The sequence below is a fragment of the Ahaetulla prasina genome, chromosome 6 (genome assembly GCF_028640845.1).
Source record: "Ahaetulla prasina isolate Xishuangbanna chromosome 6, ASM2864084v1, whole genome shotgun sequence".
Classification (NCBI taxonomy): Eukaryota; Metazoa; Chordata; class Lepidosauria; order Squamata; family Colubridae; genus Ahaetulla; species Ahaetulla prasina.
The window spans coordinates 31,749,256-31,872,182 of record NC_080544.1 but is presented as its reverse complement, the minus strand read 5'-3'; the positions used below and the strand labels follow the sequence as shown (position 1 = coordinate 31,872,182).

Genomic DNA, 122,927 nt, shown 5'->3' with positions numbered 1-122,927 from the left:
TATGCATTAAAAATGGAAAGCCTTTAAGTGTTAAACAAAACAGCTAAAACCATAGTAGTAATGACTACTTCAGCTTTAGCCACAACAATACACGAGCAAATAATAGATACAAACTCAAGGTAAACCACTCCAAACTTGATTACAGAAAATATGACTTCAGTAACAGAGTGGTCAATGCTTGGAATGCACTATCTGACTCTGTAATTTCTTCCCCAAACCCCCAAAACATTAAGCTTAAACTGTTTACTGTTGACCTCACCCCATTCCTAAGAGATCTGTAAGGGGCGTGCATAAGTGCACCCGCGTGTCTACCATCCTTGTCCTAATATTCAGGGGTGAAATGCTCCCAGTTCGGACAGGCTTGCGTGATCCGGTAGCGATGGCGGCTGCTGGTTCAGAGGACCGGTAGCAAAAATCCCTGGCCCCACCCCCTTGCCTCTGCTGAGCCGCACCATCTGCAGAGGTGTTTTTTTTTACTTTTAAAAGCCGGTTTTGCTTCAGCCGAAACATGCCTTTAAAAGTAAAAAAAAGCCTTTGAGGATCCCGCCCCTCAGCTGAGATCGGCAGACCTTTTAAACTTTTTTTTAAAAAAATAAAGTCTCCTCTGGCGATCTCACCTGAGTTCCTCATCAGCAAAACCTTACTTGTACACTTACTTGTAGAAAACATGTTTTCTACAAGTAAGAGTAGAGATTCTAAGGCACTTACCTGATTACTGATGAACGCATGGCTTTTTTCGCAGGCCGAAACCAGTTTCACTTTCAGCCCAGACAGAATCAATTGCTTAGTTAATCTATTTCCTCAGTGATCAACTAATGCTGGCTGGCTTTGCTGGCTGAGGAACTCTGGGAATTGAAGTCCACAATAAAATAAAAAAAAATAAAAAAAAATAAAATAAAAATATCTGTGCAGTTTTCTGAGATTTGGTGTGTTTCTGTAGTGTTTCACTCTAACTACACAAACACACAAAATCTCAGAAAGCTGTATGTGGCATTTTGTGTGTGTGTGTGTGTGAGTTGTGTTGTGTGTGTGTAAAGTGTGAAAGTTGGTTTTTGAGCTTTTTGTGGCTGTGTGAAGTGTGAAGTGCAGCTGCTTTTACATTGCGTGTGAGTCAGCTGTGTTGTGTTGTGTGTGTGTAAAGTGTGAAAGTTGGTTTTTGGTACCTCTTATTGTTTTTTATACTTTGTTTATTATTTTTATTATTTATTGTTATTGGCCACGCCCACCCAGTCATCTGACCACCAAGCCATGCCCACCAATTAAGCCACGCCCACAGAACCGGTAGGGAATTTTTTTTAGATTTCACCCCTGCTAATATTCCTTTTTACTTACTCTTTCATGCATCCAAATTATATTTATACTTTTACCTGTTATCTTATATATGACTGACAAAATAAATTAAACACAATGATTAAAAGCGAGACTAATAGGTGTGGCCCGTCGGCTGCCGGCCCCTCCATCAGCCGTATCAGAGGAGGAGGAGGCATTAGAGTCAGGATCAGCATCAAGACCACTTGAGAGCTCCAAGGGGAAAGAGGGAATGGAGCTGGCAGAGAGAGAGAGACAGAGGCAGAGCCTTGGCCATCTGTCAGCCCTCAGATGGAGAGGCAGCAGCCCACAGATCTGGAGGTAGCTGATGAGGAAGAGGAGGAACAGCTGGGTCCAGTGTCTGACATGCAGATGCGCAGAAGGCAGAGGAGAGGAGAACAGTGGAAATCCACGGGCCAATCCTTGGGAAGGAAGAGCCACCGCTGCTAGCGAAGCCCCACCATAGCTCTGGGGATAAAAGGCAGGGGGGCGGAGATGAATAGGTGTGGCAGACAACTATTCATCTTCTGGCTGGCCAGCCTTGTTAGTGTGCATTGAGAGAGAAACAAGGGGCTGCCGGCACTCCTAATTAAAGGAATCTTTGAGTTCACTCCAGAGGGTTTCTCATGTTTGGGGAGCTGAGTCAGAACACTAATATTATGAGCCTTTATAATTCTTTCAAAGACCTTTAAAGAAGCTAGACTTTGATTTTCTGTGATTTCTGTTTCTAATGTAGCTCACCCAGAGTAATTTTGGTATCAAGGTCTTCTAATTCTCATCAGTCGATCAATGAAAGCTACAAGCAAAACCTTCTTGAATTTAGGGCAACAAAATCAGAAGGCTTGTTCTCAAGTTGATGATCGATGTCTGGGAACTCTTCTGATTCTTTTAATGAACACAGGGTTAACACAAAGAAAAGAGTCACCTTGATATTTTATAATTCACCCAGAAGCATATCAGCCAACTGTGATAAGTTCTTAAGTATATCAGCTTAAGAACAAACATGTACAATGTGTGTACATTGACCAAGTGTGTATGTGTCCAGTCACACTTGGTCAATAAAGAATTCTACTTCTCCAGTATTTGAACTAAAATCTGGTAAGCTTTTGCTCCAAATGTGCAGTTTAATTTATTATTGCTACCCCATTTTGTTAGTGCTATAACTTAGAATTGCTGTCAATGTCCCAAGTAATATCCCCAAGGAAAGAAGACTCCGAGGCTTGAAGTTCCTCAAAGTTCCATTTTATTAGAGATGTCATATTGCCACAACTGGGAAAACCTGAATCTGAAAGCTTCCAGGTTTTCCCCACCCAAAAGAAAGTCCGAGTCCCTGCCCTAGTACCCACATGTTCATCACATGGTTCAATCAAGGCACCATCCAAATTCCAGGTGCAGGGCAGAATATCCTTGACTCTCAGAGAAAGTAATGTTATTATGACTATATATCTCTCTAGCACCAAACAATCCCCCGTCCCAGTTTCCCATAGCACTAAATGTGGCAGGCCTGAAGATCCAATGCCCGAAATGGCTTCTAGGCCTGACAATTACTACTATAAAGCAGGGGTCTCTAACCGTGGCAACTTTAAGACTTGTGGACTTCAACTCCCAGAATTCCACAGCCAGCAAAACTATAAAGGGCATCCAAATAAAAAAAGGAAATCTCTTAATTGTCTATGAGAATTTAATTTGTTAAAGAGAAATAAGGTAAAGAATGCAGAGGAAATGAGAACAGCTTGAAGAAATGATTGGTTAATGTAAATATTATTTGGACAAATAGTATGAAGTCAGATTGCAAACTTCAACTAATTCACCAACTTTGCTGCATTAAGACTTCAAAACAGGAGGAGCTGATGTCGTGACGAAACACTGTTTGAATCTGTAGCTCCGGATACAAAAGCGAAGTTTTCCTGACTGAGACGGTTCTTTTGGACCTCATTGTCCCGATTTGGACAATGATAGTGTAGGGCACTTCTTTGGATCTCAGGGACATCGCAAAATCCCTGATTGATCCAGGAGAAGCCCTTATTCCCGGCAGGAAATTACAGCTGTAATGGCTGACAAAGTTGGGGCAGCCCAAGGCAAGGATTGAGAAACTGTATCAGCGGAGGTGAGAGACCTGTTCCTGTTACTTAATTAACTTTATTTATTTTATTTAATTTAATCAAATTTTTATACCGCCCTTCTCCCGAAGGACTCAGGGCGGTTTACAGCCAAATAAAAACAGAACAAACATAATAAATACAGAATAAAATACTATTTAAAAAACTTACTCAATTTGGCCCAAGTTAAAATATCTTTAAAAGAATAAAACCCACTAAAATTAAAACCAGATAAAATCTAAAATCCTATGCCAGTCCTGCGCGGATGAATAAATATGTCTTCAGCTCGTGGCGAAAGGTTCGAAGGTCCGGAAGTTGACGAAGTCCTCGGGGAAGTTCATTCCAGAGGGTGGGAGCCCCCACAGAGAAGGCCCTATTCCTGGGGGGCGCCAGCCGACATTGTTTGGCGGACGGCACCCTGAGGAGTCCCTCTCTGTGAGAGCGCACGGGTCGGTGAGAGGCAATCGGTAGCAGTAGGCGGTCCCGTAAGTAACCCGGTCCTAAGCCATGGAGCGCTTTAAAAGTAGTAACCAGCACCTTGAAGTGCACCCAGAAGACCACAGGTAGCCAGTGCAGCCTGCGCAGGAGTGGTGTCACATGGGAGCCACGAGTGGCTCCCTCTATCACCCACGCAGCTGCATTCTGAACCAACTGGAGCCTCCAGGTGCTCTTCAAGGGGAGCCCCATGTAGAGAGCATTGCAGTAATCCAAGCGAGAGGTAACAAGAGCATGAGTGACCGTGCATAGGGCATCCCGGTCAATGAGATTATGTTATGAAGAGATTATGTTATGTCCTGCACCAGCAGTGGCGTCCCCTAGTGGGGGAGAGGTTTCTTTCTGTTCTGATTGGCTCCCGCTTTGACAGCCGAGTATAAAAGGGCTGTCAAAGTGGGCATGTTCGTTTTCTTGTTGTTGTTGCTGGTCTCTGTGAGTTAAAAATAAACGTTGTGTGTGAACATCTGTGGAGCCTCAATTATTACGGAACCCTCAGAATATAATACTGGCGACAAGGATGGGATTCAAACCCATGCGTGGAAAGCACAATGGATTAGCAATGGATTAACATCTGTGAAGCCTGAATTATTACGGAACCCTCAGAATATAATAGAATAACTTGGGAGAAAGACAACTGGAACGACGGATTTGTATTTTAAAGAAATTTTGTTCCTTTCAGTTTAACCTTTTTATTCAAAAGAGAAAGCCTCCTCTTTCCGTTTGGAAAGTCCTCTCATCGGACTGAATGAACGAAACTGTGTTAAATTACCTCTATTTTTGGATCCTTTTTCTTCTTTCTTTCTTTCTTTCTTTCTTTCTTTCTTTCTTTCTTTCTTTCTTTCTTTCTTTCTTTCTTTCTTTCCTTCTTTCTTTTTTTTAAAGAGGCTCTCTTTGGATCTCTTTTTCGACCCTTTGGCTATTTTTATATTTTTTTAATTTAATATTAATTAGTGTTATTCGGCAATTTTAAAACGTCTTGTTTAAACTGGGAAGCAAGGGAAGGCTGGATAAATACTGCCATCTAGTGGATCTTGACTGTCACTTTTTCTCCCTGTTTAACTGTGAAAGCCTGAGGCTCTATATTTACACATTGTTGTTTTGAGGTAGAGGGTTAGAGCTTCAAAGAGATTTTGTATCTTGTACTTTTGTTGATTCAGGTGCTCTAACGGAAACTATCAATTGAAAGAGCCTGGAAATAAAAGGGAGAATCTGTGATTTTGGAAAAAGAACAGTAAATAATTACTTCTAACTTTCCCCCCCCCCCATATATTAAGAAGAGAAAAAGGCATATTGTGCTTTTTGTTTCTTTTCTCTTTTTTGTGTGCCTCGCCTTACTTTTTTTTTTTATTTACATTTATATCCCGCCCTTCTCCGAAGACTCAGGGCGGCTTACAGAGTGTAAGGCAATAGTCTCATTCTATTTGTATATTTACAAAGTCAATTATTGCCCCCCCCCAACAATCTGGGTCCTCATTTTACCTACCTTATAAAGGATGGAAGGCTGAGTCAACCTTGGGCCGGGCTTGAACCTGCAGTAATTGCAGGCTGCTGTGTTCTAATAACAGGCTTCTTACCAGCCTGAGCTACCACTTCCCATTTGGGCATTAATAATCATATTTTTTTATATTATAAGCCATTTTTTTTCCTCTTATCTTCCTTCTTTATTTTTTGGTACCATTGCCTATTTTTGAACGTTTCTTCTTTTTTTAAATTTTTATACGTTGGATGTTATTTTATCATTATTAGTAACCACTTTTTTTTTATTCTTTATAATTTCCAGCCTTTTTTTTTCTTCCTGGAACAATTGGATTGAGACATACAAGAGTCTGAAGAAATTTTTTGTTTACTAATATTGAGTTCTATCATCCTCCTCTCCATATATCACAATGAGTAGAAAAGGAACACCACATGGATCGGCAACATCAGTGCCTCACCAGTAGGAACACAACGCACAATACCAACGGTTCTTCAACAAGAGAAAGAGAGAGAGAGAGAGAGAGAGAGAGAGACAGAGACAGAGATAAAAATCAACAGATTTCTCTACAGACCATTTGGGAGGGAATTCAGAAATTGCAGGAAGAAGCAGAGCAAAATAAGAAAAGAACAGAGAAAATGGATGAAAAAGTTGAAGATCTACAACAAATGATGAGAAAATATGAGGAGTGACTTCAAAAAGTTGAGGAAAGAGAAGAGCTAAGAGATAAAAAGGTTAGAAACATAGATAGTAGATTGGAGGAAGTTGAAAAAGATAAGAATGCATTAGTGGGATGGGAGATGGATAGAGCAGATTTTTTTCTCAGATTCCAGAATATCGAGGAAGAGAAGGGAGAAAACTTGGCAGACAAAATGGTGGCTATTTTGGCTGAGGCCCTAGAGATTACCAAAGAGAAGATGACTGATGATATTGATGAGAATTTTAGAGTCCACACAAGATATTCAACAAGAAACAATTTCCCAAGAGAGGTACATATAAGATTTACAAAAAAATCAATAAAAGCACAAATACTTCAAGTTGCGAGAGATAAAACACTGAAATTTAAAGATAAAGAAATTATAGTGTTGAAGCAAATTCCAAGAAGGGTGAGAGAGATAAGAAGAGAATATCATTTTTTGTCCAAGATTTTATTGCACAAAGATATTAATTAGAAATGGTTGATTCCAGAGGGCCTGTTCTTTACTTGGCAGCAGCAAAAGTTTAGAATAGATTCATTAGACAAAGCCAAAGAATTTTATGCTGAATACTTCAAAGAAAAAGATGTTGACACGAGTGGAGAAAATACTTTGGTTGAATTACAGGAGTCCGAGCTATTGGCAATGATTCGAAAAGAAGAAGAAGGAGCTATCGGGGGAGAGATAGAAGTTAAATCACAACGTGAACCAAGATCGACAAGAGCGAAAAATCCTAATTATAGAGTATGAGAATGGAAGAGAGAAAATGGATAACAATAAATATTAATGGACTTACTTTGGCTATTAAAAGAAGGAAAATATTTCACAAATTAGAGAAATTGAAATTGGATATAATTTGTTTGCAAGAAGTTCATATTAAAAAACAACATGAACAATTATTAATTAGACCAAAACTGGGGAAAGTATTTACCTCATTGCCACTATGTAAGAAAAGAGGTATTGCTTTGTACATTAGAGATACAGTTATAGCAAAGCAAATTTATTCGGATGAGAATGGTAGGATTTTGATGCTGGAAATAATGGAGAACAATATGAAAATACTTTTAGTAGCGTTATATGCCCCTAATAATAACCAAGAAGAATTTTATAGGAAATTACGCTTAAAAATAGCCGAATTGGAATATGAGAATATTTGTATACTGGGCGACTTTAACGGCGTAATTAACGCTAAATTGGATTACAAAATACAAAAAACAATCAAACAATGTAGAAAGACTTTACCAAAATCCTTTTTTAAAATGATAGAGGAAATGAATTTAAAAGACGCATGGAGAGAAAGAAATCAGGAAAATAGACAATATACCTTCTACTCAAATAGACATTCATCCTGGTCAAGGATAGATATGATATGGATAATGACGGAATTGATTTCCAATATAGAAAAGATTGATATAGAAGCCAATACTTGGGCTGACCATAACAAATGGTCCTATAACAAATGACATGGAAAGGACAAAAGAGAAGATTTAGATGGACTTTAAATACAACCATTTTAAAGGATAAGGAATTTGTCCAAAAACTGGAGAAAGAGCTTGCTTTTTTCTTTAAAGAAAATAAAAAAGAGGATACAACATTGCAAAATCGATGGGACACAATGAAAGCCTATGCAAGGGGCTGGATGATTGACTATACACGGAAAGGAAATTTTAAGAAAAGACAAGCCCTTAAAGCACTAGAAAATAACTATAAAAAATTAGAACAAGATCTACAGAAATATCCAGAGAAAAAAGATATTAAAATGGAATGTGAATTAATTAAAAACAAAATGGCATTGTTTGAAAAAGAAGAATTAGCACAAAAAATCAAGGGGTCGAAACAGAATTATTTTGAAAATGCTAATAAACCAGGTAGATGGTTAGCCTATAAACTGAAAAAAAGAGAAAGAATCTTGGAAAATAATAAAATTGGTGGACAATCACGACCAGATTAAATATGGGAATGAGGAAAAGAAAAAATTGTGCAAGATTTCTATAGAGATTTATATAAACAGGACAATATTCAAGACAGCAATATTAAACACTATTTACAGAAAGCTAATTTACCTCAGATTTCCAAAGACACTCATTCCATGTTGGACAGCAATATAACAATGATAGAACTAATATAAGCGCTTAAAAAACAAAAAAAAAACCGGAAAAGCACCAGGCTCAGACGGACTCCCAGTTGAATTTTATGTGACTTTTCAAGAACCAATGTGCCTTCCATTACTGGAGATTATGAATGAAGTGATGTTGAAAGGGAAAATACCAGAGACTTGGTCAGAGGCATATATTTCTCTTATTTATTTATTTATTTATTTATTTTGTCACAACATCATACAAAAAGATTATATAGTATATACACATATAAACATATATAGGAAGAAGAAAAGAAAAACAATAGGACAGGAACGGTAGGCACGTTTGTGCGCTTATGCACGCCCCTTATGGTCCTCTTAGGAATGGGGTGAGGTCAATAGTAGAAAGTTTTTGGTTAAAGCTGTTAGGATTATGGGAAGAGACCACAGAGTCAGGTAAAGTATTCCAAGCACTGATGATTCTGTTGCAGAAGTCGTATTTTCTGCAATCTAGATTAAAGCGGTTTACATTAAGTTTAAATCTATTGGTTGCCCTTGTATTATTGCAATTAAAGCTGAAGTAGTCTTTGACAGGAAGGACATTACAATAGATGATTCTGTGAGTTAAACTTAGGTCTTGTCAAGGCGACGGAGTTCCAAGTTTTCTAAGCCTAGGATTTCAAGTCTGGTGGGATAAGGTATTTTGTTGTTTTCAGAGGAATGGAGAACTCTTCTTGTAAAATATTTCTGGACACGCTCAATTGTATTGATGTCAGAGATGTGGTGAGGGTTCCAAACAGGTGAGCTGTATTCTAGAATTGGTCTAGCAAATGTTTTATATGCTCTGGTTAGTAGTGTGGTGTTTTGGAAAAGAAGCTACAAAATTAGGTTTACAACTCTTAGAGCTTTTTTGCTATGTAGTTGCAGTGGGCTTTGGCACTTAGATCATTTGACATGAAAACTCCAAGGTCTTTAACGGGATGGGGTCGTCTGTAAGGTAATGTCCATCTAGTATGTACTTAGTTTTAGAGTTCTTTTTCCTATATGTAAGACTGAGCATTTGCTGGTTGAAATTTGAGCTGCCAATTTTAGACCAAGCGGTTAGATGGTCAAGGTCGTTTTGAATGATAGAAGTGTTGTCTGTGGTGTTAAATAGTTTGACATCGTCGGCAAAGAGAACACAATTACTTGAGATATGGTCACAAAGATCATTAATGTATAGAATAAAGAGTGTTGGTCCAAGGACGCTGCCTTGAGGAACGCCACTCTTGACAGGAACAGGATTTGATAAAGCATTGCCAATTTTGACCACTTGTTGTCTGTTAGACAGAAAAGCAGATATCCATTTGTGGAGGGGTCCTGAGATGCCATAGGATGTTAGTTTAAGGAGAAGTTTATCGTGTACTACTGAGTCAAAAGCTTTGCAGAAGTCTATGTAGATTGCATCTATTGATTTGCCTTGATCTAGATTTGAAGTCCATATGTTTTTGCAGTGGAGAAGTTGTAAGTTACATGATAACTTTTTCCTGAAACCAAATTGTTTGTTGGAGAGTAGGTTGTTAGTTTCTAAGTGTGAGGTAATGGATTGATTGATGATAGTTTCCATGACTTTGCAGGTGACGCAGCAAAGGGAGATCGGTCTGTAGTTTTCGACTAAGCTGGGGTCTCCTTTTTTGAAGATGGGGATGACTGTGGCTAGTGACCAAAGTTTGGGAAGAGAACTGGTAGTGAAAGCTTTATCAAAGATAATACTTAGGGGTTCAGCTATATTAATGGAAAGTTTTTTTAAGAAATATGCACATAGACCGTCAGGTCCAATAGAAAGCGATGGTTTTAAGTTGTGAAGAGCTTTACCAACGTTGTCTTCTGTGAAATCTATATGAGTTAAATCATCATAGTCATTGCTGGTTCGTTTGTGGAATGTTGGATATGTGTTATCGGAGTTAACAAAAACTGAGCCAAAGAAAATGTTGAAGAGGTTTGCTTTGACTGTTTCGTCATTGCATTCTTTGTTGTTAGAATCTTTTAGTGGTGGGATGGATCTTGAATCTTTAAGTTTACTGTTGACAAAATTATAAAAGGCACGATTGGAATTTGTGCGTAGAAGGTTTTCTTCTTGCTTGGTGTGGTAATTTGTGCATTCAGTTTTAATTTGGTTGCATATGTTTCTGTAACGGTTTCTGAAGTTTGTAACATAGCCTTTTTTGTTTCTTTTCCAGAGGGATTTTTTTGATTGAAGCTTTTTATTGATATGGGTAGTTTGTTGTCTTGGACATGGTGGTCATTCGTGGTACATATAATTTAATGACTCTATTGATTTCAAGTAGGAAGATTCTATAGAGGTCATCAGCGGTTATGCAGGTTGCAAACAGATTTTGCCAGTTCAGAAGTGAAAGATCGTTGTTTATAAGGTCGTAATTGGCTTTCTTGAAGTTGTAGTTGGGAGTTCTGGTGTTATGGCGAATTAAGTATGGACGTATATTGAGACGAAAATCAATCATGCAGTGGTCACTGTTTGAAAAAGGTTCTTTAATTTGTATTCCGTAAATTGAGTTTGGATTGTTGCAGAAGATGAGGTCAAGGCAGTTGTTGAGTCTTGTATTGTTAGTTACAAGTTGTTCAAGACCTAGGTTTGTAACAGCGTTGTATAGTGTAGTATGGATTGGGTCAGTTGAACATTCATTGGTTGTCCAGTTAATGAGAGGTAGATTTAAGTCACCAAGGAAGATAAGAGGGTATGGGCAAGAGGTAGTCCATGTTAGCATTGAGGTTAGCATATTTGCGTGGGTAATGTCATAGTCGGGGGCTCTGTAGCATAGTAAGAATCGAAGAGTAGTGTCAAGGGATAGGTCGCATACTATTATCCCAAAAGAAGACATGGATTTGCAACAAGTTAAAAACTATAGGCCCATATCTTTGTTAAATTCAGACTATAAAATATTTGCTTTAATTTTGGCAAAAAGACTGAAAAGATACTTGAATGACTTTATACATTCTGATCAAAATGGCTTTCTGCCCAAGAGACACATTAAAAACAATATGAGAATTATACTGGACACTTTAGAATATTATGAGGCACATCTGGAGAAACAGATGGTGTTGATATTTCTTGATGCACAAAAAGCTTTCGATAATGTTAATTGGCATTTTATGTTTTTACAAATGGAACAGATGGGTTTTGGAGAAAAATTTATTAAGGCAATAGAAGCTATATATCAGAAACAATCTGCAAAAGTAATGATAAATGGTGAATTGACAGAATTGATTCAAATAGAAAAAGGAACAAGACAGGGTTGCCCACTCTCCCCTCTGCTGTCTGTCTTAACATTAGAAGTACTAAATAGAATTATTAGAGAGGAAAGAGAAATAAAAGGTATGAAAATACAAAAGGAAGAATACAAATTACAAGCATTTGCTGATGATCTGGTTTTTATCATTGGTTTTTATCATTTTATCATTGGAATCTATAAATATATTGATAGATAAAATAAAAGAATTTGGAGAAGTTGCAGGTTTGAAAATAAATAAAGATAAAACAAAAATCTTAACAAAAAATATGTTACAGAAACAAAAAACTGAACTAGTAGAAAGGTCAGGGATGCAGATTACGAATGAAGTTAAGAATTTGGGGATCTTCTTAACTGCAAGATGTAGTACATTGAAAGAGAATAACTATGATAAGCTCAAACAGCAGATTGGGTCAGACTTGGCAAAATGGGAGAATCTGCAGTAATCATTGATTGGACAAATTTCAACGATTAAAATGAATATACTGCCCAAAATATTATATCTGTTCCAGATAGTTCCAATTAAACTGGGGAATTTTTTTTTCATGAACTGAATAAAATGATATTGAGATATGTATGACAAGGGAAAAAAGCGAGGGTAAAATTAAAATTGTTGCAAGATGTGAGAACAAGAGAGGGATTTGGGTTACCCAATTGGGAATTATATTATCAAGCCGCAAACTTAATGTGGATCAAGGAATGGATAAATCTAAGGAACAATATTGACTCTGGAAGGCCATGATTTGTTAATGGGGTGGCACGCTTTTTTATGGTATGGACAGGCTAAAATGCAGGGATATTTTAGAAGACATTTTAAAAGAGAGGCTTTGTTATCAAACTGGGAGAGAATTAAGAAAAGCCATTTTTAAAAAATCCCAGTTTGGGTATCAACTATTGAGGCTTTTTCATATACAATCATGTTTAGAAAGGAACAAATTGTTAGATATAAAGAATTGTTAAATGAGAAAGGAGAACTTAAAACAATGCAGGAATTGGAAAGTGAAGATATAAAGATGAATTGGTTTTCTTACTTGCAAATACATTCTAGATATGAGAAAGATTCCAAGACAGAAGGTTTTTATAGCAACTTGACTAGCTTTGATAAAATTTTAACAGGAACTGATGACAAATTAATTACAAAGTTGCATGGATAACTTTTAGAGATTAAACTAGAAGAAGAACAAGTCAAGGAAACAATGATTGCTTGGGGGAAGAATTTTGGGCATGGGATTGATTTAGAGACATGGCAAAAATTATGGACATATAATTATAAGATGACAATGTCTACGACTTATAAAGAGAATTTGTATAAGATGTTTTATAGATGGCATTTACCCCCAACAAGAATTGCTAGAATGTTCAAGGACAAATCCGAAAAACATTGGAAATGTCATCAGTTACCTGGATCGTATTACCACATATGGTGGACATGTGTGAAAGCTAAAAGATATTGGACTAAAATACACACGTGGTTGGAAAAAATTATTAAAGAGCACATAGATTTTAAACCAGAAGTTTTTCTACTTGGGATCATACCAGAAATTTATAATAGAGAAGTGAAATATTTGATGGTAAATATTGTAACAGCAGCTAGAATAGTGTTTGCCAAAAATTGGAAAAGTGAGAAAATACCTTTGCAAAATGAAATAATTAGGAAAATAATGGAATGTGCTGAAATGAGTAAATTGACATTTGAAATAAGAGAACAGGAAGAAAAGCAATACTATAAGATATGGGATATATTTTATCAATGGCTAGAAGGGAAGATATGTTAACAAAGATTGGAGAAAAAATATTATTAATTGAAATATTAAAGGAATGGCGTAGAATGATAGAATTGATGATGTTACCAGATAAAATACTTATTAGAGGATATGCATATGGAATGAGAAAAATAAAGGTTATACCCATTGGTTAATTTAAGTTCTGGATACAAGTTGATGACGATATAAATTTAGTTAAATTAAGGATATTTGTAAATTATAAAGGCACAAGAGATTTGTAATCACCCTGCCGATGCACAATATTCGGATTGAAAATGTTTTTATGTTTGTTTTGTCTTAAAAGAAAATTTAAAAAAAATTTCAAAAAAGATTTCAAAACAGCCTAAAGGTGTGTTTTTAAATTGTCATCATACAATATGCTTTCTCTGTAAATCACTGCTGAGGAATCACTGATATCTTTTCATTATCTCAATGATACGCTTGTACATAACCTCAGGTGCATCAAGTCCCCAAATGTAATCTAGATGTTGCCATTCAGGAACATGCTGGTGATATATGACGTTACTAAGCCGTGCTAGTAATGCCTGGATATCTTTTATGTTCACAAATAAGTCGTTTCCACCAGACCAGAGCGCAACGGGTATTTTTATATCTTCTATCTTGTATACAGGAGGAGTCACCTGGGAAGAAAAGCAACAAATTTAAATAATTAGTCAAAAACTGCTCAGGAAGAGATGCAACGTATAAAACATTGCAAATTATCACTTTTAAAAAAGTTGGTGAGCAATGAAGTAATAGAATTCAGTGCAAACACTAAACCTGAGATGAAACTGAGGGTGGTAGATTAAATGTGGTTTTTTTTAAATTCTGTTTGCCTTCAATGAATAGCTGATCAGGTCAGAGCCTGTTATGGCCCAGTTGATCAAGACAAGGCAGACCTTTAGAAAGTCCTTTTTTTGCACTCAAGATGTGTTCGCAGACCTTTAGAAAGTCCTTTTTTTGCACTCAAGATGTGTTCGACAAATGGCCCTCCAATGGCCAGTAAGGCTCCACTCCACGCTACTCTGAAGGCAGCCACCACAGTCCTCCAAACAACAGACCAGAGGTGGGTTTCAACCGGTTCTGACCAGTTCTGGGAAACCGGTAGTGGAAATTTTGAGTAGTTCAGAGAACCGGTAGTAAAAATTCTGACTGGCCCCATCCCCATCCCTTCCCAAATCCCAGACTGGCCCCGCCCCATCTGCCTCCCAAATCCCAGCTGATGGGGAGGAAATGAGGATTTTGCAGTAACCTTCCCCTGGATTGGGGAGGTAATGGAGCTTTTACAGAATCCTTCCCCTGCCATGCCCACCAAGCCACGCCCACCAAGCCATGCCACGCCCACCATGCCACGCCCACCAAGCCATGCCATGCCTGCCATGCCACGCCCATCAAGCCATGCCACGCCCACCAAGCCACACTCACAGAACCGGTAGTTTAAATTTTTGAAACCCACCACTGCAACAGACCATATATTACCAGGAAAGTCCACAAGGCAAAATCCAGGCATTAGACCAATGGCAATCCTCAGGGCAAAGACAAGGTACAAGGCAAAGGCAGTTCTGAAGGTAAAGCAAAGCAAAGGACAAAGCAGTGCACAAGGCAAGGGTAAGACAAATGGCAAAAAGCCTCCTCGAAGCAAGGCAAAAAGGCCCGAATCAAAGCTTTGGGAGAGTATATACTCCCCCAAAGCTGGGGGAATATAATCTAAAACAAACAATTGTTTCCGCCAAATACTAACTCCCCACAGCTTCTCCTTAACTCATTCCACTCCAGGTGTTTTCCTTGTTAGGAGGGGTGGGGCAACCTCTTCCCGAGTAGCCTTGCAGCCTTTCTCTGAGCTTGCCTACTCTCCGCTCTCCATGCCCTTGGATGGAGTGGAGGAGGCAGCTGTTCCTCATCAGAGGAGATCTGCTACCTACCAGCATCACTGCCTTTCAGCAACCGATCCTCGCCTGTGTCTGTAAAGGCAAGCAGCTCTCCGTCTGGTCAGCCACCTCCCCCTATGCCTGAGGGGTCCTGGACAATATTGTCCTAAGCTGCTAGCCCGCTTCATATATGCCAAGGGAGATGCGCCATCCCTGTTAGATGGTCCCAGTTTCAACTCCTCCTCCGAACCAGGCTCCGATGGAGCCATGACAGAGCCTCAAAAAGGACAGGATATTCTACTATTGGTCCAAGAGAACCTATTGGCTTAAATTAATCATTTGATGCATTTGCTGATGTAAAGGAACCTTGGTGCAGGCAAACTCTGCCTGCAGCCTGAAGTTTGATCCTGATCGGGCCCAAGATTGACTCAGATTTCCATCCTTCTGAGGTTGGTAAAACAAAGACCCAGAATGTTGGGGGCAATGTGCAAATAACGCTTCCATATTTTAAACCACCCAGAGAGTCTGTAAAGCACTATAGGTTGGTATATAAGTCTAAATGCTATTGCTATTTCCATTGCTAAATGGCTTGGCTGGTCAGAAATGGTAGACAGTCTTAAATTTAGGTATTGACTGTCTTCAGATCAGAAAGGACAAGAAATATTTCTTCATATTTATAATCACGTCGATAACACTTTTCTTATTTTGCTCCACCTCAGCCTGCAAAATTTGAAACAAGGTACAAAATAAAATCCTATCCATCTACAACACATCAAGAGGGAAACCATTCTGAACTAAAATCTACAAATTTAATAGGAAAACTTTTCTTTTCATACCTGGTTATATTTCTCCATATTCTTTTCCTTAGTGCCATGGTCATATGCTTGAAACACCTTTTCATTATAGAGCTATAATGAATAGTATGGAATTACAGAACTGAATAAAAGTATTACCAGTCATTTTGATAACATACCACTGCTATATAAGCTACATTGTATAGCAGATACAACTCAAGGTGCTGGTGCAACTCAAGGTGCTGGTTGTCACATTTAAAAGTCTTCATGGCTTAGGATTCAGTTACTTATGGGACCGTCTCTCTCCAGGGGTCTCTATCTGTCCCATCCAGCAAGAGGGCCTGCTCTGGGTACCATCAGCTGTGGGCTGGTTTGGTCCCATCCATGCTGGTCTTCTGCAAAATCTTGAAAACTTGGTTTGCTGCTCAAGACTGTAGTGATGGGTGAGTGACATACTTCTGACTGTGTTGATAATTGTTTGAATAATTCTAATGTTATGTGTTATGTATAATGTATGTCATTAGTTCAAATTTGTACATAAGCCAGAACAGTTTTACTGCATAATATTGAATATTGTGTAATGAAATTGAACCACTGTAAGCAATCAATATAGCAAGCGCCGTTCTTAACTATGGTTCATCTTTAATCGAGGACAGTCTTAATCTGGAGATTTGCTATAGAAATAATAAAGACTGCAGCTTAAATAGAAAAGTTGTATGCTAACATCATATGTTGAATGAGCTCAGTGTAGTTCCAGATATTACAAGCTGCAGATTATTACCCCCCAAAAAGGCAGCTTTGGATAATGTCACAAACCTTACATTTCTAGGTTTCTTTCTCTGACCTAGCACTGTTCTTCTTAGCCAGATTTTTTTTACTTTAAATTAGTCAATGATGTTTTATCAATTTTTAATTTAAAAAAAGAAAACAACAACCTTAAACCTTAAATGCCTCTGTGGATTGCATAGTTTCAGATATTCTATTTGTTTTTTCCCTTTCTGTGAATGGTTCACCTTAGGTATAATTTTATTATAACAAGGGAATTTATAAATCATATACTTAAATATATTTGGTGGGTTTCTTTTACCTGACCTATCCTATCTTATCCTATCCTATCCTATCCTATCCTATCCTATCCTATCCTATCCTATCCTATCCTATCCTATCCTATCCTATCCTATCGCATCCCATCCCATCCCATCCCATCCCATCCCATCCCATCCCATCCCATCCCATCCCATCCCATACCATACCATACCATACCATACCATACCATACCATACCATACCATACCATTTCAACCCACTCCAACCCACTCCACTCCACTTGTTCTACTTTTGTCTCCTACTCCTAGTATAATGCGGTTTATGTGACTTATTATTTGCGATTGTCACTGGTGCTTGAAATGTTTAATAAATTCATCACTACTCCACTGCATCCAGAGTTAGTAAGAAGAAACCCATATATAGTACAATGATTAACAGATCTCTTCTATGTATGGTTAGAACTGGATTCAATCTATGGTACAAAAACCTACCTGTTTCCAGTGAAGAAGATTTTGTACAGATGTTCCAGCAGGAGAATGTGCCATATACACATCCATACGACTCTGAAATAAAACAATTGTTCATCTTAATTCTCTCATTAATTTCATCTGCTGTGTAGCAAAAATTTAATTAGAGCTTATTGTAAATTTGTGGGTCTATTTACATTCATGAATAGACCTAATACAATAGATGAACATCCCCAATCCAGCATACTCTCTAATAATGTGCAGTGTAATAGATTTAATTTTCATAATTCAGCCGGAGTTACACTATTCATTTGCTATATAGTTATGTTGTATTTTGAAGTTGAATTCACATACATCAATAGTTTTGGATGACTAGAGCCATTTGTTTTCCTGCAACTAGCCAGAAAGATCAAGGGGCAGCTCAGAATGCAGTCTATGTGCTTTGTATGTTTAGTTTTCAAACAATTCTCATTCCAGTTTGCCGATCCTTTATACAAGCCATTAATTTTTGGAACAATCATGGTGCTTGATTCTTCAGTTTTATTGGCATGACATTTGCTAAAAACAACTTGGAAAGTTCTCCGTTCCAATATAATGAACACAGTTACATCCCGTGTTCTATAACTTTTGCGCAAAGAAATCTTGAAATGCAAAGTTAATAGTAAAGCTCAGCTTTGTCTTACTTAAAATTTAAGGAAGGCTTTAATCTAAGGATTAGCAAACTTTTTCTGTAAATGGCCAGATTCTATCCCCCAATCCCCCATCTGAGCGGCTGGCAGGTCTGCAAGCTAAGGAGAGCATCAGGCATTGGGCAATGCTGGCCAGCAAGGGCTCAACTGATAGGCCACTGCTGCCCAAAATTTCCTACCCATATTTATTTTATTATTTATTTATTTATTTTATTATTCGAATTTATATACCGCCCTATCTCCCAAAGGACTCAGGGCGGTTCACAGGCATATAAAACATCAATATCAATATACAAATTAAAATAATCCTTAAAAAACTTATTCTAGCGCCCGAATTATTAAAAATAGAAATATAAATATAAACATAAATATTAAAATCAATTTAAATTTAAAACCCCTCTAAATTTAAAAATCTAAGCCAGTCCTGCACAGATGAATAAATGTGTCTTGAGCTCGCGACGGAAGGTTCGAAGGTCAGGAAGTTGACGGAGTCCTGGGGGGAGTTCGTTCCAGAGGGTGGGAGCCCCCACAGAGAAGGCCCTTCCCCTGGGCGTCGCCAAACGACACTGCCTAGCTGACGGCACCCTGAGGAGTCCCTCTTTGTGAGAGCGCACGGGTCGGTGAGAGGTATCTGGTCGCAGTAGGCGGTCCCGTAGATAACCCGGCCCTATGCCATGGAGCGCTTTAAAGGTGGTCACCAAAACCTTGAAGCGCACCCGGAAGGCCACAGGTAGCCAGTGCAGCCTGCGCAGGATGGGTGTTATGCGGGAGCCACGAGGGCTCCCTCTATCACCCGCGCAGCCGCATTCTGAACTAACTGCAGCCTCGGATGCCCTTCAAGGAAGCCCCATGTAGAGGCGTTGCAGTAATCCAGGCGAGACGTCACAAGGCGTGAGTGACCGTGCATAGGGCCTCCCGGTCCAGAAAGGGGCGCAACTGGCGCACCAGGCGAACCTGGTAGAACGCTCTCCTGGAGACGGCCGTCAAATGATCTTCTAGAGACAGCCGTTCATCCAGGAGGACGCCTAAGTTGCGCACCCTCTCCATCGGGGCCAATGACTCGCCACCGATGGTCAGCCGTGGATTTAGCTGACTGTACCGGGATGCCGGCATCCACAGCCACTCTGTCTTGGAGGGATTGAGCTTGAGCCTGTTTCTCCCCATCCAGACCCGTACGGCCTCCAGGCACCGGGACAGCACTTCGATAGCTTTGTTGGGGTGGTCCGGTGTGGAAAAGTACAGCTGGGTGTCATCCGCGTACAGCTGGTACCTCACACCGAACCCACTGATGATCTCACCCAGCGGCTTCATGTAGATGTTGAACAGAAGGGGCGAGAGGATCGATCCCTGCGGCACCCCACAAGTGAGGGGCCTCGGGGCCGACCTCTGCCCCCCTGTCAACACCGACTGCGACCGGTCGGAGAGATAGGAGGAGAACCACCGATAAACGGTGCCTCCCACTCCCAATCCCTCCAACCGGCGCAGCAGGATACCATGGTCGATGGTATCGAAAGCCGCTGAGAGGTCTAATAGGACCAGGGCAGAGGAACAACCCCTATCCCTGGCCCTCCAGAGATCATCCACCAACGCGACCAAAGCCGTCTCCGTGCTGTAACCGGGCCGGAAACCGGACTGGAACGGGTCTAGATAGACTAGATATCTCTTGTCTCTGCTCCAAATCCCAGAACCTCAGCTGAGTCTTGGGGTTCGTGATCTGCTGTCTACCCATCCATACTTCTTTAGCTTGGGAGCCGAATAAAAACAGGTGGTAGGTGAGATTTGCTAATGGCAGTGGTGGAATTCAAATTTTTTTACTACCGGTTCTTTGGGTGTGGCTTGGTGGGCGTGGGGTGGCTTGGGCGTGGCAGAGGAAGGATACTGCAAAATCTCCATTCCTTCCCCACTCCTGGTGAAAGGATACTGCAAAATCTCCATTCCCACCCCACTCTGGGGCCAGCCAGAGGTGGAATTTGCCGGTTCTTAGAACTACTCAAAGTTTCCACTACCGGTTGTCCAGAACCTGTCAGAATCTGCTGAAGTTCACCCCTGGCTTATGGGCCATACTTTGCCTTAATCTAAGAAAAAGTGTTATTTCGCAACACATTGCAAACATATTTCATAGAAACCAAGCCTTATTCAGTTCTCCTTTATACATACCATGTTGTAATTGGGAGTGTTAGCACCAGCTATAAAGGACAGTAAAAATCCACAGAGTTTAGGTTGAAAATTACAAACCGCAACCATAAGCTTTCTCATACTGCTGGGATATTGCCAACATCCTTTGTAGCCATACAGTGTCTGAAATATATTAATTCATTAATTAATTAGAACTGATGTAATTCAGCCGAATCAAATATCATCCCAACCCCTCATCTGCTGTAAACCCTGGGTGGTTTCTCTCCCACTATAAATTTAAGAAAAACTCCTTAGTTCAGGGATACACAAACTGGATCTTTGTATGGTTCGTGAGAGTTGAAATTCCAAAAGGTGGACAAAAAACAAAAACAAAAGGTGGTTTAATTTAGGCGATTGAAATTAGAACTATATTAATAAAATATAGGTAATATGATAATCTTCACATACCATATAATGATTTTAATTGTTTTTTTTCTTAAAAACAACCTGTAATCAGTTTTGAAGCTTTTATTTTATTTCAAACATTGATATAGCCACCATCTTTCAGCCAACTTTGGTGGCTCCCAGAGATTAAAAAACATAAAATCTTTTTTAAAAAGTTTTTGTTTATTAGTTTATAAGATAAAATACAAATATTAGGAAAATAAGGGAGAAAAGGAGAAGTGTGGGGCAAAGGAAAAAAGAAATAAAAGGCATTGACTTGCAATAGAATAAGATAATAGCATCAAACTTCAACTTTTTACTTTTACATAATAGCACTTAGCATCTAGACTAATATACCGCTTCACAGTGCTTTATAGCCCTCTCTAAGCGGTTTACAGAGTCAGCATATTGTCCCCAATAATCTGGGTCCTCATTTTACCGACTTTAGAAGCATGGAAGGCTGAGTCAACCTTGAGCCGGTGAGACTCAAACTCCTGGAGCGAGCAGTGAGTTATCCTGTAGTACTATGTTCTAACCACTGTATCACCACGTCTCTTACAATAGTATAAATTAGCCATTTCGATAACAACAAGCCTATTCATTGGTAAAACCCAAAATCAAAGTTTCATTTTTTTTCCACCTCAAGCACATAGTCCAGAAGCGGTTTCCAAGCAGAAACAAAAGTAACTGTATTTTTTTTTTAATTTTGATCAAAGCAGTCTATTTGTCCAAATTAAAAACATACAATCTTATTAAAAACTATAAAACACAACCAGTGAAAATATAAAAACCCGTGCAACCCAAGTTAATGAGCCATCATTTAATCTTTTATGATTTAGAATAGAATAGAATTTTTTTATTGGCCAAGTATGATTGGACGCACAAGGAATTTGTCTTGGTGCATATGCTCTCAATGTACATAAAAGAAAAGACATGTTCATCAATAATTCTAAGGTACAATACTTAATGATAGTCATTTAACCATTTAATTTAAGTCTGACTAGGTGGCTCAGTGGCTAAGACACTGAGCTTGTCAATCAGAAAGGTCAGCAGTTCGGCAGTTTGAATCCCTAGCATAGGTCTCCTGTGTGAGCAGGGGGTTGGACTAGATGACCTCCAAGGTCATTTCCATCTCTGTTACTGTTAATCTTCTCCCGATGCTTGGGGAGGGGGGAAAGGTAGGTCTTTATGGCCTTAATGAAGACTAAATCTCCCAGCGTCCGGTGCGTTCCCACAGAGAGGGACTCCTCAAGGTGCCGTCAGCCAAACAGTGTCGACTGGCGGCCCCCAGGGGGAGGGCCTTCTCTGTGGGGGCTCCGACCCTGTGGAATGAGCTTCCCCTCGGGCTTCGACAACTACCTGACCTTAGGACCTTTCGCCGCAAACTTAAAACCTATTTATTTCATATGGCTGGACTGGCCTGATTTTAAATTCTAAATTTTAAATTTTAATTGAATTTTGATGGGTTTTTAAATTTCTGTACTTTTATGGGGTGTAATGTTATTTTAAATTTTTTGGCAAATTTGAATCAGTCTTTTAAGGGTTGTTTTAATTATTGTGTATATTTCTGTTTGTATTTTATTTGCCTGTTCACTGCCCTGAGTCCTTCGGGAGAAGGGCGGTATACAAATTAAAACATTATTATTATTATTATTATTATTATTATTATTATTATTATTATTATTATTATTATTATTATTATTATTATTATTATTATTATTATTATTAAATGGGTGCAAAGTGTCCTAAATGGGTGCAAAGACTAAATGGGTGCAAAGACTAAATGAGTGAAAATGGGTGCAAAGACTAAATCGGGCAACAAAGCATTTCATAGGACAGGGGCTGCTGCCTAAAAGGCCCACTTCCCACCTCCCCTCTGATGGCAGTGTTGAAAGGAAAGGACTAGGGGACTCTAAGGACAGGGGTGAAATGCTCCTGGTTCTGACCAGATCCCCCGATCCTGTAGCAATGGCGGCAGGTGGTTCGGAGAACTGGTAGCAAAAATCCCTGCCGCCACCCCTGCCCCAGCTGAGCCGTGCAATTATCAGAGTTGTGTTTTGTTTGTTTTTTACTTTTAAAAGCATTTTTTCCTCGGCTGAAAAAATGCTTTTAAAAGTTAAAAAAAAAAAACCTCTGATGATCGCGCTGCTCAGCTGGGATTGTCAGAACCCTTTTAAAGCATTTTTTTTACAACCTCTTCGGTCGAAGAGGTTGTAAAAAAAAAGATTTTAAAAGGCTCCTCTGGCGATCCCAGCTGAGTTGCCTGATTGCCAGAACCTTTTAAAAGCATGTTTTCTACAAGTTCTTTGGCTGAAGAGGTTGTAGAAAAAATGTTTTTAAAAGGTTCTGGCGATCAGGCAACTCAACTGGGATCATCAGAACCCTTTGTAAGCTTTTTTTCCCTCTGGCAATCCCAGCTGAGTTGTCTGATCATCAGAGGCTTTTAAAAGCAGTTTTTTACAACCTCTTCGGCCGAAGAGGTTGTAGAAAAAAACGCTTTTAAAAGTAAAAAAAAAAAGTTGGCCACGCCCACCCAGTCACATTACCCCCCACTAAGCCATGCCCACAAAACCGGTAGTAACAAATTTTACATTTCACCCCTGCTAACAGACCTGGTTGAATGGGTAAATGTCCTTAGGGAAAGGTGGTCCTGTAGATAGCCTGGCCCTGGGCCATATAGGACTTTAAAGATGATGACCAGCACTTTGAATTGCACCCAAAATGAAGCTGGAAGCCAGGGCAGCTCTTACCACAGAGGTGTTACCTGGGGGAACCTCAGGGCTGCCATTACTTTGAGTGCTACCTCACTCTGGACCAATTGAAGTTCCTGGCTGGTCTTCAAGAGCAGCCCCATGTACATTGTGTTGCTGTAATCCAGACAGGAGGTGACCAGGCAAGAGTTAATTGATCTATTAATTAATCAGAATAGAACCGGAAGCTACCTTAGAGATCCTCTAGTCCAACCCGCTCCTCAAGCAGGAAACTCTATACCATTTTAGACAGGAAGCTGTCCAAAATGTCCAGGGATGAAGCTCCTACAGCTTTTGAATTGAATTGAATTGAATTTAATTTAATTTTTTTTTATTGGCCAAGTGTGATTGGACACACAAGGAATTTGTCTTGGTGCATATGCTCTCAGTGTACATAAAAGAAAAGATACGTTCATCAAGGTACAACATTTACAACACAATTGATGATCAATATAGCAATATAAATCATAAGGATTGCCAGCAACAAGTTATAGTCATACAGTCATAAGTGGAAAGAGATTGGTGATGGGAACTATGAGATGATTAATAGTAGTGCAGATTCAGTAAATAGTCTGACAGTGTTGAGGGAATTATTTGTTTAGCAGAGTGATGGCCTTCGGGAAAAAAACTGTTCTTGTGTCTAGTTGTTCTGGTGTGTCTAGTGTGTCTGGTGTGTCTGGTGTGTCTAGTTGTTCTGGTGTGCCGTGCTCTATAGTGTCGTTTTGAGGGTAGGAGTTGAAACAGTTTATGTCCAGGATGCGAGGGATCTGCAAAAATAAGAAGGCAAGCTGTTCCACTGATTAATTGTTCTCAACGTTAGGAAGTTTCTCCTAAATTCCCAAGTTGCTTCTCTCCTTGATTAGTTTCTAGTCATTGTTTCTTGTCTTGCCTTCTGGTGCTTTGGAAAATAAGTTGACCCCCCTTTTCTTTGTGGCAGTCTCTCAAATACTAGAATTACTACTGTCATGTCACCTCTAGCCCTTCTTTTCTCTGGACTGGCCATACCCAATTCCTGTAACGGTTCTTCATGTTTTTGTCTCCAGGGTGATCATGACGAAGGCCTCCTGATCCAGGAAAGGTTGCAGTTGGCACATTAGGGAAATCTGTTCAAACCCCCCCTCCCTTCCCCCAAAAGCCAAGTTTTGGCCAGGAGATAAATATTAGGAGGGGGTTGGATCGTTGCCCACTTGTTCAAGCTATGCTGTTTTCATTACTTTATTGCTACTTTCTTTGGAATAAGGCACTTGACTCGATTATGCATCTACAGAGCCCAAAAGCACTTACGTTTATTAGCAGAGGAGGGGCCCAGATTGTTACTAGAGGACTTGTAGCATATGTTAGTGTGGCTATAGGTCCCATTCCAAAAAAGACCTTAATTCTTTCAGCCAGTTCTGGCCAAGAAGAGAATGAGATGAAACCTGAAAAAACAAAACAAAATAAAAGCTTTTGCAAAGAAACTGGATCTCTTCAACTGTATAGGAGAGCAAAGTTTTACACTAAACAACTATTATTTTTCTTCTTGCTCTTGCATTTCTGCAGTGTATACAGTAATGGTTCATTATTGAACCATTACTCCATCCCACCACTAAAAGGATCTAACGGCAAAGAATATAATGATGAAACAGTTAAAGCAAACCTCTTTAACACATTCTTTGCCTCAGTATTTGTTAACAGTAATGGCTCACACCCATCATTCCCCAGTCGTACCAACAATGAGTACAATGACCTAACACAAATAAATTTCACAGAAGATAATGTCGAAAAGGCCCTTCACAAACTGAAACCATCTCTATCTATTGGACCTGATGGTCTATGTGCATACTTCTTAAAAAAGATTTCTACTAACTTAGCAGAACCCCTGAGCATAATCTTTGAAAAAGCTTTCACGACCAGCTCCCTTCCCAAACTTCGGTCACTAGCCACAGTCATCCCTGTCTTCAAAAAAGGAGACCCCAACCTAGTTGAAAATTACAGACCAATCTCTTTATGCTGCGTCACCTGCAAAGTAATGGAATCAATCATCAACCAATCCATTACCCTCCACCTAGAAACAAACAACCTACTCTCTAATAAACAATCTGGTTTCAGAAAAAATTCATCCTGTAATTTACAACTCCTACACTGCAAAAACATATGGATTACAAATCTTGATCAGGGCAAAGCAATAGATGCAATTTACATAGACTTCTGTAAAGCTTTTGACTCTGTGGTACATGACAAACTTCTAAAATTAAAATCCTATGGCATCTCCGGACCCCTCCACAATTGGATAACAGTATTCGTATAAAATAGACAACACGTGGTCAAAATAGGCAGTGCCCTATCAAATCCTGTTCCTGTCAATATTGGTGTTCCCCAAGGCAGCGTTCTTGGACCAACACTCTTCATATTATACATTAATGATCTCTGTGACCATATTATAAGCAATTGTGTTTTCTTCGCTGCCGATGTTAAAACTATTTAACACTACAAACAATACAGTTACCTGTTGGATTCGGGCAATGACGAGGCAGGAGACGATACAAGTGACAACAGCTCTATAGTTTATTGTGATCCCAGCAAAAACCAACAGACAAAAACCCCTCTTTAAATAGTATTTTGGCTCAGGCATCAGCCAATCAGCAACGTGCATTTTCCCGCCCAAATTTCCCTCCTAAAATTCAAATACATTACAGTTACCCTTCAAAAAGACCTTGACTTTGTATCAGAATGGTCAAAAAATTGGCAACTCCAAATCTCAATCAACAAATGCTCTGTCTTACACATTGGAAAAAAGAATCTGAATAATAAATACAAACTCGATGGACACTATCTTATAGATGACCCCCACCCCGTTAAAAACCTTGGAGTTTTCATATCAAATGATCTAAGTGTCAAAGCCCTCTGCAACTACATCGCAAAAAAGGCTTTAAGGGTTGTAAACTTAATCTTGTGTAGCCTTTTCTCCAGAAATACTATACTACTAACCAGAGCATAAAAAATATTTGCTAGACCAATTCTTGAATACAGCTCACCTGTCTGGAACCCATGCCTCATTTCAACATTAATCAATTGAGCATGTCCAGAAATATTTTACAAGAAGAGTTCTCCACTCCTCTAATTACAACAAAATACCTTATGCCACCAGATTTGAAATCCTGGGTTTAGAAAATTTTGAACTCCGCCGCCTTCGACAAGACCTGAGCTTAACTCATAGAATCATCTGTTACAACGTCCTTCCTGTTGAAGACTACTTCAGCTTCAATCACAACAATACATGAGCAAACAATAGATTTAAGCTTAATGTGAACCGCTCCAATCTTGACTGCAGAAAATATGACTTCAGAAACAGAATTGTTACTTTTATTTTAATTTTTATTTATTTGTCACAACATTATATACAAGCACATATAATGAAGGAAAACAATAGGACAGGAATGGTACGCACTTTTGTGCACTTATGCACGCCCCTTAAAGTCCTATTAGGAATGGAGTGAGGTCAATGGTAGACAGTTTTTGGTTAAAGCTTTTGGGAGTTTGAGAAGAGACCACAGAGTCAGGTAGTGTGTTGCAAGTGTTAACAACTCTGTTACAGAAGTCATATTTTCTGCAATCAAGATTGAAGCGGTTAACATTAAGTTCGAATCTATTGTTTGCTCCTGTATTATTGCGATTGAAGCTGAAGTAGTCTTTAACAGGAAGGACATTGCAATAGATGATTCTGTGTGTTAAACACAGGTCATGTCGGAGTCGGCGGAGTTCTAAGTTTTCTAATCCCAGGATTTCAAGTCTGGAGGTATAAGGTATTTTGTTGTTTACAGAGGAGCGGAGAACTCTTCTTGTAAAATATTTCTGGACTTGTTCAATTGTATTAATGTTAGAGATGTGGTATGGGTTCCAGACAGGTGAGCTGTATTCAAGAATGGGTCTTGCAAATGTTTTGTACGCTCTGGTTAGTAGTGTAGTGTTTTTGGAAAAGAAGCTACGCAAAATTAGGTTTACAACTCTTAGAGCCTTTTTTGTGATGTAGTTGCAATGAGCTTTGGCACTTAGATCATTTGATATGAAAACTCCAAGGTCTTTTAACAGGGTGGGTTAGGGTTATGGTTAGGAATGCACCCCCAGACTTTGTGGTCTCTTCCCAAAATCCCCAAAGCTTTAAGCAAAAACTATCTACTATTGACCTCACCCCATTCCTAAGAGGTCTGTAAGGGGCGTGCATAAGAGCACCAACGTGCCTACTGTTCCTGTCCAAATGTTCCCTTTGAAATGTTCCCTATCCAATTTCATATAGTTTTACATACTTATGATTATATATATGCTTATATATCGTATAGTTATTTCATGCTTATGCTTATATATAATGTTGTGACAAATAAATAAAAAAAATAAAACAATGCATGGAGGAGAATGCATCTTTGGTTTGCAATCAAAGAGCTGGACTGCATGATGAGTGTGGGATGCAGAGGAGGGAGAAATATCTGCTTCCTGTTCTCATATTCACAATGGGAAGATGCATTACATGATTCAGGTGCCTTCACTGATCAGCCAGAAGAAAATTGCTGAAACACAACACTATCATTTCATGCTAGAACAGATTGTTTACATGCAAAAGTCCTAGGCTTATCTTTGCATAGAGTGTGGAATGACTAATTGCAGAAAAGTCTTAGAGAGGAAGGGCTCGGTTATTTATTTATTTTATTTTTATTTATTTATTATAGATGAGCCAAGCATTTCAAGGTGGCTCATGATTAATAGGAATTTTAGAAGTTGATTTGTTCAATTCTTGCTGCCTTGGCCTCCTCCATAAACTATTTGCCTGGAGAGATGCATTCTTCACTGCAAGTTGCACAATTGCAATGCGTAGACTGTATTAGTTTTCCCCATTCATCTTTGCTCATAGATTTGCCCGTATAACTTACCAGCCGTTGTGCCTTCTGAATGGCCCACATAATAAAGCTGCTGCTGTTTGGTTTTGTTCAGGATAAAGTTTATGATGGCTGGAATGTCATGGTATCCCATCTCATGAAAACTAGGAAGGAAGAAAGGAAGCCCATTGCTTTATAAATGCCAGCCTAGGTCATTTTGCTCAGAAAGTAGATCAGCTGATCACATGGAAAGGATCACAGGGTAAAAAGCCATAAAGATGTTCGTGCAAGTGTAAGAAGGATTTTAGAAGCGGGAAATCAAGATCAGGTTGTTGGGAAATCTTAGGAGAAGATAATTGGATGCAAGGCTACAGAACTTGTTGAACTAGTACTTCCAGATTAATAACCTCTAAAATTCATGGCTGACCTTACAGACAGAGCAAGTTTAATAAGGAAATGTTTCAGGGTCCTTTTTAAAAGCAGGAAAAGCAAACAACAGAGAACTGTTCTTCCTGCCCAATTGAAAATAAATAGTATTTGAAAGTGACTTCCATCATTATATCTTTCCCAGATAATGTTAAATAGTAAAAAATTAAAACGATTAAAATATGCAAATTCATTTATAGGTCAATTGCATAACTTAGCAAATATACATTTACATTACTTATCACTAGATATTGCCGCATTAAAAGAACTTTCTCTTCGTGTTCTCTTCTGAACCTGGTCTTTGTGTTCTCTGGAAGCACATGGCCGGCAACACTGTTTGACTCTAAGAGAGTTTATATATTGTTTTGAGGAAAGAATGGAAATAAGCTTAGTAGAATGAAACCCCAGAGATTTCATCCCTAGTTCTATATTTTATTATTTTGCTTTATATTTTATTTTATTTTAATTTTATTTTATTAATTTTTTTTTGTCTCTTCAAGTCATTCTTAATTACAGGCAACTGCCATGATAAGTCCCTGAAGTTTACATGGCAAGATTTCAGAAGTGGTTTGCCATTGCCTGCACTGGGCCACAGGCATTCGTGCCTATGATAGAATTGGAACTCATAGTCTCCTAGTTTCTAGCCTGATGCCAGAAGTGGGTTTCAGCAGGTTCTGACCAGTTCTGGAGAACTGGTAGCGGAAATTTTGAGTAGTTCGTAGAACTGGTAAATATCACCTCTGACTGGCCCCACCTCCATCTATTCTCTGCCTCCCAAGTCCCAGCTGATTGGGAAGAAATAGGGATTTTGCAGTAACCTTCCCCTGGAGAGGGAATGGAGATTTTACAGTATCCTTCCCCTGCCATGCCCACCATGCCATGCCCACCAAGCCACACCCACAGAACTGGTAGTAAAAACATTTGAAGCCCACCACTGCCTGATTCTTTAACCACTGCAACAAACTGCCTCCTGCTTCTATCTTTTAAAGCTAATAATTATCCCTTTTAGATTTTCTTACCTAAAGCTCCAGAATTCCTTCTGCCATGGCTTCAGTGTCTTATGATTTGAAGACCAGGTGTTTCCTCTGCTATTTCCAAGCCAAACATCATAACCATTATCTGCTAATATGAAACCGAAACTGTTGTGGGGCTGGTTAGAAATCCAGTGGGAACCATCTCCAAGGATGCTATGTACGAAAAACACAACAGGTCGTGCAGCTGTAAAATGAGAAGAGATGCTTGTTTAATGAGCCAGTTCATTGAAGACTGCAAAACAATTGAAGTATTGGTTGCAAATAAAACTTGCAAAGAATCAACATTTCTGACACATTGTCACAATCTCTTATTAGAAATAGTATATGTTACCCCTGGCTGGAATGAAAGCGTGATCATTATGTGGTTAAATCTATAGAATTTAGGAACTGAGGTTTTATTGAGTCAATGGATCTACTCTAAGCATATCCAACTCCATTCCTTTGTCTCCAATATTATGATATATTCTCAACAGTATCATGGTATAATCTTCAAATCTAGACTCTTATATAGAAAGGTTGAAGAACTCTTCTTCTTTAAAAGAAATTTACTAGACTGTTTATCCTATTGGATTATCCGTTGTCTTATAAACAGTATCATGATGTACAATATACAGGATGCCTCAATATACCTTCAAATTAAGGATATATTTTTTCTTAATCTTTCAAGACTCAACCTATTTAAATTATGCATTGGACTACTAAGCAGGTTCCCAATGCTTCTTAAATTGGATTTACCTTTGAACGTTTTAAAAAAATTTGGTTCGTAATTGGGCAGTTTTGTTCTTGGTGGTTTCTTTCTTGCAACATGTGGTGCCATGATTTGTCAGTTGGCCTCTTAAGCTTATAGGTTCTTCAAGACATTTTGACTATCTCCTTTTCTAACCTATTGAAAGGAGAAGTTTAGAGTACAATTTCTTGTAACACCCAATACAAATGTTGGGGTTCATTCTGAAATTATCACATTTCATTTGGTACAGATAGATCATTCCACCTCAATCATTGAAAAGTATTCTCAGCCATGTTCTGTAAGAATCTTGCATGAGGTCATATGGATTCGTCAGGAGTAGAATGGTGCTGCACTTCAGATCTGAAGAGAAAAAGGGGCTTCCCAGGTGTGGAGCACAAAGGTAACCTATTTGCCATTTCATAAACCACACTGCTATTGGATGCCATTTGATTTTTATTTTATTTTTTTGCATTTATACCCCGCCCTTCTCCAAAGACTCAGAGTGGCTTACACTATGTTAAGCAATAGTCTTCATCCATTTTGTATATTATATACAAGGTCAACTTATTGCCCCCAACAATCTGGGTCCTCATTTTACCTACCTTATAAAGAATGTAAGGCTGAGTCAACCTTGGGCCTGGTGGGGACTTGAACCTGCAGTAATTGCAGGCAGCTGTGTTAATAACAGACTGCATTAGTCTGTTGAGCCCCCAGAGGCCCCCAGAGGATGGTCTTACCTTTATTTGCCCCATTGTACCTTCCGTGTGGTATTCTGTTAACGGTAAGTATATATCCATCTTCTGTTTCAACATGATATTCCTCACTTGGATAGTTATGAAAACTAATAATTTCACTCTGTAAATGGAAAAAAAGATAACAGAGCAAACGTGTCTGAACTTATATTTTCTGAACAAAAAAAGGGCAAACAAGATGACGAATATTGCAGAAAGCTCAGGAACGAAAAAGGAGATTGCCAAAAATATAAACCTTCAAAAGGTGAAGCATATCCAATTTATTTATTTGTTGAGGATCCACCCCCAAAGTCAATTGAATGAAAAGTTTTAAGAAGATTGATAAACTTTTGAAGTATTTTGAATGACATAGGCAAAAATAAAAGAAAGGGTGTTTTTTTTCCCCATTAGGAGAATTGAAAATCCCGAAAGCCTTCAATATGTGTTTCTTTTGACTTCTATGTAGAATGCACAGAACCCTGCAGTTAATTTTCAAGTTCTTCTTTCCATGCAGATTTGTGTAGATGGAATTGCTTAACATCTGCAAAGCTCTTACTCTACGCTTAGTTCAAGGCAGGGGTGAAATCTACTTACCTTCCTTACCGGCTTGGAAAGCCACGTGCAGTGCATGCAGACCTGCGCATATGCAAAACCTTCTGCGCATGCGCAGAAGATAAAAAACACATTACTTCCTGGTTAAAACCAGGAAGTGATGACACCCAAGTGGCGGGTGTCATTGGTGGTTCGGCGATCGTTACCAAATCGCCGAACCACCAGCCATGATCTCTACCAGATCGCGAGATCCGGTCAGAACCGGGAGCATTTCACCCCTGGTTCAAGGACTATCAGAACCAAGTCGGTAAAAATTTAAAATGTGAAATAGAAATTATATGGTTGTCTTGTGGTAAGACCGGGTAGCAATTTAATTTGTAAGGCTCCTCATTAGGAGTTTAGCACTTCAGATCTGGATTATGGTGGTGCTGGAATTGATATGGGTATTTTTCTTTCAGAAAAAAATTAAGTACATTTAGACATCCTCTCTAACTCCCAAAGATTTCTGTAAAAAATATTGTGTAGGCAAGCTTCCTGTGTCTATTATTACATATCTTGTTTGCTTATGCATATAAAATATTGCACTGTTGATATTTAAAGATCAGTATTTCTAATGCCAAGCCTATGCTAAACCCAGATTGCTTTTTTAATTAATTTTGGGGGGCATTGCAAAGGACTATTCTATACCCTCCATATTACCTAATGTTCAAATTTCACCTAACCCAGTGGTTCTCAACCTTTTCTTTCTCATGGACCTCCTTTAAACACCTTCTTTGGCCATGGACCAGGACCACGAACCCCCAAGACTTAACTCAATATTTAAGTCATAACATTTCTTAAGTCTTCTTTGACTCCCTGTGACGACATCACAACCCCCCAGGGGTCTGCAGACCACAGGCTGAGAATCACTGAACTTGTAGAAAGATTCCTCTCTTTCTCTATTGAAACATCTGGAATTGCTTCTCAGAATTCTTTTATGATAAAACCTTTCTTAAAACATTTTTCAAAGCTATTATTTCCATCAGGCTTTGGGATCCATTTTAGGCTCATTCTAAATGAGGAAAGCAAATTAAGTGGGGATGAAAAGAATCGATGTGGCTAATTTTCTTCTGTATTCTAAATTCATGTTTACAGAGTAAAAGACAGCCAGGTCCTCCCCACAGCAGATCCCGTTCTACCCAGCTCATTGCTGCAGCCTCTTTTGCAATTCTTCTTTATCATCTGATCATAAAGATCGAGGGATAAAGATTGTGCAAAGAATTTTAAATTACATATACTTGAGACATCAGCATATCAGGGTGACATCAATCTCAGTTACTCTCTCAGCCCAACTCATCTCAAAGAGTAGTTGTTATGGAGAAAATAAGAGGAAGAAGGAGTTATTTAGAAAAATACAGGTTGGATAGAAAAAACTAAATTAAATATTTAAAAATGTTCTTGAGTTTACTCTCATTATTTGGTGGTTTTTATATTGTATAAAATAGCATTTAGCATTAAACATTTCTACATCATACTGGAGTAAATATAATAAATAATCCTTCGAAGGCTATAGATTTGGCAATGATCCCTCTTTTGCATTTCCTTTATGTATCTGGCTTCACCTGTCAAAATAAAACAGTCAAAATGGATTTAACGTACAATATTCATAAAACACTCCGGGTCCACATTATAGTTAGTGTCAAGTCTTTCTGAAGTTTCCAGTTCTTCCAAGCTGAGCATTCCATGGCATAAATAAGCCATTATGATGAAACTCCTCATCTTCATCCTATAGGAAGAAATTCAGTCTTTGATTAACTTTTTACAAACATGATCTTCCTGAAAGTACAAAGCACCAGTTACCCTGAAATATCTTCTGCTATCTGTTGCCTTAACGAGAAACAGCCCATTGAGCAGAATTTTACTTCTAAAGAGAATGGGAGCAAGTCAACACCAATTAGAATATGGCTTCCATCTGAATGAGTGCTGTAAAGTAATTAAGCTCACTTCAGCAGTGGATTAAACAAGTAGGTAGCCAAGGATCTGTATCAAGATTAAGCAACAGAGAACCTACTGGTTAGGATTTTTATCTATCTTTTTCTCATGTTCCCACGTTGCCTGTTTCACCTATTGTACCTCCATTTTGAATTAAACAATATGAAAAAGGACCCTAGGATGAATTTTCCATCCAAACAAAAGTAGTTGAGGCCATCTGCTCAGCTCTCCTTCGGATTCTCAACTGTTGAATTTTAATAATGTAGATTTTGCCGAAGATAGTTGCGTTCCATAATCTTTCGTTGTTGTTCTTAACATTTTTTACTGAGTTATAAAGTATTGTAAAATACAAAAGTAAATAGAAAAGCAGTGGGGGGTGGGGAGAAGGGGGAAGAAAAGTGAGGGAAAGATGGGGGGGAAGAAGAAAAGTAAAAGAAGCATTGACTTCTGACTCTCTCTGTTACAGTAAAATAAGGCATTAACATCAATCAAATCACAACTTTTTGCTTTTCCATAATAGTACGAACAAGTCATTTCTATAAAGATCTATCAGTCTAATCTGTAAAACCCGAAGTCAGAGTTTTACTCTTTCCCACATCAAGCACAAAGTTCAGAAGCGGTCTCCATGTGGAAACAGAATACTTATGTTCTTTCCTTTAATCAAAGTGGTCAATTTTGCCATTTCAACCAACTCTATCAATTTCTGCAACCATTCATCCATGGTAGGAATCCAAGTGTCCTTTCATTATTGTGCATACAATAATCCTGCTGCTGTCAACATATATGGTAACTACCATATTTTTCAGACTATAAGATGCACCTAAATTTAGAAGAGGAAAACAACAAGAAGAGTTTTAGGCCTACCTTTTTTGTGGCCTTTTTCAGTCTTTTTTTGGCCTGTTTCCAGGGCCCATTTGGCCCATTATGAAGGCTTTTTTCCGCCTGTTTTCAAGGCTTTTTTCAACCCAATCTCAAGGCTTTTGTGGGCCATTTCGAGGCTTTTTTTTTTGGCTGTTTTGGAGTTTTTTTGGTCCCATTTTTGGGCCTTTTTTTGGCCCATTTTGAGGCTTTTGGGGGAACGTTTTTGAAGCTTTTTAAGAGCCATTTTTGAGGCTTTTTTGGCATATTTTCAAGGATTTTTTTGGCCCATTTTTGAGTTTTTTTCAGGCAATTTAAAAGCCTCAAAAATGGGCTAAAAAGCCCCAAATGGGCCAAAAAGCCTCAAAACAGGTCAAAAGCCCCAAATGGGCTGAAAAAGCCTCAAAACAGGCCCAAAAGCTTCAAAACAGACTGAGAAAAGCCTGAAAATGGGTCAAAAAAGCCCCCCAAATAGGCCAAAAAAGGCCTCAAAATAAGCCAGAAAAAAGCCTGAAAAAGGACAGGTGGAGACCAAAAAAAAAATGGCTGGCGGGTGGACGGGGCTTCGACAATATTCGGTCTATAAGACACACAGACATTTTTGCTCCCTTTTGGGAGACAAAAAAGTGCATCGTATAGTCCAAAAAATACGGTAAGTTCTAATTTTTTTTCTCTAGTTCTTTTTCCGTTAAACCCAAAAGGAAAAATTCTGGTTTCATTTTTATCTCCATTTTCAAAAAAAATTGTATTAAAATATGAATCATATAGCAATTTTTTTTTGCTTTCTTTTTTTTTTAATTTTTTTAAATTTTTTTTTTATTAACGTTACAAACAAACAAACAAAAAAAGAAAATACATTTTCCACCCTTGTGCTATACATAAAAAAAAAAAAAAGGAAGATTTGGGTCTTCGGATATATCCTCATGATTGCCAAAATCCACGTTCTCGAGGTACAGGTACCGAAGCGTCCAATGTTCCAAGCGCATAGTCCACAAATGGTTTCCAAGTCTTCCAGAAAATATCTTCTTTATACACACCACTTCTAATTTTAATATCACATGTCATTTTATCATTTAAAGCTAATTTCCACATTTCAGAATTCCACTCTTCTATTCTAAAAATCACATCTAGTTTCCAATATCTAGCTATTATAATTCTACCTATTATAATCATAATTCTAATCAATTCTTTTTCATATTTTGTTAATTCTATTTCCTTAATTACCAACAATAATATAGTTTCCACTCTCAATATTATTACTTTCCCCATCATTTCAAATATCATTTTCTCCAATTGTTGCCAAAACTTTTTAACCTTATCACATTTATACCACATATGTTCATAAGTCCCCAATTCCATCTCACATCTCCAACATTTTTACTAATTTTTATCCATTTGTGACAATCTTACTGGAGTCAAATACCATTTCAAACAACTTTATAATTATGCTCTTTAATCCTTATAGATAAAGTTCTCATAATTCTACTATTCCAATTCACATTCCAATCTGACTCTGGTATTTCAATATTAAGATCTTTTTCCCAATTTGTCCTCATCACTCTTTGTAATTTTTCATCAGAGTTTATAATCTTATAAACCCTACTAACGAGTCCCTTTAGCCCAATTTCATCTTTCATAATCCGAGATACTAAATATTCAAATTCAGTTTCACATCTATTTATCGAATAGTTTTCCCTTAATTTTTTTGTCCATTTTTCTATCTGTATTTTTTCAAACCAGCTTAACCCTAATTTTTCAATAATTTCTTTATTCCTCCTTTCATTTTCTAAAACTTTTAACCAATCTCTAATAGTTTCTATATTTTCATCTTTAATCACTTCATTACGTCTTATATTATTTTTAATCGGCCAATTTCCAATTGTCTTCCCCAAAAAGATTATATCCGGAATTAAAATTTTAACAAATTTATTCCACATTTTACTTAATCCCTTTAACCAATAACTTCTAATTACACATTTTAAGTTTGCTTTATCTAAAAACCACCTTAATCCAAATTTCTCTATATCCCTTAACTCTAAGTCTCTCCAATGATTATCTTCACCTTTAAATATTTTTACCACTATCCGGATACCATATGCACAGTAATAATTAAATAATTTGGGGATTCCTAATCCACCTTCCTTTTGATTTTGATACCACATTTTCTTCACTAATCTAGGTCTTTTCCCACCATTGCAAAATTTGTCCAATTTTTTCTGATATCCTTCAATATCTTTCTCTGTCAAATTTAACGGTAGCATCTCGAATAAAAAGTTAAACTTGGGCAGCAACATCATCTTACACATTGCAATTCTACCAAACCAAGACAACTTTAACATTTTATATTTATCTATCTTCTTCTCAATTTCATTCATCACCACATCATAATTAAGTTTTTTCAATTCTTTAACCTTGAGTGAAAGCACTATACCCAAATATTTCAATGTATTTTTAATCCTTATCCCAAATTGCTCTTGCATATTCTCGCGCTCATTACCATTACTATCCATCAATAATTCTGATTTTGACCAATTTACTTTCAGACCTGTCATTTCCTCAAATTCTTTCAAATGCTTATATATCTTTTTCAGGTCTTTCTCTATATTTTTCAAAATAATTAAAGTATCATCCGCATACAAATTTATCTTATACCCCTTATATCCTTCTAATTCTTCATCTTTTTCTATCATTTTGTCAATATTTCCATAGCCAATAAAAATAATGTTGGGGACAAGGGACATCCTTGTCTCGTACCTGCTTCTAATTTTATCTCTTCAGTTAATATTCCATTCACCTTCACTCTTGCACTGCTCTTTGATACAATTTTGAAATAACATGTATAAACTTATTACCAAAGCCTAAGGCCTCCACAATTACTTTAATAGTTTCCCATTGTACGGAATCAAAAGCTTTAAAAATGTCCAATGATACTATACCGATTTTATCACCATTATGTTCAGCTACATCTATAATATTTAATACTCTTCTAACAATATCACTCATGTATCTACCCTTCACAAAACCTACTTGGTTGTAACTTATATATCTATCTATAAATCTATTTAATCTATTACTTATAATAGCAGTAAATATCTTTGCATCCTGATTAATTAAAGAAATGGGCCGATAGGACTCAATCCTTTCTAAATCTTTATCTGGCTTAGGAATTAGGGATATCACCGTTCTATTCCATGACGAAGGTACTTCTCCACCATGTAATATTCCATTAAATAATTTTGCAATCTTGGTATTATTAATTCTTTAAATTCTTTATAAAACTCAGCAGGTAATCCATCCTCACCTGGAGCTTTCCCTAATTTTATTTTTTGTATAACTCCATTAATCTCATCTTGTGTTATATCTTCTTCCATCAATTCCTTATATGTTTGATCAATTTTCACCACATATTTTCTAAATAACTTTGCAATTTTCCCGATTAACTGGTTTCTTTGAATATAGATTCTGAAAAATTTCTAACCACTTCACATTTCTCTAATTTTATAACATCTTATACCTTTTCATCTATCAAAGCTCCAATTTCTCTCTTCTCTCTTTTATTTTTCGCCATCTTTGCCAATAACTTAGAGTTTCTATTACTAAATTCAAAAATTCCTATTTAAATATCTCAAATTTCTTTTACCAACTCTGTATCCTCTTCTATCATTTTATTTCTTAACATATTAAGCTCCTGAAGAATTTTTTTCTTTAGTAAGCAAAATTGATTTTCCAATTCTTTAATCTGATTTTTATCTCTTTCCATTTTAATTTTATAATTTTTATATTTCCTACTTGATAATTTAATACTCTCCTCTAAACACCGCTTTCATCGCATCCCAAACAATTTCAAATTTAACCTCCCATTATCATTTAGTCTCCAACTTTCCTCCAATTTTTTAAGTATCCATTTTTTATCCTTTTCATTTTTATACAGTTTGTCCTCATATCTCCAATAACTTCTTTTTTTCTCAAAATTAAAATCTAAATCCACCATAACTTCTGCATGATCTGAATCTTTAAAAATTCCCACATCTACCTTATCCACGTTATTCAACAAATCTTTAGAAAGAAAAATATAATCAATTCTAGAATATGTATTATATACCTTAGAAAAAAAAGTATATACTCTTTCCATTCCTTTGACCTCTCTCCACACATCCACTACGCTGTTTCGGAGCATCCACGTATTTAAAATCCCCATTTTATTTGCTCCTCCACAACAAGTGGGGTTAGTACTGTCTATTTTATCTCTGATTAAATTAAAATCCCCAGCCACAATTACTTTCCCTACACTTTCATTCTCCAAAATTTTTGTTATTTTTTCAAGAAATTCTCTTTGTTTCTCATTCAGTAAATATAAATTAACAAGTGTCACTTTTTCCTCATTAAGATTTCCCACAATTATTACATATCTTCCATCCTCATCCAAAATTACCTGATGTTTTTCAAAATACACCCTATCTGATATCAATGTTGCAACTCCTCTGGCTTTTGAAGTTCCAAATGCTTTTTCATATATTTGCATACCTTTTATATATATTCTATTTGAATCTTCAGATTTCTGATGGGTTTCTTGTAAAAATAAAATATCTGGTAAATCTCTTTTAATCTTAAATTCCAATCTTCTTCTTTTAATCTGATTCCCTGTACCCTTCACATTCCATGACATTATTTTTATGACTCCCATTTAAACTGTAAATTTTTCAATCCTATTGAAAAAGCTGAAGAAGTCTTCAATAGGAAGGACATTGCAATAGATGATTCTATGAGTTAAGCACAGATCCTGTCGAAGGCGGCGGAGTTCTAAGTTTTCTAAACCCAGAATTTCAAGTCTAGTGGTATAAGGTATTTTGTTGTATTCAGAGGAGTGGAGAATTCTTCTTGTAAAATATTTCTGGACATTTTCAATTGTATTGATGTCTGAGATGTAGTATGGGTTCCAGACAGATGAGCTGTATTCAAGAATTGGTCTAGCGAATGTTTTGTATGCTGTGGTTAGTAATGTAATATTTCTGGAGAAGAAGCTTCGCAAGATTAAGTTTACAACTCTTAAAGCCTTTTTTGCAATGTAGTTGCAGTGGGCTTTAGCATTTAAATCATTTGCTATGAAAATTCCAAGGTCTTTTAGGGGGTGAGGGTCATCTACAAGGTAATGATCATCAAGCTTGTATTTAATGTTTTGATTGTTTTTACCAATGTGTAAAACAGAGCATTTACTGGTTGAGATTTGAAGTTGCCAAATTTTTGACCATTCAGATACAAAGTCAAGGTCTTTTTGAAGGATAGCCGCATTGTTGGTAGTGTTAAATAGTTTAACATCATCAGCGAAGAGAACGCAGTTACTCATAATATGGTCACAGAGGTCATTAATGTATAATATGAAGATTGTTAGCCCTAGGACGCTTCCTTGGGGAACACTGCTATTGACGGGAGCAGGATTTGATAGGGCATTGTCAATTTTGACCATTTGTTGTTGATTTGATAGGAACGCTGTTATCCAATTATGGAGTGGTCCGGAGATGCCATAGGATTTTAATTTTAGGAGAAGTTTGTCATGTACCACTGCGTCAAAAGCTTTACAGAAGCTTTTGAGTCAAGTAATGGTGATGAGGAGCATGTGTGTTTTTATTAGCTGACTCTGTATTGTGGAAAAACATGTTATTGAAATTGAGGCTGTCCCATCACCCTTGCTGCAATTTAGATGGTGTTTAATTGGTGGAATATTATGTGAATATCTTTAACACAATTATTAATGGCATTGTGACAACTCTCATTAGTCTTAATTTAGATTGCTGATTATACTGGAAGGCTGATAATCTAAGGATAATCTAAGGAGGGATAGAAAGATTGTTGGTAATTGGGTACACATGTATATCTAAGTATATATGTAAATAAAATAATTAGAATAATATAATATATTATAGTGATATATATATGATATATTAGAAATATATGCATAAAAGATACATTAGGATAAGAGAGAGAAAATGTATAAGTATTGATCACCGATGCAAAACTGTAGAAAAGAAGAAAGTGTCAATATTTCTTTTTTGTTTTTGTCTTTTTTAAAAAATATTTTTAATAAAAAATATTTTTTTAAAAAAGAAAGATTGTTGGTAATATCGCTGAGAGGTAAGATACTTCATAGCTGGAGTATTCAAGTCAAGGGTGTAGCAACTGTATTATGAAAAATACCTTTCCTCCTTTTTAACCTCATGAAGAAAGAGCAATAGTAATAGCATTTAGGCTTATACACGGCCCATAGCACTTTACAGCACTTTCTGGATGGTTTATAATGTAGAAGCATTATTTGCATATTGCCCCAATAATCTGGGTCCCCGTTTTACCAACCTCAGAAGGATGGAAGGTTTGAGCCAACCTCAAGCCCTGTCAGGATCGAACAACAGGTTATGAGTAGAGGTTGCCTGCAATACTGCACTTTAACCACTGCACCATCAGGAGAGGGGAGTGAGTTACACAAAATCCAAAGTCTTTAAGCACCCTCCACCATCTAAACATAAAAGCAGACTGTAAATTATAGAAAAAAGAGGTTTCAGGAGAAACTGAAGCCTATGCAATATAATGGGAGGTGGTGGTGATGAGAGCAATATTTTCATCCAGCCTGGGTAGAAACTGAAAGAGTGTCCACCGAAAAATATAGGGCCTAAGAAGAACTATAAATTTGTAGAAGGGGTGGGAAAACCTAGGACAAAGACAGTTCATTGATGTAACTGGCCATCATTAGTTGAATTGCCAGATAACCAAAAATTTAATTATCAATTTTGTGTAGTGTATATGAGACCATCAACCCAGTCAAAAACAGCCACACAAAGCAGCAGCCAAGGTGTTCAAAGGAGAGGACATGCCATGTGATCAGAATTAGGGCTATTACTAGATCAGAAAGAAGGGCTTTAAAAAAGCACTGTTTTAAAGCAGAGCTAATACAGGGAGAGGTCGATTGCAATTTAAGTAGGCGAGTGACACTCACAGAGATCTGTTTTCATTCACTATTTTATTGAAAGAAGGCACCAATATTTTTGAATGGGAAAACAAATTCAGTGTGTAGATTCATTTAAATGAATTTAACTAGTAGGAGATTTATTAATTTTCTAGCCCTTCTATCATCTCTCTGGAACAGGGGTCTCCAACCTTGGCAACTTTAAGCCTGGAGGACTTCAACTCCCAGAATTCCCAAGCCAGCAAAGCTATGTTATATAAAATATAACATATTTGTTATATTTAGCAGGTTTATATGGTTCTAATAATAATACATATATTTATGTTGTTATAATTTTCCATTATTTAGTTATTCAATATTTCAATATGTTATTTTTATGCCAATCACCATATTATTCAAGCATGCTTAATAATACCATCGTTCAAGTTCTAATTTTCCCTCTTCTTACTACTTCATCTTGTTATATAAAATGTATATTCCATTAATCCCCCTCTCTCTAGTTTCCATCCCTACTCTAACTTTTAATTATGCCACTATTATATCTAAAAATATTCCCTTTCTATCCATCGTCTCTTGCCTGCTTTAAAGCTTTAATTGTTTGTTTCTTAGCTTGCCTCCCATATTCCTCTCTTGGATCTTTATCTCTATCTGCTTCCACATCTTGGCCAATCATTGTAAACATTTCTCCAGGGTGAAATGCTCCCGGTTCGGACCAGATTGCCCAATCTGGTAGCGATGGCGATGGGTGGTTCGGAGAACTGGTAGCAAAAATCCCTGCCCCCCACATGCCCAGCTGAGCCACGCGATCATCAGAGGTTTGGGTTTTTTTATGTTTAAAAGCATTTTTTCTTCAGCAGAAAAAATGCTTTTATAAGTAAAAAAAGAGCCTCTGATGATTGTGCAGCTCAGCTGGGATCATCAGAGCCCTTTAAAAGCATTTTTTCTACAACCTCTTCGGCCGAACCGATTGTAAAAAGATGCTTTTAAAAGGTTCTGGCGATCAGGCAACTCAGCTGGGACCATCAGGACCCTTTAAAAGCTTTAAAAGGCTCCTCTGGTGATCCCAGCTGAGTTGTCTGATCATCAGAGGCTTTTAAAAGCATTTTTTTAACAACCTCTTCAGCTGAAGAGGTTGTAGAAAACATGCTTTTAAAAGAAAAAAAATTGGCCACGCCCACCCAGTCACATTACCCCCCCCACCAAGCCATGCTCACAGAACCAGTAGTAACAAATTTTACATTTCATCCCTGCATTTCTCCCTTCTCTGCCCTTTTCCATTGTCTAATTTTCAAAATATCTACTCTTGCCCCTATCTGTTTTCCAAAAAAGTCTTCCTGCAACTCCTGTTCCTTTTTTAATTCCCTTAAAATACTCTCACCTTGCTTGTTTCATCAGTCATTATTATTTTTGTTGTTATCTCCTTCTTGTCATCTCATTTTATTTGTTGGTTTATCTGTTCTGTTTTTTCATCCATTCTTTTAATTGACTCCTCCTCTTCCTGGGCAACTTGGTCACTCCTTGTCCTTTGTATCATGTTTTCCAGCTCTCCATCTATGCTTTGCCTTTTATTCATAATCTTCTTGTAGCCTCTTGTCCAAGTACCCTTAATATTTTGAGTTATCGACGCCATTTCTTCCCAAATTCCGCTCATTTCTTGCTGATGGAGCATCTCATTTAGTTTTATTTTGTCTCTCTTTTGACCAATAATCAAAAAATTGTGCATATTCAAACCTAAAGGCACTTCTCAAAACATTCAATATTCATGAATCTTTATAGCCCAAAGCTAATCGATGAGTTCCTCTGGATAGTCCCAATTTTTTTTCCAGAACCTTCATAAGTCCATATATAAATGAACTCTTGTGTTGTAGCCCTTAGGGGTTACTTTAATAATAATGTCTTTCTTATTCTCACATTTAAATCTCCAATAGCCAAATATTTCCAGGATTTTGGGGATGTGTTATGCCTTCCTTTTGTCAGCAAGTGGCACTCTTAAGTCAAATTTCAATATCAACTAGTTTTATCCAATTTTAATCCTAACAATTCAAAATACAAAGATGATCTTAGTTTTTAAGTAAATAGTTCCAGCATTTGAAATGCCTATCCAAAACAGTGCCTGTCCAATTTAGACCTGGGTACTTACGGGACCGCCTGCTGTTACCACATGCCTCCCACCGACCCGTACGCTCCCATAGAGAGGGACTTCTCAGGGTGCCGTCCGCCAAACAATGTCGGCTGGCGGCCCCCAGGGGAAGGGCCTTCTCTGTGGGGGCTCCCACACTCTGGAACGAGCTTCCCCCAGGTCTACGTCAAATACCTGACCTTCGGACATTCCGTCGCGAACTAAAGACACATCTCTTTATTCGCGCGGGGCTGGCCTAAATTGGATTTTTAATGGGAAATTTTATTAATTTTTAAACGGGGTTTTTAGTTTATGGTAATTTAATTTCAGGCTAATTTTAAATAAGTTTTTTAAATGATATTGTAACTTGTATATTTGTATTGCTGGTTTTATCTTGCCTGTACACCGCCCTGAGTCCTTCGGGAGAAGGGCGGTATAAAAATCAAATAAAATAAATAAATAAAATAAAATAAATAAGAAATCCATTTTTCTGTATTTTTAAAGGTTTTTGCCTTTTCCCTTTGATTCTTTTTCCTTCAATTTGTTAAAATGTTAAATTGCTGCTTTAAAAATAGCAGTGAGTCTCTCTTTTCCTGGATATTCTTTTGGGGTTGAGTTTTAAATAAAACTGATTCTTTTTATATATATAAAGTTTTTTATTTTTTTAAACAAATATATCAATGCATGAACAGTGTGGCACATAGGTATCATACATTATAATACAAATAAAACTAATAGAATTAATCATAGTTATTACATTCAATCAACTTATATATTTCTAATAATGATCTACATTTATATTAAGCTGCAATCTGTCATTATTCAATTATTCCATGTTCTCTCTTGTTATTGCTTTTATTTTATTACACAAAGTGTATACACTAATATTCCCCCTTCTCTTATTTCTATCTCTTATTCTAACTTTTAATCATGTCACCCTTTATTAAAAGACATTTTCTTTCTATCCTACCTAACTTCTAATCATGTCACCTACCTAAAAAAAGAAAAGAAAGAGAGAGAAAAGGAAAAGCAAACTAGAACAAAAAAGAGAAATCATCTATCCATCATCTCTTGCACGCTTCAATACTTTAATTCCTATGCCTTTTTTTGTTTTGTTTTGTTTTGCTTGCCTCCCATATGCCTCTCTTGGATCTTTATCTCTGTCTGCATCTGTTTCTTGGCTGTTCAATCTAGGTATTTCTCCCACCTCTACCCTCTTCCGCTGCCTAGTTTCCAAAATTTCTGCCCAGGCCCCTATCTTCCTTTCAAAAGTATCTTCCAACTCTCTTAATATATTTTCCCCATGATTTAATTCATCAATCACTATTATTTTCATTGTTGTCTCTGCTTTGTCTTCTTCTTCCTCCATTTCTTCTCACGCAGCTCCAGACACTGTTCACTGACTCTGTTCCAGTTCTTAGGTGTTTCTTGGAGGTTCCAGCTTCGTGGCAGCCAACTTTAGGCTGCCTCTTCTCCTCGCCATAGCATAGAGGGGAAAAAGCCCATGGTTCAGCAGGAGAGTTGCAATCTCTCCCGCGCCTCTCAGGGCACCCTTCCTTAGCTTTGCCACCCCTAGAAGGTGGCTTTGGCTCCTCTTGAAGCCCACAGGGAGAACTCAGCACAGGGAACATGGACACCCGTTCTCTGTGATGTGATATTGCCACAATGTCAGCCGGACATCCTGAACAGCCGCTTCTCTGTCCATATACACCTGAATTGCCTGCGAGAATGTTCTCAGTGGGTGATCCTTTTGAACAACATCAACAAGGGAGGAATACCTAATGGAATTGTTGGTAAAACAGTGTTTCCCTTAAAATTAAATTCAGATAATGAGGGCTGATGGAAAGGAAGGCAAAATATAATTCCTTGTGAAGCTGCCAGAATGATCAGGGAAACTTGGATTGTATAGAGAAATGGATAAATGACTGTGGATTAATGAGTTCTGGGTATTAACTGGTCACATCAATTTATGGGAAGTTGGGAGTACCTGGAAAAAGAAGATTGGAAATTTGATTGACAAATCCATAGCACTCCAGTTATCAAACCATGGTATCACACATCCTCCTCACAGTGCTCACCAGAAGGAATACTGGTTTCAGTCACGTGAAATTCTAATTTGGCAATATCCCCAAGGTGCTTTTTTCAAAAGGCAATGGGACTTGGTTTTTCTTGAAAACTTTTTGTCAGACCTGCCCCAGTCAGATCCCTTAGGAAAGAGAGACCCTCGACTCCATTTAGGTGACATGATAGACTCTTTTACTAAAGGTTGCTGGTTGCAATAAAGTTATGTCAGAACGAAAGTTTCCTACACAAAAGGTTACAATTTTTTCCCTTTCTTCCCAGCCCTTCCCTCTTTGACCAGTTCATCTTCAGCCAATGGAAAATGGTCTATGTGTTTTGAAAATCGCTGAGATGTTTGGAGCAATCCACATTCCATTCTCAGTATGCATGGCCTTGAGTGCTGGCACAAACTGATTCTATGCTGCTCTGGTCTTTGTCAAGCTGTCATCCCCACTCCCTATTTCCTGTCACAACCCCCTACATGTTTATTGCCTATTTGTCCTGTCTTGCTCCCTTCACCTTAGCTCTTGATGTTAAATTACTGACAAGCTTATATTATAAACTTATATTACAAACTTATATTATAAGCAACTGCATCCTCTTTGAGGATGACAAAACTATTTAACACCATCAACAATACTGCTGCCCTTCAAAGCGACCTAGACTATGTGTCAGAATGGTTGAACAAATGGCAACTCCAAATCTCAATCAACAAATGCTCTGTTTTACACATTGGCAACAAAGATCAGAATACCAAATACAATCTGGGAGGATACAACCTCATAGACGACCCTCAATCTGTCAAGGACCTAGGGGTACTCATTTCAAAAGATCTAAGTCCTAGAGCTCACTGTAACAACATTGCCAAAAAGCATTAAGAGTTGTTAAACTGTTTTTGTGAAGCTTCTTCTCCGGTAACATTGTACTGCAAATCAGGGCATACAAAACCTTTGCCAGACCAATTCTCGAATACAGCTCATCTGGCTGGAATCCACACTGCATGACAGACATTAATACAATTGAATGAGTCCAGAGGTATTTCACGAGAAGAGTATTCCACTCTTTTTCTCACAATAGAATACCTTATGCCACCAGACTTGAAATTTTGGGCCTGGACAACTAGAACTACGCCACCTACAATCTGACCTAAGCTTAATACACAAACATACTTAATACTGCTACAACATCCTACCTGTCAATGACTATTTCAGCTTCAACCGCAATAATACACAGGCAAACAATAGATACAAACTCATAGTAAACCGCTCCAAACGAGATTGTAGAAAATACAACTTCAGCAACAGAGTGGTCAATGCTGGAATGCACTACCAGATTCTGTTACATTCTCAAACCCCCATAACTTTAACCTTAAACTGTCTACCGTGGACCTCACCCCATTCCTAAGAGGTCTGTAAGGGGGCATGCATAAGCACACCAGTGTGCCTACCGTCCCTGTCCTACTGTTCCTATTTATTCGTACTCATTTCTTATGTCTATACTTGTTTATACTTATATGTTTATATGTTATGTTTATACTTATCCTTATCCTCTCATACATGCTTGACAAAATAAATAACTAAATAAATAAATAAATAAATAAATAAATAAATAAATAAATAAATAAATAAATAAATAATAAAAAAAAACCAAGGTACTGGCAACCTTGCAACCCAACCAATTGTTGCCTGCATCCTGCCAACAAAATTCACATGCAGCATACTGACACATATCGAGCATATATTTTACTATGTGCCCAAACAAATGAATGGGAGCAGCATGTTGTATTTTTCCCCCACCCATATTGAGTGAAAAATTGGTTCTTCCAAACCAATTTTCTTTCCCTGGTTCTTCCAAACCTTGTGGTTAGCACATATCTATTTCTTCTCTCAGATCACATAGGGGAAAAAAGGACTATCTTAATATCTAAGTGTTCCACCTGTACTTTTCTGAATGGTGCTATACTAATTTGATGCTTACTTCTTTAACTGCATGCACAAAAACTATCATAATCCCTTGATGATCTTGTATTTAGCATTTTGTTAACCCAGTTTATGGCATGGTATATAATCATGAGTACCAGGATGTAGCCTACGGCTTTCTTGCCTTTTGGTAATTCTGTGGGATTGGGCACATTAATATCAGATGGAATTCCTTTATTAGATCTTAGGGATCTTTTAGATTTTAATTCTGATTCTTGTTCTTACTGTATGGCAGCAGCCCGCTCTGAATCATAGATTTGGCTGCTACTAGTAAACTTAGGCTGGTTTGAACCAGCATCTAAATCTAAATTTATGTTGGATTATCTTTTCAGAAATATTTCTTCATTAAAAAGAATAACACTCCCTGTGTTAACTTCTCCAGGATTTGAATGTAAAACCTGGTAAGTTTTTGCTCCAAATGTGGCATTTAATTTATTCTTCATTCTTTAGGGATATGCAACTAAATGCCTTTAATGGACTTGCTCCCTTCACCTTAGCTCTTGATGTTAAATTACTGACAAGCTTATATTATAAACTTATATTACAAACTTATATTATAAGCAACTGCATCCTCTTTGAGGATGACAAAACTATTTAACACCATCAACAATACTGCTGCCCTTCAAAGCGACCTAGACTATGTGTCAGAATGGTTGAACAAATGGCAACTCCAAATCTCAATCAACAAATGCTCTGTTTTACACATTGGCAACAAAGATCAGAATACCAAATACAATCTGGGAGGATACAACCTCATAGACGACCCTCAATCTGTCAAGGACCTAGGGGTACTCATTTCAAAAGATCTAAGTCCTAGAGCTCACTGTAACAACATTGCCAAAAAGCATTAAGAGTTGTTAAACTGTTTTTGTGAAGCTTCTTCTCCGGTAACATTGTACTGCAAATCAGGGCATACAAAACCTTTGCCAGACCAATTCTCGAATACAGCTCATCTGGCTGGAATCCACACTGCATGACAGACATTAATACAATTGAATGAGTCCAGAGGTATTTCACGAGAAGAGTATTCCACTCTTTTTCTCACAATAGAATACCTTATGCCACCAGACTTGAAATTTTGGGCCTGGACAACTAGAACTACGCCACCTACAATCTGACCTAAGCTTAATACACAAACATACTTAATACTGCTACAACATCCTACCTGTCAATGACTACTTCAACTTCAACCGCAATAATACACAGGCAAACAATAGATACAAACTCATATTAAACCGCTCCAAACTTGATTGCAGAAAATACGACTTCAGCAACAGAGTGGTCAATGCCTGGAATGCACTACTTGACTCTGTAGTTACATCCTCAAACCCCCATAACTTTAACCTAAAACTGTCTACCGTGGACCTCACCCCATCCCTAAGAGGGGGCGTGCAAGGGGCGTGCATAAATGCACCAGCATGCCTACCATCCCTGTCCTACTGTTTCCATTTATTCGTACTCATTTCTTATGTGTATACTTACATCTGTTTATACTTATATGTTTATATGTTATGTTTATACTTATACTTATTTTCTCATACCTGGTTGACAAATAAATAAATAAATAAATAAATAAATAAATAAATAAATAAATAAATAAATAAATAAATAAATAAATAAATAAATAATAAAAAAAAACCAAGGTACTGGCAACCTTGCAACCCAACCAATTGTTGCCTGCATCCTGCCAACAAAATTCACATGCAGCATACTGACACATATCGAGCATATATTTTACTATGTGCCCAAACAAATGAATGGGAGCAGCATGTTGTATTTTTCCCCCACCCATATTGAGTGAAAAATTGGTTCTTCCAAACCAATTTTCTTTCCCTGGTTCTTCCAAACCTTGTGGTTAGCACATATCTATTTCTTCTCTCAGATCACATAGGGGAAAAAAGGACTATCTTAATATCTAAGTGTTCCACCTGTACTTTTCTGAATGGTGCTATACTAATTTGATGCTTACTTCTTTAACTGCATGCACAAAAACTATCATAATCCCTTGATGATCTTGTATTTAGCATTTTGTTAACCCAGTTTATGGCATGGTATATAATCATGAGTACCAGGATGTAGCCTACGGCTTTCTTGCCTTTTGGTAATTCTGTGGGATTGGGCACATTAATATCAGATGGAATTCCTTTATTAGATCTTAGGGATCTTTTAGATTTTAATTCTGATTCTTGTTCTTACTGTATGGCAGCAGCCCGCTCTGAATCATAGATTTGGCTGCTACTAGTAAACTTAGGCTGGTTTGAACCAGCATCTAAATCTAAATTTATGTTGGATTATCTTTTCAGAAATATTTCTTCATTAAAAAGAATAACACTCCCTGTGTTAACTTCTCCAGGATTTGAATGTAAAACCTGGTAAGTTTTTGCTCCAAATGTGGCATTTAATTTATTCTTCATTCTTTAGGGATATGCAACTAAATGCCTTTAATGGACTTGCTCCCCTTCCATATATCGAGTTTTCCTGGCTTTGTGAAGTTCTTCTTCTCCATAGAATTTATCCAGCAAGTTTGCACCCAGCAGAAACCGTATTAACATGTTTAGCAAACTTTGATTCTTTTCTATTGCTACCCCATTTTGTTAGTACTATAACTTAGTATTGCTGCTTTGATAGGCAGCCAAATAAAAAAAAGGAAATCTCTTGATTGTCAATGAGAATTTAATTTGTTTCTCAATTGTAGTGGAATAAGACAGAGAATTCAGAGGAAATTTTACAAGAAATATCCTTCCTGTAAAAGACTACTTCAGCTTCAATCGCAGCAGTACAAGAGCAAACAATAGATTCAAACTTAATGTCAACCGCTTTCAGACTTGATTGCAGAAATTATGACTTTTGTAACAGAGTTGTTAATGCTTGGAACTCACTACCTGACTCTATAGTCTCTACTCAAAACCCCAAAATCTTCAACCAAAAACTGTCTACTGTTGACCTCACCCCATTCCTAAGAGGACTATAAGGGGCATGCATAAGAGCACAAAAGTGCCTACCGTTCCTTATTTATTTATTTATTTATTTATTTATTTATTTATTTATTTATTTATTTATTTATTTATTTATTTATTCGTACTTTTATACCGCCCTATCTCCCTAGGGACTCAGGGTGGTGTACAGCCATATAAAAACACATAAATATACAAAGTAAAACATTCATCTAAAAAACTTATTATATAGGCCAAAATTTAAAATAGACATATAAACAATAAAACCCAATTTAAAACCAAATCTAAAATTTAGACATTTAAAATTTAATTTTTTTAAAAAAATCTAGTCCAGTCCTGCGCAAATAAATAGATGTGTCTTGAGCTCGTGGAAGGTCCGAAGGTCAGGAAGTTGGCGAAGTCCTGGGGAAGCTCGTTCCAGAGGTGGGAGCCCCACAGAAAAGGCCCTTCCTGGGCGTGCCAGTCGGCACTGCCTGGCGGCACCTGAGAGTCCCTCCTGTGAGGCGCGGGCGGTGGGAGGCATTCGGTGGCAGTAGGCGGTCCCGTAAGTAACCCGGACCTATGCCATGGGCGCTTTGAAGATCATTACCAAAACCTTGAGCGCACCGAGAAAACCACAGGTAGCCAGTGCAGTCTGCGCAGGAGGGTGTTACATGGGAGCCACGAGGGGCTCCCTCTATCACCAGCCGCATTCTGAACTACCTGGAGTCTCCGGTGCTCCTCAAGGGAGCCCCATGTGAGCATTGCAGTAGTCCAGGCGAGATGTCACGAGGCATGGTGACCGTGCATAAGGCATCCCGGTCTAGAAAGGGCGCAACTGGCGGACCAGGCGAACCTGGTGAAAGGCTCTCCTGGAGCGGCCGTCAAATGGTCTTCAAAGACAGCCGTCCATCCAGGAGAACGCCCAAGTTGCGTACCCTCTCCATTGGGGCCAATGACTCGCCCCAACAGTCAGCCGAGGCTGCAGCTGACTATGCGGGATGCGGCATCCACAGCCACTCCGTCTTGGAGGGATTGAGCTTGAGCCTGTTTCTCCCCATCCAGACCCGTCGGCTTCCAGACACGGGACAACACCTCGATAGCTTCGTTGGGGTGGTCCGGTGTGGAAAAATACAGCTGAGTGTCGTCAGCGTACAGCTGGTACCTCACACGAAACCACTGATGATCTCACCCAGCGGCTTCATATAGATGTTGAACAAGAGGCGAGAGAATCGACCCTGAGGCACCCACAAGTGAGGCGTCTGGGGCCGACCTCTGCCCCCGTCAACACCGTCTGCGACCGATCGGAGAGATGGGAGGAGAACCACCGATAAGCGGTGCCTCCCTCCCAATCCTCAACGGTGCAGCAGGATACCATGGTCGATGGTATCAAAAGCGCTGAGAGGTCTAATAGGACCAAGGCAGAGGAATAACTATCCCTGGCCCTCCAGAGATCATCCACCTGTGACCAAAGCCGTCTCGGTGCTGTAACCGGGCCGGAAACCGGACTGGAAGGTCTAGATAGCGGTTTCCTCCAGGTACCGGGGAGCTGACATGCCACCACACTCTCTACAACCTTCGCCATAAGCGGGTTGGAGACAGACGATAATTACCTAACACAGCTGGGTCCAGGAAGGCTTCTTGAGGAGAGGCCTCACCACCGCCTCTTTCAAGGCGGAAAGACCCCTCCAACAAAGAAGCATTTGTAAGCCCTGGAGCCAGCCTCGTGTCACATCCTGTGCGGCCAGCACCAACCAGGAGGGACACGGGTCCAGTAAACATGTGGTGGCATTCAGCCTGACCCAGTAACCTGTCCATGTCCTCGGAGCCACAGGGTCAAACTCATCCCAAACAACCTCAACAAGACGGCTCTCAGACATCCCACCCGGATCTACCCAATTTTGGTCCAGACCGTCCCGAAGCTGAACGATTTTGTCGTATAGATAACCACTAAACTCCTCAGCATGTCCCTGCAACGGGTCATCCCGCTCTCCCTGTCCTATTGTTCCCTTCATTATAGTACTTTTACTTATACTTTTTCTCTCATGATGGGTTATTACTTATGTTGATGATTGTATATACTGTAGTGACAAAATAAAAGAAAAAAAAGAAAAAAAAGAAATGGGAACAGTTTGAAGAACTGTTAACTGATTTTTTTTTAATGTAAATACTAGTTGGAGAAATAGTGTGAAGTCAGACCGCAAATATTTATTCAACTAATTCATCAGTTCAGCTGCATTAAGACTTCAAGATGCTTTTTTAAATTATATCATAGAACATTCATTCTCTGTACATCGCTGCTGAGGAATCACTGATATCTTTTCATTATCTCAATGATACGTTTGTACATAACCTCAGGTGCATCAAGTCCCCAAATGAAATCTAGATGTTGCCATTCAGGAACATGTTGGTGATGTATGACGTTACTAAGCCGTGCTATTAATGCCTGAAGATCTTTTATGTTCACCAGTAAGTCATTGCCACCAGACCAGAGTGCAACAGGTATTTTTATATCTTCTATCTTGTATACAGGAGGAGTCATCTGGGAAGAAAAGCGACAAACCTGAATAATTAGTAAAAGAAAAAATGTGACAGGAAGAGATACAACATATTGCAAATTGCCACTTTAAGAAAAGTTGATGGGCAAGCAAACTAATAGGATTTCCTAGAATTCAGTGCAAATATTAAACCTGTGATGAAAGCGATGTGTGTGTGTGTGTGTGTGTGTGTGTGTATTACATGTGTTTTTTTAATTCTAATGTTTGTTTTCAATACATAGCTGATCAACTAAGACTTTCAGAAAGGCCAAGGCCCAGGTTGTTGGGGGCAATGTGCAAATAATGCTTCTACATTTTAAACTGCTCAGAGAGTCTGTCTGTAGGATGGTATATACCAGTAAGTCTAAATGCTATTGCTATTTCTATTGGTAAATGGCTTGGCTGGGCAGGAAAGGTAGACAGTTTTATATTTAGATGTTGACTGTCTTCAGATCAGGAAGGGCAAGAAATATTTCTCTACACTTATAATCACTTTGATAACACTTTTCTTAATTTTGCTCCATGTCTGCCTGCAAAATTTGAAACAAGTTACAAAATAAAACCCTACCCATTTATAACACATCTAAGAAGGAAACCATTCTGATCTAAGAGCTACAAATGAGGAACAACGTATTTCACAGGAAAACCGTTTTATTTTCATACCTGGTTATACTTTTGCATATTTTTTTCCTTAGTGCCATAGTCATATGCTTGAAACACCTTTTCATGATAGATCTATAATGAATAATATGGAATTACAGAACTGAATAAAAGAATTACCAGTCATTTTGATAATACGATACCACTGCTATACAAGCTACATTGGCTTCCAGATGCAACTCAAGGTGCTGGTTGCCACCTTTACAAGTCTTCATGGCTTGGGACTCAGTTACTTATGGGACCGTCTCTCCCCATGGGTCTGCTCTGGGTACCATCAGCAGTGGGCTGGTTTGGTCCCATTCAGGCTGGTCTTCTGCAAAACCTTGAAAACTTGGTTTGGTGCCAAAGACTGTAGTGATGGGTGAGTGACATACGTCTGACTGTATTGATAATTGTTTGGATAATGCTACTGTTGTGTGGTGACATATATATATGTTAGTGTTGTGACCCAGGTTCCTGGACCCGGACTCCTGGACTCGGATGATTCAGAAAGTGAGGGAGAAGACCTGGCCAGCCCTGCTTCTCTTGAGCCCTTTCCCTCCCTGGCACCCACTCAAAGGGAGGAGGAGGGGCCGGCAAAGCCTGATTCCCTGGAGCCTCCTTCTGATTTGGCAACGCCCCAAGAACAGTTTTGGAGTGATGCAAGATTACGCAGACGTGACCGGCGTGCGCAGCAGCAGAAGAGTTGGGACAAAGCCAAGTCATAATTGTCATGCAGTGACATCTACAGAGACTATAAATAGGAGGCAGGACTTCCTGGTTTTTTGTCTTGGACAAAGTAATGAATTTGCGCGGGCAATCTGTATCAACGGAGGGAAGAATATGTTCGTGAGTAATTCTGGCCTTATCTGTAATTTCCTTGTTATCTCCAGAAACTTGGCAGGCCCGTGGGTAGACGTAGCCAGGACATTTATATATATGTAAATAAATCAGAAAAGGAGGCCTCTGACTGACTCTTTGCTGGGAGTATTGGGGGAAGGGAAACAGAACAGTCAGTCATTAGCTCAAATTTGTACATAAGCCCGAACAGTTTAATTGCATAATACTGTATAAGTAATATTGTGTAATGAAATTGAACCATTGTAAGCAACCAATACAGTAAGCTCCGTGATGATCATGAATGCTTCACCTTAAGTATAATTTTATTAAAGTAAGGGAATGGATAAATCATATACTTAAAAATATTTGTTTGGTGGGCTTCTTTTACCTGAACTGTTCTGTTCCATTCCGTTCCGTTCTGCTCTGTTCCACTCCACTCTACTCTACTCTACTCCACTCCACTCCACTCATTAACTTGTTCTATTTGTGTCTAGTACTGCTAGTATAATGGGGTTTATGTTTTTGCATGTGATTTATTATTTGCGATTTTCACTGGTGCTTGAAATCTATATATGTAAAAAAGGATGTATGTATGTATGTATGTATGTATGTTCAAGCATAACTCTGGAACGCCTCAAGCAATTCCAACCAAACTTGGTACACAGATTACTTACCCTCTGGAGACAAACACTGTGGAAGTAAGACACCCCTAACACCTCTCAGTGTGTGTGTGTGTGTGTGTGTGTGTGTGCATATGTTCCAGCATAACTCTGGAACGCCTCGAGCAATTTCAAACAAACCTGGTACACAGACAATTTATTCTCTGGAAAAAAAATACTCCGGGGTAAAATACCCCTAACACCCCTTGGTGTGTGTGTGTGTGTGTGTGTGTGTGTCCTGGCACGCAGGTGACACACAGAGCCCAGCTGAGGTCCACCATGCGTGTGTGCCAACCTCCCACCAGACAGCTGATATTCGGGTCTCTGCTGTGCATGCATGGGGGTGGAGAGAGCACAGGGGGTGCAGCACACCACAAACCCCCCGCAGCCTGTTTTTGGTGCAGGGAGATGTACTAGGCCAAAAACAGTGCACAGAGAGGGGCCATTTTGGCTTACAGGAGGCTTCCGGGAGGCCAACTAGGCCCAAAATGGGCCCCGGGGAGGTCATGTACACATGAGTGGAGGCGGGCAGGGGATTAGGATGAAAAAATACCTGTAATGTATCTTTAAAAGTTTTGGCGGGAAAATAGCACGTTGCTGATTGGTTGAAGCCTCCGGCTAAACTGTATATAAAGAGAGGTTTTTCCCAGCACTGGCTGCTGGGTTCACCATATAGTAAAGAGCTGTTGTCACTATCCTGGTCTCCTGCCTCGTTATTGCCCAAATTTAACACTGGCGACGAAGGTGGGATCTCGAGGCTAAGAGCGCCAGGAAAAGAGCTGAACTCACCAGGAAGACGCGAACCCAGCAAACAAGGGGCGGAAAGCAGCGATGTCCAGCTACACACCGCCAGCGCCATTCGACCCAGCTAAGGAAAAATGGGGGTCATACATGGCTCGTTTCGAGTGTTTCCTCGAGGCGAACGAACTTCAAGGAGTTTCAGACAACAGGAAATGAGCGTATTTCCTGAGCCACTGCGGTCCAGAAGTTTTCGACACCGCAGAATCCCTGGCGGAGCCAACGCCGGTACAGTTGGTACCGTGGCAAACTCTGCAGACTTTATTGAAAGCCCATTATGCACCAACGCCGTCCAAGTATGTGCAACAGTTCGAATTCGGGAGCGAGACAGCAAGAGGCGAGTCCATCAGCGCATACATGGCCGCCCTGAGGAAAGCCTCAAAACATTAAAATACCGAGACTTGATGAGGCATTGCTGGAGCAACTCATCCGCGGGGTCAGGGACATCCGTTTGCGGAGGCGGCTGCTGTCTAAAAGCAACCTAACGCTGGCAAACGCCTTGGATGAAGCCAGGGCTCACGAGATGTCTACCCAAGCGGCGGAAACCCTACAAAAGCAGGTCGCACCCACGGCTGGTGCGAAATCAACCCCGTCCACAATGAAGAGGTCCAGGCCGAATCGGACGGTGAGGAGGAGGAAGGAGTCTTCCACACCGGGAGGCCGGAGAAAGACGACCGGGGAGACTGCGCGAGTTGCGGAGGGCAACACCAACGACAACAATGCAGATTTAAGGATGCAACTTGTCGGCGATGCGAAGGAAGGGCACCTAGCACAGGTCTGTCGAGCTCCCCAACCTTCCCGCCAAAAATTCAAACCGCCAATCAGAGCGTGGAACGCGGCGGCCCGCGAGTGGTCAGTTTAAAAAGGCGCGGTTGAATCAGACTGTCGTGAGAGTGGGTCACGCATCAACACGCCTAGAAAAAAAATCTTTACAAAGGCAAAGATTGAGGGGTGCCGTGCCGATTGGAGGTGGACACGGCTCATCGATCACGATCATGTCCTGGGACACTCGTGAGAGCCTTACCCGCCATCGCAAAGCGCAAGCTGCAACCACAGAAATTAAAGGTACAAGACTACCAAGGGAATCGCATCCCTGTTCGAGGGGTAACGTCCGTCCACGCCGAGTATGGACAATACAAGAAAACTCTGCCCATCACCATCGTCGATGGGACCCTGCCAAGCTTGTTGGGACTGGACTGGTTCCGAGCATTGGGCATGGGAGTGACTGGAATCTTCAGAAACGAAGTCGACCTCAAAGACGCACTCGTGAAAGAATTTGGGGACGTTTTCAGAGACTGCCTGGGCAAGTACACGGGACCCCTATCTCGCTTAACCTAGACCCCAAGTTGCCCCTATCCGCCTAAAGGCTAGGAGGGTCCCGTCACCCTAAAGCCCAGGATTGACCGAACTGGACAAGCTAGTAAACCAGGGAATTCTAGTGCCAGTTGACCATGCTAAGTGGGAGACCCTATAGTCACCCCAGTCAAACCGGACGGGTCGGTCCGGATTTGCGCTGACTACAAGGCAACGCTTAACAAAGCGTTGCAAAGAGTGCTTACCCTGCCCGTGGTACAGCACTTACTGCACTCAATGGGGCAAGGGCAAGTTTTTGCCAAGCTAGACTTGGCCCAAGCCTATCAACAGCTGCCCGTAGATAGCAGCACAGCCAAAGCGCAAACAATTGTGACTCACAGAGGGGCTTTTAAGTGTACCCGGTTACAGTTTGGGGTTAGTGTGGCTCCAGGGGTATTTCAGAACCTAATGGAGGGGCTATTGCAGGGCTACCAGGGTGGTACCATACTTTGACGATGTACTGGTATCCGCTGAGAATCTAGAGAATTAGGGTAAGGCTGCGAAAAGTTTTGGGCATTTTCCGGTCTGCGGTCTCACAGTTAAACTGAACAAATGCCAGATCGGGGTTGAGTCTGTGGAATTCCTGGGCTACCGGATAGACAGGGAAGGGATTCACCCCACTGAGAGCAAGGTACGGGCCATCAGGAAGGCCCCGGTTCCAAAGAACAAAACTGAGTTACAGGCATTCTTAGGTCTGGTCAACTTCTACGCAGTATTCTTAAGAATAAGGCAACAGTAGCCGAGCCGCTGCATAAATTACTAGCAAAGACGGCTGCATGGTCTTGGGGAAAGGCGGAAGCTAGGGCATTCAAGGGTAAAGAATCTCCAATCGAGTGATAGCCTCCTTATCCAATACAATGGCACGCTGCCATTAGTGTTAAGCTGCGATGCATCTCCCTATGGGGTGGGGCTGTGCTCAGCCACAGGTTACCAAATGGCACAGAAGCCCCTATTGCATACTACTCCCGAACCATGTCATCAACTGAAAGGAATTATAGCCAGCTTGATAAGGAAGCCTTGGCTATAGTCTCCGGAGTAAAGAAATTCCATGAATATGTATTTGGTCGTGATTTTGAAATCATCACGGACCATAGACCTTGCTAGGTCTGCTGGCAGGCGACCGCCCAACGCCCGTGGCACTTTCGCCAAGACTGACCCGATGGACTATCTTCCTGGCAGCGATTCTTACAAATTACTACACCGGCCAGGAAAGGAATTAGGCATGCAGACGCCTGAGCAGATGCCCGCTACCAGAGACTATCAAGACCCCACTCCGGGATACCAGTTCTGCTAATTGACTCTTTGGACTCTGGCCCAGTCACATCCAAAGAGGTGGCTCGGCTCGACAAGGACATTACAATTAGAACTGTAATTGGTTGAGTACAAAGAGGTTGGCTGCCCGGCGAGCGCTTTAAAGAGTTTGTAAAAACGTGGGAACTCTCGGCTCAAGGGGGGTGCCTGCTATGGGGGGATCGAGTGGTGATCCCGGAGAAATTGAGAAAAAAGGTATTGGATCTCCTTCACGAAGGTCACCCAGGGATCGTGAGAATGAAGGGTCTAGCGAGAAGCTATGTGTGGTGGCCCCTAATGGACTCGGAAATTGCTGAAAGGGTAGGGAAATGCCAGGCCTGCCAGGAGTCCAGACCGCTACCCCAAACGGCCCCGATTCGAATGGGAGAGACCCCAGGGCCCCTGGTCTAGGATCCATATCGATTTTGCCGGCCCCTTCCACGGCCAAACCTTTCTGGTAGTAGTCGATGCCTACTCCAAATGGCTGGAAATCATTCTCATGAGATCCATGACAGCCGATGCCGTGATTTCAGTCCTACGGCACCTATTTGTAACCCACGGGTTGCCCGACACTTTAGTCTCCGATAACGGCCCGCAATTCACGGCAACCCAGTTTGAGGGGTACTTGGCAGAGGAGGGCATCCGACATGTCCTCTCGGCGCCTTTCCACCCTGCGAATTTAACGGCCTTGCAGAACGCTTCGCTCGAGCGCAAAGGAAGCATTGTCCAGAATCAGGCCAGGCGATTGGCAAACAAAAATCGATACATTCCTAGCAGTCCAACACAGAACCCCCTGTGTAACAACTGGCCGCAGCCCGGCAGAGCTATTAATGGGTCGGAAGCTGAGGTGCCCACTAGACCGTTTAAACCCAAACTACACACCAGACGGTTACAAAGGGGCACACGGTAAAACAAGAGAGATGGCAGTAGGCGACCTAGTGTGGGCACACAACTACAGCGAGGGCCCGACCTGGTTAGCAGGAAAAATCCTAGAAATAACAGGACCAAAATCATATCTAGTAGAGATAGAGGATGGCCGGGTATGGAAACGCCACATAGATCAAATAAGGAAACGCATAACCGGTAAAGCAGAATCAGACGAAACAGACCCTGACTATTCAATGCATAAATCCACAGCTGACTCAAACCCGGGGCAAACGCAGGACTTATCTGAGTTCCAGGAGATCCAGCGACGCCAACCGGTTCCTCCTGAAAACAGCAAGGACGACTCTGCAAATAATCCAGGGCCGGATGGCCTAGAGGAGGAGCTGAGAGGAACAAACAGTCCCTCCGGTCAGCTCGACTCACTCCCAGAAAATGCATTGCGCAGGTCTGAAAGAGTCAGGAGACGCCCAGTCTACTTGCGTGATTACGTTGACAAATAAGATGTTAATTTCATGTAAATATTGGTAAAGTGTTTTCTGGGAGGGAAGGAGTGTAATGTATCTTTAAAAGTTTTGGCGGGAAAATAGCACGTTGCTGATTGGTTGAAGCCTCCGGCTAAACTGTATATAAAGAGAGGTTTTTCCCAGCACTGGCTGCTGGGTTCACCATATAGTAAAGAGCTGTTGTCACTATCCTGGTCTCCTGCCTCGTTATTGCCCGAATTTAACAATACCTGGGCAGTGCAGGTCATCAGCTAGTGTTTAATAAATTCACACATCACTCCACTGCATCCAGAGTTAGTTAGAAGAAACCCATAAGTATAATTTTATCATAACAAGGGAATTTATAAATTATACACTTAAATGTATTTGTTTGATGGGTTGTCTTTAATTTACGATTGTCACTGGTGTTTGAAACATTTAATAAATTCACACATAGCTCCACTGCATCCAGGTTTAATAAGAAGAAACCCATAAATAGCACAATGATTAACATATCTCTTCTATGTATAGTTAGAATTGGATTCAATCTATGGTACAAAAACCTACCTGTCTCCAGTGAAGAAAATTTTGTATAGATGTTCCAGCAGGAGAATGTGCTACATACATGTCCATACGACTCTGAAATAAAACAATTCTTTATCTTAATTGCCTAATTAATTTCATTTGCTGTGTAGCAAAAATTAAATTAGAGCTTATTGTAAATTTGTGGGTCTATTTACATTCACAAATAGACCTAATGCAATAGGTGAACATCCCAAATTCAGCATACTCTCTAGTAATGTGCAGTGTAGTAGATTTAATTTTCATAATTTAGCTGGAGTTACCCTATTCATTTGTTATATAGTTATGTTGTATTTTGAAGTTGAATGCACAAACATCAATAGTTTTGGATGACTGGAGCCATTTGTTATCCTGCAAATAGCCAGAAAGATAAAGGGGCAGCCTCGAATGCAGTCCATGTGCTTTATATTTTTCGTTTTCAAACAATTCTCATTCCAGTTTGCTGATTCTTTATTATAAGCCATTAATTTTTGGAACAATCATGATGCTTGATTCTTCAGTTTTATTGGCATGACATTTGCTAAAAACAACTTGGAAAGTTCCCAGTTCCAATATAATGAACAAAATTACATCTCCTATTCTGAACCTTTTGTGCAGTTAATTCTTTCTTCCTGGAAATCTTGAAAGGCAAAGGTTGATAGGAAAACTCAACCTTGTCTTATTTAAAATTTAAGAAAGGCTTTAATCTAAGGGTTGGCAAACTTTTTCTGTAAATGACTACATTCTATCCCCTCCCCCCATGTGAATGGCTGGCAGGTCTGCAGGCTAAGGAGAGCATCAGGCATTGGAGAATGTTGGCCTACCAAGGGCTCAACTGATAGGCCATTGCTGCCAAAATTTCCTACCCTTGTCTCTTGGCTCTGCTCCAAATCCCAGAACCTCAGCTGAGTCTTGGGCTTTGTGATCTGCTGCCCAACCATCCATACATCCTTAGCTTGGGGACCATATAAAAACAGGTGGCAGGTGAGATTTGTCTTGTGGACCATACTTTGCCTTAATCTAAGAAAAAGTGTTATTTTGCAACTGACATTGCAAACGTATTTTATAGAAATCAAGCCTTACTCAGTTTTCCTTTATACATACCATGTTGTAATTGGGAGTGTTAGCACCAACTATAAAAGACATAAAAAATTCACAGAATTTTGGTTGAAAATTACAAACTGCAACTTTTAGCTTTCTCAGAGTACTAGGATACTGCAAAATTCCTTTGTAGCCAAACAGTGTCTGAAATATATTAATTGATTAATTAATTAGAATTGATGTAATTCAGCCAAATCAAAAATCATTCCAACCCCATCTCTGCTGTAAACCCTGAGTGGTTTCTTTCCCACTATAAATTTAAGAAAAACTCCTTAGTTCAGGGATACACAAACTGGATCTTTGTATGGTTCGTGAGAGTTGAAATTCCAAAAGGTGGACAAAAACCAAAAACAAAAGGTGGTTTAATTTAGGCGATTGAAATTAGAACTATATTAATAAAATATAGGTAATATGATAATCTTCACATACCATATAATGATTTTAATTGTTTTTTTCTTAAAAACAACCTGTAGTCAGTTTTGAAGTTTTTATCTTATTTTATTTTATTTTAAACATTTATATAGCTACCATCTTTCAGCCAACTTTGGTGGCTCCCAGAGATTAAAAAACATAAGATCTTTTATTAAAGTTTTTGTTTATAAGTTTATAAGATAAAATACAAATAATAGTAAAATAAGGGAGGAAAAGGGGAAGAGAAAAGTGCGGGGCAAAGGGAAAAAAGAAATAAAAGGCACTGAATTCCAATAGAATAAGATAATAACCCAAAAACCTCAACTTTTTACTCTGATATAATAGTATAAACTAGCCATTTCTATAATGACAAACCTATTAATTGGTAAAACCCAAAATCAAATGTTCATTTTTTCCACCTCAAGTCAAGAAGCGGTTTTCAAGTAGAAACAAAAGTAATTGCATTTTTTTTATTTTGATCAAACTAGTCAATTTGTCCACATTAAAAACATAAAATCTTGTTAAAAACTATAAAACACAGCAAGTGAAAACAAAGAAACTGGCACAGCCCATATTAAGGAGCCATCATCTAATCTTGTCTCAAAGCTTGGGGGGGAAAAGGCAGGTCTTTATGGCCTTAATGAAGGGTAAATGGGTGCCCCTTGAACTTCAGACAGCAAAGCACTTCCTAGCCCCCATCTCTGATGGCAGGGTTGAAAGAAAGGGACTAAGGGACTCTAAGTGACCTTGCAGAATGGGTAGATGTCCTTAGGGAAAAGTGATCCTGTAGATCAGGGGTCTCCAACCTTGGTCCCTTTAAGACTTGTGGACTTCAACTCCCAGAGTTCCTCAGCTAGCTTTGCTGGCTGAGGGACTCTGGGAATTGAAATCCACAAGTCTTAAAGGGACCAAGATTGGAGACCCCTGCTGTAGATAACCTAGCCCTGGGCCAAATAGGACTTTAAAAATGATGACCAGCACTCGAGACTGGAAACCAGTGCAGCTCTTACAACAGAGGTGCTACATGAATGAACCTCAAGGCTCCGATTACTTTGAGTGGACCAACTGAAGTTTTTGGGTGGTCTTCCAGGGCAGACCCATGTATATCATGTTTCCATAATCCAGGCAGGAGGTGACCAGGCATGGGTTAATCTTTTAATTAATCAATCAATCAAAATAGAGCTGGAAGCAACCTTAGAGGACTTCTACTCCATCTACCTGCTCAACCAGAGTCTTTGGAATAAGGCATTTGACTGGATTATGCATCAACAGAGCCCAAAAGCACTTACCTGTATTAGCAGAGGATTGAGCAAGATTTTTATTAGAGGACATGTAGCATATGTTAGTGTGGCTATAGGTCCCATTCCAAAAAAGACTTTAATTCTTTCAGCCAGTTCTGGCCAAGAAGAGAATGAGATGAAACCTGAAAATAAAATAAAAGCTTTTGCAAAGAAACTGGATCTCTTCAACTGTATAGGAGAGAAAAGTTTTACACTAAACAACTATTATTTTTCTTTCTGCTCCTTCATTTCTGCAGGGTATACAGTAATTGCTCAACTCCACAATGCATGGAGGAGAATGCATCTTTGGTTTGCAATCAAAGAGCTGGACTGCATGATGAGTGTGGGATGCAGGAGGGAGAAATATCTGTTTCCTGTTCTCATGTTCACAATGGGAAGATGCATTACATGATTCAGGTGCCTTCACTGATCAGCTAGAAGAAAATTGCTGAAACACAAGACTATCACTTCATGCTAGAACACGTTGTTTACATGCAAAAGTCCTAGGCTTATTTTTGTGTAGAATGTGGAATGGCTAATTGCAGAAAATTCTTAGAAAGGAAGTGCTGGGTTAGATGAGCCAAGCATTTCAAAGTGCCTCATGATTAATAGGAATTCAGAAGTCGATTTGTTCAATTCTTCCTGCCTTGGCCTCCTCCATAAACTATTTGACAGAAGACATGCATTCTCAAATTATGTAGACTGTACTAATTTTCCCCATTCATCCCTGCGCATAGATTTTCCTGAATAACTTACCAGCCGTTGTACCTTCTGAATGGCCCACATAATAAAGCTGCTGCTGTTTGGTTTTGTTCAGGATAAAGTTTATGACGGCTGGAATGTCATAGTATCCCATCTCATGAAAACTAGGAATAAAGAAAGGAAGCCTTGCTTTATAAATGCCAGCCTAGGTCATCTTGCTCAGAAAGTAGATCAGCTGATCACATGGAAAGGATCACAGGGTAAAAAGCCATAAAAATGTCCGTGCAAATGTAAGAAGGATTTTAGAAGAGGGAAATCAAGATCAGGTTGTTTGCGAAATCTTAGGAGAAAATAATAGGATGCAAGGCTACAGACCTTGTTGAACTAGTATTACCAGATTAATACCCTCAGCCCAGAAAAGAGTCCTTTTTAAAGGCAGGAAAAGCAAACAACAGACAACTGTTCTTCCTGCCCAATGGAAAATAAATAGCATTTGAAAGTGACTTCCATCATTATATTTTTCCCAGATAATGCTAAAAATTAAAAAAATTAAAATGATTAAAATATGCAAATTCATGTATAGGTCAATTGCATAACTTAGCAAATATACATTTACATTACTTATCACTAGATATTGCCGCATTAAAACGAACTTTCTCCTCAGGTTCTCTTCTGAACCTGGTCTTTGTGTTCTCTGGAAGCCCATGGCCGCAACACTGTTTGACTCTAAGAGAGTTTATACAGTATATTGTTTTGAGGAAAGAATGGAAATAAGTTTAGTAGAATGAAACCCCAGAGATCAGCTTTCAACCCTAGTTCTATATTTTATTATTTTGCTTTATATTTTATTTTATTTTAATTATATTTTGTTAAAAAATTTTTTGTCTCTTCAAGTCATTTTTGATTCCAAGCAACTGCCTCAACAAGTTCCTGAAGCGGTTTGCCATTGCCTTTATAAGAGAAACTGACTGGCCCACGGGCACCCAGCTGGGTTCCTATCTAAGACTGAATTAGAAGTCATACACTCCTTTTCAATAAAAAAAAAAGAAGAAGTCATACACTCCTGGTTTCTAGCCTGGTGCCTTAACCACTACAACAAACTGCCTTCTTTTAAAGCTAATAATTATCCCTTTTAGATTTTCTTACCTAAAGCTCCAGAATTCCTTCTGCCACAGCTTCAGTGTCTTGTGATTTGAAGACCAGATATTTCCTCTGCTATTTCCAAGCCAAACATCATAACCATTATCTGCTAATATGAAACCAAAACTGTTGTGGGGCTGGTTAGAAATCCAGTGGGAACCATCTCCAAGGATGCTATGTATGAAGAATACAACAGGTCGTGCAGCTGTAAAATTAGAAGAGATGCTTTTTTAATGAGCCAGATCATTGAAGACTGCAAAACAATTGAAGTATTGGTTGCAAATAAAATTTGCAAAGAATCAACATTTGTGATACGTTGTCACAATCTCTTATTAAAAATAGTATACGTTACCCTGGCTGGAATGAAAGTATGATCATTATGTGGTTAAATCTACAGAATTTAGGAACTGAGGTTTTATTGAGTCAATGGATCTATTCTAAGCATATCCAACTCCATTCCTTTCTCTCCAACACTATGATATATTCTCAACAGTATCATGATATAATTTCCATATATAGATTCTTATATTCAAAGGTTGTAGAACTCTTCTTCTTTAAAAGAAATTGCCTAGATTGTTTATCTTATTGGATTATTAATTGTCTTAGAAACAGTATCATGACATACAATACCTCAGGATTCCTCAGTATACCTTCAAATTGAGAATATATTTTTCTTAATCTTTCAAGACTCAATCTACTTAAATTATGTATTGGACTACTAAGCAGGTTTAATAGCTAAAACATTTCCCAACGCTTTTTAAATGGGATTCACCTTTGAACATTAAAAAAAAATTAGTTTGTAGTTAGGCAGTTTTATTATTGGTGGTTTCTTTTTTGTAACATCTGGTGCCATGATTTGTCAGTCAGTCTCTTAAACTTATAGGTCCTTCAAGACATTTTGACTATCTCCTTTTGGAAGATATTGAAAGGAGAAGGTTACAGTACAATTTCTTGTAACACCCAATAGAAATGTCGGGGTTCATTCTGAAATTATCACATTTCATTTGGGAGAGATCGATCATTCCACTTCAATCATTGAAAAGTATTCTCAGCCATGTTCTGTAAGAATCTTGCATGAGGTCATATGGATTCGTCGGGAGTAGAATGGTGCCGCACTTCAGATTTGAAGAGAAAAAGGGGCTTCCCAAGTGTGGAGCACAAAGGTAACCTATTTGCCATTTCATAAACCACACTGCTAATGGATGCCATTTGATTTGTCCATGGTCTTACCATTATTTGCACCATTGTACCTTCCATGTGGTATTCTGTTAACGGTAAGTATATATCCATCTTCTGTTTCAACATGATATTCCTCACTTGGATAGTTATGAAAACTGATAATTTCACTCTGAAAATGGAAAAAAAGATAACAGAGCAAACTTGTCTGAAGTTATATTTTCTGAACACAAATGGGCAAACAAAATGATGAATAATGCAGAAAGCTCAGGAACAACTAGGAGGTTGCCAAAAATATAAACCTTCAAAAGGTGGAGCATAAGCAAGATCAGATTTATTTGTCGAGGATCCATCCCCAAAGTCAGTTGAATGAAAAACTGGTGTTTTAAGAACATAGATAAACTTTTGAAGTACTTTGAATGAAACAGACAAAAATAAACACTAGGATTTTTTTCTTCATTATGAGAATGGAGAATCTTAAATGCCTTTAATATGTGTGTCTTTTGACTTCTTTGTAGAGTACAGTCTTGCATTGATCCTGTAGATAATTGTCAAGTTTTCCTTTCAGTGTAGATGAATTGTTTAACACGTGCAAAGCTTTTACTCTAAGCTTAGTGCAAGGGCTATCAGGAACAACTCTTTAAAAATTTAAAATATGAAATAGAAATTACATAGTTGGCCTGTGATAAGACTGGCAAACAATTTAATTTGTAGGGCTCCTCACTAGCGGTCTAGAATTTAAGATCTGGATTAGGGTGGTGCTGGAATTGATTATTGACTTTAGAGGATAATTAGAACTGCAGAAAAAACAATTGCTACCAACCTGCCTTCCATTGAGGACCTTATACTACATGAGTCAAAAAGAGGGCTGTGAAAATATTTACAGACCCCTCACATCCTGGATGTAAACTGTTTCAACTCCTACCCTCAAAACAACACTACAGTGAACAACTAGAACAACTAGACACAAGAACAGTTTCTTCCCGAATGCCATCACTCTGCTAAACAAATAATTCCCTCAACACTGTCAAACTATTTACTAAGTGTTAAGTCTGGGCAATAATGAGGCAGGAGACCACGTGAATGACAACAGCTCTTAGGTTTATTGTGAGAATCCAGCAAAGACACTAGGCAAACCTCTCTCTTTATATAGTATTTTGGCTGAGGCACCAGCCAATCAGAAACGTGTATTTTCCCGCCCAAATTTCCCTCCAAATATTCAAATACGTTACACTCCTCTCCTCCCAGAAAACACTTAGCCCCTTTTTACATAATATTTGCATGTTATTTGCACACGTAGTCACGCAGGTAGACAGGGCATCTCCTAACTCTTTCTGACCTGCGCAATTCATTCCCTGGAGGGGAGTCGAGCTGGTCAGAGGGACTCTCTGTTTCTCCCAGCTCCTCCCTTTGGCCCTCCGGCCCTAGATTATTGGCAGAGTCGCCCCTGCTGTCTTCTGGAGGACTCGTGTGGTGTCGCTGGACTTCTTCATTCACAGATAAGTCCTCCGATCGCCTCAGGTCTGAGCTAGCTGTTGGTTCAAATGTTTGGTAGTCAGGGTCTGGTTGTTTGGTTTCTAGATTTGTTTGCATTCTTTTTTGTAATTGATCTATATGGCGTTTTCAAACTCTGCCATCCCCCATGTCCACTAAATATGATTTGGGGCCTGTCATCCCTACAATCTTCCCCCCTAACCATGATGGACCCTCGCTGTAGTTGTGTGCCCACACAAGGTTGCCTGAGACCATTTGTCTGGTTTTGTCCCTTGTGGCTTGGTACCCATCAGGGGAGTATGTCGGATTAAGTCTGTCTAAGGGGCACCGGAGCCTCCTACCCATTAATAGCTCCGCTGGGGTGCGGCCGGTGGCTACACAAGGTGTCCCATGTTGTGCTGCCAGGAAGGTGTCAATTTTGGTTTGCCAATCCCCTGGGCTAATTCTTGATAGTGCTTCCTTGGCACTGCGTACAAAATGCTCTGCAAGGCCATTCGTAGCCGGGTGGAAAGACGCCGAGAGGGCATGGCGGATGCCCACTTCGGCCAAGTACCCCTCGAATTGAGTTGCCGTGAATTGCGGCCCATTATCTGACACTAGGGTGTCTGGCAACCCGTGTGTCACAAAGAGTCGCCATAATACTCTAATTACAGCTTCTGCTATCGTGGTTTTAATTAAAATTATCTCCAACCTCTTCGAGTAGGCATCTACAACAATCAAGAATGTTTGTCCGTGAAAGGGTCCTGCAAAATCTATGTGGATTCTCGACCAAGGTCCCTGGGGCTTTTCCCACTCCCTTACTGGGGCTATAGGGGGTAACGGTCTCGATTCCTGGAAGGCTTGGCATTTCCCTACCTGATCGCTAATGTCTTTGTCCATCTGTGGCCACCAGACATAGCTCCTTGCTAGACTTTTCATTCTGACAATTCTGGGATGTCCCACATGTAACAATTCTAAAACGTGCCCGCGTAACTGCAACGAAATAACCACTCTATCCCCCCATAACAAACAACCCCCTTGTACAGACAGTCCCAAACGCTTTTTTGTGAACTCTTTAAACTTTTCTCCCGGTGAAATGGGCCATCCCCTCTGCACCCAGCCAATTACTGTACGGACAATAATATCTCTATAGCCACTTCGGCAGAAGTGACAGGGCCAGAGTCCAGAGAGTCAATTAATAAAATCGGTATTCCCGGGGTTGGGTCTTCAATTGTATCTGGCAAAGGACGTCTACTTAAAGCGTCTGCATGTCCCAAGTCTTTGCCCGGTCGGTGAGACAGCTGGTACGAGTATGCTGCCAGGAAGATAGTCCAACGGGTCAGTCTGGGAGACAATGCAACTGGTGTTGGCCGGTCCCCCGCCAAGAGTCCCAACAGTGGTCTATGGTCTGTGATGATTTCAAACTGCCTCCCAAACAAATATTTGTGAAATTTTTTCTCACCTGAGACTATGGCTAATGCTTCCCTATACAATTGACTATAATTTCTTACTGTTGTTGATAACGTGCGGGAAAAATAAGCAATTGGGGCTTTGGTTCCGTTCGGTAACTTGTGGCTGAGGACTGCCCCTACTCCATAGGGTGACGCGTCGCATACCAATACTAGGGGCAAGGTTCCATTATACTGAATTAGAATGCTGTCACTAGACAATAGCTTCTTAACCGCTTCAAACGCTTTTGCCTCATTCCTGCCCCAAGTCCACACAGAGTTTTTTGCTAGTAGCTTGTGAAGTGGTTCAGCCATAGTTGCCTTATTTTTTTAAAAAACCGCATAGAAGTTTAACAGTCCCAAAAATGCTTGTAACTCTGCTTTGTTTTTTGGGGGTGGAGCCTTCCTTATTGCTCGCACCTTGCTTTCGGTAGGATGGATGCCTTCCTTATCTATTCGATATCCCAAAAATTCTACAGATTCTACTCCAATTTGGCATTTGTTAAGTTTGACCTTAAGTCCCGCAGTTTTAAAAATTTCCAGAACCCTTCGCAATTTGTCTCTTAGTTCCCCTAAGTCTTTGGCTGATACCAATACATCGTCAAAATAGGGGACTACTCCAGGTGGACCTTGCAAGACCTTCCATTAGATTTTGAAATAAGCCAGGCGCTACACTAACTCTGAATTGTAGTCAGGTACATTTAAAAGCGCCCCTATGTGTGACAATTGTTTGTGCTTTGGCTGTTTTGCTGTCAACAGGTAGCTGTTGATAAGCCTGTGCTAAATCAAGTTTGGCAAAAACTCGTCCCGGTCCTAGCGAGTGCAGCAGATGTTGCACGATGGGGACTGGGTAAGCACTCTTTTGCAGTGCTTTGTTAAGTGTAGCCTTATAATCAGCACAGATACGGACAGATCCGTCTGGCTTGACTGGGGTCACTATTGGTGTTTCCCACTTTGCGTGGTCAACGGGAACCAATATGCCCTGGTTTACTAGCTTGTCTAGTTCTTTATCAATTTTGGGCTTTAGGGCAAATGGGACCCTCCTCGCCTTCAGTCTAATCGGGGCTACCTGGGGGTCTAAATTAAACGAGATGGGAGTCCCCACATACTTGCCCAGGCTGTCCTGGAAAACGTCCTCAAACTCTTGCAGCAGCTCCTCCTTTAGGTCGCTGCCGACGCCGTGAACTCCGGTGATGCCCATTCCCAGGGCCCGGAACCAATCGAGACCCAGTAAACTGGGCAGGTTTCCATCGACTATGGTGATCGGTAGGGATTTGTTGAACCGTCCATATCTCACTCGAACCGTTGTGGTGCCTCGAACAGGGATCCGGTTTCCCTGGTAGTCTTGTACTCTCAGCTTCTGTGGCTGCAGTTGGCGCTTTGCGACTTTTGGTAGGTTTTTGGTAATCATGTCCCAGGACATGATCGTAATTGACGATCCGGTGTCCACCTCCATTTTACACGATACTCCTTCTATGTAGGTCCTGGTGAATATCTTCTTCTCTAGTCGTGTTGATGTGTGGCCCACTCATACAGTCGTGTGGTTTGACTTCGCGCCTTTTTTGAATTGCCCAATCGCTGGCTGTCTCGCGGAACTGGAGCTTTGCTGATTGGCTGGTTTGAATTCAGTTCTGAATTTTTGGTGGCATGGTTGGGTGGCTCGGCAAACTTGAGCTAACTAGGTCCTTTCTTTTCACACCTTCGGCAAACGGCATCTTTAAAACGGCAGTTCTGTCGTTGGTGTTGGCCCCCGCAACTCACACATTCGTCACGGTCGCTTCTCTCCGGTCTCCCGGTTTGGAATACTTCTTCCTCATCTTCACCTTCCCATTCTGCCTGGATCTCCTCGCTGTGGACTGGTGTCACTTTCGCTGCGGAGTTCGGCATGTTCGGCTTTTGCAAAGTCTCCGCTGCTTTGGTGGACATCTCATGTGCCCTGGCCTCATCGAGGGCTATCATGAGGGTCAGGTTGCTCTTTGAGAGTAGCCGCCTCTGCAGTCATATGTCCCTAACCCCACAAATGAGTTGTTCGAGTAGGGTGTCCTCCAAATCCCTGTACTCACAATGGGTCGCCACTTTCCTTAAGGCGGCCATATACACGCTGATTGATTCGCCCTCGCGTTGAACTCTTTGCCTCAGTTCAAACCTTTACACGAACTTCGATGGCACCGGAGTGTAGTGCACTCGTAGCGTTGTCTGGAGCACGGGCCATGGTACCGACTGGACCGGTGTTGGTTCCGACAGCGATTCAGCAGTATCGAAGACTTCTGGTCCACAGTGGCTCAGGAAGTATGCACACTTACGATTATCTGACACTCCTTGCAGTTCGTTGGCCTCGAGGAAACATTCAAAGCGAGCCATGTATGACCCCCATTTCTCTTTGGCTGGGTCGAATGGCGCTGGCAGGGTATAGCTAGACATCGCTACGCGGCCGCCCTCAACAACTGGCTGGGTTTGAAACCTAGTTTTGTTCCTTCAGCTCTTTCCGGGTCTCACTGTCCTCAATATCCCACCTTCGTCGCCAATGTTAAGTCTGGGCAATGATGAGGCAGAAGACCACATGAATGACAACAGCTCTTAGGTTTATTGTGAGAACCCAACAAAGACACTAGGCAAACCTCTCTCTTTATATAGTATTTTGGCTGAGGCACCAGCCAATCAGAAACGTGTATTTTCCCGCCCAAATTTCCCTCCAAATATTCAAATACATTACACTAAGTCTGCACTACTATTCATTCCCATCACCCATCTCCTTCCACTTATTACTATAACTTTGTTGCTTGTACCCTTATGATTTATACTGATATTGTTTCCTGACTGCTTATTTGTACCCTATGACTATCATTAAGTGTCGTAAGTGTTGTACCTTGATGAAGGTATCTTTTCTTTTATGTACACTGAGAGCATATGCACCAAGACAAATTCCTTGTCACACTTGGCCAATAAAAAATTCTATTCTATTCTTTTTTCTCAGAAAAAATAAAGTACATTTAAACATCATCTCTAAACCCAAAGATTTCTGTAAAAAAATATTGTATAGTGAAGTTTCCTGTAAAAACAGTGTCTATTATTACATGCCTTGCTTGGTTATATATAAAATATTGCACTGTTAGTATTTAAAGATCAGTATTTCTGATGCCAAGCCTATGCTAAACCCAGATTGCATTTTTAATTAGATTTTGGGGCATTGCAAAGGATCATTTTATACCATATATATTGTCTACTGTTCAAATTTCTCCTAACCCCTTTCTTTATTATGGAACCCCTTTAAATACCTTTTGTGGCCAGGGACCAGGGCCACGGACTCCCAAGACTTAACTCAAGATTTAAATTATAACATTCCTTCAAGTCTTCATGGACGCCCTGTGATCACATCATGCCCTTCCTCCCAAGGTCCACAGACCATAGGCTGAGAACCACTGAACCTGTAGAAAGAGTCCTCTCTTTCTCTATTGAAACATCTGGAATTGCTTCTCAGAATTCTTTTATGATAAAACCTTTCTTAAAACATTTTTCAAAGCTATTATTTCCATCAGGCTTTGGGATCCATTTCAGGCTCATTCTAAATGAGGAAAGTAAACTAAGTGGGGATGAAAAGAATCGATGTGGCTAATTTTCTTCTGTATCCTAAATTCATGTTTACAGAGTAAAAGACAGCCAGGTCCTCCCCCCAGCAGGTCCCATTCTATCCAGCTCATTGCTGCAGCCACTTTTGCAATTCTTCTCTATCATCTGATCATAACGATGGAGGGATAAAGATTGTGCAAAGAATTTTAAATTACATATACTTGAGACATCAGCATATCAGGGTGACATCAATCTCAGTTACTCTCTCAGCCCAACTCATCTCAAAGAGTAGTTGTTATGGGGGAAATAGGAGGAAGAAGGAGTTATTTAGAAAAATACAGGTTGGATAGAAAAAACTAAATCAAATATTTAAAAATGTTCTTGAGGTTACTCTCATTATTTGGTGGTTTTTATATTGTATAAAATAGCATTTAGCATTAAACATTTCTACATCATACTGGAGTAAATATAATAAATAATCCTTCGAAGGCTATAGATTTGGCAATGATCCCTCTTTTGCATTTCCTTTATGTATCTGGCTTCACCTGTCAAAATAAAACAGTCAAAATGGATTTAACGTACAATATTCATAAAACACTCCGGGTCCATGTTATAGTTAGTGTCAAGTCTTTCTGAAATTTCCAGTTCTTCCAAGCTGAGCATTCCATGGCATAAATAAGCCATTATGATGAAACTCCTCATCTTCATTCTATAGGAAGAAATTCAATCTTTGATTAACTTTTTACAGACATGATCTTCCTGAAGATACAAAGCACCAGTTACCCTGAAATATCTTTTGCTATCTGTTGCAGTAACCAGAAACAGCCCATTGAGCAGAATTTTACTTCTAAAGAGGATGGGAGCAAGTCAAAAACACCAATTAGAAAATGGCTTCAATCTGAATGAGTGCTGAAAAATAATTAAGGTCACTTCAGCAGTGGATTAAACAAGTAGGTAGCCAAGGATCTGTATCAAGGTTAAGCAACCGAGAACCTACTGGTTAGGATTTTTATCTATCTTTTTCTCATGTTCCCACATTGCCTGTTTCACCTATTGTACCTCCATTTTGAATTAAACAATATGAAACTCTAGGATGAATTTTCCATCCAAACAAAAGTAGTTGAGGCCATCTGCTCAGCTCTCCTTTGGATTCCCAACTGTTGAATTTTAATAATGTAGATTTTGCCAAAGATAGTTGCATTCCATAATCTTTTGTTGTTGTTGTTAATATTTTTATTGAGTTATAAAGTATTGTAAAATATAAAAGTAAATAGAAGAGCAGTGAGGGGGGAGGGGAAAGGAAAAGTGAAGTGAGGAAAGATAGGGAAAGAAAAAGAAGCATTGACTTCAGACTCTCTCTGTTACAGTAAAATAAGGCATTAACATCAAATCACAACTTTTTGTTTTTCCACAATTGTACGAACAAGTCATTTCTATAAAGATCTATTAGTCTAATCTGTAACACCCAAGTCAGAGTTTTACTCTTTCCCACATCAAGCACAAAGTTCAGAAGCGGTCTCCATGTGGAAACAGAATACTTATGTTCTTTCCTTTAATCAAAGTGGTCAATTTTGCCATTTCAACTAACTCCATCAATTTCTGCAACCATTCATCCATGGTAGGAATCCAAGTGTCCTTTCATTATTGTGCATACAATAGTCCTGCTGCTGTCAACATATATGGTAACTACCATATTTTTCAGACTATAAGACGCACCTAAATTTAGAAGAGGAAAACAACAAGAAGAGTTTTAGGCCTATCTTTTTTTGGGCCTTTTCCAGTCTTTTTTTGGCCTGTTTCCAGGGCCCATTTGGCCCATTATGAAGGCTTTTTTCAGCCTGTTTTCAATGCTTTTTTTCAACCCAATCTCAAGGCTTTTGTGGGCCATTTCGAGGCTTTTTTTTTTTTTTTTTGGCTGTTTTGGAGGGTTTTTTGTCCCATTTTTGGGACTTTTTTTGGCCCATTTTGAGGCTTTTGGGGGGCCGTTTTTGAGGCTTTTTGAGAGCCATTTTTGAGGCTTTTTTGGCCCATTTTCAAGGATTTTTTTGGCCCATTTTTGAGTTTTTTTCAGGCAATTTAAAAGCCCCAAAATGGGCCAAAAAGCCCCAAAATGGGCCAAAAAAAGCCTCAAAAACAGGTCAAAAAAGCCCCCAAAATGGGCTGAAAAAAGCCTCCAAAACAGGCCCAAAAAGCTTCAAAAACAGACTGAGAAAAGCCCTGAAAATGGGTCAAAAAAGCCCCCCAAATAGGCCAAAAAAGGCCTCAAAATAAGCCAGAAAAAAGCCTGAAAAAGGACAGGTGGAGACCAAAAAAAAAATGGCTGGCGGGTGGACGGGGCTTCGACAATATTCGGTCTATAAGACACACAGACATTTTTGCTCCCTTTTGGGAGACAAAAAAGTGCATCGTATAGTCCCCAAAATACGGTAAGTTCTAATTTTTTTTCTCTAGTTCTTTTACCGATAAACCCAAAAGGAAAAATTCTGGTTTCATTTTTATCTCCATTTTCAAAAAAAGTTTGTATTAAAATATGAATCATATAGCAATTTTTTTTGCTTTCTCACATGTCCACCATAGATGATAAAATGTCCCCTCTACTTTTACCCTTCCAGCATTCATTTAACATACCTTTGTACATCTTAGATAACTTATCTTGTGTTACATACCAATGATACATTAACTTATAAAAGATTTATTTTAGATTATAATTTAATGTGAATTTTAAACCCTTCATCCACATATTTTCCCATTGTTCAAACATCACATTATATCCAAAGTTCCTTGTCCACTGAATCATAGAGTGTTTTACATGTTCATTTTCTAAATTCAATTTCAATAACATTTTATAAATTTTAGCAATATGATCATCATTGCCATGATGAAATTTCCAATTCATTTTTAACAAAGTCAAATCCATAACTTTTTAAAATCCAGTTTAAACCTTTCTTTCAATTGTTGATAGGCAAACCAGTGGCATATGTAACCTTCTGATTCAAGTTCTTCCCTCAGTTTTATTGTTATAGTTGCAGTCCATAAACTTAACTATAGGATATGCCGAACGGTGCTAAAGGTTTTGTACAGAGGTGCTTTGGCACGCATTGTTAATTGGTTCCAGGAAGCATGATGAGTGCCAAAAACAATGAGTACCAAACAAAATTTTCCCATAAGGAATAATGTAGTGAGTCACAAGGTAGCCGACATTGAGAAGGTCTAAGATTACCAAATAACTGATGAGTATCGGGTCAAATTTTTTATGTCAAAATGCATTGAGTACCAAATTCAGTGGGTTTCAGAGAAGTGGGGACCAGATGCCACTGCATTTGTAGGACACTAGACCATTACATTTTAGTTAAACTTTTCTTAGCCAGGCTATTAGCATATACTATTTGTCTTGTTTCAGGTTCTAATCACACACACACACACACACTGGAATTTAATACTTCACTTACAAGGACAAGGACAAGGGCCATATAAGGCACAAGATGGCACCGACGAAGGCTGCCTTGGTGAAATGCTCTCTAATGGTTTCTTTATTTCTAATTGTTCTCTGCGACTCACTACGGATTTCCTACTCACGAGACCATCTGCTAAAAATTAAGCAACATTTCTTTAAGGAGCAGCTTTCTTTGATCTCACCCCCGCCGGTCTTTACAAACACGGAGGAGATTCTAACACAGGAGGAGGCAATTCCCACATAGCCATGGACTACCAAAAAAACCAGACGGAAGCAAAGGAAGAGAGGTAAATGAGCTGGGATCTTAAACAGATTAAGAAATTGCATTAAAACTCCTCTGCCTTCAATTTTCGTAAGAAATGTACGTTCACTTGCAAATAAGATGGATGAAATTCTCCTCTTAAACAAATACTATTCTGATTTTCGCAATTCAGCAGTCCTATGCTTCTCTGAAACCTGGTTAAATGAATCAATTGAAGATAGCAGCCTGAACATTCCAGGGTTTCAGATTGAACGATCAGACAGAATTACAAAAATATCTGGTAAAAAGAAAGGAGGAGGCTTATATATTAACAACTGGTGTCGAGATTTAAAAATAATCTACAAATTCTGTGACAACAATTTAGAGACTTTAATTATCAACTGCAAACCATACTATTCACCTTATGAATTTTCCTCATTTCTTCTAAGTGCTGTTTATGTCCCACCACAAGCCTGTGTAAACAAGGCATTACGAACTCTAGCTGACCAAATCATGGAGGCTGAAGCCAAACACCGTGATTCATTGGCCATTATTTTGGGAGATCTAAACAAGGCAAACTTAAGGAAAGAGCTACCAAAATACTTTCAGCATGTCAATTGTCCCACCAGAGGCAAGAATACTCTAGACCATTGCTACACAACACTAAAAGATGCTTATCGGTCTTTACTACGTGCAGCTGTAGGACACTCTGATCATTGCATGATTCACCTTGTACCTGCTTACAGGCAAAGACTTAAAACCACAAAACCAACAATTAAATCAGTGAAGATCTGGATGGAGGAGGCAAAATTAAAGCTATAGGCATGCTTTGATTGCACTGATTGGAATATTTTTGAAGATACCTCTGCAGACCTAGATGAACTCACAGATACTGTAACATCATATGTCAGCTTCTGTGAAGACCTATGTGTATCTACAAGGAACTTGCGAATATACAGTAACAACGAACCTTGGTTCACACCTAAACTTAAGCAGCTATGCCATTCCAAAGAGGAAGCCTACAGAAAAGGTGATAAAATGCTGTACAATCAGGCCAGAAATGCACTAACAAGGGAGATCAGAGCAGCAAAAAGAAGCTACTCTGAAAAGCTAAAGAATCAGTTTTCACCAAATGAACCAGCAAACATATGGAAAACTCTTAAAAATATCACCGGCTATGGCAAACCTCCTTCCCAGGCTGAAGGTAATCAACAACTGGCAGATGACCTGAATGAGTTTTACTGCAGGTTTGAAAGGAAACTACAGTCACCTATCTCCACAACCCCCATCTCAGACACACCAACAGCAGCCATGCCTGCTACAACTGACCCCATCCCATTGGGTTCACAACCCCTAGTGATCACAGAAAAGGAAGTGCAGGACCTATTTCACAGACAAAAGCTAGGAAAAGCTCCAGGCCCAGACAAGATAACTCCTTCTTGCTTAAAAGTCTGTGCTGACCAATTGGCCCCCATTTTCACCCATATTTTCCATAAATCACTAGAGATGTGCTATGTTCCTTCTTGCTTCAAATGCTCTACTATCATCCCAGTGCCGAAGAAGCTCATCATCAAGGAACTGAATGACTATAGACCAGTTGCTTTAACATCGGTAGTCATGAAAACCTTTGAAAGGCTAGTGCTTTCCTACTTGAAAACCATTACGGATCCGCTGTTAGACCCCTTGCAATTTGCATACCAAGCAAATAAATCAACAGATGATGCTGTTAATATGGCTCTGCACGACATCCTACAACATCTTGAGTCTCCAAAGACCTATGCAAGGGTCCTCTTTGTAGACTTTAGTTTAGCATTCAATACCATCATTCCAGACACTCTTCTAACTAAGCTAAACCAGCTACAGGTACCGGAACAGACTTGTAAGTAGATCACAAGCTTCCTAACAAACAGAAAGCAGCAGGTGAAGCTAAGCAAGATCACATCAAATACCTGTACAATTAGCAAAGGCCCCCTCCCCAGGCTGTGTGCTCTCCCCACTTCTCTTCTCTCTGTATACCAATGACTGCATCTCCAACGATCCATCTGTTAAGCTACTGAAGTTCGCAGATGATACAACAGTGATTGGTCTCATTCGAGACAATGACGAATCCGCATATAGACGAGAGGTCGACTGAAAAAATCTGGAACTGAACACACTCAAAACCGTAGAAATGGTGGTAGACTTTAAGGGAAAACCCTTCCATACTTCCATCTCTCACAATACTAGACAACACAGTATCAACAGTAGAAATCTTTAAATTTCTAGGTTCTATCATATCGCAAGATCTAAAATGGACAGCTAACATCAAAAACATCATCAAAAAAGGACAACAAAGAATGTTCTTTCTGCACCAACTCAGTAAGCTCAAACTGCCCATGGAGCTGCTGATTCAGTTCTACAGAGGAATTATTGAGTCTGTCATTTGCACCTCTATAACTGTCTGGTTCGGTTCTGCAACCCAACAAGAAAGACACAGACTTCAGAGGATAATTAGAACTGCAGAAAAAATAATTGCTACCAACCTGCCTTCCATTGAAGACCTGTATACTGCACAAATCAAGAAAAGAGCCGTGAAAATATTTACAGATCCCTCACATCCAGGACATAAACTGTTTCAACTCCTACCCTCAAAATGACGCTCTAGAGCACTGCACACCAGAACAACTAGACACAAGAACAGTTTTTTCCCGAAGGCCATCACTCTGCTAAACAAATAATTCCATCAACACTGTCAAACTATTTACTAAATCTGCACTACTATTAATCTTCTCATCGTTCCCATCACCAATCTCTTTCCACTTATGATTGTATGACTGTAACTTTGTTGCTGATAATCCTTATGATTTATATTGATATATTGACCATCATTTGTTTTGTAAATGTTGTACCTTGATGAAGGTATCTTTTCTTTTATGTACACTGAGAGCATATGCACCAAGACAAATTCCTTGTGTGTCCAATCATACTTGGCCAATAAAAAATTCTATTCTATTAAGACTTGAGAGATAAACAGTGAACAAAGAATGTAAACAAAACAGGAGCTTGCCTGAAAAAGCTTGTTTTTAATAGAAGCAGGCAGAAGATGCGTCTAAATCCAATCCAGGGTCCAAGAATCAAGTCAGGGTTGTCGTCCAGTCGAAAGATCAGAGATCCATGGTCTCTTACACAGACAGAAGCCACACACAAGTATCATATCAGAGCTAGAAATCAGTCATTGTTTCCCAGACCCAGGAAAAGCAGCATGCATCAGAACTGCTTCTTAAATAAGGATACGGTCAGCTATCCCTAACCAAGGGATTTATTCCCTTGTTTGGCAATAAGTTTAATAGAATGTTGCTGCTTTGATCTCTTCTCTCCTCATTGAGCCTGAGCATGGCAGGCCTTATGGGAGGATGGATGGGAGGTACTTATTCAGCTTAACACAAATAGCAAAAGAAATTGTCATATGTATTAGATCGGTTTCTATTAGATCAGTTTCAATTGGAGGAAACTTTTGTAGATCAGTTTCAATTGGAGGAAACTTTTGTAAAACCCAAGTGTGTTGCAAGAAAATAATTTAAATAATTTATAGCGCCACCTGATTAATTACAGATTTAATTAACTCTTGGAAAATCAAGTGGCCAGGAGCCAAAGAAACACATAGGCATTACGTCCTATAACTAGCTATGTTCAGCAGTACATCTAGCAGGAACCAGATCGGTAAAACCTGATAAAAGCTTTATGATATTTGTTTCTTAAATAGCTTCCATGCCCTATTTCCATTTGCAGATTCCTCCCGTTAGAGATATCCCATTTTTAGAAAGAATTGCCTTCCCCTTACATATCAGAACCATAGCCTGGCAATTGCATTCATGCTTGATAGCCCTATTACAGTGGTAATAGTGATGAGGAACGTGTGTGCTTTTATTAGCTGACTCTGTATTGTGGAAAAGCATGTTATTGAAATTGAGGCTGTCCCATCACCCTTGCTGCAATTTAGATGGTGTTTAATTGGTGGAATATTATGTGAATATCTTTAACACAATTATTAATGGCATTGCGACAACTCTCGTTAGTCTTAATTTAGATTGCTGATTATACTGGAAGGCTGATAATCTAAGGAGGGATAGAAAGATTGTGGGTAATTGGGTACACATGTATATCTAAGTATATACGTAAATAAAATAATTAGAATAATATAATATATTATAGTGATATATATATGATATATTAGAAATATATGCAAAAAAGATACATTAGGATAAGAGAGAGAAAATATATAAGTATTGATCACCGACGCAAAACTGTTGGAAAGAAGAAAGTGTCAATATTTCTTTTTTGTTTTTGTCTTTTTTAAAAACTATTTGTAATAAAAATTATTTTTTTAAAAAAGAAAGGTTGTTGGTAATATCGCTGAGAGGTAAGATATTTCTTCATAGCTGGAATATTCAAGTCAAGGGTGTAGCAACTGTATTATGAAAAATACCTTTCCTCCTTTTTAACCTCATGAAGAAAGAGCAATAGTAATAGCATTTGTTTTTATTTATTTTGTCACAACAGTATATGCAAGCATTGTCATAAAAACAATAACACATCATATAAACATATATATATAGGCTAAAATATGTATAAAATATAAAATATAGGCTAAAATATGTATATATATAAGCAAAAGTATTAATTTGATATAATGAAAGGGAACAATAGGACAGGAACGGTAGGCACTTTGGTCCTCTTTTGCATGCCCCTTATAGTCCTCTTAGGTCAATAGTAGACAGTTTTTGGTTGAAGATTTTGGGATTTTGAGAAGAGACCACAGAGTCAGGTAGTGAGTTCCAAGCGTTAACAACTCTGTTACAGAAGTCATATTTTCTGCAATCAAGATTGAAGCGGTTAACATTAAGTTTGAATCTATTGTTTGCTCTTGTATTATTACGATTGAAGCTGAAGTAGTCTTTTACAGGAAGGACATTGCAATAGATGATTTTGTGCGTTAAACACAGGTCTTGTCGGAGTCGGCGGAGTTCTAAATTTTCTAATCCCAGGATTTCGAGTCTGGTGGTATAAGGTATTTTGTTGTTTTCAGAGGAGCGGAGAACTCTTCTTGTAAAATATTTCTGGACTTGTTCAATTGTATTAATGTCTGAGATGTGGTATGGGTTCCAGACAGGTGAGCTGTATTCAAGAATAGGTCTAGCAAATGTTTTATAAGCTCTGGTTAGAAGTGTAGAGTTTTTGGAAAAGAAGCTGCGTAAAATTAGGTTTACAACTCTTAGAGCTTTTTTCATCATGTAGTTGCAGTGGGCTTTGGCACTTAGGTCATTTGATATGAAAACTCCAAGGTCTTTAACAGGGTGGGGGTCATCTGTAAAGTAATCTCCATCAAGTTTGTACTTAGTGTTAGGGTTCTTTTTCCTAATATGTAAGACTGAGCATTTGCTGGTGGAGATTTGGAGTTGCCAAGTTTTAGACCAATCGGATACAAAGTCAAGGTCTTTTTGAAGGGTAGAAATATTGTTGGTGGTGTTAAATAGTTTGACATCGTCAGCAAAGAGAACACAATATCTTGAGATAAGGTCACAGAGATCATTTATGAATAGTATGAAGAGAGTTGGTCCAAGAATGCTGCCTTGGGAAACGTTACTTTTGACAGGAACAGGATTTGATAGAGCGTTTCCAATTTTGACCACTTGTTGTCTGTTTGACAGGAAGGCATTTATCCAGTCGTGAAGAGGTCCTGAAATACTGTAGGATTTTAGTTTTAGGAGAAGTTTATCATGTACTACTGAGTCAAAAGCTTTGCAGAAGTCTATGTAGATTGCATCTATTGCTTTGCCTTGATCAAGGTTTGTAGTCCATATGTTTTTGCAGTGGAGAAGTTGTAAATTACATGATAATTTTTTTCTGAAACAAAAGTGTTTATTAGAGAGTAGGTTGTTTGTTTCTAGGTGGAGGGTAATGGATTGGTTTATGATATATCCTATTACTGTGCAAGTGATGCAACATAGAGAGATTGGTCTGTAATTTTCAGCTAGGCTGGGGTCTCCTTTTTTGAAAATAGGGACGACTGTGGCTAGTGACCAAAGTTTGGGAAGGGAACTAGTTGTGAAAGCTTTATCAAAGATTATGCTTAGGGGTTCTTTTATATTTATTGAAAGTTTTTTTTTAAGAAGTATGCACATAGACCATCAGGCCCAATAGATAAAGATGGTTTCAGGTTGCGAAGAGCTTTTTCAACATTATCCTCTGTGAAGTCTATATGTGTTAAGTCATTGTACTCATTGTTAGTATGATTTGGGAAAGTTGGATATGAGCCATCACTTTAACAAAGACTGAGCCAAAGAATGTGTTAAAGAGGTTTGTTTTAACTGTTTCATCAGTACATTCTTTGCCATTAGATTCTTTTAGTGGTGGGATGGATCTTGTTTCTTTAAGTTTATTGTTCACAAAATTATAAAAAGCACGATTTGAATTTGTATGTAGAAGGTCTACTTTTTGCTTGGTGTGGTAAATGATGCATTCAGTTTTTATTTGGTTGCAAATATTTCTGTATCAGTTTTTGAAATTAGCTACATAGCCCTTTTTGTTTCTTCTCCAGAGGGATTTTTTTTTGGATTGAAGCTTTTTTATTGATATGGGTAATTTGTTTTTTTGTTTGTTTGTTTGTTTTTTGGTGGTGATTTGTGGTACATATAGTTTGATGATTCTATTGATTTCAAGTAGGAATACTTTATAGTGGTCTTCGGCAGTGATGCAAGTTGAGAATAGATTTAGCCAGTCAAGAAATGAGAGAACGTTGTTTATAAGGTCATAGTTGGCTTTTTTAAAATTGTAGTTAGGAGTACTATTATTATGACGATTTATGTGAGGGTGTATATTGAGACAAAAGTCTATCATGCAGTGGTCACTGTTGGAGAAGGGTTCTTTTATTAGTATTCCATAAATTGAGTTCAGGTTGCTGCAAAAGATGAGGTCGAGGCAGTTGTTGAGTCTTGTATTGTTAGTTACTAGTTGTTCAAGACCTAGGTTTGTAACGGTGTTGTATAGTGTAGTATGGATTGGTTTAGTTGTACATTCGTTATCCAGTTTATAGAAGGTAGATTTAGGTCACCCAGGAAGATGAGAGGATATGGACAAGAGGTAGCCCATGTTAGCAGTGAGGTTAACATATCTGCATGATCGATGTCATAGTCAGGGGCTCTGTAGCGTAGTAAGAATCTAAGTGTGGTGTTAATGAATAGGTGTTTTTTTTTTTTGCATTTATATCCCGCCCTTCTCCGAAGACTCAGGGCGGCTTACACTATGTCAAGCAATAGTCTTCATCCATTTGTATACTATATACAAAGTCAACTTATTGCCCCCCAACAATCTGGGTCCTCATTTTACCTACCTTATAAAGGATGGAAGGCTGAGTCAACCTTGGGCCTGGTGGGACTTGAACCTGCAATATTGCAAGCAGTTGCTGTTAATAATAGGCTGCATTAGCCTGTTGCGCCACCAGAGGCCCATAGGTCACATATAATAGTTTCAGGAAGAGAAAGTTTATGAGCAACTTGAATATTTTTTAAGTTCAATGATTTTTTGTAAAAGATAGCAACTCCACCACCTCTGCGGTGTTCACGATCTGATCGAAAAACCTGATTCTCTTTGTTTGAAATAACGGAGTCAGGGAGGGATGAGTTCAGCCATGTTTCACAAACAAATATAATATCAAATGTACCATTGTTTAATAAGAGGACAAATTCGGGTAATTTGTTTACAATATTTCTTGCATTTATTAATTTACATTTGAGACCTGTAGTATTTGGTGTAGGAGAGGTAAGGGGTGTGCATACCTAATTTTGATTTGTAGTTGATTGAGGGTTATGTACAACAGGAGGTTGAAGGAAGGTTGGTTGAGCAATGAGTGGTTGGACATTTGATGGATGGAGGTTTTGTGGAGGTGGTTGGAGGCTAGTAGGTTAGCAAAGCTGGTTGGGGGATTCTGGGAGTTGAAGTCCTCCAGGCTTAAAGTTGCCAAGGTTGGAGACCCCTGCTCTAGAAGACTCAGTCAACTTCAGTGTGAAAGAATTTTTCAAAAATGCTGGACATGTGGAAGGAGTCAACATTGCTCTGATGACATCACCCTCTCTGAATATCCAGGAATTTGGTGTTTATTTCTGCAGTGGGGAAACTTTGCTCATGAGGTTTTCCTTACAGCCACTTTTACAGCCACTTGCCCCCGCAAGTTTTCAATGTGTGAACAGTATGGCACCTGAGTGTCTTACATTTTAGTACAAATGAAATAATATTCATCATATTGACTATGTTTGACACGTTTGCATAATTCTGGTAATAGTGCACATATTTTTGTTGAGTTATAATCTTTCATTATTTAGTTATTCAATATTTCAATAATATTGAAACCTTCATAAGTTCATATATAAATGAACTCGTGTGTTGTAGCCTTGAGGGGTTACTTTAATAATAATGTCTTTCTTATTCTCACATTTAAATCTCCAATAGCCAAGTATTTCCAGCATTTTGGGGATGTGTTATGCCTTCCTTTTGTCATGTCACCCTTTATTAAAAGATATTTTCTTTCTATCCTACCTAACTTCTAATCATGTCACCTACCTAAAAAAAAAAAAGAAAGAAAGAGAGAGAGAGAAAAGGAAAAGCAAACTAGAACAATAAAAAAGAGAAATCATCTATCCATCATCTCTTGCACGCTTCAATACTTTAATTACTATGCTTTTTTTTTTTTTTGCTTGCCTCCCATATTCCTCTCTTGGATCTTTATCTCTGTCTGCATCTGCTTCTTGGCTGTTCAATCTAGGTATTTCTCCCACCTCTACCCTCTTCCACTGCCTAGTTTCCAAAATTTCTGCCCAGGCCCCTATCTCCCTTTCAAAAGTATCTTCCAACTCTCTTAATATATTTCCCCCATGATTTAATTCATCAATTACTATTATTTTCATTGTTGTCTCCGCTTCTTCTTCCTCCATTTCTTCTCACACAGCTCCAGACACTGTTCACTGACTCTGTTCCAGTTCTTAGGTGTTTCTTGGTGGTTCCAGCTTCATGGCAGCCATCTTTAGGTTGCCTCTTCTCCTCACCATAGCACAGAGGGAAAAAAGCCCATGGTTCAGCAGGAGAGTTGCAATCTCTCCCGCGCCTCTCAGGGCACCCTTCCTTAGCTTTGCCACCCCTAGAAGGTGGCTTTGGCTCCTCTCGAAGCCCACAAACAGGGACATCTCAGCACAGGGAACAAGGACACCTGTTCTCTGTGATGTGATATTGCCACGACGTCAGCCAGACATCCCAAACAGCCGCTTCTCTATCCAGATACCTCTGAATTGCCTGCGAGAATGTTCTCAGTGCGTAATCACTTTGAACAACATCAAGGGAGGAATACCTAATGGAATTGTTGGTGAAACAGTGCCTCCCTTAAAATTAAATTCAGATAATGAGGGCTTATAGAAAAGAAGCCAAAATACAGTTCCTTGTGAAGCTGCCAGAATGATCAGAGAAACTTGGATTTTACAGAGAAATGGATAAATGAGAATTGACTGTGGATTAATAAGCGCTGGGTATTAACTGGTCACATCAATTTATGGGAAGTTGGGAGTAGCTGGAAAAAGAAGATTGGAAATTTGATTGACATATCTGTAGCACTCCAATTATTAAACCATGGTATCACACAGTGGTGGGATTCAAAATATTTTACTACAGGTTCTGTGGGCATGGCTTGCTTGGTGGGCATGGTTTGGTGGTCATGTGACTGGGTGGGCATAGTTACTCTTTGTTAGCCTGACTATGTAGCTCAATGACTAAGACACTGAGCTTGTCGATCAGAAAGGTTGGCAGTTCAGTGGTTCAAATCCCTAGTACAGGTCTTCTGCGTGAGCAGGGAGTTGGACTAGATGACCTCCAAGGCCCATTCCAACTTTGTTACTGTTACCAATCAATGGAAAGTCATCTAGGTGTTTTGAGAATCACTGCGATGAATTAATTCTGATTCTTGTTCTTACTGTATGGCAGCAGCCCCCTCTGAACCATAGATCTGGCTGCTACTAGTAAACTTTGGCTGGTTTGGACCATCAGCTAAATCCTGCAACTTATTTGGGGTTATATTTTCAGAAGTATTTCTTCATTAAAAGGAATAACACTCCCTTTGTTTACTTCTCCAGGATTTGAATATAAAGCCTGGTAAGCTTTTTTTTGCTCCAAATGTGCCATTTAATTTATTCTTTTTTCTTTAGGGATATGCGACCAAATGCCTTTAGTGAACTTGCTCTCCTTCCATATATTGAGTTTTCCTGGCTTTCTGAGATGCTTCTTCTTCTCCGTAGAATTGATCCAGCAAGGTTGCACCCAGTAGAAGGCATATGAACATGTTTAACAAACTTTGTTTCTTTACTATTGCTACCCCATTTTGTTAGTACTATAACTTAGTGTTGCTGTTTTGCTAGGCAGCCAAATTTTTTAAAAAAGAAATCTCTTGATTATCTATGAGAATTTAATTTGTTTATCAATTGTAGAAGAATAAGGCAAAGAATTCAGAGGAAGTGGGAACAGTTTGAAGAAGTGATTTGTTAATGTAAATACTAGTTGGAGAAATAGTGTAAAGTCAGATTGCAAATGTATCTTCAACAAAATCATCGGTTCAGCTGCATTAAGATTTCAAGGTCTGTTTTTAAATTATCATCACAACCTTAAGGTGTTTCTTAAAACTGTCATCATACAACATGTGTTCTCTGTACATCGCTGCTGAGGAATCACTGATATCTTTTCATTATCTCAATGATACGTTTGTACATAACCTCAGGTGCATCAAGTCCCCAAATGTAATCTAGATGTTGCCATTCAGGAACATGTTGGTGATATATGACGTTACTAAGCCGTGCTAGTAATGCCTGGATATCTTCTATGTTCACAAATAAGTCGTTTCCACCAGACCAGAGTGCAACAGGTATTTTTATATCTTCTATCTTGTATACAGGAGGAGTTGCCTAGGAAGAAAAGCAACAAATCTGAATAATCAGTCAAAAAGTGACAGGAAGAGATAAAACATGTAAAACATTGCAAATTATCACTTTAAGAAAAGCCGGTGAGTAAGCAAAGTAATAGAACTTTCTAGAATTCAGTGCAAACACTAAACCTGTGATGTAAGTGATGTGTGTGTGTGTGTGTGTGTGTGTGTGTGTGTGTGTGTGTGTGTGTATATTACATGTGTTGTTTTTTTTAACTCTGACATTTGCCTTCAATACATAGCTGATTAGATCAGAGCCCCAGATAGGACAGGATGTTCTGCCATTGATCCGAAAGAGAACATGCTAGCTTAAATTAGTCTTTTGATGCAATTGCTGATGTAAAGGAGCTCTGGTAGTATGGTGGTTAAAGTGCAATATTGCAGGCAAACTTTGCCCGCAGCCTGGAGTTTGATCCTGATGGGGCTCAAGGTTGTCTCAGGCTTCCATTCTTCTGAAGTTGGTAAAACAAAGACCCAGAATGTTGGGACCAATGAGCAAATAATGCTTCTATATTTGAAACCGCCCAGAGAGTCTGTAAAACACTAAGGGGTGGTATACAAGTCTAAATGCTATTGCTATTTCCATTGCTAAATGGTTTGGCTAGGCAGGAAAAGTAGATAGTCTTAAATTTAGGTATTGATTGTGTTCAGATCAGGAAGGACAATAAATATTTCTCTACATTTACTATGACTTTAATGACACTTTTCTTACTTTGCTCCACCTCAGCCTGCAAAATTTGAAACAAGGTACAAAAAAGAATCCTACCCATCTACAACAAATCCAAGAGGGAAACCATTCTGGTCTAAAAGCTACAAATGAGGAACAGCGTATTTCACAGGAAAACTTTTATTTTCATACCTGGTTATACTTCTCCATATTCTTTTCCTTGGTGCCATAGTCATATGCTTGAAACACCTTTTCATGATAGATCTGTAATGAATAGTATGGAATTACAGAACTGAATAAAAGAATTACCAGTTGTTTTGATAATACGATACCACTACTATACATTGGCTTCCAGATGCAATGCAAGGTGCTGGTGTCACCTTTACAAGTCTTCATGGCTTGGGTCTCAGTTACTTATGGGACCGTCTCTACTCAGTGGTCTCTATCTGTCCCATCCAGCAGGAGGGCCTGCTGTGGGTACCATCAGCTGTGGGCTGGTTTGGGCCCATCCATGTTGGTCTTCTGCAAGACCACTCACATTGTAATCACGAAATCTCCAGAACCGTAAAACCTACAAACTTGAAATTTGCTACCTATGTTCCTTTTGGCTTCTAAGTGCTCACTAAGAAAGGATTTTTTGAAATGACCATCAGAGCATTAGTATTTCCTATATTATTAACACACTCTGATGCTAAGGAGTCTACTCCCCCTCCCCGCCTGAAAAGATGTTCCAAATGCAAAACACAAGCAGAGGAGTTCTACTTTCACAGCAGGAAGCAGCTTTACTACAGAACACCTGCCACAGCTAAACCACAGGCAGGCTCTTTCCTGTCTTCTTCTTGCTCACACAGCAAATACTGTTTCACTTTCCAAACAACCCTTTGTTGCTAAGGAGTTCTATTCCCCCACACCACCTGAAAAGAAATCTGTTCCATGCTCTGATGCTAAGGAGTTCTTCTCTTCCTCCCAGCCTCAAAAGAAATCTGTTCCAAATACAAAACACAAGCAGAGGAGAGGAGTTTCACTTTCAGTTTTACTTTCCCAGCAGCAAGCAGCTTTACTAAAGAACAGGTGAGCAAAGCTACACCCAGCCTCCTTCCTGTCTCCTTCTTGGTCACACAGCAGATACTGTTTGAGTTTCATTCACACACACACACACACACACACACACACACATATATATCTGTGTGTGTCATTAGCTCAAATTTGTACATAAGCCAAAACAGTTTTATTGCATAATACTGTATAAGTAACATTGTGTAATGAAATTGAATCATTGTAAGCAACCAATACAGCAAGTACCATTCTTAACTACGGTTCATCTTTAATCGAGGACATTCTTTGGGTAATGTCACAATCTTACAATTCTAGGTTGCCTTCTCTGATCTAGTACTCTTCTTCTTAGACAGATTTTTTTTACTTTAAATTAGTCAATGATGTTTTATCAATTTTTAATTTAAAAAAAGAAAACAACAACCTTAAACCTTAAATGCCTCTGTGGATTGCATAGTTTCAGATATTCAATTTGTTTTCTCCCTTTCTGTCACTAGATGATCATGAATGGTTCACCTTAGGTATAATTTTATTATAACAAGGGAATTTATAAATCATATGTCAACCTTAAAGCTTACTTCTTACACTGAGGAAACTTCAGGCCTCAGAGTTTTGATTGTGCTGGGTCTGTTACTTGGAACCCTGACAACATATACTTAAATATATTTGATTGGTGGGTTTCTTTTACCTGACCTATCCTATCCTATCCTATCCTATCCTATCTAGTGGTGGGTTTCAAAATTTTTTACTACCGGTTCTGTGGGTGTGGCTTGGTGGGCATGGCATGGCTTAGTGGGCGTGGCAGGGGAAGAATAATGTAAAATCTCCATTCCCTCCCCACTCCAGGGTAAGGTTACTGCAAAATCCCCATTTCCTCCCAATCAGCTGGGACTTGGGGGACAGAGAAAAGATGTGGGGGCAGTCAGAGGTGATATTTACCGGTTCTCCGAATTATTCAAAATTTCCGCTACTGGTTCTCCAGAACTGGTCTGAACCTGCTGAAGCAGGTGGTGGCTCAGGCTGTAAGATAGCCTGTTATTAAAACACAGCTGCTTGCAATTACTGCAGGTTCGAGTCCCACCAGACCCAAGGTTGACTCAGCCTTCTATCCTTTATAAGGTAGGTAAAATGAGGACTCAGATTGTTGGGGGCAATAAGTTGACGTTATATATAATATACAAATGAATGACGACTATTGCTAACTTAGTGTAAGCTGCCCTGAGTCTTCGGAGAAGGGTGGGGTATAAATGCAAATAAAAATAAAAAAAGCCCACCTCTGATCCTATCCTATCCCATCCCATCCCATCCCATCCCATCCCATCCCATCCCATCCCATCCCAAACCACTCCACCCCACTCCATTCATTAGCTTGTTCTATTTGTGTCTAGTACTCTTAGTATAATGGGGTTTATGTATATGCATGTGATTTATTATTTGCGATTGTCACTGGTTCTTGTTTAATAAATTCACATATCACTCCACTGCATCCAGAGTTAGTCAGAAGAAACCCATATATAGTACAATGATTAACAGATCTCTTCTATGTATGGTTAGAACTGGATTCAATCTATAGTACAAAAACCTACCTGTTTCCAGTGAAGAAGATTTTGCATAGATGTTCCAGCAGGAGAATGTGCTACATACACGTCTATACGACTCTGAAATAAAACATTTATTCATCAGAACTCCCTAATTAATTTCATCTGCCATGTAAAAAAAATCAATTAGAGCTTATTGTGAATTTGTGGGTCTATTTACATTCTATTTACATTCATGAATAGATCTAATACAATAGATGAACATCCCCAATCCAGTATACTCTCTAGTTATGTGCAGTGTAATAGATTTAATTTTTATAATTCAGCTGGAGTTACCCTATTCATTTGCTATATAATTACATTGTATTTTGAAGTTGAGTGTACATACATCAATAGTTTTGGATGACTGGAGCCATTTGCTATCCTGCAACTAGCCAGAAAGATAAAGGGGCAGCTCAGAATGCAGTCTATGTGCTTTGTATTTTAAGTTTTCAAACAATTCTCATTCCAGTTTGCTGACTCTTTATACAAGCCATTAGTTTTTGGAACAATCATGGTGCTTGATTTTCAGTTTTATTGGCTTAACATTTGCTAAAAACAACTTGGAAAGTTCTCAGTTCCAATATAATGAACACAGTTACACCATGTGTTCTATAACTTTTGCACAAAGTTAGTTCTTTCTTCCACGAAACCTTGAAATGCAAAGTTAATAGTAAAGCTCAGCTTTGTCTTACTTAAAATTTAGGAAAGGCTTTAATCTAACGGTTGGCAAACTTTTTCTGTAAAGTTTGTTCTGCCAGATTCTACCCCCTTCCCCTTTCCTCCATGTGAGTTGTAATGTATCTTTAAATATTTTGGCGGGAAACAAGCACGTTGCTGATTGGTTGAAGCCGCCGGTTAAACAGTATATAAGGAGAGGTTTTTCCCCAGCCTGGTTGCTGGGTTCACCATATAGTAAAGAGCTGTTGTCACTACCCTGGTCTCCTGCCTCGTTATTGCCCGAATCTAACACTGGCGACGAAGATGGGATCTCGAGGTTAAGAGCACCAGGAACGAGCTGAACACACGAAAGAACCGAACCCAGCAAAGCTCAGGGCAGAATCGCAGCGATGGCCAGCTACACTCCGCCCGCGCCGTTTGACCCATCCAGGGAGAAATGGGGAACGTACATGACCCGTTTCGAGAGCTTCCTGGAGGCAAATGAGTTGCAAGGAGTTCCAGACAACCGCAAAAGGGCATATTTCCTGAGCCACTGCGGTCCCGAGGTCATCGACATCGCGGAAGCCCTGGCAGAGCCAACGCCGGTACAATCGGTATCGTGGCAAACTCTGCAAAATCTTCTAAAGAACCATTTCGCGCCAACACCGTCCAAATCGTCTGGCGTTTTGAATTTGGAGGCGCAGACAGCAAGAGGCGAATCCATCAGCGATACATGGCCGCCCTGAGAAAAGCCTCCAAAGACTGTGGGTATCGAGATTTGGACGAGGAGCTACTAGAGCAACTCATCCGTGGGGTCAGAGACATGCGTTTGCGGAGGCGGCTGCTATCAAAAAGCAATCTAACGCTGGCAACGCTCTGGACAAAGCCAGAGCTCATGAGATGTCCACCCAAGCGGCGGAAACCCTACAAAAGCCACTCACGCCAACGGCGAAGGCAAAAGAAACCCCGGTGCACAACGAAGAAATCCAGACCGAATCAGACGGCGAGGATGAGGAGGGAGTTTGCCCCACCGAAAGAAGGGGCAAAGAAGACCGGGATGAATGCGGAAGTTGCGGAGGCAACACCAGCGTCAACGATGCAAGTTCAAGGACGCTACATGTCGGCGGTGCGAGAAGAAGGGGCACCTGGCTCAAGTCTGTCGAGCACCCCAACCTTCCCGCCGAAAATTCAAATCGACCAATCAGAGCGCAGGATCGGCAAGGCGACCCGCGATTGGTCAAAACAAAAAGGGCGCGAATTCAAATCGAACGACCGTTGTAATAGGCCGTGCAGCAACCCGCGTCGAGAAGAAAATCTTCACCAGACCGAAGATAGAAGGAGTGCCGTGCCGACTAGAAGTGGACACAGGGTCAGCGATCACAATCATGTCCTGGGACACTTTTGCAAAAGCTTTGCCGAAAACCGCCAAACGCAAACTGCAAACACAACGGCTACGAGTGCACGACTACCAAGGGAATCGCATCCCTGTTCGAGGGACCACCTCCGTCCGCGTCGAGTACGGACCACACAAGAAGACCCTGCCCATCACGATAGTCGAAGGGACCCTGCCAAGTCTGTTGGGACTAGACTGGTTCCGTGCATTGGGCATGGGAGTGACTGGCATCTACAGAAGTGACTGTAACCTAAAAGACACACTCATGAACGAGTTCGAAGATGTCTTCAAGGACTGCCTGGGCAAGTACAAGGGGACCCCTATTTCCTTCAACTTAGACCCCCAGGTAGCCCCCATTAGGTTAAAGGCAAGGAGAGTCCCTTTTGCCCTTAAACCTAAGATTGACAAGGAGATAGATAAGCTCATAAATCAGGGGATTCTGGTGCCAGTCGATCACGCAAAGTGGGAGACGCCAATCGTCACCCCAGTAAAACCAGATGGGTCAGTTAGAATCTGCGCTGACTACAAGGCGACGTTAAACAAAGCCTTACAGAAAAGCGCCTACCCGGTTCCCGTGGTGCAACACTTGCTGCACTCGTTGGGGCAAGGGCAAGTCTTTGCAAAGTTAGACTTGGCTCAAGCCTATCAACAACTGCCCGTGAGCGCCAACACAGCCGAAGCCCAAACGATTGTAACTCACAGAGGTGCTTTCAAGTGTACCCGATTACAATTTGGGGTGAGTGTGGCACCGGGGCTATTCCAAAATTTAATGGAACGACTTCTGCAAGGGCTCCCAGGGGTAGTCCCCTACTTCGATGATGTATTGATATCAGCCGAAAATTTAGAGGAATTGGGGGAGCGCTTGAGAAAAGTTCTGGGCATTTTCCGGTCAGCCGGTCTAAAGGTTAAAGTGAACAAATGCCAGATAGGGGTAGAATCCGTAGAGTTCTTGGGCTACAGAATAGACAAGAAGGGAATTCACCCCACTGAAAGCAAGGTCAAGGCAATAAGAAAGGCTCCAGCGCCCAAAAACAAAACAGAGCTACAGGCATTCCTGGGGCTAGTGAATTTTTACGCGGTCTTTTTAAAAAACAAGGCAACCGTTGCTGAGCCGCTGCATAAGCTTCTGGGAAAGAATACTGTTTGGTCTTGGGGAAAGTCGGAAGCTAGGGCTTTCGAAGCAGTAAAAAACCTACTCTCGAGCGATAGTTTACTGATCCAGTATCATAGCTCATTGCCATTATTATTGGTTTGCGATGCCTCCCCTTACGGGGTGGGGGCTGTGCTCAGCCACAGACTTCCAAACGGCACAGAAGCCCCAATAGCCTTCTACTCCAGAACGATGTCCTCGACAGAGAGGAACTATAGCCAGTTGGATAAGGAAGCGCTAGCCATTGTGTCAGGGGTAAAAAAGTTTCACGAATACGTTTTCGGGAGAGACTTTGAAATTGTTACAGACCATAGACCTCTGTTAGGGATACTGGCTGGCGACCGCCCAACGCCTGTGGCACTTTCGCCACGATTGACCCGATGGACCATCTTCTTAGCCGCTTATTCCTACAAGCTGCAGCATCGACCCGGAAAAGAGTTGGGGCATGCGGACGCCTTAAGCAGATGCCCACTACCAGGGGCGATCGAAGACCCCACTCCGGGGACACCCATCCTGCTAATTGACTCTCTGGACTCTGGCCCAGTCACGTCTAAGGAGGTGGCTCGGGCATCATACCGGTACATTATTTTGAGGACTGTACTCGGTTGGGTACAAAGAGGGTGGCCCGCTGCACCGGGCGAGCGTTTTAAAGAATTTGTAAAAAAACGTGGGGAACTTTCGGCTCAAGGGGGGTGCCTGCTATGGGGGGATAGAGTGGTGATCCCAGAGAAATTAAGAAAGAGGGTGTTGGATCTCCTGCACGAGGGTCACCCAGGGATCGTTAGGATGAAGGGTCTAGCGAGAAGCTATGTGTGGCCCTTAATGGACTCGAAATTGCTGAAAGGGTAGGGAAATGCCAGGCCTGCCAGGAGTCAGACCTCTACCCCAACGGCCCCGGTTCGGGAATGGGAAAGACCCCAAGGGCCCTGGTCAAGAATCCACATTGATTTTGCTGGCCCCTTCCACGGCCAAACCTTCCTGGTAGTAGTTGATGCCTACTCCAAATGGCTGGAAATCATTCTCATGAGATCCATGACAGCCGGCCGTGATCTCAGTCCTACGGCACCTATTTGCAACACACGGGTTGCCTGACACATTGGTTTCCGATAACGGCCCGCAATTCACGGCAACACAGTTTGAGGAATACTTGGCAGAAGAGGGCATCCGCCATGCCCTCTCGGCGCCTTTCCACCCTGCGACGAATGGCCTTGCAGGCGTTTCGTCCGAGCGAAGAGGCATTATCAGACTCAAGCCAGGCGACTGGCAATCAAAATAGATATTTTCCTAGCCGTCCAACACCGAACCCCTGTGCCACCACGGCAGAAGCCCTGCCGAATTACTAATGGGCGAAAACTCAGGTGCCCACTAGACCGCTTAAATCCCAACTATACACCGGAGGATACAAGGGGACTCGAAAAGACAAGAGGAATGGATATAGGCGACTGGTATGGGCACACAACTATGGTGAGGCCCGACCTGGGTAACAGGAAAATTCTAAACATAACAGGCCCCAAATCATACTTGGTAGAGTTGACGGATGGCCGAGTATGGAGGCGACATATAGATCAATTGAGGAAACGGTTTTTCCCCAGCTGGTTGCTGGGTTCACCATATAGTAAAGAGCTGTTGTCACTACCCTGGTCTCCTGCCTCGTTATTGCCCGAATCTAACATGAGTGATTGGCAGATCTGCAGGGTTAAGATTAGGGTTGGAATTACAAACATATTTAATAGAAATCAAGCCTGACCCAGTTTTCATTTATACATACCAGGTTGAAATTGGGAGCGTTAGATCCAGCTATAAAAGAAATAACAAGTTCGCAGAATTTAGGTTGAAAATTACAAAACGCAGCCTTTAGTTTTCTGATAAAAGTAGGATAGTTGAAAATTCCTCTGCAGCAATACAGTGTCTGAAATATATTAAATTATTCATTATTTTTTTTTATTTTATTTTTTTATTTTTTTTTTATTACTTTTTTTGCAACAAACAAACAAAAAGAAAATACATTATTACACCCTTGTGCTATACATAAAAGGAAGATTTGGGTCTTCGGATATATCCTCATGATTGCCAAAATCCACGTTCTCGAGGTACAGGTACTGAAGCGTCCAATGTTCCAAGCGCAAAGTCCACAAATGGTTTCCAAGTCTTCCAAAAAATATCTTCTTTATACACACCACTTCTAATTTTAATATCACATGTCATTTTATCATTTAAAGCTAATTTCCACATTTCAGAATTCCACTCTTCTATTCTAAAAATCACATCTAGTTTCCAATATCTAGCTATTATAATTCTACCTATTATAATCATAATTCTAATCAATTCTTTTTCATATTTTGTTAATTCTATTTCCTTAATTACCAACAATAATATAGTTTCCACTCTCAATGTTATTACTTTCCCCATCATTTCAAATATCATTTTCTCCAATTGTTGCCAAAACTTTTTAACCTTATCACAATTATACCACATATGTTCATAAGTCCCCAATTCCATCTCACATCTCCAACATTTTTTACTGATTTTTTTATCCATTTGTGACAATCTTACTGGAGTCAAATACCATTTCCAAACAACTTTATAATTGTGCTCTTTAATCCTTGTAGATAAAGTTCTCATAATTCTACTCTTCCAATTCACATTCCAATCTGACTCTGATATTTCAATATTAAGATCTTTTTCCCAATTTATCCTCATCACTCTTTGTAATTTTTCATCAGAATTTATAATCTTATAAACCCTACTAACGAGTCCCTTTAGCCCAATTTCATCTTTCATAATCCGAGATACTAAATATTCAAATTCGGTTTCACATCTATTTATCGAATAATTTTCCCTTAGTTTTTTTGTCCATTTTTCTATCTGTATTTTTTCAAACCAACTTAACCCTAATTTTTCAATAATTTCTTTATTCCTCCTTTCATTTTCCATAACTTTTATCCAATCTCTAATAATTTCTATATTTTCCTCTTTAATCACTTCATTGCGTATTATATTATTTTTAATTGGCCAAATTCCAATTGGAGACAATAAATTATTCATTAATTAATTGGAACTGATATAATTAAGCCAAATCAAATATCATCCTAACCCTACCTCCGCTGTAAACCCTAGCCTTCTCTCCTACCATAAATTTAAGAAGAAACGCCTTAGTTCAGGAATAAACAAACTGGTTTTTTGCATGGTAAATGAGAATTGAAATTCCAAAAGGTGGACAAGAGAAAGGCTATTGTGCTTAAAACTATATTAATGAAATATAACTAATTTGATAATGTCACATACCGTATAATAATTTTAATGATTTTTTTTCCTAAAAACAAAGTTATGACATTTTTATTGCTTTACTTTACTATTTTATTTTATTATTTTATTATTTATTTTATTATTTTATTTTATTATTTTATTTAATTATTTTTATTTTATTTTATTTTTATAACCACCAACTTTCAGCCAACTCTGGTGGCTCCCAGCAGTCAAAAAAACCCATAAAATCTAATTAAAGACTATAAAACACAACCAGTGAAAATATAAAAACTGGTGCAACTCAGGTTAATGTCTCATCATCTAATCTTCTCCCGATGCTTGGGGGGGGGGAAGGTAGGTCTTTATGGCCTTAATGAAGACTAAATGGGTGCCCCTTAAACTTCAGGCAACAAAGCATTTCATAGGACAGGGGCTGCCGCCTAAAAGGCCCACTTCCTAGCTACCCTCTGATGGCAGTGTTGAAAGGAAGGGACTAGGGGACTCTAAGGGACCTGGTAGAAAGGGTAGATGTCCTTAGGGAAAGGTGGTCCTACAGAAAGCCTGGCCCTGGGCCATATATGACTTTAAAGATGATGACCAGCACTTTGAATTGCACCCAAAATCAAACTGGAAGCCAGGGCAGTTCTTACAACAGAGATGTTACATGCACGAACCAGGGGTGGGTTCTAATTTTTTTTACTACGGTTCTGTGGGCGTGGCTTATTTTATGGGTGTGGCTTGATGGTCATGTGACAGTGGGTGTGGCTTGATGGCCATGTGACTGGGTAGGCGTGGCCAACTCAATGTCTCTCATGTCAAGGCGTACCTTGCCTGGCCCCTCCCCTCCCAGCCATTCCTTGTCACATCCAGCCTCAACGTATCTATAGTTCTGCAAAAATGTTGTTCACCTTTTTTCAACTTTATTATACTATAGTATACTATAGTATAGTATAGACCCCTGATCTATACTATAGATCAGGGGTCTCCAAACTTGGCCACTTTAAGACTTATGGACTTCATCTCCCAGAATTCCTCAGCCAGCTTTGCTGTCTTAAAGTCTTAAAGTGGCCAAGGTTAGAGACCTCTGCTATAGATGCACTTTCATGGACCACTGAAAGGAGGAAATGACTCACATGCTTTGCCCAAGAGTGTGATAGGCAACAGTCTTTTAAGGGGCTGCTAGAAAGAAGGGGAGGGGGGAAGTATTTTCCAAAGCACCAGAAGGCAAAACAAGAAGCAATGGATGAAAACTCAACAAAGGGAGAAGCAACCTAAAACTAAGGACAAATTTCCTTACAGTGTGAACCTATATAGGTTTCAGTCATAATTTCACATATAAAATAGCCATTCATGTAATACAACCTGCATATTGTTCAAAACAATCATTAGTATTATGGCTGATGTTTGACAACAAGCCTAAAATCCTCATTCCCTCCCCACTCAGGGGGAAGGTTACTTCAAAATCCCCATTTTCTCCCCACCCCACTAATCTGTTCTAGGAAGGAATCAAACTCTCCCCCTTCATTTCCCAAATAAAATATCCCAGATAATTAAAGAATGATCAAGCTGCTAGCAAGGAACCTGCCTGGAATTCCACATTCCTGCCAGCTGCATAAAGAAAACTTTGTAAGCAGAAAACAGCTACCGGTGCTTACAGATAATATAAAGTGGAAGCCGGAAGTTCGGCTCCATTTACAAGCAGGCAGAAAACTCATTCAAGGCAGGATACTTCACGATGGAAATCGCACAAACCTTTTTAGAAACACAAAGCCCATGTTGCACAAACCCCAAAACTTCAAAAACATCGAACCATATAAGAATTCCTCCTCTTATCCAATTTGTTGTTCAACTGACTCAGAAAGGAGTGTCTAGCCGCTCTGTCAATTTAAAATGACAGCATTTCCCCCACCCTCTTCTTCTTTGCTAAGTGCTCTCCTGGCTGAGAAGCGAGCCGATCAGTTGGGAGGCTTCTTGGCTTCTCAATTTAAAGGGACAGTGTCTTGTTTCTTTTTTTCTCTTCTTCGACAAGTGAGTCTTGATTTTTTCCTTCTAGCCAATCAGCTGGGAGTCAAGAGGCAGCAATAGATTGGGGGCGGGGCCAGGCAGAATTTTAACTACCGGTTCTCCAAACTACTCAAAATGTTTACTATCGGTTCTTTGAACTGGGGAGAACCGGTAGCAACCCACTACTGGTGCAAACCTCGGGGCTCCCATTTCTTTGCATGCTGCTGCTCTCTAGACCAATTGAAGTTTCTAGCTGAATGTCTATGGAGATTCTCAATCATCTAGGTCATGGTTTCTTTCAAAAGGCAACTAGACTTTCTGGTTTTCCTTTGATGATGTTTCGCTTCTCATCCAAGAAGCTTCTTCAGCTTTTTTTTTTTTGTGAAAAGTTTTTTTTTTTTAGAACAAACCACATACAACGTATTTTTGAACAAGATATCAGTCAGGTACATAGTCAAACCCAATTCAAATTTCCACCAGTCTCATTGTATAGTTAATCAAATCTATTTCCCTTCCCCCCTTTAAATTTCATTGTTTGCGTATCTCTAACATAAAATTCATTCTAACCCTCTGTCCTGAATTTAAATCTTTAAACGAGTCTAGGCCGCCACTTTTGCCCCCCTCCTTATCCCTCCTATCTAAATTCAAACCCTGTGTTCCCAATTACATTTTTTCAATATAAAAATCACTATTGTTATTTTTATCAAAAAAGAAAAAAACAGTAGTAGAAAATAAAAAAATAAAGTAGGACCAATTAACAATCCTTATTTCAAAGAATCACTTGTACATAATTCTCAAAAACAAAAAAAGACTTATAGCTTAAAATCTCATTCCGATCTTACTCTGTATTAATCACTTCTTATTTTATTTAAAATCTCTTACGTCAAATGTTGCAATAAAATCTTCTCATTTCTCTAATTTCACTAACAACCATTTCTTTAACAGTATAATGAAAAAGTCAAAGTAAAAAGGAGCAAACATTTCTCTTATTTCAAAAAGTTTCATGCTTATATTTATATATTCTCATCTTTTAGAAGTTTTAATCTTAATCTATTTCAATTCAATTATCATTCGCTTAAAATTCAATATCTTCTTAGCTTATCTTATATTTCAGTTAGTTCTCCCTTTTCCTTCCTTCCCTCTTCTTTACATCTCTCTAGTAACCTTTATATGATTCCTTAGATATTTTAATGTCATAAATTCTTTATTCACAATCACTGCTAAAAGCAGCTCTTTCCTTTTTTCAAATCATTATTCTCCCTCCAGTTTTATAGTTATTTCTTGCAATATTGCTTGAAAGTCATCTGTGTGATTTTCTTGGTTTCTTTTGTTCTCTGCTTCGCTTTGAAGTTATGGTTTTTATTCTTATGAAGGTCAGTCAGCTTGATAGTAGGAGCCTCCCTTAAAGTTCTCACCATTTCTTGTCACTGTCATAGGAGCTGTTAGACAATGACTGTGTGCTTATAGCTTCTCTTTTGCCTTTAGATGTCGCTCGGTGGTTCACTATTTCAATCCACAATTAGAAGGTATCCATTTTGTTTCTTTTGTTAGAGCTGTACTTTGTTTTGTTTCAACTCATTTCCCCTTTTACAGATTTGTCCCGTTTAAAATATATAATCCTTTAATACTTTGCTTAGTCCAAATCCATAGAGTATAAAGGAAATAGGAGAAATTTCATTAAAGTCCAATTTTAACTCCACAATTATTTCCTTCTTACCCTATTTTTAATCTTTAGTCCATTGTTAAAAACTTCCAGATTATCCCATTTCCAGCTTTGATCAATGTCCCTATTTTTCCCCTTTTTAGTTTAAGGCTCTAGACTTCCATTTTCAAAAACCAAATTCTTGTCAGGTCTTTAGGTACTGTTTCCATTTCTTATTCCAATTACATTAAAAAAATTTCAATTTAGCTGCTGTTTCAGGTTTTTTTAAGGTTTGTTGCAAAAATCTATTTTAAGATCTCGGTTCGTAAGTTGATGGTCACTCACCCAGCTTCAATACTTTGTTCCATTCATCACTTCAACCCAATCTTCTGCCCAATCTTTGTGGCCATCTTGACTTGGCAGCTGGTGATGGCTGCAGTCCTTTTCGCTGGGTTGAAGGAAAAAAGCCAGAGCTGCAGGGAATTTGAAACTTCCCTGTTCGCTCCAGCAGCTCCTTCATTCTTCGCTGCCTCTTAAGGCAGCTATGGTCCGTTCCAGACCCCCATAGTGAGGGGATTTTCGGCACTCACTCTGAAGCTCTAGGGGTTTGCGTCCGTCTCGTTGCGACGCTGGTTACGCCTCTCCAAGCGTAACCTCTGACTGGATGGCAGGAAATGGAAGGATTTATATTCCTTGCAGACAGCTGGTCATCTGAATTCTTTTAGTGGGTTGTTAAGGTCACTTGGAGATTTATCTGTGTCATCCAGATCACCTGAGTGGTGCAAATGGTTGTGGAGCCTTCTTGGAACTGTTGAAAGGGCTGTGTTGTAGACTAGAAATAGATGATGTTGTATCCCTCTGCCTCTGTTGAAAGAGGGTTATTCAATTTTGACATAGATAGCCTCTTTACCCCTCTTTCAAATCAATTTTACATTTATATCCCGCCCTTCTCCGAAGACTCAGGGCGGTTTACATTGTGTAAGGCAATCAATGATCCCCTCTGTCCAAAATATGGACTTTGTTGTCTTCCAAAGACTGGCCTGTGCCTTTTAAATGCAGATGGACTGCTGAACCTAGTTCTGATGTCTTTGTTCTCCTATGTTGTGCCATGCATTTATGAACTTCAACCACAAAAATGCATGAGCACACACTAGATTAAAACTTAAAGTGAACCGCTCCAAACTCGATTGCAGAAAATATGACTTCAGTAGCAGAGTTGTTAATGCCTGGAATGCACTACCAGACTCTGTGGTCTCATCCCCAAATCCCCAAATCTTGAACCTAAGACTGTCTACTGTTGACCTCACCCCATTCCTAAGAGGTCTTTAAGGGGCTTTTATAAGAGCACCAGCGTGCCTAATGTTTGTTTGTTTATTTATTTATTTAATTTTGTCATAACAATATACACAAGCATCACACAAAAAGATTATATAATATATAAACATATATATGGGGAGAAACAAGGAAGTATATGTATATATTCTGAGGTTTTCGCGGGTGTTTGTATGTAGGCCTTTGGTTATTCGGGTTTTCTCCCGTGTAAAATTGGAAATGTCTTAGCGACGTTTCGACGAAGTCTCATTTGTCATCTTCAGCCACCCAAACAGGACACACCCCCAGCCAATCAGAGCACAAAGAAACCCCATCCAATCAGAGCACAGCCAAGCTCCCACCCAATCAGTTCAAACCCCCACTAGCAGTTAAAAAGGAAGAAACAGCTGCAATCACACATTGCTCCCAGAAATACGAAGCTGAAGCCTATATATATATATATATTTGTTTTCTGAGGTTTTCACGGGTGTTTGTATATAGGTCTTTGGTTGTTTGGGTTTTCTCCCGTGTAAAATTGGAAGTGTCTTGGCGACGTTTCGACGAAGTCTCATTCGTCATCTTCAGGCTTCAGCTTCGTGCTTCTGGGAGCAATGTGTGATCGCAGCTGTTTCTTCCTTTTAACTGCTAGTGGGGTTTGAACTGATTGGGTGGGGGCTTGGCTGTGCTCTGATTGGATGGGGGTTGTGCTCTGATTGGCTGGGGGTGTATCCCGTGTTGGTGGGGGCTTGGTTGTGCTCAGTTTAGTCTGTGTTGCAGGGGGATTTGAGCTGGTGAGCTGCATAGCTGTTGTTTGGCTTTGTGGTCGTGCTACATCTTCATAGTGGGTGTCAGTCTGCTGCATGTATGGATTGGAGGGGTTTGAAATGGCTAATGTTGCAGCTGCGGTCTGGCTTCTGGTCCTTGGTCGTGCTTCATGATCAGTGTGGGTTTGGGTCTGCTTTCTGGGTGGATGTGCGGTGGTGACATCCTGTGTGGACCTCGTGAGTGTGGGTCTGGTGTCATTCCTCGTGTTAGGGACTCGTTTGTCAATAAGGGCGGGTTTCCAAATGGCTGGTAGGCGGGACGTGTCAAATCCCCCTGCAACACAGACTAAACTGAGCACAAACAAGCCCCCACCAACACAGGACACACTCCCAGCCAATCAGAGCACAACCCCCCCCATCCAATCAGAGCACAGCCAAGCTCCCACCCAATCAGTTCAAACTCCCACTAGCAGTTAAAAGGAAGAAACAGCTGCGATCACACATTGCTCCCAGAAGCACGAAGCTGAAGCCTGAAGATGACGAATGAGACTTCGTCGAAACGTCGCCAAGACACTTCCAATTTTACACGGGAGAAAACCCGAACAACCATATATATATATATGAAAAGAACAATAGGACAGGAACGGTAGGCATGTTTGTGCTCTTACACACGCCCCTTAAAGTCCTCTTAGGAATGGGGTGAGGTCAACAGTGGATAGATTTTGGTTAAAGCTTTTGGGGTTATGAGAAGAGACCACAGAGTTGGGTAATGCATTCCAAGCACAGATAATTCTGTTACAGAAGTCATATTTTCGGCAATCCAAATTGGAGCGGTTGACATTAAGTTTAAATCTATTGGTAGCTCTTGTATTATTGCAGTTGAAACTGAAGTAGTCTTTAACAGGAAGGACATTACAATAGATGATTCTATGAGCTAAACCCAGGTCCTGTCAGAAGCGACAGAGTTCCAAGTTTTCTAAACCCAGGATTTCAAGTCTGGTGGGATAAGGTATTTTGTTGGTTACGGAGGAGTGGAGAACTCTTCGCGTAAAATACCTCTGGACACGCTCAACTGTATTGATGTTCCCTTTAATTGTATTCATTTTATGTATTCAATTCATGCTTATACTTATATATATATATTACTTAATATGTACTCGACAAAATAAATAAATAAATAAATAAATAAATAAATAAATAAATAAATAAATAAATAAATAAATAAATAAATAAATAAATGGAATGAAACTTTCTTTTCTTGCCTTTGGGTGCTTTGGAAAATATGTTGATCCCTTCTTCTTTGTAGCAGCTCTTCAAATACTGGAATACTGCTATCATGTCCTTCTTTTTTCTAGACTGGCCATACCCAATTCCTGCAACCATTCCTCATATGCCTTAAATTCTAGGGTGAGTATGTGCAAGACCTCTTGCTCCAGGAAAGGACGGAATTGGTACATCAGACAAATGTGTGGAAATCCCTCCCAGCCAGGTTTTGGGAGGGCGGTACTATTTGTGCCTCCCTGTCCTAGAGTTCAATATCAGAAGAGGGTAGGATAACTGCCCTCCATTTCAAGCTACACCTACCAGTAGCTTGCATTACTTTAGTGTAACTTTACCCGAAGCACTTACCCGAAACAATGGAGGATACAGCCAGATCTTTAATATCGGACTTGTAGCATATATTAGTGTGGCTATAGGTCCCATTCCAAAAAAGACCTTAATTCTTTCAGCCAGTTCTGGCCAAGAAGAGAATGAGATGAAACCTGAAGAAAATAAAATTTTACTCTAAACAGCCATTGTATTATTTTTCTTTCTGCTCCTGCATTTCTGCAGAGTATACAGTAATTGCGCATTCCGTACGCAATGCATGGAGAAGAATGCATCTTTGGTTTGCAATCAAAGAGCTGGACTGCACAATGAGTGTGGGATGCAGAGGTGGGAGAAATATCAGTTTCCTGTCCTCCTGTTCACAATGGCAAGATGCATTACATGATTCAGGTGCCTTCACTGATCGGCCAGAAGAAAATTGCTGAAACACAAGACTATCACTTCATGCTAGAACAGATTGTTTACACTCAAAAGTCCTCAAAACTCTTTGTGTAGAATATGGAATGGCTAATTGCAGAAAAGTCTTAGAAAGGAAGGGCTGGGTTAGATGAGCCAAGCATTTCAAAGTGACTCATGATTAATAGGAATCCAAAAGTTGATTTGTTCAATTCTTCCTGCCTTGGCCTCCTCCATAAACTATTTGCCTGGAGAGATGCATTCTCATATTCTTCACTGCAAGTTGCACAATTGCAATATGCCGACTGTATTAGTTTTCCCCATTCATCCCTGCGCATAGATTTGCCTGAATAACTTACCAGCCGTTGTGCCTTCTGAATGGCCCACATAATAAAGCTGCTGCTGTTTGGTTTTGTTCAGGATAAAGTTTATGACGGCTGGAATGTCATAGTATCCCATCTCATGAAAACTAGGAAGAAAGAAAGGAAGCCCATTGCTTTATAATGCCAGCCTAGGTCATTTTGCTCAGAAAGTAGATCAGCTGATCACATGGAAAGGATCACAGGGTAAAAAGCCATAAAGATGTCCGTGCAAGTGTAAGAAGGATTTTAGAAGAGGGAAATCGAGATCAGGTTGTTGGGAAATCTTAGGAGAAAATAATTGGATGCAAGGCTACAGAACTTGTTGAACTAGTACTTCCAGATTAATAACCTCTAAAATTCATGGCTGACCTTACAGACAGAGCAAGTTTAATAAGGAAATGTTTCAGGGTCCTTTTTAAAAGCAGGAAAAGCAAACAACAGAGAACTGTTCTTCCTGCCCAATGGAAAATAAATAGCATTTGAAAGTGACTTTCATCATTATATCTTTATTTTATTTATTTTATTTATTTGTCACAACAATATATGTAGGTATCATACAAAAGATTATATAGTATATAAACACATATATGAGTAAATATAAGGAGGTATAAGCATATATATAGGAAGAAGAAAAGAAAAAAACAATAGGACAGGAACGGTAGGCACGTTTGTGCGCTTATGCACGCCCCTTATGGTCCTTATGGGGTGAGGTCAATAGTAGAAAGTTTTTGGATAAAACTTTTAGGATTATGGCAAGAGACCACAGAGTCAGATAAAGTATTCCAAGCACTGATGATTCTGTTATAGAAGTCATATTTTCTGCAATCTAGATTAAAGCGGTTGACATTAAGTTTAAATCTATTAGTTGCTCTAGTATTATTGCAATTAAAGCTGAAGTAGTCTTTAACAGGAAGGACATTACAATAGGTGATTCTGTGAGTTAAGCTTAGGTCTTGTCGAAGGCGACAGAGTTCCAAGTTTTCTAAGCCTAGGATTTCAAGTCTGGTGGGATAGGGTATTTTATTGTTTTCAGAGGAATGGAGAACTCTTCTTGTAAAATATTTCTGGACACGTTCAATTGTATTGATGTCAGAGATGTGGTGAGGGTTCCAAACAGGCGAGCTGTATTCTAGAATTGGTCTAGCAAATGTTTTATATGCTCTGGTTAGTAGTGTAGTGTTTTTGGAAAATGTTAAATAGTAAAAAAATTAAAATGATTAAAATATGCAAATTCATGCATAGGTCAATTGCATAATTTAGCAAATATATTTACATTACTTATCACTAGATATTGCTGCAATTAAAATGAACTTTCTCTTCAGGTTCTCTTCTGAACCTGGTTTTTGTGTTCTCTGGAAGCCCATGGCCAGCAACCGCTGTTTGACTTTAAGAGAGTTTACATATTGTTTTGAGGAAAGAATGGAAATAAGCTTAGTAGAATAAAACCGTTTAATTTTAATTTTAATCTTGTTATTTTATTTTTTGGCCCCTTCAAGTCATTCTTGATTCCAAGAAACTGCCTGGACAAGTCCTGAAGTTTATTTGGCAAGATTTCAGAAGTGGTTTGCCATTGCCTATACTCTAGCACTAAGCGAGACGGACTGGCTCAAGGCTTTAGGTTGGGTTTGTGCCAAAGATTGAATTAGAAGTCGTACACTCTTTAAAATTTAAAAAGTGACTGGAAGAAATAACTAATCAACATATAGACTGGAAACCAGAGACCTTCCTGCTGGGAATACTCAATACGAAATACAGTAAAGAAATAGGATATCTAATTCTACATATAATAACAGCTGCCAGAATAGCATACGCACAGAAATGGAAAAACGAGAATATACCAACGGAGGATGAAGTGATAAAGAAAATCTTGGACTGTGCTGAGATGGATAATCTAACGATGGAGTTAAAAGAAAAAGAAGAGTCGGAATATTATATAGTATGGAACAAATTGTATAATTGGCTAGAGACTAGAAATACTAAATGATGAAAAAGGTGAAAAGCTTACATATACATGTATATAAAATGGCAATGTAGGAAAGAAAATGAATAGTTAGAAGGATAGATAGGATAGAAGATATATAGAAACAAGGGAGAACGGGACAAAAAAGAAATGTATAATTAAATGAAACGAGAGGGGGGATAAGGATGTAAATATGAGAAGAATAAGGAAACGAAGCTGGTGTAAAGAAGGAATATATGTTTTATGTCAATGTATGTTATATATTATTGTTGTTTTTTGTTTGTTCTTTTTTGTTAAAAAATAAATATATATTTACATAAAAAATTAGAAGTCATACACTCCTGGTTTCTAGCCTGATGCCTTAACCACTACAACAAACTGCCTCCTGATTCTATCTTTTTAAGCAAATAATTCATTATAATCTGCTGTCCCTTTTAGATTTTCTTACCTAAAGCTCCAGAATTCCTTCTGCCACAGCTTCAGTGTCTTATGATTTGAAGACCAGATGTTTCCTCTGCTATTTCCAAGCCAAACATCATAACCATTATCTGCTAATATGAAACCAAAACTGTTGTGAGGCTGGTTAGAAATCCAGTGAGAACCATCTCCAAGGACACAATGCAGCAAAAACACAACAGGTCGTGCAGCTGTAAAATTAGAAGAGATGCTTTAAAGGATGTAGAACTTTTCTTTTGTAAAAGAAATTGCCTGAACTGTTTATCTTATTGGATTATCAATCGTTTGAGAAACAGTATCATGATGTACAATATCTCAGGATGCCTCAGTATACCTTCAAATTGAGGATATATTTTTTTTCTTAATCTTTCAGGACACAACCTATTTAAATTATGCATTGGACTACTAAGCCGGTTTAATAGCTAAAACTTTTTCCCAATGCTTCTTAAATGGGATTCACCTTTGAACTTTTTTGTTTTTTAAATTAGATTGTAATTGGGTGGTTTTGTTCTTGGTGGTTCCTTTCTTGCAACATCTGGTACCATGATTTGTCACAATAGTGTGTTATTTTATTATACCATTCCTGTTTTAAAAACTTTTTCATTAAAAAGAAGAGTGTAAGATTCTGAAAATCTCAATTAATCTGTCAGTTGGTCTCTAAACTTACAGGTCCTTCAAGATGTTTTGACTATCACATTTTCTAAAATATTGAAAGAAGACGTTTACAGTACAATTTCTTGTAACACTCAATACAAATGCCAGTGTTCATTCTCTAACCCAGTTGCCATTTCTTAAACCATACTGCCATTGGATGCCATTTCATTTGTCCATGGTCTTACCTTTATTTGCACCATTATACCTTCCATATGGTATTCTGTTAATGGTAAGTATATATCCATCTTCTGTTTCAACACGATATTCCTCACTTGGATAGTTATGAAAACTGATAATTTCGCTCTGTTAAGTAGAAAAAACAGATAACAGAGCAAACTTGTCTGAAATTATATTTTCTGAACATAAATGGGCAAACAAGATGTTGAATGCTGCAGAAAGCTCAGGAACAAGCTGGTGGAGCATAAGCAAGATCAGATTTATTTCTTTATCCATCTCCAAGATCAGTTGAATGAAAAACTGGTGTTTTAAGAACATTGAAAATCTTCTGAAGTACTTTGAATGGCAGAGACAAAAATAAACACTAGGATTTTTTTTTCTTCATTAGGAGAATGGAGAATCTCAAATGCTTTTAATCTGTGTGTCTTTTGACTTCTTTTTTTTTAATAAATAATTTTTATTTCCATTTTCCAACATCATATTTATGTACAAACTATTATCCATCATTAATCATTAATTTTTATTTATTACTGATTCAGGCCTGCCCGATTGCCACTTCCTTTCTTCACAACCTCCCTCTCTACCCTCTACTACTTTCACATCCTTCATCTCCTTCGCTTTACTACTTCCTCTCCTCCTTCTCCACTCCTCCCTTCTTACCCTATCTAACCTTCTTATTCCCCTCCTCCTTCTCTACTCTTTCCTACCTACTTTCTTCCCTCCTTCTACTTCTCTCTCCTTTTCTTTCTGAAATGGCAGTCGAGCATCCCCAATATCATTTAAAAAAATTTAATTTCATATCTTTTGACTTCTTTGTAAAACACAGAGTCTTGCACTGACCCTGTAGATCAGAGGTCACCAACCTTTCAGACCTCAGGGCAGGAGTAAAATCTAAAAATTTTCCCTACCGGTTTCTGTGGACGTGGCTTAATTGGTGGGCATGGCTTGGTGGTCAGGTGACTGGGTGGGCGTGGCCAATAACAATAAATAATAAAAAGTACACAAAACAATAAGAGGTACCAAAACCCAACTTTCACACTTTACACACACACACAACACAACTGACTCACACACAGTGTAAAGGCAGCTGCACTTCACCCAAAATGGCCCCTGCAACAAGCAGGAACCTCACAAAGCCACAAAAAGCTCAAAATCCTCCAATCCAATTAACCTCATCCAAAGCTTAATTGGATTGGAAGGGAAAATGACGAGGCAATGTCGTCTGGCGGCGCCCAGGGGAAGGGCCTTCTCTGTGGGGGCTCCCACCCTCTGGAACGAACTACCCCCAGGACTTCGTCAGCTTCCGGACCTTCGGACCTTCCGCATGAACTTAAAACATACTTATTTAATTGCGCAGGACTGAGCTAGATTTTAATTTACGGGTTTTAAATTGGGTTTTATTTTCATATTTTTAATTTAGGCTTTTAGAATAAGTTTTTTAATTGTTTTTAGACTGTATTTATCTATTTTTAAATGCCTGTAAACCGCCCTGAGTCCTTCGGGAGATAGGGCGGTATATAAATTTAAATAATAAATAAAAATAATAAATAAAAAATTTTTTTTATTCTGTTTGGTTTATATATACCTTGATTGACCCGGAAGCAAAGGAGGGGAAGGGGTTTTCTGGGAGGGGGAAAGGGGAAATGTTTGTTTTTAAAACTTTTTCAATAAAAAAAAAAAAGAGAATCGGCAACCGAGCAGAGAAGATTGATGTCTCTGCCTTCAGTTTTGCAACTTCTTTCATCTTGTTCCATCCAGCTGCTCTCCACACAGATTCAGCAGATTTACTGACAATTACGATGATTCAATTAGTGACCGGTCAAAGTTAGAGAAGCACTGAAAAAAGTGACGACAGATTTTGGTTGACAAAATCAGAAGTGAGGAGCTGATAAACCAGCTGGGAAAGCCAAGGGAAATCATCAAAATCATTAAAAAGTGAAAGTCAGACTATTAGGGACATGTGATGTGATACCCAGAAAAATATGCCATCCTTCATTTAATCCTCCAAAGAAAGATTGAAGGCAAAGGAGGTCCAAGCAGAAGAAGAATATCATGGCTTCAAAATCTAAGGGACTGATAAAAAAAGAAAAGGAAAAAGGAAAAAAAGTTCAAAATCCAATTTTCACACTTTACACACAACAGGACACAACACAATACAACTGACTCACACACACACACAAAATGCCACATACAGCTTTGTGAGATTTTATGTGTTTGTGTAGTTAGAGTGAAACACTACAGAAACATACCAAATCTCAGAAAGCTGCACAAATATTTTATTTTATTTTATTTTATTTTATTTATATTTTTAGATAAAAGCAGCTAAATTTAAAACTTCCTTAACTTTAAATTGCTAACTCTAAATTTAAAAAAATCCTTAAAAAACCCCCAATTAACTATTTTTTAAAACTCCCCCCCCCAAAAAACCCCCAGTTACTTACCCAATTGAAGGGACAAGGCAGGCGGATTGAGTTGCTCAACATGAGATGGATTGAAGGCAGGCGGATTGAGTTGCTAGCTGATGCAATTGATTGCATCAACAAGGCGAGCCCAAAAGAAGCAGCAAGCTGGCAAGTAGGCAAGTGGGGACCAGGTGATTGGGTGGGCATGGGCGGAGGAGGAGCAGGGATTTTTGCTACCAGTTCTCCAAACTACCCGCCCCCATCGCTACCAGATCGCCTGATCAGTCCGAACCGGGACATTTCGTCCCTGCCTCAAGGACCACTAAATTCATAATTTTAAATCCTGCTAATATGATCTGCCTAATGACTGGCTGGGTGGGCATGGCTAGGTGGTCATGTGACTGGGTGGGTGTGGCCAACTCGATGTCACTCATGTCGAGGGGCACCTTGCCAGCCTCTACTCACTACTCCTTGCCTGCCCCCCACAGGCTCCTTAGGGCCCCAACAGGAAGCAGTTGCTGAAGCTAAGCAGCCACCACAAGAAAGAGTTGGCAAAGCAGTTGGCGCATTTCAAATTGCATCTGACCAAGAAGGAGGCTCAGCAGAAGTACCTCACTGAGAACTAGGAGCATAGGCTTTCCAAGCAGAGGAAAGACCTGCAGGAGTGCAAGGCCAGGTACTGGCACCTGGAGGCTCAGCGGGCTGAGATGGTCAGCCAGTTCCAGGCCATGATGCAGTCCCACTGGAACAAGGTGCTCCGGCTCTTCGCCACCAGCGGCACTTCCCTCCAGCCTTCGCCCAAAGCCCCAGCATCAGGAAGCTGAAGCAGACCCCAAGTTAGAATTTCTGCACCCCTCTGACCTGCACAAAAACATTTAGAATGGGGAGACTCTCTGCAGCAACACAAACATTCATTGCACATATCCAGCTCAGGGGCCATTGTCTGAGGACCCCTGATTTAGTGCAATATAAAAACTACAAATAATTTTTCTGCGGACCACCAAAATTTTCTTGCGGACCACCAGTGGTCCACAGATCACCAGTTGGTAACCGCTGCTATAGATAATTGTCAAGTTTTCCTTTCAGTATAGATGGAATTGTTTAACACGTGCAAAGCTCTTACTCTATCCTTAGTGCAAGGGCTATCAGGAACAACTCTTTAAAAATTTAAAATATGAAATAGAAATTACATAATTGGCCTGTGATAAGACTGGCAAGCAATTTAATTTGTAGGGCTCCTCATTAGGGGTCTAGAAGATCTAGATTAGGCTGGTGCTGGAATTGATTATTTTTTTCTTAGGAAAAAATAAGGTACATTTAGACCCCACCTCTAGGGTCTGAATTATCTGAACCCTGTAGATAATTTTCAAGTTTTTATTTCCATACAGTGATGCCTCTTTTGCATTTCCTTTATGTATCTGGCTTCACCTATCAAAATAAAAGAGTCAAAATGGATATAACGTACGATATTCATAAAACACTCAGGGTCCACGTTATAGTTAGTGTCAAGTCTTTCTGCAGTTTCCAGCTCTTCCAAGCTGAGCATTCCATGGCATAAACAAGCCATTATGATGAAACTCCTCATCTTCATCCTATAGGAAGCAATTCTGTCTTTGATTAACTTTTTACAGATATGATCTTCATGAAGATACACAGCAGCAGTTGCCCTGAAACATCTTCTGCTATATGTTGCCTTAACCAGAAACAGCCCATTGAGCAGAATTTTACTTCTAAAGAGAATGGGGATAAGTCAACACCAATTAGAAAATAGGTTCGACCTGAATGAGAGCTAAAAAATAATTAAACTCACTTCAGCAGTGGATTAAACAGTGGAGCCGCAGTGGCACAGTGATTAGAGTGCAGTACTGCAGGCTATGTGTTTATTTATTTATTTGTCACTACAGTATATATAAGCATAAGCATGAAATAACTATATGATATATAAGCACATATATAAGCATAAGTATGTAATAACTATAAGAAATTGGATACAATCAAAGGGAACATTAGGACAGGAACGATAGGCACGTTGGTGCTCTTATGCACACCCCTTACAGATTTCTTAGATATGGAGTGAGGTCAATAGTAGATAGTTTTTGGTTAAAGCTTTGGGGATTTTGGGAATCGACCTGTGCGCTCTCACAGGGAGGGCCTCCTTAGGGTGCCGTCGGCCAAACAATGTCGGCTGGCGGCCCCCAGGGGAAGAGCGTTCTCTGTGGGGGCTCCTGCCCTGTGGAATGAACTACCAGTGGGGCTACGCTTACTCCCTGATCTCCGGACCTTTAAGCGCGAGCTTAGGACTTTTTTCTTTCATCAAGCAGGGCTGGCCTAATGATAAATTTTAATTGAGGGTCTTTTAGCGGGGTTTTAGAGGGGCTATTTTATTTTATAATTTTATCTACTTATTTTAAATATTCAGCTCATGGAATTAGATTTTTAAATATATATTGTATTTTAATTCTTTTGTACATTTGTTTTATCTATGCTGTACACCGCCTTGAGACTTCGGAGAAGGGCGGTATAAAAATTTGAACAATAAATAAATAAATAAATAAATAAGAGACCACAGAGTCAGGTAGTACATTCCAGGCATTAACAACTCTGTTACTGAAGTCATATTTTCTGCAATCAAGATTGGATGATGATGATGATGATGATGATGATGATGATGATGATGATTTAATTTCTATATCGCCCTTCTCCCAAAGGACTCAGGGCAGTTTACAGCCAGATAAAACCAACAATAAATAAATACAATACAATTAAAACCCAATATTAAAAAACCTATTAAATTTGGCCCACAATTAAAATACATTAACCATAAAACCCCATTAAAAATAATAATAATAATAATTCTATGCCAGTCCTGCGTGGAAGAATAAATACGTCTTCAGCTCGCGGCGGAAGGTCCGGAGGTCAGGAAGTTGTCGAAGTCCTGGAGCGGTTCATATTAAGCTTAAATCTATTGTGTGCTCGTGTATTGTTGTGATTGAAGCTGAAGTAGTCTTCAACAGGAAGGACATTGTAACAGATGATTCTATGAGTTAAACTCAGGTCATGTCGTACTTCTGCTGATCACTGGCTGCCAGCAGTTTGGCAGATCGAATCTCGCCAGGCTCAAGGTTGACTCAGCCTTCCAAGGTTGGTAAAATGAGGACCCAGATTGTTGGAGGGCAATTTGCTCACCCTGTAAAACCGCCTAGAGAGGGCTGTAAAGCACTATGAAGTGGTATATAAGTCTAGGTGCTGCCAAGGATCAGGCAGCCAAGGATCAGCATCAAGGTTAAGCAACAGAAAAACCTACTGGTTAGGATGTATACATATATTTCTCTCATGTTTCCATGTTTCACCTATTGTACCTCCAATTTGAATTAAATGATATGAAAAGGGACTCTAGGATGAACTTTTCAACCAATCAAAAATAGTGGAAGCCATCTGCTCAGTGTTTGCTAAAGATAGTTGCATTCTATAACATTTTTCCACTCTCATTGCATCAGCAGATAACCGCCCAGCCGCCCTGTTTAGAGTGACCCACTCACTCCTTCAACAGGGAGCGGTGGATGATCCCTTACAGGGTCGAGCTGAAGAGTTTGGACAGTATCTGTTTGATAAAATTGCTCAGATTCAGGAAGGGTTGGACACTGATTGGGTAGATCCAGGCGGGGTGGGAGAGGCAGGTCTTGGGGTTACTATCTGGGATGAGTTTGATTCTGTGGCTCCTGAGGATGTGGACAGGATACTGGGGGGACTGAATGCGACCACATGTTTACTGGACCCGTGTCCCTCCTGGCTGGTACTGGCCACCCGGGAGGTGACACGAGGCTGGCTCCAGGGAATTGTGAACGCTTCTTTGATGGAAGGTGTTTTCCCTACTGCCTTGAAAGAGGCAGTGGTGCGGCCCCTCCTCAAGAAGCCCTCCCTGGATCCAGCTATTTTAGGAAATTACCGTCCTATCTCCAACCTTCGTTTTGTGGCGAAGGTTGTTGAGAGTGTGGTTGCACGTCAGTTGCCCCAGTACCTGGATGAAACCGTCTATCTAGATCCGTTCCAGTCCAGTTTCCGGCCTGGTTACAGCAAGGAAACAGCCTTGGTCGCATTGGTTGATGATCTCTGGAGGGCTCGGGACAGAGGTTGTTCCTCTGTCCTGGTCCTACTAGATCTCTCAGCGGCTTTTGATACCATCGACCATGGTATCCTGCTGCGCCGGCTCGGGGGACTTGGAGTAGGAGGCACCATTCATTGGTGGTTCTCCTCCTACCTCTCCGACCGGTCGCAGATGGTGTTGACAGGAGGGCAGAGATCGGCCCCGAGGCGCCTCTTATGTAGGGTGCCACAAGGGTCGGTTCTCTTGCCTCTTCTGTTCAACATCTATATGAAGCCGCTGGGTGAGATCATCCGTGGTTTTGGGGTGAGTTGTCACCTATACGCTGATGATACTCAGCTGTATATTTCCACCCCTAACCACCCCAACGAGGCTGTTGAAGTGATGTCCCAGTGCCTGGAGGCCGTACGGATCTGGATGGGGAGAAACAGACTCAGACTCAGTCCCACCAAGACCGAGTGGCTGTGGATGCCGGCGGCCCGGTACAGTCAGCTAGTTCCATCGCTGACCGTTGGGGGCGAGTCATTGGCTCCCACGGAAAGGGCTCGCAATCTGGGTGTCCTCCTGGATGCACGGCTGTCTTTAGAAGAACATATGACGGCCATCGCCAGGGGGGCTTTTTATCAGGTTCGCCTGATACGCCAGTTGCACCCCTTTCTGGATCGGGCTTCCTTATGCACAGTCACCCATGCCCTTGTTACACCCCGCCTGGACTACTGCAACGCTCTCTACATGGGGCTCCCCTTGAAGGGGACCCGGAGGCTTCAACTGGTCCAGAATGCGGCTGCGCAGGTGATAGAGGGAGCACCTCGTGGCTCCCATGTGACACCTCTCCTGTGCAGCCTGCACTGGCTCCCAGTGATCTTCCGGGTCCAATTCAAGGTGCTTGTTATCATCTTCAAAGCACTCCATGGCTTAGGACCGGGGTATCTACTGGACCGCCTACTGCCACCAGTAGCCTCACACCGACCAGTGCGCTCTCACAGAGAGGGCCTCCTCCAGATACCGTCAGCCAAAGAATGTCGGCTGACAACCTCCAGGGGGAGGGCCTTCTCTGTGGGGGCTCCCGCCCTCTGGAATGAGCTGCCTCCGGGGCTTCGTCAACTCCCCGACCTCCGGACTTTCCGCCGCGAGCTGAAGACGCTGTTGTTTCGACGTGCAGGTTGAACATAGTTTTAATTTTAGGGTTTTAATTAGGGTTTTAAACGGGGTTTTAAATTGTATTTAAATTTTTAGGCCGTTATTGAATCAGTTTTTTATATAGTTTTTTAAATTTGTATTGTATGTACTTTTTACCGGCTGTGAACTGCCCTGAGTCCTTTGGGAGAAGGGCGGTATACAAATATAATTAATAATAATAATAATAATAATAATAATAATAATAATAATAATAATAATAATAATAATAATAATAATAATAATAATTAACCATAGGCTACGCTGAATGGTGCTACAGGTTTTTTATAGTGGTGCCTGGGTACTCATTGTTAATTGGTTCCAGGAGACACAATGAATACCAAACAAATTTTCCCCATAAGAAATAATATAGTGAGTCACAAGGCAGCCAACATTGACAAATTCTAGGTTGTAGATTGAGTACGAAATAAACAGTAATTACCAGGTCAAAATTTTTATGTCAAAATGCATTGCGTACTAAATTCAATGGAATTCAATGCAGTTGGTTACCTGGTACCACTGTGTTTCAAAACATTTGTAGGATACTAGACCATTATGTTTTAGTTAAAGTTTTCTTAGCCAGGCTGCTAGCATATATACTATTTGTCCTGTTTCAGGTTCTAATCACACACAAACACAGTTGCAATGGAATTTAACACCTCACTAAGACATGAGAGAGAAACAGTGAACAAAGTATGTAAACAAAACAGAAGCTTGCCTGTAAACCTTGTTTTTAACAGGAACATGCAGAAGATGAATCTAAATCCAATCCGATTCCAAGAGCCAAATCAGGGTTGTCATCCAGTCGAAAGATCAGAGATCCAAGGTCTCTTACACTGTAGTATCCTACAGACAGAAGCCACACACAACTATAGAAAAAGAGCTAGAAATCAGTCATTGTTTCCCAGACCCAGGAAAGGCAGCATGCATCAGAACTGCTTCTTAAATAAGGATACGGTCAGCTATCCCTAACCAAGGGATTTACTCCTTTGTTTGGCAGTAAGCCTAATAGAATGTTGCTGCTTTGATCTCTTCTCTACTCATTGAGCCTGAATTGAGGCTGTCCCATCACCCTTGCTGCAATTTAGATGGTGTTTAATTGGTGGAATATTATGTGAATATCTTTAACACAATTATTAATGGCATTGTGACAACTTTTGTTAGTCTTAATTTAGCTTGCTGTTTTATTTGTTTTGCTGATTACACTTGAAGGCTGGTAATCTAAGCAGGGATAGAAAGATTGTCGGTAATATCGCTGAGAAGTAAGATGTGTCTTCATAGCTGGAATATTCAAGTCAAGGATGTAGCAACTATATTATGAAAAATACCTTTCCTCCTTTTTAACCTCATGAAGGAAGAGCAATAGTAATAGCATTTAGGCTTATACACGGCCCATAGCACTTTACAGCACTTTCTGGATGGCTTATAATATGGAAGCATTGTTTGCATATTGCCCCAATAATCTGGGTCCCCATTTTACCAACCTCAGAAGAATGGAAGGATTGAGCCAACCTCAAGCCCTGGCAGGATCGAACCACAGACTATGGGCAGAGGTTGCCTACAATACTGCACTTTAAACACTGCACTATCAGGGCTCAGAAAGAGGGAGTGAAATATGCAAAATCCAAAGTCTTTAAGCACCCTCCACCATCTAAACATAAAAGCAGACTTTAGAATTATAGATTATAGAAAATTGTATTGAATTGTAGATTATAGAAAAAAGAGGTTTCAGGAGAAACTGAAGCCTATGCAGTTCCCTGGGAGGTGGTGAGGAGAGCAATATTTTCACCCAGCCTGGGTAGAAACTGAAAGAGTACCCACCAGAAAATGTAGGGCCTAAGAAGAACTATACATTTGTAGAAGGACAAAGACAAAGACAGTTCATTGAAATAACTGGCCATCATTAGATGAATTGCCAGATACTAATCAGATATTTAATTACCAATCTTGTGGAGAGAGTATGAGCCCATCAGCCCAGTCAAAAACAGCTGCACAAAGCAGCAACCAGGTGTTGGAAGGAGAGGACACGCCATGTGACAGTCAATCAGAATTAGAGTTGGGTTCTTCTGGAACGCTGACAGCTATCACTAGATAGGAAAGAAGGGCTTTAAAAAAACACTGTTATAAAGCAGAGCTAATACAGGGAGAGGTAGATAGCAATTTAAGTAGGTGAGTGACACTCACAGAGATCTGTTTTCATTCCTAACAAACAGGAAGCAGCAGGTGAAGCTAAGCAAGATCACATCAAATACCTGTACAATTAGCACAGGGGCCCCCCAAGGCTGTGTGCTCTCCCCACTTCTCTTCTCTCTGTATACCAATGACTGCATCTCCAATGATCCATTTGTTAAGCTACTGAAGTTCGCAGATGACACAACAGTGATTGGTCTCATTCGAGACAATGACGAATCCGCATATAGGCGAGGAGGTGGTGCAACCAAAACAATCTGGAACTGAACACACTCAAAACCGTAGAAATGGTGGTAGACTTTAGGAAAAACCCTTCCATACTTCCACCTCTCACAATACTTGACAACACAGTATCAACAGTAGAAACCTTCAAATTTCTGGGTTCTATCATATCGCAAGATCCCAAATGGACAGCTAACATCAAAAACATCATTAAAAAAGGACAACAAAGAATGTTCTTTCTGCGCCAACTCAGTAAGCTCAAACTGCCCAAGGAGCTGCTGATCCAATTCTACAGAGGAATTATTGAGTCTGTCATTTGCACCTCTATAACTGTCTGGTTCGGTTCTGCAACCCAACAAGAAAAACACAGACTTCAGAGGATAATTAGAACTGCAGAAATAATAATTGCTACCAACTTGCCTTCCATTGAGGACCTGTATACTGCACGAATCAAGAAGAGGGCCGTGAAAATATTTGCAGATCCCTCGCATCCTGGACATAAACTGTTTCAACTCCTACCCTCAAAACGACGCTATAGAGCACTGCACACCAGAACAACTAGACACAAGAACAGTTTTTTCCCGAAGGCCATCACTCTGCTAAACAAATAATTCCCTCAACACTGTCAGACTATTTACTGAATCTGCACTACTATTAATCGTTTCATAGTTCCCATCACCAATCTCTTTCCACTTATGACTGTATGACTATAACTTGTTGCTGGCAATCCTTATGATTTATATTGCTATATTGATCATCAATTGTGTTGTAAATGTTGTACCTTGATGAACGTATCTTTTCTTTTATGTACACTGAGAGCATATGCACCAAGACAAATTCCTTGTGTGTCCAATCACACTTGGCCAATAAAAATTCTATTCTATTCTATTCTATTCACTATTTTATTGAAAGAAGGCACTAGTATTTTTTGAATGGGAAAACAAATACAGTGTGCAGATTCATACAAATGAATTTAACTAGCAGAGGATTAATTAATTTTCTAGCCCAAAGTTTTCCAGTCTATTCAACTATCCTTCTCCTACCCCACGTTTGGCATTATGTAGTAATATATTCTAGAAGCAAACTGGAATAAACATGGGGTGTGAGACTAAAAAAAATATTTTTATTGATTTTGTACTCACTGATCCTAAATATATCCTTTCAGTCACTGATCCAGTCGTTTCTCTTAATTCTTCCTTCTATCTTCTCTCTAGAAGACTCAATTAACTTTCAAGGTGAAAGAATTTCTTTAAAATACTGAACATGTGGAAGGAGTCAACATAGCTCTGATGACATCACCCTTTCTGAATAGCCATGAATTTGGTGTTTAAATTTGCAGGGGGAAAATTTTGGTCATGAGGTTTTCCTTACAGCCACTTTTCTGTCCATAGACATCTGAATTGCCTGTGAGAATGTTCTCAGCGGGTGATCTTTTTGAACAACATCAATAAGGAAGGAATACTGAATGGAATTGCTTGTACAACAGTGCTTCCCTTAAAATTAAATTCAGATAACGAGGGCTGATAGAAAGGAAGCCAAAATACAGTTCTTTGTGAAGCTGTCAGAATTATCAGGAAAAACTTGGATTTTATAGATAAATGGATAAATGAGAATTGACTGTGGTTTAATGAGCGCTGGGTATAAATTGGTCACATTAATTTATGAGAAGTTGGGAGTAGCTGGAAAAAGAAGATTGGAAATTTGAGTGACAAATCTGTACCATTCCAGTTATTAAACATGGTATCACACATCTTCCTCACAGCTCTCAACAACAGGAATATTGGTTTCAGTCATGTGAAATTCTAATTTGGCAATATCCCCAAGGCACTTTTTTCAAAAGGCAACTGGACTTGATTTTCCTTGAAGACTTTTTGTCAGATCTGTCCCAATCAGATCCCTTAGGAAAGAGAGACCCTCGACTCCATTTAGGTGAAGTAATAGGCTCTTTTACTAAAAGTTGCTGGTTGCAGTAAAGTCAGGCCAGCACTGAAGTTTCCTACACAAAAGATTACAATTTTTTCTCCTTGTCCTAGCCCTTCCCACTTTGACCAGTTCATCTTCAGCCAATGGAAAGTGGTCTACGTGTTTTGAAAATCACTGAGATGTTTGGAGCAATCCACACTCCATTCTCATTTGGCCTGATGTGGTTGGTTCTGTGCTGCCCTGGTCTTTGTCAAGCTGTCATTCTGTCCTCCCTATTTCCCATCTCATCCCCCTACATGTTTATTGCCCATTTCTCCCCTTGTCCCTTCCCCCCAGCTCTTGATGTCAGGATACTGAGAAGGCACCAAGCCAAAGATGGCAGGATTGACATTCTACCCCCCTTGTCAGAGATGTTAATCCTGTAGAGGAAACAAAAGAGGAGGGGAAGAGACAGATGCAAATGCATAATTAATGTGACAGTCATTGAGGTTTATCTGGGTATTATTCTTGGAACTTCTTAAGTAGTTTGGACGCTTTAATATGTTTGGAATCCACCCACTCAGTTTCAGAGGGAGGGATATACTGAGTTTTGCCTCAATGCATGTGACATCCTTGAGCTCAAAATATTGCTCTCCTTTGATCATGATGGGATTAGGAGGAAATTATGTTTCTAGGTGTAGGAATGAAGTGATTTCTGGTTTTAGGAGGCTACAGTGGAATACTGGTTGGACCCACCTAAGTGTTTTGGGTAATTCAAGTTCAACAGTCACCAGAATAATAACCCTTTTTATGGAGAAAGGGCCAATGTACTTTGGGCCCAGTTTTTTTGGGACGGTTGTCTAGACTGCAGGTATTTGGTGGACAGAAAGATTTTGTCCCCAACTTTAAAGTCTTATACTGGCCAAGTGTATTACAATTGTAAAATCCATTCTTTTAAGGTGGCAGTTGGTGGGGTAGCCTGGGGCAGTTAGGGGGTAGATACAAAGTCCTGCCCCTTGGTTACCCTAAAATGAGTGAATCCAATTCTACTGTGCACTGAGTTATTGTAAGCAACCTCAGCGAAAGGAAGGAGGTCCACCCAGTTCTCCTGTTGATAGTTAATGTAACACCAGAAGTATTATTCCAAGACCTCATTCGAGCGTTCACAGGCCCCATTCATTGCTGGATGATGTGAGGAGCTAAGACCCTGGGTGGTCCCCAAATGTTTTAAGAATTTTTGCAAAGGCATGAAAATTCAAAAGGAAGAATATAAATTGCAAGCATTTGCAGATGACCTGGTTTTTATTCTGGAAGATCCAGAATAGTTATAGAATCAATAACTAAACTGATAGACAAGATAGGAGAATATGAAAAAGTTGCAGGATTGAAAATAAATGAAGATAAAATGAAGATTTTGACAAAAAACATGTTAATAAAACAAAAAGAAGAACTGGCGGAACGATCAAAAATGCAGGTCACAAATAAGGTGAAATATTTGGGAATATATTTGACAGCAAGATGTTGTACACTTAAAGAGAATAACTATAGTAAACTTAAACAACAGCTAGTGACAGATTTGGCAAAGTGGGAGAATTTACAACTATCGTTGATAGGGAGAATATCAACAATTAAGATGAATATATTGCCTAGAATTCTATACTTGTTCCAGACAATCCCAGTTAGGTTAGGGAAAGGATATTTTGAAAAATTGAATAAAATAGTGTTGAAATATATTTGGCAGGGCAAAAAAGCAAGGATAAAACTAAAACTGTTACAAGATGCCAGAATACGAGGAGGCTTTGGATTGCCTAATTGGGAATTATACTACCAAGCATCAAAACAAATTTGATGTGGATCAAGGAATGGATAATGCTAAGAAATACTAGAATATTGACTTTAGAAGGACATGACTTCTTGTTGGGATGGCATGACTTCTTATGGTACAAGGAAACAAAAACACGGGGGTATTTCAGAAGACATTTTATACAAGAGGCCTTGTTATTAAATTGGGAGAAGATTAAGAGATTATATTATTTAAAAATTCCACTCTGGTTATCAACTATTAAAGCATTCTCATATTCAATAACATTTAGAAAGGAACAAATTGTTAGATATAGTGAATTATTGAATGAAAAGGATGAACTTAAATCTATGCAAGAATTAGAAATGCAGGGTATAAAGATGAATTGGTTTTCTTACTTGCAAATACATTCTAGATACAATAAAGATTTTAAGACAGAAGGTTTTTATACTACTTTG

The 122,927-nt window shown here is 39.6% G+C and overlaps 2 protein-coding genes across 5 annotated transcripts; both read right to left on the bottom strand.

Moving 5' to 3' along the window:
- Positions 1-10,422: 10,422 nt before the first annotated feature.
- LOC131200921 (lysosomal acid lipase/cholesteryl ester hydrolase-like) lies at positions 10,423-79,966 on the bottom strand. 4 transcript variants are annotated; one of them, XM_058188330.1, is made up of 10 exons: positions 79,648-79,966; positions 33,327-33,453; positions 31,143-31,260; positions 29,664-29,862; positions 28,273-28,382; positions 24,656-24,789; positions 20,220-20,360; positions 17,398-17,469; positions 15,903-15,974; positions 10,423-13,839 (listed from the first exon to the last, which is right to left on the bottom strand). In XM_058188330.1, the coding sequence occupies exons 2-10, from the start codon at positions 33,450-33,452 to the stop codon at positions 13,606-13,608; spliced, it is 1,206 nt and encodes a 401-aa protein (XP_058044313.1). In that variant the 5' UTR covers position 33,453; positions 79,648-79,966; the 3' UTR covers positions 10,423-13,605. The 4 variants fall into 4 exon arrangements, with proteins under 4 accessions (XP_058044313.1, XP_058044314.1, XP_058044312.1 ...); XM_058188331.1 differs by lacking the exons at positions 33,327-33,453; positions 79,648-79,966 and adding exons at positions 28,883-28,987; positions 30,414-30,561 and having other exon boundaries at positions 31,143-31,258; XM_058188329.1 differs by lacking the exons at positions 10,423-13,839; positions 15,903-15,974; positions 17,398-17,469; ... (4 more) ...; positions 31,143-31,260; positions 33,327-33,453 and adding exons at positions 52,395-53,106; positions 53,765-53,836; positions 60,615-60,686; ... (4 more) ...; positions 66,473-66,590; positions 73,489-73,615.
- Positions 79,967-87,237: 7,271 nt separating this feature from the next.
- Positions 87,238-112,643, bottom strand: LOC131200808 (lysosomal acid lipase/cholesteryl ester hydrolase-like). The gene is made up of 9 exons (XM_058188073.1): positions 112,542-112,643; positions 108,683-108,800; positions 107,836-108,034; positions 105,425-105,534; positions 104,691-104,824; positions 95,863-96,003; positions 90,901-90,972; positions 88,454-88,525; positions 87,238-87,574 (listed from the first exon to the last, which is right to left on the bottom strand). The coding sequence occupies exons 1-9, from the start codon at positions 112,641-112,643 to the stop codon at positions 87,341-87,343; spliced, it is 1,182 nt and encodes a 393-aa protein (XP_058044056.1). The 3' UTR covers positions 87,238-87,340.
- Positions 112,644-122,927: the final 10,284 nt, after the last annotated feature.

Coding starts and splice junctions, on each gene's coding strand:
- LOC131200921 (XM_058188330.1), bottom strand. CDS start 33,452: ATGAAGATGAGGAGTTTCATCATAATGGCTTATTTATGCCATGGAATG. Junction 29,863..31,142: donor GTACAATGGGGCAAATAAAG/GTAAGACCATCC, acceptor CTCATTTTACAG/CTGCACGACCTGTTGTGTTT. Junction 17,470..20,219: donor ACACTCCCAATTACAACATG/GTATGTATAAAG, acceptor GTTTTATTTCAG/AGTCGTATGGATGTGTATAT.
- LOC131200808 (XM_058188073.1), bottom strand. CDS start 112,643: ATGGCTTGTTTATGCCATGGAATGCTCAGCTTGGAAGAGCTGGAAACT. Junction 108,801..112,541: donor CTGAGTGTTTTATGAATATC/GTACGTTATATC, acceptor TCTACTTAACAG/AGCGAAATTATCAGTTTTCA. Junction 96,004..104,690: donor TGTATCCTCCATTGTTTCGG/GTAAGTGCTTCG, acceptor AATATATTTCAG/ACACTGTATTGCTGCAGAGG.